General features: G+C 38.9%; 1 protein-coding gene across 1 annotated transcript; it reads right to left on the reverse strand.

Moving 5' to 3' along the window:
* Positions 1–60,659: 60,659 nt before the first annotated feature.
* GRXCR1 (glutaredoxin and cysteine rich domain containing 1) lies at positions 60,660–99,424 on the reverse strand. The gene is made up of 4 exons (XM_058804243.1): positions 98,978–99,424; positions 70,488–70,727; positions 63,141–63,206; positions 60,660–60,893 (listed from the first exon to the last, which is right to left on the reverse strand). Exons 1-4 carry the CDS (start codon positions 99,422–99,424, stop codon positions 60,714–60,716), a joined length of 933 nt encoding a protein of 310 aa, XP_058660226.1. The 3' UTR covers positions 60,660–60,713.
* Between the last annotated feature and the right edge of the window lie 44,755 nt (positions 99,425–144,179).

Below are 144,179 nucleotides of genomic sequence, written 5' to 3' on the forward strand. Positions count from 1 at the left end.
CTCCAGGAGAAAAACTTAGAGATACCCAGCATCACCACCCTGCAGCTGGCTGAGTCCCTCCTGCCACATTTTGAGAATGTAAGGCTCTGTGCCCCCAGCCAAGGGCACTGGACGCTGCCTGCCTGGAAACCTTGTGCCCTGTGCCCTTTTGGGCCTTTGCCCCAATCGGCCTGGAGTAGTTGGTGCTTAGGACTTTTCCTTTCCTCCAGGACAACAGCCATGTGCAGCTGCTCTCCATTCAGCTCTTCGGCAAGCTGATGGAGCTGGTACTGGAAGAGAGGGAAAATGCTCTCACGACAATTGTGAGCCAGAGCCTGCTCCCTCTATTCTTACGCTGGCACCATGAGAAGCTGCACGTGGCCGAGGTGAGGTTTGCTGTGATGCTGCCGCATCCCTGGCAGGGGGCTCGCCCGCCTCCTGCCCCGGCGCCTGGCGGGCTCCAGCCTCCCCTGGCCTTGGCACAGGGAGCCGGCTCCCGTGTGACTCACCTGGGCTCTGGTGCCACCTGCGTCTCTCTGCTGCTCTGCAGGCGTCTGGCGAAGCCCTGCTTGGCGCGGCCCGCTTCCTGAGAAGGAGGGATCTCGAGGAGCTGCTGAGGAAGAAGCGGCGGATGAAGTTTGTCGAGAGCCTGGTAAGGACAGCCCGGCAGCCCCAGCCGCAGGCTGGAGTGGGGCAGCCCCTGCCCCCGGTGCTCAGTGTCAGGGGCCGGCAGCTGTGCCCCTGGCCAGCGCCGCAGCCGGGCCCGCCAGCCTGCGCCCCCCACGCTGCTCCCTGCCCTGGGCCGTGCGGGCCGCCTCGGCCGGTGCTGGGCGCAGGGAGCGCCCGGCCGAGAGGCAGAGCCCGCGCTGAGCCTTCCCTGCCGCCGCTCCCCGCAGCTGCTGCTGGACGAGAGCCGAGCGGCCGAGCACCTGCGCTGGGCCCTGCCGCACCTGCAGAGCCCACAGAGGCCCCTACGAGAGGCGGCCGTCAGGTTCATCGGTGAGCCAACAGCCCGGCGCCCCTCCCCGCCTCCCGGCCCGGCTGCTGCCCCGGCTACAGCGGGAGCCGCGCCCGGGCCGCTGCAGCCCCGCCCGCCCTGGGCGCTGCCGCCGCCCTCCCGCAGCCGTGCCCTCGGGCGGCAGCGTGCGGCAGCGGCCCGGCAGGAGCCCTGCCCGCCAGGAGGGCGTGCGGCCACAGGGCTGGCAGCGCCCGTGTCGGGCAGCTGTGCCGCCTGGCGCCGCCACATGCTCTGTCTTGCAGGGGTGGCCGGAGTGCTGATGATGGGGCAGAAGGAGGAGCTCCAGGTCCTCACTGAGGGTGAGTCAGGGCAGCCGCGTGGCAGCCAGCACTGCCGGGGCTGAGGGAGCAGCTGCAAATCCCGGCCCCGCAGCTACAATCTGTGCCCGGGCTGCGGAGGGCTCTGCTGCCTGTGCAGACCAGGGGCGCTGGGGGCACAGCCCGGAGAGCTTTCGGGGACACGGGGGGCATGCGTGGCCAGCACCTTCCGGCTGTAGCCCTTGTCTCCCGCTCCCTCCTGGCCACGGCAAGAGCCGGCTGGCATGGCCCTGGCAGGAGGCTTTCCTTGGATTCCCTCAGTCTGGCCTCTGACCGTGGCTCTGTTCCTCTCTCTTCCAGCTCTTCAAGCCCTCAGGGAAGACGAGAGCCCATCCTGCATGAACACATGGATACAGATGAAATTCGAAGGACGATCTGCAGAACTTCGTTTGTCTCCTGGACCAGATGTACCTGTACCGGCCTCCTTCGATGATTTCCTGTTCCCATCGAAGATGGATTCCTTCCTGCAGAGCTGAAGGGACCAGCTGCAGCTCCAGGCACGGCTCTGGCCGCTCACAGCTCTGAGACTGTGTGAAGCTCCAGCAGCTCCTGCCATCTCTCTCCCTGTTGGCAGCTCCTTCCCTGCAGCCCTCAGGCCCTGCCCATGCCCTTTTTTACCTCCCAGCTCACCCCTTTGCTTCGCTTTCCCTTAATAAAGTGTTTGTGTTTTTCACTTTACCCGCATCTCTGTGGAGCTGAAGCGGCGCAAAACCTGAGCCCGGGGACACGCAGGGCCCCTCTGCCCTTCTCCTCCCCACTGTGTTCCAGACACAGACAGAGAGGAACAAGGGCAGCTCAGGCTGCAAAGGTCCCTGTCCCGCTGCTCCAGCTGCACAGCGGCATGGACTTAAAGGGCGTGCCGAGCACGCTGAAGGGGAAAAGGGTGATAGAAGAGCCAACTTGAGTGTGCTCTGAACCCAGCCACGAGGGATTCCAGTGCAGGCATCCACCGAGGGCAAAGGAGCTTGCAATGGTGGAAGTTTCCACAAAGATCTTCCAGAAAGCACAGCAATGCTCCATCCCTACACATGAACAGGAAGGGGGAAGGACGAGAGACCATCGTGGCGTAGCAATGAGCTTTGGGTCTGCCTAAAAGCAAAAGAAGCAGCAGTGGCAGCGGAGTGGCTGGGACTCGGGAGCGCCACTGTCCCAGCGGCCACAGCGCTGTCAGGCACTGCCTGCACCCTGGGCGAGCTTCTGGCGGCTTTGGTCTCCCCACAGGTGGGAATCAGATAAAGTAAAGCAAAGGCCCTGTAGCTGCCCCAGCGCAGCGGCCTGCAGAGCTGGAGCAGTTGCAGACGCTGCAGGACGGTGGTGCCGGAGATGGGCCGCAGGGCCGGTGCCTGCAGCTGGCCCTTCCCTATCCCATCCCATCCTGCAACTAGATGATCTCTAATATCCTTTCCAACCCCAACCATTCTATCGCACTGGTTTTAAAATTCTGATAACTGGCACCATTTCACATTCATCTCTGCCATTTAACAGAAGTCACGAATTTGGTATTAGCATTTTTTTATTACATTCATTTAAAGTGTCTATAACAAAATACATCTTTTTCAGGTCAGAACTGTGGCTTTTTAATTTTTTTTTTTTCAAAGGGAATCCTCAAAAATCTCCTGGAATTTTTTGTAGCTTTTTTTCTTTTAGTAAGCATAATTGCAGGACAAACAGAAAGGCTGAAATTGAGGATGAAAGGCACAGGAGCAGGACTGTCTGCCTGCAGTCCCTGAAGAACATCCTGCTTTGTGTATTTGAAAGCTTTTCTTCATTCACAGGAGGCTTTGAAATGGAGGCTCTTGCCAAAACTTTCAGTCCAAAGAATACAAACTTCAACCATTTCACAAAAGATGCCGAAGTCCCTCCTGCTTTGTTCTTTGTGGATCCCTGGACAGGTTGTGTATGACCTGCACACAACACAGAAGTGGGAAAGATTTTTGCTGATAATCTATAATAAATGGATGCATATTTTCCAGGCAGGTGACAATATGCAGAGACCACTCTGTTTTCCTTCCAGAACATTCATTCTCTCTAATAGGTTAATAATGTATTTGGAACTGACTGCCACATCTTGATGGAAAATATTCTGGATTATTAGATAAAAATCAATCTTCTCATTAACTCTCAATTTAGTTCAGTTTAGTAGACAATATTATTTCCATCAAATAATATGGAATATGATGATATTTGGGTTGGAGTTTGTTGGTTAATCTATAATAGGGTTTGTTTGGTTTTTTCCCGTCTTGTCTTTACACACAGATTGTGTGAGATTTATTTCTTTTTTTTCCCTTTCTCCTCAGAATTTTAGTAGGTGGAGATGATTGGTGAAAATAATGATTGACCGATTTTTTTTAGTATGTTACATTATTAAGATAATTGTAACAGATACCCAACTGTAAAAGAATCAATAGCACATTCAAGTTGTAAGGAATAGAAAAGCTGGGCTCTAAGAGTTTAATTTTGGCATTTCAAAGGGTTTGAGTATATGAAACCAGACTGAAAATATTGTGAGAGCACAAACCATCTGCAACAGTAAGCCAGTAGGAATCACTAGAAAATTGCTTTATTGACAGACCTCTTTAACAACAGCTCAGACTTAGATGAAAGTAATGTTTTTAAAATCTCTCTACAGCTGAACAGAAAAAAACACTTCTTTTGTAAAAGATGTCTTCTACCTCATAATCAGGAAAAAGTGACATAAGAGTTCAACAACATGATGATATCAAGATCATCAAATGACACATGTAAGTAGCCAGGGCACATTTTTGGCAAAAATTAATTGGAAAATAACAGTAGTAAATGGATGCTTCCCCTTTCTTCCAAGAAAATGAAACACAATTCTCCTCAAAATTATATTTATGAAAAATTTGTCTCATTCAACACACTCAGCACTTTCTGAACTGCCTGCAGCCACACTGTGTCATGGTAATTTCTCCCATATGCTTGTTTTGGAAAATTTAGTGAGTCTCCTCTCTGTAATATTTTTATTTTTCTAATATGCGTACAAGTTTAGAATTTCTTTAAATTGTGTTTTAACCTTGATGTCCTTGTATCATAAGCATTGAACCTCTTTTTGCTCACAGAGCAAGGGTTGGACATCTGTAAAAAAGTCTAATTTTATAGTTTTGGCATATGGCTCACAGTGCTGAGCTAGCAAAGGCTGTCTGCTATCCTTTAGAGCCAGGTACAAATCCTATCAACATCCTTAAAATAACTGTCTCACTGGCTGTATGGGCTTGGGAATAGATCTTTCAGACATAAAGAGAAGGATCAGCATTATGTGACGTCAATTGTTAAGATCAAAATACCAGGCAACAGAGTTTCATAAGCAGGCAGAGGACTCTTTCTGTTACCAAATGGACCTGGATATGTGGAAACTCAGTAATTTCCTGACCTTACTGATGACAGGGACTGACTTCACTGTGACAGGCAATCACATTTGTGATCACTTCTCACATCCTTCTGTACGTAAAGGCCAACTAAAAACAGATTTACATTACAAAATCATTAATAATAATAAATCATTAACAGCCCAACAAACAAATAAAAACAAACCCCCAACCAAAAACCCCAAAAAAGAGTGTGTCTCTTGCCTCTGGTTTTATGTGACAGGGTAAATGCAGACACAATAGTAAAGAAAAGGAGTCTTTAGGTTCTTATGTGAAGGAGAGGCTGTCAGAATTTCCATGGCATGTTTTCCTATCAGTTGGCATCTGTGCTCTTTGTGAGGTAGATCTGATTAAATGGCCTTCTGCAGTCCAAAGTTGCAGTAGTTTTTGCCTGAAAAGTTAGGTGATATTTTCATTTGGCCAAGAAAATAAACTAAACTACCTGATTCAGAAGGACTGTCTTTGTTAAGGAAAAAAGAGATGCTGGAGAGTTAAAATACACAATCTTACCCCAGGATATCACACAGTGGGTTGCACAGTAAAATTGCACTTGAAAATAAAACAAAATAAAGTGAAAATAAAACAAAATATAATTAAAAACAAAACAAAACCAAAACATTATTTGGGGCATTAATGTATAAATATATTACAGGTTTTTCTGTAACCTGGCATGCACAGTCTCCTGAGGGACCACCTAGTTCATTTCTACAATGTTAACAGTGGACAAAAGTGGATATGATAAACTAGAATAAAACACTGAACTCCTATGAGCTGAGCAAAGCTGTGTGGGTGATGGTCGCAGGAGGAGTCCACAGGATGACAGGAAAGCGGTAAATTCAGAAGCTTGGAAGGCAACTGTCATTTCCCCATGGTGTTTAAAACTACTGATTAATGGAGAGTGATGTTAGTGTTCTTCAGCTAACCTTTTTCAAGGGAAAATAAAGTCACTTTCAAATACTATTCTCTGTTCAGCTCATTGTTTGTGAATTCTTCAGCCTTCATTAGCAATTCTGTTTATACAGTTTGGTTTATTAAATATATACACCAAGGGAAATCATTTCCTTTTATTTGCAAACTAGACTCAAGGCACTGTAGAATGATGTCTTGTTCTAAACTCTATGTAAAAATGAGGGTTTTTTTATTTTAAGAGCAAGAAAGTCCCATAATTTTCAGATGATGTGTTCATAACCTCCGCTTCTGAGGTGTCTTTTTTCAAAATACAATAAACTCAGCATCCCTTTGGAACCCATTATGGGAGATGTTTCCATGCAGCAAAAAGTTACCTTAAACATCCTAAATTTAATGAGGTCTTTATACAAGCATCTGTATCACTGAAGTCACCATAGCCAATGTGTGCTAAATTACACTGAATAAGCATGGGGACACTGTTGTCAGTAGTCCTAGCAGATTTTAATACAGAATTTAATTGTGTATGGCTGATGCATCCATTTTGTTTTCCTGCAATCTGTTCCCCATATTTGATTAACCTTTTTAGTTGGAAGTCTCTGCCCAAGTGAAACATTTAGTTCTGTGGAATGAAAGTAATACAGATATGCAAAGTGTCAGGCAACAAGCAAGGTGTTCTGCCAAACTGTTCTGCAGTTTGAGCTGGCAAAATTTTTTTGTTTGTAACTAGAATTTGACAGGAAAATGTGTAATTACTGAAGAAAATATATTTCCCAGTGGCTAGAAAAATTATCCATACCATCAACATTTGGAAAATGTTGATGTAATATTTCATCACAAATGCTGCTTAGACACTCACATTTCCTCTTCCTTTGTGTTCATCAGACCTCTCAATCAGAGTACTTTTCTCATGAAACATTGTAAGTGGAGCTCTGATGAAGTATTTTGATGGCTCACCAAGGATGGAGCCCACTTTATAACTGAGGAAAAGCAGTGAGAAAGAGCCATGAAGTGCTATATCCTAAAGTATAGTTCTAGTTTTAAACAGTAATTTTTTGAAAAAATATGTCTATTTCCTCTGGGAAATGGATCCTCTCTATGTGGATGCCTGTGCCACACATATCAGGTCTAGGGACATTAAAAACCATCTTGTAGTGAGGATGCATGAGATTATGTGTGCAGTCCCTCTTGAGAGATTTGCTGATAGGTGCCAGTACCATTTGCTTCACAAACCTAACAAATAAAAATAAAATCAAGCTACTAGTGTTCCTCAACATCTCTATTATTAGCTGCTAAAAGATATAGACATCCTTTTATTAAAAGGCACGACTGGGTGGGGTTATAAGAGTTATTTGAAGAGCACTTGGAATATCAGTGTTGCACTGAGCATCTACACCTGTACTGTATCTTTTAGTTTCTGGGGTTCTTTGTTATCACGTTGCAGATGTGTTTTCCTTCCACAGGAACCATCATTGTTTCACAGTGTGGTGAACAAATCCCATGTTCTTTAAAGTGCATCCTTAAACCTTATCTGCTCCTCTTGCCACTTCTGTCTCTCTAATTGCCCTGTGTGCAAACCACCAGGGTGTGCTGCTAAAAGGCAAATCTTGTCCTCACTTCAGCACATGCAGAAGACTCCAAGTTTAGCAGAACAGCAGTGGTGTTTCAGTGCAGCAGAGATGAGGATTTCTTTCTCATTTCCTAAAGGGAATCACTCAGCATGAGGGAATTTAGTGTCACTGCCCAGGAGCACCAGTATTTTTTGGAAGGAGACCATCACCCACTCAGTGCTTCTATAGGATGCTGCTACCCCATGTATCTGTGTAATGAGTCCTTGCTACTTACCAATATAGTAGGTACTTAAAGTGGTGTCTCAGCAAATATCCCCACCAAAAACTTAGACAAATGTTTCCAATTCCAAAATTTTGTATTGGACTAAGAATGGATTTAAGCTATAAAAACATTTAAATTACATTAATTCTACTGGGTTTTGAGTTCTGTACTCCAAGGACAGCAACTATGCCCATTTGTGAATTTTCTGACCATGTGGAATTTCATCAGGGAATGTGATCTCTTAAAAAATATTTTTTAGTGGCATCAGTTTTCACAACCCTTCTCTTAGGACAGCTTGTTCTCCTCCACTATACATTGACAGGGGTGGGGGGCACCCCAAAACAGAATAATAGAATCATCTTAATTAGCAAAGCCCCTTAAAATCAGAGTCCAGCCAAAAAAACCCTTAAATCAGAGTCCAGCCATTAACCTGATACTACCAGGACCACCCCTAAAGCATGCACTTAAGCACCACCTTGAAACCTAGAGGCCAGGCACCTCCAAAGTGTGGGGGGCTCGCAGTCACTGCCTGTTTGCCTGATTTAGAAACTACACTTGAGCCTCCCTCTCTCATGGCCCACTATCCAGCAGCGCTTTGGCTGCACAGAAGGGATCTTTCAAATCCCCCACATCTGAGCTGGTGGGCCACAGAGAGGGAGGTGCTGTGGACATTTCTGAGGACAAGAGAGGCAAATATCCTTATCTCTGGTCTGCAACAATTATATAGTCTTATAGACATTATACATTGTATAAACAATTAAAATAACCTCTGGATCCAGACCTTTCTTTCAGCTCTCCTTGACTGTCTTCACCTTCAGGCTCTTCAGGAGCATTGTGAAATATTTCTGGTTACTACTTCTTTTAGAGAAATAACCTCATCCCAATTCAGGACTGTTGGGGGGGAGGGTGCATGTTTGTTGTTTGTTTTGTTGGGGAATTTTTTTATTTCGGTTTCTCATGTTTTATGGAACAGTAATTTCCTGCTTGGGTCTTGTCAAATCTTGCTGAGATGACTTCCAGAAGGATTAATCAAAGCCTGGCCTGAGAATTTAGCCTTTTGTCAGAAATAAATCACTATTTTGATATTTGAAAAAGAGAAAAAATATTGCTGAGGAGAACTGCTCCCTTTTTTAATATCTATTTATGTCTGGGCAAATATATTTTTTTATTACATAAATCATATGTAATGTTCTTCCTTGCATGCAAGCAATGAGAAAATATCCCCAGGCAAGTTGTTTTCTAAAATAATCAGCTCAGGCATTCCCCATCCAGAAAAATATTGTTATGGTACTGTGGCTTAAAACCAAGTGAGTGATGGAATATGACTAATGTGAGCCAGTGTACCAGAAAATGTTTTTGTTTCAAACATTATACCTGGTCTTGAATTCAGTCCCAGCTTTAGTATTTCAGTTACTCAAGGGCAGACATCAAACACCTGCTCTGTCCACTCTCCTTCACTGCCAACACCATTAATTTTCCAAATGAGTCAGCACATCTCTATTTATTCTTTAATTGATTGGCGATACTGAGTTCTAATTGAGACTGTAAAATTAAAGTTACAGATTTGATTGTCTGCTCAGAGTTCAGAACACTTCCTTGATCACAGCTGAGTCTTACAAATTGTATAAACAAATGTAAAACAGCAAAGAAAAAATCAAATTCACAGTTCTGCAAAATGAGGCAACTCATGTGCTTACTTCTTATTTGGGCTGTAATGCAGGCAAGTGAAAAATGTATCTGGAAGAATAAAACAAAGTCAAGGTGAAAATAAAACCTTTCCAATTTTATTTTTGAGGTGGCAAATCAGCCCAAAGAGTGCAGCAGATTAAATACAGCCACAGGACAACCCATTACTAATTTGCTTAAATCAAATTACAATTGATTTCCAGACTCCATTTACAGAAATATGAGGATATAATTTGGTGGAAATGTTATGGAAATATGTATTCTGCAAGAAGCAAAGAGCATGGAGCATTAGCATTCATTGGCCCTTGTTCTGATATAAAGAGTTGTTTCAAAGTCCCTCTCCCCCTTGAGGACAAAAGTAACTAAATGTACAGTTTTTTCTCCATTCAAGCCAATTGTATAATTGTAGAAGCAATTCAAATATTAAGCAAATAAGGTAAAAATAAAGTTTAACATCCATTTTTTAAGGCAATATATAACACTACCTGCTCTGGCACACCATTTTTGTCATGTGTAGTCAGGGCCTGTATCAAGACTTGAAGGAATAAAGGCTCAGTTTTCTAAAATAATGTCATCTGAAAAACAAAAATTTCTTTTCATACTCTGTTCCAGGTTTGAATCTACTCAGATAAGGACAAAGAATTTCTCCTTGTTAATGAAATTGTTTCATTCTTCTTTTCCATGACTCATTCTAGTTCTAATTTTTTTCTGTGCTCCATGACTCAGACCATCCAGGCCTCCCAGTATTCAATGCTATTTTTTCCTCTGTCCCTAGGTATCCTTTCTTCTCTGTGAGACTTTTTGCACATATTTTTCCTGTTAACTACTTTCCACAGCATTAACAAGACTCAGCCGTGGGCCGCTAACGAGGACCTGTTGATGGTGAAAGATTTTCCTTCTGGCTTCATATAATTTGTGAAGCACATTCAAAACTACAGAGACAAGAATCACCCTGTAGAATTTTAGACAGAGCTGCAGCATTGTATTCAAAGGTAGCATGCATGAAGGGTCTCAGAATCATAGGATCATAGAATGGTTTGTTTTGAAAGAAACCTTAATGATCAGATCTTTAAGGGCTCTATGTGGGTGAGGACATCTTCCACTAGACCTCATTGTTCAAAGCCCCATCCTGCCTGGCCTTGAGCACACCCACAGGTGGGGTATCCACAGCTTCTCTGGGCAACCAATGTCTCACCACCCTCACAGGTAAGAATTTCTTCCTAATTTCTAATCTAATCCTACCCTCCTTAAGCTTAAGGCCATATCTCCTTGTCCTGCCACTACATATCCTTGTAAAAAGTCCCTTTCCAGGCTTCTTGAAGGTCCCTTTCAGGTACTGGAAGGCTGCTCCAAGGTCTCCCTGAAGCCTTCTCTTCTCCAGGCTGAACAGCCCCAACCCCCTCTGCCTGTCCATATTGGAGAGGTGTTTCAATCCTTTGAACACCTTTGTGGTCACTGTCTGGACTCATTCCAACAAGTCCACATCTTCCCTATATTGTAGGCTCCAGCGCTGGATGCTGTGCTCCAGGTGGGGTCTCACAAGAGCAGAGAAGATGGGCAGAATTGCCTCCTTTGCCCACACTTCTTTTGATGCCTCCCAGCTGGCTTTCTATGCTGTGAGTGTGCATTGCTGAAATGTGTTGAGCTTCTTGTCAGTTCAACACCCCCGAATCCTTCTAGGCAGAGCTACATCTATTCTCCACACATTTGTGCTTGGGATTGCCCTGACCCAGGTGCAGAACCTTGCACCTGGCCCTGTTGAACATCCTGAGGTTCTCACAGACCCTCCTTTCAAGGTCCCTGTGGCTGCTGACCTTCCCTCCAGCGTGACAACCACATCACACAGCTTGCTGTTGTTGTAGTCAGTCTTGCTGAAGGGGCACTCAGCCCCACTGTCCATGACACCAGCAAAGACACTCAACAGTGCCAGTCTCAGTACCCCCTGAGGATCGTAAAGGACATTTTCTTGTAACAAATATATTACATGTACTTATATATCTACAGATACTGCTAAGTTTCAATTCAAAAGGCAGTCCAGTGGTTCATTTTTTAAAAATGGATACTCTTTCTTAAAATTGTACTACATTTCGTCAATTGAGTCAACACAATTTTCTGATGCAGAGTGCATGAGAGACAATACTGTAAAGGCTACAAAAGAACTCACTTCTAGCTACACCCAAGTGTGAATTACCCTTAACAGTATGTGAAGTGGGAGCATGGGGTCGTGCCTCTCATGGTGGAGCAGGCGCTCTGCAGCCCTTGGAGAGCCCACTCTGGAGCAGAAGGAAAGTTCCAGGAGGGAGGAGCATCAGAGTGGAACAGCCATGTGGTGATAGACCACCAGCCAGTGCTGCTCCTCACCTCACTGAAAGGGCTGAATGGGAAAGGGGAGGGGTCTGGAGCGAAGGAGTGGAATTGACCTTGGGGAGGGTGAAACGATATTGATTTCATGTCTGTCTTTTTTATTCTCTCACTGCTCAAATTAGTAATCAAATACTTATATTAACTGGCAATTAACTTTCCCCAAATCAGGTCTTTAACCTGTTATGCTAATTGGTCTTTGTCTTGCTTCTTGGTTTTTTTACTGTTTTCTCCCCTCCTTACCATCCCCTCCCCAGTAAGTGGGGCAGAGTAAATGAATGACTGTGTAGGGGTTTGGTTTCTACCCAGGGCCAACCCAGCACAGCAGTGTATTCATTCAGGTCATACAAAATTAAAGCATGTTGTTGAATGGCTGAGTGATAAAAATGAAAGATGAAATTTAGTGTTAGCAGTATTAATTAATGATCAGAGAAAAGAGACCAAAAAAAGGCCCTAATGTTGGACTTGTTCACTTCTGCTGCTCAGTATTAACTCTGAAGGAATAACTAGCAAACACAAAATTTTCATTATATATTCTGATTAGTTACAACTGACTCTATTGCGAAGAAAGTTGAGCTGTATCAACAACTTGACTCTCCCAAACCTTGACCACGTTTTAGAATACAAATACATTTAAAGGGTGGAAGTTCCAAAATTAAATTCAATTCAGGATTTCTACAGGCAAGTTTGTCCTAAACAAGGACAGCATTAGCCATATTTCTGATATGACTATGCCCTTTTACGAGTGTCCTACAAGGCCTATTTTCTATCTGAGCCAGACTATGTGGTGAAATTGTCTCTCTTGAAATGCATCAGCAGTGATGTGATTCTTATGATTCACAATGCAAAGCTTGGGCAGAGTAAAAACGCAGCACATAATGCAGAATATAGTGCTTCAGGGAGTGTGGCTGATAAGGGAGAAAAGGACACAAACTATAACTAAATCAGCAATGAACTAAAGAAAATTGCCTATGAATATTTTCTTAACCTAATTTGAATTTAAATTTTTTATTTTGTTTCTGTGAAAAACTTCATTTTGCTTCAGATTTGACTACACCCAGCATACACTTTCTTATTAAAATACTGAATTAATTTAAATAAATATTGAACTTATTACATTTTCAACTCATTATAAAATATTAGAAAGATTTTCCAGATAGAGAATTCATTTTTCCATTAATTGTTTGCTGTCAATAAAGTATCACTAGAAAACTTCTGACTGTGTCTCATAATTTGGTGAGCTAATGAAGGCAGTTTATTATTCTGAGAATTTACAGACTAAACTACGCTGTCTGTTTCTGATTCAAGGTAAACCATTATCTCCAGCTGTGTACCTCTACATCTATACTGAGAATTGTGCCTCCTTTCCCACCCTACATCCCAGTCTACTTGTGTTACTCCCACCTTACCAGTTCCACACAAAATTATTCAGGTAAAGGATAGATGGAGAAAGCAGTCATCCAAACTGGGAGAGGGAAATATCCACTTGGAAGGAGAAAATAGAAAAGACCAGCATGTATGGAGTAGTTCATCAGATTAGATGTGTTACTTAATCTGACTGTGCTCCAAACCTCAAGAATTGCTGTATGTTTTTTCAAAGATCAGACATAAGGTATTGAATCAGGTAGGTATATTTATATGTTATGGTCCAGATTTCAGACTGCTAATTAGAGGCACTCAAAAATAAACCCCCAGAACTGTATATTCACTCAGTTTCAAGATTGCTATTCCAAAACAAATTATAATTTGTTCCTTGCTGTATTTGCTATTGTAAGTGTCTCACTTTAGTGAGAAAGTTTTCAGTAGGAAAAAAAATCCTCCAAATCCCACAAGAAAGGAATTTCAAGCAAAGAAATATTGCTCTGTGAGAGAAAAATGTATTGAGGTTAGGCTCAGTGAATTAATGTAGTATCAGAGTGACAGGTGTTTAGGAAATACTTAAAGACTGCAGAAGTAAATGACAGCTGTGAATGTAGCAGAGAGCAGACTCTGAGCCTGTTCACATTTTCCAGGATTAAAGGTGCAATCTATCTCCAAAGCACACCAGAAAGTGCCAAGGGGGAGGATCACCATAGCCTAGTATTGTCACAATACGTCTGATTGCACAGCTCCTCTCCTGGGAATGAGACCCGTGACTTTGAGCCCACCCAAGATTTGGTAACACCAGTAACTTCAGTGCTGGAAGGAGAACTGAGCCAGCCCTGTGCCAGCCTTCTGCCATCATGCTCCTACAAAAGGAAATTTATTACCTGCACAGTTTGTGTGCCAGGGCAAGGGATGGCACAGGACATGGCTGTGGACCATGGAGACCTTTCCTTGGACTCCAGGGAAGCTCCCACACTGAACACAAGAAGGCACATGTCCCGCAGCAGGGACATAAAAGTGGGATCTAAGAAAGGTAGCAGAGATGAAAGCTCCCTTTGGGAAATCTATATTTATTGGCACATTTATGCCCCTTTCTCAACATGTATTTGACCATAACCATGCAGATTTTGTGGTGAACAGAAATGCAGGGCATTATTAATTTATTACAAATAAGTACTCTCCAACTATTATAAAAACTCTTTCTTTGGCTTCCTAGTTGAATCCTTGGAAGCCCTGTCTTGCACAGGGACTGAGGAACAAGCAAAAAAGCTTCTTTAATTTTTCATCCAATTCAAATATGTTTTTAGAATGTATCTTTTTCATGAAGGGGGATGAAGGCTGTCAGGTGGTTATAAATGTGGTTACTAGAAACACAAATGTAAATGAAATTTTAAGAAAATCTACCTTCCACCAATAATGAAGCCATCAAAAAGTGTAACACTGCACACAGAAATAGGTCTCATTATGCAAATATATTGCAGAGGATCTTAATAGATGGGAGCCCCTCTGTCTCAGTCTCTGTAATTATAATGTACTGTATATAATTAAAATTAATGTAATTAAAACAGTCTCAGAACCAAGTTCAATTATGTCACTCAAATGTTGCCTCTAGACACATCGGAACTGGCACATCAGTATTATGGAGAAGATAATCTTCTATTCTTTTCAATTAACAAACAGCTGGGACCAAAAGAGGGTTAAAGGGTAAAAAAAGCAATGTTAAAACTCTTTCCTTAAAATAAATTAAAAAAAAAAAGGTGCTTTATCTCTTAAGACAAACTTGCAACATCTCAAAAAAGTCTGTTTTAATGAATATATACAGTAACTGGCAGATTAAACTTCTGATAAGGCAAAACCCAACAGTTTAATCCTCTAATGTAATTCTGTATCTCTAATAAAGGATAATAGCCCTGTGAATAGGAAAGCCAGCAAAACCTACACCTCTGGGATCCACTGGTGGATGAACCTCAGTGCCATCAGCTTTACACCACTGCTATTCTCAGATCTCCCCACATCCCATGTCTGTTTCACTCCCAGGCTGGGCAAAAAGCCCACGGAGCCCAGGAGTGAGGAGCCCTGCCAGCCACCTGCCCCTCCTGCAACATCACCCAGCACAAACACAGGGAATTAGGGCACACAGATACACTGACCATTGCAATGGCAATGCTAAATGGGTGATCCTGCTTTCAATAAAAATCTTGGTGACATCTTCACATAATTCTTGAAGTACTTATTCTATATCAGCATTGATAATGTTGTCTTTGATGCTGTCTAAAAAGTTTCTGGGATGGGAATGTGATGCTGTAAGAATACCCAAGGTTTTCCAGAAATTATGCTGATCTTGAAGGTCCCAGTACAAGTCCTCAGCCTGAAACTGTCTTTCAAACAAGATGAAAGTTAAATATTAAACTATCAGGAATCATGAAAGATTGTATCCTGTTAGCCCCTTGATCTCTGTCAGTTTACACAGATCCTATACTTATGTTACAGTATAACCTTTAACATTTCTACTGTCCCTTACACATTCAAACCATTTTGCAGCTCTTTCCGTGGCAAGTGTGGGGCAATAATTTTGCTTTTTATCCACCTTTGAGGCTTCTGTGTAATACCTTCTATCTACAAGATAACTGGGAATGGATTAATAGGATAAGGCTGAACCTTATCAACAATAAAACAATATTTCAGTTCAGCAGTGCTTCCCCTCTTGTCATGAAAAGATGAATTCATTCTGGAGTGTGAAATGGAGCAAGTTCACAGGAGAACTCATTGTTTCACAGCTATTTTGCCTCAGGCTCTATATCTTAAATTACCTTAATTTAGTACCTTAAAGTACCTTAAATTACTAATATAGCCTAGCAATAATAAAGGCTCTGGCTTTCCAAGAGCAGTACAAATTTAACATATGGAGTGTCTAGTCTTCTCTTTCTTAAAAATACATATACATTTCCATGTTTTGGGGTTTTGCTGTTGTTGTGAGTTGCTTCCCTTTCCTTAAGGAAACAGGAAGCAGGGAGAAAAATAAAAGTAGGCCCCTGTAGGCTACAGCATATTTATACAGCTTAGTTGGTTTTGAATGACTAAACCTAAAGAATTTCACCACATAAATTTAAGAAATGGAGTCAGGCAATGTCAGATACATTAACAGTTATTTTTCAGAAAAGGATAAGTGAGGTACCAGATGGCACACACTTACCTCTACAGAGTTGTGGGGTGGGAGCTGAGGAGCCATCAACCAGCATAACCTCAGTCCAGGAATGGGCAGCCAAACCAGCTGAAAGATTCATGAAGAGGACAATGACAAAGAGGAATGCAGATGGGTTTGTCAGAGATAAAACATCTCAAATCAGTTTTCCAGGTAACCTGGTAAGATTTCCCAGGAACGTATTTAAGTCGCCAATCTCCTCTCTTTCCCAAGACTAGTAATATTTTTGGCACTTTCTCCCTTGATATTCTTACAAACAGGCCAGGGAAGCCTGGGCTGGACACAAACATTACAGAAAAGCTATTATAGATTGCAAAACTCTGGAAAATGGTTAGCCAGAGATTGAATGTCATCAGTTTGTGATCAAAATGGAAAAACATTTTTTAGTTTTGCAGGGCTCCTTCTTTGCACTTAATTAATATATTTGTGTTAACTCTTACGTAATTGAGGACCTGAAGGGTAGAAAGAGATTATTCTCACTAATTCAGTACATGATATCACTCCAGAACACACCACTGCTGTGATGGAGAGCAGCATTAAAATTCAATATCATCCTGATATATAGGGAAACAGGTTGAAAAAAGTAATACAGTCGAGCAGGAAGGGTATGCACATAGAGACAAGAATAATAAATTGCATGACCCAGGATCAGGAATGATTGCCTAGACAGCAGTTCTACAGAAAAGATATGCACTTTATAATGGATTGCAAGGAAAGCATGAGTCAACATTGTCACTCATTGCAAAAAGGAAAGCATCTATACTAGAACAAGCCCACAAAGGTACAGTCTGGCAAACACTGAATTTGCTTGCTGTAAAGCACCTGTTAGTGCATTTGTGAGCTGTACCTTTAGCCTCTATGAATTCCTATAAAAAATATATTTTTGCCTTCTGAATCACAGCACATAAAGTAGTACAATACATGCAAAACATGTTTTCTGGCTCATGCAGCATTATTGTATTTATTCACAAAATATCATTTTAAAATACTAAACATGATGTGTTGAAAATTGTAAAATATTCCCCTGTTGACTTCCATTGATGATTAAATTTACATAGGTGGATATTTTAAGAATTAATTTTCTTTATATGGTTTATACAGAATTCATTGAGAGATCAGGAAATAAAATGAAAACAATAATTTTAATTGTCCCCTCCCAGCCTTGTTAGGAGTAATTTCTCAAAGTATTATTGCACTTTAAGTAGAAATTTTTAAAACATAGATTATTTCATAAGACTAATAGAAATTCCTGCTATTTTTTCCTGATAAGAAACATGTGAAAAAATGCATATCATGCATTTTGTGCATCGTTCTGCACAGAGATTCTTTGACAAGCATGTGAAATTCTTATTTCATTTTTTTGTATTCTTTGTTTTAGAAAAAAAAGAGGAGAAATAAATACCTCCTGCTTGGGAATAACACAGTGTCTTTACTGTTATTTACTGGAAAATATGTCCATTAAAGGCAGAATACTTTAAATTCTTGACAGTAGTTACTCAGCTCACTATTTCAAATGCTAAATCCAATCCCCACTACAGTACACGTGGTTTATGGACATTCTGATTGTCAGTGCAGCAAAACACTGTCAGTAATAGAGGCTGAAATTTTTTGATAGTAAGTAAAATAGATTTCTTCTACAACCCTAATCATTCACCATTATAATCTACGCTTATGAATTCTGTAAACTGCATAGAACAGAAGGCCAGGGTGTGAAGCTTGAGAAACGTCAGACCATTATCATTATGCTTAATGTATTTATTCATATTTTCTACTGAGTGGAGAATGATGTGGGTTGAGAACTGGCGGGATGGCAGATCCCACAGGATTCTGACCAGGGGCACAGGGTCTTGTTGGAAGCCTGTCACTATTGGGGCCCCCGAGGTTCCATACTGGGCATTGTTTAACTTCTCCATCAATGACTTGGATGAAGGGGCAGAGGCCCCCTCAGTGGGTTCACTGAGGGCACAAAGCTGGGAGGAGCAGCCAATACCCCAGAGTGCTGTGCAGCCCTTCAGAGGGGCCTCGGCAGGCTGGAGAGATGGGCACAGAAAAACTGGCTGAACTTCAACAAGGGCAAGTGCAGGGTCCTTATTCCTGCACCTGGGCAGGAATAACCCCAGGCTCCAGCACAGGCTGGGGGCCAACGTGCTGGGGAGCAGCTCTGTGGAGAAGGTCCTGGTGGACAACAGGCTGTCCATTAACTTTGTAGCCAAGAAGGCCAATGGTGCTCTAGAGCTCCTTAGGAGGAGCACTGCCAGCAGGTGGAGGGAGGTGATCCTGCCCTCCTACTCAGCCATGGTGAGGACACATCTGGAGCAGGTCCAGAAGAAGGGCAACAGTGATTAAGGTACTAGCGAATCTCTATTACAAGAGAAGACTGAGGGAGCTGGGGCTGTTCAGACTCAAAAAAAAAAAAAACCCAAAAAAAACCCAAAAAAAAAAAAAAAACCAAACAAAAAACAAGTGAGAGGGCATCTCAGCAATATCTGTAAGTATTTGAAGGTTCAGGTTCAAGAAGTTGGAGCTAGGCTCTTGTCAGTGGTGCCAAGCAATAGGACAAGAGGAGGCATTGAGCAGAAACTGATGCACAAGAAATTCCACCTGAATGGAATTTACTGTGTGGGTGATCACACACTGGAACAGATTGCCCAGAGGCTGTGGAGTCTCCCTCACTGGAGATATTCAAAACCATCTGGACACAATCCTAAGCCTTGTGGTCTGGGATGATCCTGCTTGAGCAGGGAAGTTGGAGCAGATGACTTACTGTGGTCCCTTCCATTCTGTGATTTCATTTATGTAGTAGACAAAATACTTAGGAGCAATAAATCACACTGTAAGTTGTTATTTTTGAAACTTTATGAACATAAGGAACTGAGGTAGAAAAACATCTCCCAGAATAAGAACAAATCTTCTGGCAGAATGCAGTTACTAAAGCAATACTCAGAAATTCTGCTTATCTATGAAGTGCACCTATTACAATAGAGCAACAATGGCTCAAAAATATGCATTAGTTCACTATGTGACTTTTCTTTAGATCAAATTATGCCTGTACTTGTTGAGGATGAAAGATGCAGAAATAAAGCACAAAGAAAATCCCCTCTTTGCCCAGAGGCTTACATTCCCAGAGTTACCATAAAAGAAAAATCAACAACATTAGCCAACTTTTTTTATTGAATAGAACGAAAGATGATGTCTGCTTCTGTAGTATACTGACCTTATGATCCCAGACCAATGCAGAACAAGTCACAAGCTCTCATGGAGTGCTTTTACTACTGGAGTAAAACTCATGCATCAAAGTGGTCATGGACATAAAAAGACATGTAAAAACATAACATAAAGAGTTAAGCAAAGATACTCCAGGTGTGTTAACACCTTCACATGAGTGGGTCCAGAACAGAAAAGCAGTTCTGAGCCCTCATGGCAAAACCTTTTATCTCACCACCTATGCTGGAACCTCCTGAAGCCACAACAGTGTGAGTCAAACCTCCTGCCCAAGGCATGATTAAAACACCTGCTGTAAGAAGCCATGTGGGAAAGAGACCTCAAATGGAACTTGGCAAACAGCCTGACCCTGACATCTCAAATTACCCAGCTTGAGATGAGCCACAAGAGCACACTGGTAACAGCACACATGGCAGACATATGTGTTGATACCAAGGGAGAGCAAAGTGCAGAACAGCTTCCTCCAACCAGGGGAAAGGGAGACATCTTACTTAGGAATTAGGTCCTCCTTTTCTTCTAGCAGTAAAGAGTAAGCTGCTCATTTCTGACAGTAGGCACAGACCAGAGAGGCTTCATTAGCTCAGGGCCTTCTCAGCCTCTGGGCATGTTTGTCAGGAAGAGGAAGAAACAGAGAAGCATTCTCCTCTTCTTTTTATGTAGGCAATGGTGATACAAGGCTACAGAGGTACCTTTATTCAGGTTCAGCTCCTGAAGCTGCATGCTTGTATGATGTGCATGTTTTGATACTCTAAGGAGAATCACAACTACTTCATACACCATATAGGCAAAGTGTGAGTCATTCATTCCACATCTCTCCAACATGCCAGATGCATTTCTCAGCAGATAAAAGAGCAGAGCAACTTCACTGCAGGCATCAAGCAGAAAGCTATATCATATTCCCCTCTGTTCCCTCAAAGTATCTGTTGCAGTTTTAAAAGGTCCTTGATTCAGTTTCCCCAAGCAGAAAAAAATGATCATGAAATAGTCATGAGCAATTTGCTAGAAAAACCTGACAGGCTTGGTGATCACACCCAAGAAATTGTAGAGAGTCCAAGCAAAACAAAACAGATCCAGTCCAATCACTAGTTATCAAATACGTAACTCTTTCATAAACTAAATATGATCCACCTTAAAACAAATTTGACTTTCAGCCAAATTTGTTTTAAGCAGTACTGGAAGGTTGCTCTGAAATATCACTTTGTATGGTTTCATGAGTCCACATCTGTAAGTCGATATGCAGCTGCATACACAAAAGCACTATGGAGATACCTAAAGGGCTTCCCTTTTTGCAGCTGCCTTTCCAAGGACATAATTTCACAAAGCCAGAAAATGTGCATGTTAGTTAGCAAAGGCTACCTTTCAATACTGCTTTCCAATTCACTAACTTCCCTTCCCTAGTGTCTAGATAATTACCTTCTAGCTGTATCCCTGGAGTGGTGCCTAAGGCATAAATGAGGACAGAGACAACTGAAAAAATCACTGAGGTTAATTCCCCTTGGTGTCCTGAGAACAGAGACCACATACCAGCTTAATTCAGATGGCTAGAGGAGAAAAAAGAGAATATAAAGACTGAATTGTTATTCTTTCTGGTGATTGAATGGTAGAGGAGTAATTTATCAATATATGTTTTATGCAAAAAAATTTTAAGAAAGAAAACCACAAAATAACTCCAGAAGTAAATTTCATATTTTTTTTATTTCTAAGCTGCTGAATATTTTTAACTATTTTTAGCAATATAACCTCAGAACAAAATATGATGCCCTCACCAAAGTATAATATGTTAACAATTTTCCCACAAAGTAAGTTTTTTCAGAGACAAAGGGGATAAAAAATTTCATGTCAGGTTATTATTTTGTTGCTGTTACAAGAATGATTTGCTATGATGCATTCTGCCTTGAGTTACCAGCACATCAGTGGAGTCAATTAATTCCCCAGCCTTACACTTGCCAAGAAATGCATGCTCAGGTCCATTTAATCCCAGTAAAAGGACTTCACTGACAAAACTATGGCTGCTTCCTGTCCAAATGAAGCCCTAGCACAAGGATTATATTGTATTGCACTAGGGATGAACTAGAAAGATCTTGTGTGAAATTTCTGTCCTGCAGAAATAATTGATACTTTGGCTACTGACTTCACTGCAACATAATTTTACTAAAAGCATCTTCATGCTATTTCTACTCTTTGCCTAATTAAGATATTCAGAAAAATAATAGTGATCTTGTGACAAACCAGGTAATTTACTAAGGACTTTGACATCAGGGGACCTGAAGATCATTTAACTTTTCTGAAGAGTTAGTTTAGTGCCACACTAGATTCTTTATCAGAGGTAATTATTAATAATTGAGATGTAACTTCAACAATTTCCACTAAACTCATTCAGTCACATGAGTTAGGTTTCTTCCCACTAATCTGCCACTACATAAGATGCCTCTTAATGGCTGTTATATAACCTCTCTGGAACAACTCCCTCAATATTTGTGTTTATATATTGTCCTCCAGATGACAGCAAAGGTCAACTCCCTATCATCTCATTAAAGGTGAGTTTAATTTAGCCTCTTTGCCCTACACAGCTAACAAAGCCCTGATAAATCAGCTCTATAGCAAGAATAAACACACTGCTTCACTTAATTAAAAATTAAATTCCTCTTCAGGGATCATTACAGTAGTGAGCTGCTACATGCCTTTGTTAAATAGGTGTTTCTTTAAGGACACAACCAGAGTTATTCTATTGGGAACTCTGTATCACTATAAGCAGGAATTTGTTCAGACATTCAGTTAGAGCACTACGTGTGTTCATCTTTTAAAAAGAGGTGGGTATAGAAAAGCCAAGGGTTCTTTGAAGAATCAGGAGAATTGCACAACTAAGTTTCATTCATCTTTGCACCTATTATATTAATGAATCATGTAATTTTTGTATTTGGAAGAAAAAGAAAAAATATTGCTTTGTATCCTGGCCAATAAAATCTTGTAATAAAATATAACTCAGAGGAGATGGGCAATAGGGCTGTGCCTGTGAAGGTCAGGGAGTAACCCTGAGACTGCCCACAGTTGCTGCAAAGGAGCTGACTTTATCACAACACAAAGGGAACTGGAAGGCAGCCTTTGTTTTAGGGAAACAGAGCTGAGTTGGTCAACTGGTGTAAGGGCTTCTCCCTGAGTTATTAAAAGAGTGCAAATTTCTCCCTTTCTCAGCCAGACCAGCATGCAGGCTGGGGAGTGAATAGGGGAATAACACTTATTCAAGACAGAGTATAAATCCAGACAAATAGCAAAAGTATTCTGAAGAGAGAAGTGGGCTCGAGCTGGCTTCCATCCATATATTCCTTCCTGGTAACTGGGGATGCCCAGTACAGTTGTTATATTTTGCTAGGTGTGACTTAGATTTGTATTGTGTTTTCAGTCTATTTTGTATCACTTTGCTAATTCAGAAATCTCATGTAATTCACCTATTTTCAAATAAGTAAATTTGATATTATACATTACACTGTCTACACATGGAATACCTAAAAAAAATGGTTGGAGAGTACTGGACTGTGACAACAGTAAACATTTTCTTAAGGAAATGCTTTCAGTCCTCTAAAGCCTCAAACAGAAATAATCAAACTAATCAGAAATGCAGAAGCAATAACATTGTCTAAGAAAACATTTGTGAAAAAGTAATGAAAATACTTTCTTCTCAGTTTTCCCATACAATCAAGAGCAAGCAGAGTAACTTAGACAAAACAAATTAGCTGTAGCTAACATGCTGAATGTTGATATGCAATTTGGTAGGAACATGCTCCTGGTCTGTTTGCAAACCCCATCTACTTTTGGCACACAGGCCATGTGAAGTCAGGACTCTGATCTGCCCACATTCCCAGAAAACCAATGCCCAGCTGAAGACCACTGTAACTTCCACATAAAAGTAATAGTGTGCTGCTGAATGCAGGTGTGTATGTTCTGCCTTCCTACTCACTGGCATTAAAACTTCACACAACACAAGAAAAGAGAGTGTCAAGAAGTCATCCTTGATCTTTCACTGACCTTCACATCTGTACTTTTCAGGACAAAAGAAAACAACTCGTCACTCATATCCTCTTCCATTTCAGTGAGTTGACAGCCACAGCAGTCAACCAAATTGCACTGATAGTATGTAGTACAGTTGGTCTACACTAAATGCAGTTTTCTGCTAAAAAAGAGGGTCAACATTTTCTCTAGAGAGAGTTCCAGGAGCATTACAGTTTGTTTTTTTAGCCTTTTAGAACCACCGATGAGAATAGCTCTGTCTGAGGTCTTGCGCTCTGGGTCTAAAAGCAGACATTCAAGTGGGAGCAGACACTTTATATGGGGCATTTAGGATTCACCTTTGCTTAGTAATATATTCCCATGATCCATAAATGCAAAAGTGATCTTCTCTGTGACATAATTGTTAACATGGGGACTTTTATTTATTTTCTCAGCTACAATGCATGTAAAGCAAATAGACCATAGCAATACCATTACACACACTCCTGCACTCACTTTAGAGACAATCAATATCCATTATCAAATTCTCAGCAGGAGAGAAAAGCTGTGAAATTGCCCATAAAATAAATTTACAAAGTCATCCCAATATCTTCTATGTTCTGTTTGAAAAATGATACATAAATAATTGTTTCAAAGGTATTTTCACTTCATTATCATACCAGAGCCTATTCATGGCAGCAGTGATGATGACTACACCATCCTCTGTTTCACAGAAATGAGGAAAATAAGTTGGATTCTTGTTTCAGTGAAGGGGCTTGTTTTGTAATTGGTTCTGTCCTTTGGATCAGGGCCATTCTTTTTTACTTGCTTCTCAAGTTCTGACATAGATCATAACAGTATATTTTTTTAAAAATAAAGGCCATGTTTGCTATGTCACCCAAATACTGAAACTCTTGATCTACTTTAAAAGGCCAGGAAAAGAGTTTCAACCCTGGAGGAACTCTTTTTTGGTAGCTTTACATTTTCTTTTAGGAAAGTAGCCCATTGGGGGTTTTTAGCATTCATGAAGGTCTTGTCTTTGTCTCTTGTGGAAGACCCACAAAGTAGAATGATGGTTTTCTCACAACCTTCTAAACATCCCAGGCTCTCGTGTGAGTTTTTCCTCTCTTTCTCCTTGAGAAAAAGAGACACAAAAATGTCCCTTTCTATTTTGTGATTCAAGTGATGATAACTAGGCTTCCCAGGGACTGATGGATCAACATGCAGATGATGCTACATATGTGCTGAATCAACTTTGGAGACACAGGAGAGAAGGAAAGGGAAATTTGTATTTTTGATATATATTTTTTAAATGCCATGAGTGCCCAAGGTACTTGGCATGGTTTCATGACCCATTTGGCATTTTCTGTTACTCCCATCCAGGTGACAGGACATAGCTCAGCATTAGTTCTTGGTCAGACTTTATCCTATGGTCAAAAAAATCAGTAGATCTGATTCCTGGCAGCTGAAGTGCATTCCAGTCTAAGAGCCAGCACAATATATTTCAGACAACAAAGGAACACTGCTGTAAGCAGGTTCATATACTATTTTCTGCTTCTCAAAGTGGAGGATTGGGCTCTCCATATATTTTGCCAGTAGTCACCACTTATTTTAGTGGAAACATGTTTCAAGACTTCAATGCATTGCAGCCTTTCCTGTTACTTGCTAAGGTGATTATGTGTATCACACCTAGGCATCATTTAATATTGTGTACTCTGTGCTTGTCCACAGCAAACACAAAGGCACCTGTTATCTTACAATGAGCTACCAACTTAAAAGTGTCGTGTTTGTACTTTTGAACATTTTATATATTTATTCTGCTTGGTTCTTTAAATGTCTCATCCTTAATCCTTTATCTTTAATTTAGACGACTAATTGCTTTAGACAAATTATTTTATTCCCTTTCATATTTCCCTATATGCTAAATACTGATAAGTACCCAACATTTATCAATGATATCCAGCTTTACATTAATTATATTTCAAGGCACAAAAAATCATTATGCAGTAGCACTTTTAGCAATGCACACATGAACTACATACTGAATATCAACCAAATACAAAGAATTTAACTGAAAGCAAGTGAAATATTGAATCCTGAACAGAGATGAAAATAATACATTCAAATTAATTCAGGAAATTTTGAATACCATCATTTTTCGCTGCATCTTCTACTCTGAACAATCACTCTCTTTGAACTGCAGCAACTGGGATTAAACATTAGAATGTATGGAGCCTACCTGTATCTTTCTGAATAGCCACAATTATCTTATGATTTGTAATGCTCTGCTTATGCTCTTGAATGTTAACACCAGGCACTGGTTTCATTACAAAAATCACAAATTTACTAATGCCTTTTAGACATTATTTCAGCTGTTTTTATGTGCTGAATTAAAGTGACTACACATGCAGCATAAAATTAGGGATAAAATATGCTGTAATATAACTATAATTAGAATAGAAATTAAAGGAAATTAGCTAGTATAGCACCAAAAAACTAGAAAAAAATAATTCCCCAGATACATTTTGAACCTAAGTTCAAACAAGTGATTTGAAAGCAAGTCAAACAGTCTGAGCTAGATGCTAATAGATAACCACCTGTGTCCTCTCAGTGCTCTGGAAAACCTCATTAGCAATGCAAGGCCATGGATCTTGGCTCCTTTTCCACTTAAGTAAATTTAGCACCATGAAGAACCACGATGGAGTGGGTATTTCATGCTAATGAACTCTCTGCACCACATGGCACTCTCTTCCTATTTGAAAAAATTACCATTTGCTAGGAAAGCCAATCTTTTACATAAAATATTAGTCAATCAGTAGTTAGAGCAATTCCCTGTGCTGATCCAAGAATAAGGAATCAGCTAGGATTATTTTCTAAGTCAGATATGTCTCTTAAATAGAACTCTCTGTGGATGTAGTCCTTTGTTTAAGAACGACAGAAATTGGATCAAAAGTTTTTTATTTTAACTCTATCAGACTCAGCAAGGTTGCTGCAAAACAAGATGAAAAGCATATTTGGGAAATGATTTCACAGACCTCTAGTGGACTGAAACTGAGCTACTCAGACGTGTTGCTTAACACAGCAACAAATTCCCTTTGTTTATCTCTAGTGCTTTCTCACAAAAACTGAATATTTCTGACAAGTTTTATTTTTCAGCAGCTCCAGTGGTGTTTTCTGCTTTTCATGTATAAAGATTTCTGGTATAAATACTAGCCAGTACATATCTCAGAATTACAGAATCTTACTGTAAAGCAACTTTTGAAAGACAGCATTTTCATGTATTTGCAGAGCAGAAAATCAGATTTCAGAAGAGTTCACAAAGGTAACTACTGGAGCTGCATAGATTCTATTCAAACAGGGCTGTTTCCACTGTTTCATCTTCCAGTTCCAGCTTCTGAGTTAAATAAATCTCCGAAGTTATCAGAGCTCTGGACCAAGCTGAAGATCTCAGATTTCAGGTCTGATGGAATTAGACTGGAACATGCGCCACTCCGAGCACCAAATGACATCCAGAGTTGTCAATCCCAGACCAGGAGCAGAATAAGTTCAAGGTATTACAGGCATGCTCTTGTAGATCTGTAAGTATTTAGGCTCCTTAAAACAAAACCTAGAGAGATGAAGCTGATGATGTCACTGGTCTAGAAATTACACCTGTCTTTTCTCTGAAGTGGTCCTGAGCTGTATTAAAGTCTTCCCAGGCAAGACAAGTCCATATACCATCCCCTCAACAATTGTTTTTAAAAATCTTCCAACTAATGCTGTTCATTAAATGAGTCTCACATTATACATCTTGAAGAGGAGACAGAATTATCAGTAAATGTAAAGGGAAAGAGTCAAAGTAATGGTTGAACAGCTCACAGTAGCCTCTCAGCCTTTGACTTCAGCATTTCTTTAAGATTCAATAAGAATACAAAAACCCCCAAACCTCCCAACATTTTTGTAAAACACAGAAAATGGAAAGAAAGACAGTGTAAGAGAAACTTTAGCAGATAATAACTTTTATTGTGTATTTTTTGCATGAATGCTTTCTCCAAAATTAAGCATCTCTGCTGTCACGAGATGAGCACTGATGGCATTAAAGGCCTTATGAATATATACATACACATATATGTATACATGCATCACTTTCTCAGAGTTGCTCCTAATTTGAAACAAGTGGTCTCAGACATAGGGCCATATCTCAGCAAACCAAAAGCAATCTTCAAAAAGCTAAAACCCAGTTCAATTTCATTATGGCTGAGAGGAATATAAATTACAGCTTGAATGGTTTAAACTAATGGTCTCAGTATGTCAAAGGCTGAGAACTGTTCACCTAAGAAGAACATTCACATCAAAGGCAGAAGGGAAGGAGTGAAATCAAAGACATCTACAATTTATACATCTGCTCATTATCTTTTAAATGGAAAAATTTAATAATATACATAGCAATTGGTGGGTTTTCATACACTACTGGAGAAGTGAGTATTAATGAGTGTATTAGAGAGACACAGTGTATTAGAGGTAGAACCAAGTAAGATTTATCATGGTAAGAAGTATATAAAACTACTGAAGAAGGAAGTGAACAGATACATCACTTCTCTGCAAATACAATTGCTATTTAGGAACAGTGCTAACCACAGGAGATGCCATTTCTGGATACTTACGTTGCCAGAGTGCCATATTGGAACGAGCACAAAAAGGCACTACTGAGAAAGCACAGCTTTTTAATAAGGGAATGCACAGAAATAATTAGGGTTTAGGAGAGGCAGGTGAATGCCTCATGAGATTTTCAGTATTGCACTTCAGTGGCAATTAGGCACTGAGCCTTCTATTGCAACCTTTCTAGGTACTAAAATAGTGCAGTTCTGATGTGAAGTCCTTGCACTCCACACACAGAGTTTAAAGCAAAGAAATTACTTTGTTGGGATAGATCTGGAAGCATTAACCTTGTGTTGCAGGAGTTGGGTCTCCACAGAGATTTGAGAGGTTTCTGCTGACCAGTGAGTGCTGCCTCCTGATCAGTGCTGTGACTGAAAACACATGATGCCTGTCTCATTTCTCTCAGTACACAAGTATTTTTGTTACTCTAAGCTAGGTTCTACTCTAAGAAGTCACCTGGAACTGAATGCATCCCTGACCATGCCTGGCTATGCTGCACTAGGCAGGTGCACAAAAGGTGAAGGACACAAAGACCAAAAACAGGAAATATTCAGAGTTATGGAGGGTTAGCAGTGCAATCAGATTTCAGACACATCTGACCACCATCAAGATGCATGCAAAATTATATTCTCTGAGAAAGCTTTTCTGCTATTAACAGCATGAGTAAGACCTAGCAAGGAAGAAAAATGGAGAGTGGTACACCTGAGCCTTGTGTCTCTACTGAGAAAAGCAGAGATGATTCTACCTAACTGCATTAAGACCTGCACAGAGCACATCTAAATTACTTAGAGAACACTTAGGCATTATAGTAATAACCACTACAGGAAACTCTAATGCAGATGTATAAAACATTAAATAGCTTAATTTTTTTATAATACATGCTTTTACCCTGCTACCTTGTTCCAACCTTTACATCATTTTTAGGGCAAACAGCAAAAGCAGCAAACTCTTTCAAGAAAAATGTTATCCAGGAAGCTGCATAACCATTTCTTCTGCTTTCCTCTTATCTCATTAACTCAATTACATCCATTTCTTCAGTGAGTGTTACTATAGCTACTCCTCAAAGACATCAGTACCATGGTACTACTGGAAATTTCCATTTACATAAATGTGTTAAAAACCCCAACTCCTTTGTTCCGGGGGTCAGAAAAATTTATCCCTAATATTTCAGCACTAAAATAAAATAAAGAGTAGTCCCAAACTTAGTTTTCTAAACCATTTTTAATTACTCTGCTATATTATTTGTCTGATTTATGACTTTTGAATGCTTAGAATCCAAAATTGTGGAAGAAACTGGGGTGGGAGTTAGTAAGTTAAACCAATCCTTGTAGAGAGGTTACTGACGCCAATATAGAGTTCTAAACTAAGATAACAGGCAGTGAAAGTCTAGATTTTGTACAATAAAATGATAGGATTTAAGGAACCCTTGAGCTCAGCACCTCACAGATGATGAGGTGTTAGAGGGGAGAGCACCTCAACCCCATTCTGTGTCTGTAGCCCTGTCCTGGTGCCAGAAAGAGAGAAAGCTGTCTGTTTACACTACCTCTTGGAAGTTTCTGTGTGAGTCTCTATATAGAGCTTATGTATATGCCAAAACACCTAATGTGAGATTAGCAAACAGATGACAGAAAATATTTAGTCTATTATTAATTACTGAGAAAAGAAGTATTTGTGAGTTGGTTGGTAGAGCTGGCAATCACCTTAAACACAGAAAAGAGTGAGATAATGAATCTTTCAAGGATCTCACAACATTTAATAGAGTTTAAAGAGAAATGTTGAGAGCTAAAAAGTGCAGTTATCAAGAAAGGATTTGTCATCTGGCTCAATAAGAAAAAAAGCAAAAAAAGAGTAGTTTTTAAGTATTCTAGAGCCTATGATTGAAAGTGGTTTCTTTGGAGCAAAGCTGAGATAGATAAGGTTGCTGCAAATTTCCCACCAAGGACTGTGTGAAGCAAGAGAAATCTGGAGCTGAGCTCCCTTAATCTGCTAACACAACAGGTGCTCAGACAAAATCCTGCAGGGACATTATTCCCTGTAATTCTCCACCAGTATACAAACTCATGATACCCAAGGACCAAACAGGTGCTAATTTATTCCACTTACCCTCTAGCTTGTTCTTCAGTGTGTCACAAACTCCATTAAAGCATAACAGGTTGTATTTAGCAAGTACACTGTTTACTCTGAAAGGTACATAACTCTAGGGCAGGGGAGCTGAAACTTGCTGTGTACTTTAATTAGTTGTCTCTTCTGTCCAAAGTTGCTTTTGGCTCTGCATCCACATGTGCACATAACAACAGGTATTGCATACTGCTGGTTTAAGTACTATCTGCTTGCTCTTCCCAGTTTTAAGAAAAATCAGGCTAGAAAACCATCATAGTTTCAGGAAGACAAGACAAGAAAGAAAAGGTGCCATTGCTGGGAAAAAAAAAAAAAAGAAAAAAAAAAAGAAGAAGAAAAGCCAACCCAGCAAAACCACAGAATTAAACTGTCTCTTAAATAAAAACATTATAGCAACTCACTCTTCATATATTTATATATTTGTTATAAACAAGTGTACGGCTATTTCCCAGAGCCAGAACTAACATCACAACTTTTACTTGCTCCATTGTAGCTTTATAGCTCCTTAAGAAACACTGAATACATATGATTTAGAGGTTTTGCTGCTTTTATATTTTCCAGAATGGAACCACAACCAAGGCACACTATGCACTTTACAGAACAAATATGAGTGGTGAGGTTCTCAAATTCTTAGTCCAAAAACTGTTGCTTGTCTATGTTTCAAACTGGAGAAGGGATCTAGTCTTTATTCAGTGGGTAAAATACCTGAGTAAACTAGAATTACAGATATGTGTATATACATAATACAAAAATACAAAATTTATTTACACATATTTCTCTCTATGTAAAGTAAGAAAATCTTATGTTTGGTCATAACTATTGAGTGACTGTCAAAACAATATCTTAGACATAAAATAGTACCTGCTTTCCCTGACCTTCACAGTTTAGCTTACTGTACACTTCTTTCCACAAACTGAGCTCTCAGACTGAGTTCATAGGCTGTTTACTTTCTTCACAATTAAGGAACCCAAATTTTGTAGAATATGCAAAATTCAGAATTATTCTGTTTATCTTATATCTTAACTTTAAAGCAAAATAAAATGGAAAGACATTTTCAGAAACACACATAGACACCTTGAAACCCCCACTAGAAACCCCCTGGCCTGCTCTGTGCAACTGAAAGCAAGCACAACAAAAAACAAGCAGAAGCCCTGGACACCAGGGCCACCATAACCATAACAGCTCTGCTGGCTAAGAGAAATAACCCATGAAGCCAGCAATTCCAAAAAGGTAAAAGAAAGATGGATATATCCTAACTTAGCCCACTGAAACTGTCAGGCAAATTAAAAACTCTTTGAACTCCAGATAAGAAGCTAGCCAGAAAACTGTCAAGTCCCCATTGAGAGAGGAAGAAGGAAAAGACATGTAAACAAAGAGCAGTATTGAATAATGGAAATTATAAGTCCCTTCCTTAATGTGTTCTCTCAGAAAAATAAAGAGATCATTATTTTCAGGACCTAACTCCACGCTCAAATGGAGAAGACACACCAGCAGGATCTGGGGAAAAATTGATCTGCAGACAATTCTCTGGATTTGAAGCAAGAGTTTTCAGCAAGTCCTGCACAGTGTTGGCAGTACTGAATAACATGTACTACAGCTTTTGTAGGACCAGCTGCATTCATTTATGTCTAAAAGTGGCATTTTTTTGTAGCAGATATTAATTTTTACCCTTAATAAAAACTAGAGTCTTTCCAGAGAGGCAGTAACTCTGTGTGCTAGAAATCACAGGGCTGGCATCCAGGATGTTGTTAGGGACATTCTGAAAGCTTTTTTCCTATTTTAATACTCATTACTTTGTCCTTATACTGGCTAATTGGCTGTGGAATCACTGCTGTCAGAAATAGGTTCCAGGGAAGATGGGGTGAATTCCTGATGATCACTCACTCTCTGTTAATCAGATCCATTTATTTTTTTCTTTTCTGAAGCACTTACAAAAGAGGAAGAATACAGAATCATGAAGTCTGACTGCTATCCTGAAAGCATCTATTTCAGGTGTTCCCCCCTCAAATTGACTCAGGACAGACATGTTGATAGGGTATCAGGATCTGAGTCACAGAAAAATGTCCCATCTTCAATACAAGACTTCAGAGAAATTCACAGATGTAGGGTGGTAAATACTCAAAGATTGTGTAAAGAGACTTCAGTGTTGTTGTTCCATTTATCATTGACTTGTTCTTCCACATCAGATTTTTATTGCTGATTATTAGCAATAGCATGAGTTTAAAACTTGATGTGATAAAGAGGACTGATACAAAGTGACCATCCATGTCATGACTCCAAAGTATGTTTTTTAATATTTGCATTTAAGGATATTTGCTCACATCTAGATATACGTTGAAAAGTAAAGATAATCTCATAGGAGTGCCAGCAATCACTGAGAAGGCTCATAATTTAAGTTTTTGTAGAGAACAGATGTTGGTTTCTCAGCTGTTTAAATGACCTGGAAAGGCCTGGGGTGGCCTTGGACAGCCTGCACTTCAAAGGATGAGAAGAGGCTTCAGTTTTTTTCTCGGTCTCGGTGTTTATTAGTTGTTTATCTAAAAGATTTTCTCTCGGCCCGACAGAGGTCTGCACAGCAAGCCAGCCATGAGCACACTGCGAGCCCCCGGGGCGGTCACCTATCTTTATACTCAAAATTACGTATACAATATTTATCAATTTTCCCCAATACCTTTTACCCTTATTAACCAGTGCACTTTTAGTAATAACCAATCCCAAAGTGCCAACATCACCACAGAAGATGGAGGCCAAGAAGAAGAAGAAGAAGAACAGGACACGCCCCAATTCCTCCATCTTACTTCTTTAGACCCCCCTGTACAGAAATCTTAAACCCTGTGTTTCACTCTCTAATTAACTTATCCCTTCACCATTTACCCAGTGAAATCCTCCCATTCTCATACAGGTGTCGTCTCCCATGTAGGATCAAAGTCCAGCCACCAGACACTTCTGGCAACATTCCAGGACTCCCGAGCCCCCCAAGGGTGGTCTCGGTCACTCTGCACATCAGTCCTGAGGTGCTGAGATCCCACAAACAGACATCATTCATGTTATATTATCTTTATATTCACAGTCCATTTCAAGTCAATAATATGTACCTGCACATATTCTGCAACATTTCTTGAGTCAATACTGATACTCACATTCTGAAGGAAAAAGCTTTTTCTCCTCTAATTCTTCTTTGCTGCAACCTGGAATTGTCACTCTGCTTCTGATGTTTCTGAAGTGCTTTGAGGTTTCCTTTCCCTTCAAAGTTTTCGTACAGTCAATTAGGGCAGATGGGAACTTCTGCCACTGCAAATCTTCTGATTCACTTCACGGAGACATGAAAAAAGCTGAAGTGGCTTGTGCAGTCCCAGCCTTGCAGGCACTGTTATCCTTACTTCTCTTTTGCAGGAATACATCTATTTCCTCCAACAAAACAAAGGCACACAAATGTGCTGAATGGATGCGAATATGCATCATCTCTAGATTCAGCCTCATGGTCTTCCTCAGAGGACCAGACTTTTGGGTATGGAGACATCAATGTGTATGACATCCTCTATTTTAAGGAGGTTTGCAATAAGAGTTTGCTAATGAATAAAACAGTGTCTTCATCTCCATACTCTACAACAATTTCTGTTCAGAAGTGCCACAACACCCTTATATCTCACCATCATAAGGGAGGCACCATCTGTTATGACACCAGTGAGAGATGAACTTCCCATGTGTTGTTTTCATCAATAGTGTGGCATTTCAGAATAGCTATTTTTTGAATCAATGTGATCTTTGAGGATTTTAAGAGCAGCAAGGCCCTCTGAGATTTTTCTGTCACTCCACAGATGAAAACAGCATTCCTGTTATGGTACTCCCTCTCCTCTGCTATGTCAAATTTAACATGCTTTCTTTTCTGCTGCTGAATGTGCTATTCAACATTATTGCTGATGCCTCCTAATCAGCATGATGTTTTTGTAAGGTCGACTGCCCAAAATGTAAGGCAGCAAGGATGGACTTAAATTTCTACATAAAAAGCATTGTATTTTCTACCTAGTCAGTCCTAAACATCTTCATTTCTGTCCTGTAAAACTGCCCAGAGGAGAAAGGATGTTGAATTTCTGTACATTATGTAGGCCTGTGCAGCTAAAGAAGCATTTTCACAATATGAGTCTGAAGGAATGTGCAATAGCCCTAAAGCAGAGCAGGAGGATATCTGAGGGTACAAAACCTTCTGACACAGACCTGGGGGACTACAGAGAGGGGAGGGACACAAACCTGGTGTAGTCCCACCTATCTCACATTGTGGGAGCTGTCCCTGGTACAAGTAGTCTGAAACCTTGGTCAGACATTGTCTAGGCAATGCAGTAAGCCAAAAGAAAGTCATGAAGCATGTTAACAGCTAAACAGCATGCATGGTTACAGTGTAGTGGCCAAAACCATTTTCTTGGCTTTGGCTTATTTAATGGCATGCATGCTGCCTCACTTTCCGACATAGACTGAGAGAATTGACTCTTCAGCTTAGCAAAGAGAGGGTGTAAGAGGGATCTTACCAATATATGTAAATAACTCCAGAGAGGGTGCAAAGCAGCACGTTCAAATGCAGCCAGCATCATTTCAGCAGTGCCCACTCACAGGACTTAAGGCAAGGGGCACAAATCAAAGTATAGGAGTTTGCCTCTGAACACTGGGAAATATTTGTTCACTCTTAGGGGGTAACTAAGCACTGGCAGAGGTTGCCCAGGATGGTTTGCAGGGTTTCCTTTCTTAGAGATATTCAGAAATCATCTGGATATAGTCCTGGACACCCTGCTCCAGGTGACCCTGCTTGAGCAAGGAGGTTGGATAAGACAGCATCCAGATGTCCCCAAGCTCCCAACCCCAAGCTTTCTGTGATTCTATGCCTTTGTTCTGCTGAGGGTGGACAAAAAGACATATGTAATTTGTCAACCCCATACAAGGGCTTAATGGATCATAAATGTCTCATCAGCTGCATTTTGGTGAACCTTGACTGAAGAAAAAAATGTGTCTGAGCATGTGTGTTAATCTTCAGAGAAAATCATATGTAACTGAATATTAAATTATAAAAAAAATTCTATAGAAGATACACACCCCATGAATAGTCATTCAGATGAAATATACTGCAAAAGACACTTTCCATCTGTTCCACATGTAGTTGATGAGTTATGTACAAAACTAAAAAGTTGAAAAACATTTATCTTGCCTGCTTTCACCTCAGTGAAAATAAACAGAGTGATAAGAAATCAAGTATGTAAAGGGCAAAAAGAGAGAAAAATATCCATACTGGGGGAGAAAAAGTTTTAAAATTACTGCAGACCGGTTTTCAGCTAACTTAGAAAAAGAAACAATCTATAAAATCAGAGTACATTTGGCTGAGGGGATTTATTAGTTCTGTTATTAATAATTGTTTACATTAACATAAATATAATATCAGTAATATAATATAATATAACTATGTCAGTGTTGGGGCTGAAATGTTATATTATGCAGGTGAGGGACAGCTGAGGGGGGGGACAGGGTCCATCAAAGGCTCCCCAAATGGTTCCCAAGATCCTGCACCAGAGCACTACACATGATGCAAGATGTGATGCAACAGATCCACAGTCTTGCAAGGGACAGTGTGAAACAGCCTCCACTGCAGGAGAGGTACCTGGGCTTTCCCACCTGGCCCAAATGTATATTAATCCATGGGATTCTATGCTTTTCAGCAGGAAACTCTCACTGCCAGAAGGCCAGAAGGAGAGAAGCAACAAGACGTCATTTGGACCCATGGAGAAGTGATATGTTCCCTTCCCCCCCCCCCACTTCTTTTTCTATTTCATTCTTTTTCTTTCTCTTCATTTCTTTTACAGTTAAATAAAATATATCTTTTTTTATACCAACATTTAACATCATTTGGTTTTAATAATTTTTGGGGAATCTTTTGAACGTCAGGATTTGTAATCTACTGAGAGCTCACTTTGCTCCTCTGGGATTAGGGTGGGTTGTAACAGCTAGATCCTAGAATACATAGGATAGAGAAACATTTACATTGTAACAATCCATTTCTGTAATTTACAACTGTTGGAGTATTACATTATTAGAAGACCTAAATAAGAGTAGATTCCTCATTAAAGAAGAACCTAAACTATTTCAGCAGCTACATCTCTTGCTTCCTCTGTCCCATCCCACACCTCCAAGATACAGCTTTTAGAAGGGCCTCTCCAGTTACTGTGAATCTGTTCCTGGTGTTTTACAGAACTATTTAAGATCTCATTCATCACTGTGATTGTTCATGAAATTGTGTGCAGGAATAATTCAAAGGCATGATGTTCTAAGTTTTGCTCAATAATCAATTGATGTTCTTTAGCCATAGCCAATGCAATATAGAAGCTCTTTCCTTTCATGTACCCACTCCAGCCTCCAATCCTTGATGAGTGCTTTACCAATACTGTCAAGAAGATAAGATTTCTTTGCCAGTACAGAATTCAGATTTCTTTTCTAGGTAGTCGGACTTTATCAGTTGTTCCAAAAAAACATTTCTACCTCCCTTTGCAGTAGATTTACAGCTTTTTTTTCTGATTGCTGCCAAGATCCTGACAGAAATCATTTATCAGCAAATTCTGCAATTCCTACATTAGTCCTTGGACAGCTCTGCCTCCCAAATGCTGTTGTTAGCCACATATACATACATGACCCCTTTTCTTTTAAAGTTGTTTTTCTGTGTACATCAGTTTTGGTGGGTCACATAGGTTGAAAACTGTGGCATTAGTAAGAAAATTCTATTTCATTGCAACAGCCTTTTCAGTACTTAGTTTCACAGTAGTAAAGAACCAAAAATACTTTTCATTTTAGTAAGTATTACCAGTGGAAAAATAATACTGTGAGTTGCTTAATTAAGTGTTCCACTGATAATACCTGAGACACTAGCAGCTCCCAGGAGTAAATGTGGAGTCTTTGTCCCCAGGACTCTGATTCACTTTCTGGGAGTTTCGACAAAATCAGCTTTTGTTGTTAAGCTCTACATCACTTTGGCATGACAACACAGAGAAGTCAGCGAGTGCTGTGAACTAGGGAGGGTGTGAATTCTGAGTCTCTTCAATCCACCTCCTTGTCTGCTCATCACAAAGGTTAACTTTTTGCTCAGAAGGACAGTAAGAGAGGGAGAAGCAGACATCTCTGTTATACATATGGCAGTCTCCTACTTGTTTGCTCTCCTAAATAAATTTATCTTTTTTTATCCTGAAAGTGGTAGAGGGAGTCTGGGCCCCATGAGTATTCTCCCTGGAACATGTACAATTAATTTCAAAATAAATTATGGAAGAATTTTTCTTATAGATGATAAGAGGCAGAGCAGGTGAGTGGAAAGGTGTCACATCCCTTGAAGGGTAAGCTGATCTCCCCATATTCTGTAGTTAGGACAGGAGAGAGCAGATCCTCCAGAGTGGAAATCGCAACATGTCTAACATGCTCTGATGCTCTCTATTCAGGAGGCTCTCCAGGCAGTGCAGAGCCCTGGGAACAGCTGAAGCTGGGTGGGATGGATAGTTACAGTGAGAATGTCCTCACCTGGAACCAGTGCAGAGTAAATCACATGCTGCAAATTCAGTCTCTAATTTATTGGGAACCAGCTTTTCAAAGGACAAGTCATCCATGGCTGAGAAGGAAACTGTGCACATGTTCTTTTTTAGACAATACTGCCATGTTAAACCAAACTTTTATGGTACACTTTGCATGCCCCGATTTCAAGGAATTCACAAAAACAGATGAACACAAGTACTGTTTTAGAAACCAAGATGGCACATGATACAAACACTAGTCGTTCAGAAATTGTGTTGGAAACCTCATACAACTCTCAAATCTCTGAGTTTCCAGCCAATATTTATTGTCATTATTCAGCTGACTTATTGTAACAAGGAAAATTAAGCAACACTTTACAGCATTGACTCCTTTAGAGGAAATTACATTACAAATATAATTAAGGATGGATGTATGCTCTACATAACAAATACACATGAAAACTCAGAGGAGATTCTGATATATGATTAATTTCTCTGCCCATATTTTTATACTACATTCCTGGTATCTGAGAGCAATAATCACTAGTAAGGGTTCAGGAGTGGCTGATTTATGGAAAAATTTTCAAAATACTAAAAATCAATTCAAAATTGCACAGGATAATCTCTTAACGATAACCAAATTCCAGTTAGAATTTCAGATTCTAACCAATGAAAATTGAAAACCCAAACAAAAAGTTTATACATTTGTATGCAAAAACCATGGCTCATTTGGTTGCTGCAGTAGGCAATTTACAGTAAAATAAAAATGTCCTTTCTGTATCAGACATGCATCTAACAAAATAATGCCTTACTTTACACCCACTGAAACTTTGTTCAAGAATTCAGTAGCCTATGGAGTCACTAAAGTGCTGAAGCTGAAGACCTAAATAGGCAAGAAGGAGAGAACAGTGCAGCAATAAAACCTTTCTTTCCATCAGTTGCTTGTCAGTGCTGTGCAGCTGTAACAATGACCAATGATGGCTTTGAAACTTTCACACACTGCTCTTATAATGTGCCACAATAAATCACAATGTAGGAACTGGAGAGCTGCAGAGAAGGTACAACGTGATAGCACTGACACCATATATTAACTTCTGAAATAACATATAACTCCTCTTATCAGGATGCCACCAGCATTTGCATATTCTCCTGTTGGAAAGGTAATGTCACAAAGAGAAAATCCTGGAAAGTTTCCTGAACTGTTTTGCTTTCTTGCCTTCCTTCCCTTTCCTGGATGAAAGTGTGGATATGCATGTTGAATCCCAAGTCACTCAGGTGCTCTTCTCATGGCAGGACCACTCCAAAAATTGGCAAAGAACTCTGAGCATTTTCTTTTCCCTGCTGTTACCCTCCAGCGCTGCATTGAAGCGGGGTTTGTGAGAAACTCCCACCCTCTGTGCTTGCTAGTACATCAAACGAAAACCACTGACCTTGAAAACTGAACCCAGCACAATTGTCACAGTACAGAAAGTTCTGCTGATCTCTTTGTGCCCCCCACATGCACTCCTCAGTGTCTGTTTTGGCCTTCTGCACGTGCCAGATACAGCTCTACAGCTCTACATGGACTATAGGCACTGCAGACCTGCACATTATATCCAGGAGCCTGTCCTTTCCTTCCTTGTGGCCTTCATCCAAGGGCCTTCATGCAATAAAAACTCCTCTTGCAAGAAGAGCCCTGCAGGACAGGACCTGTTAACTAAGCTTGGGGGCTAAAAGGAGAAAACTTTGGTCTGAAGGGTAACTCTGGATAATGTCCCACTGCTCTCAGTACCTGACTGCTGGGAAGGCTGGAGGTACCTCTGGAGCCAAGAGGCATAAACTGGAAATTAATGATATAAAAAATGGAGAAAAAGCTAAATCTTTACCAATTGTCAGGCATCTCATGACCACTCTGCTGGGAAGATGGGTGTTTCCAGCATCTCCCTGCTTTAAAATCTCAGTGTCAGTGATTGCACTGGGCTCTTGTCAGAGAAAACAGCTGAAGTACATTCTTCAGGTCAGTACAAGCTTGAATGAAGTGATAGCAGATTCACAGACACATTTTCTTTTTACTGTGGTTCCGTAGGACCAACACATCCCATAAGACCTAAACAATTTGCCACAGGTTTTCTGAATACTTCATTTTATGGCAATTTTTGAGCACTATCTATTATTGTGTGAGAGTAATAATGAAAAAATAGCAAGATGTCATAAAATAATTTGGACACAAATGCAATAATTATTATTCTTCTCAAGTTATTTTCCATATTATGGCGCAGCACTGGTTTCTGAATCACTAAGCTGCCCTCCTCTTATCTACCAGCATTTGATAAATTATAGGTAATTCCCTCTTATGCTTGCTACTTTTCTGCTAAGCCAAAAGAAAATCTTCACCCCTGACCCTGACATATCCCCAGCCACAGTTCTGTAAACGATTCTGCTCATCTTTTTCCACATTGAGCACAGGTGTCAAAGATTGGAAGCACACTAGCTCCATCTGCTGAAACTCCTTTTGCAGAGCTTTAAATAGACAGCCAGGTTAAACAGATTTATTCCCATCTTCCAGCTGATATAGAGAGATGAATACTGAAAGGAGATTGCAGTGAAAGTTCCTTTGTCAAAGTCGACTCAATAAAAACATAATATATTAATTGTCTCAAAGTCTACTTTGTAGGAATGCAGTCTTTCACAGTGAGAATAAACAGCTTCATTACAGAAATGAATCACTAGTCTTTCAGTTTCTTGATTTTGCTCTCCTTCATTTATGTCAACACTCCTATAATCACTATGCAATTTTTAACCAGATTTAAAAGATTTTAATCACAAAAGTAACCTTTATGTTGTGATCATGTCGGGACAGGCTAAATTAAAATTTGATTCAGAGGATTGTGTCTTTTCTATCTAAAATAGGTTTCATGTCAAAATGAATACTTTTCTTGTTATTCGTGAAAAATTTGCAAATTGACTGTAAAGGAAAAGTGACAATTTTTCACCTCCTACCCCTACTAGAGAAAATTATCTGAAGTACTCTTAGGATGAGAATTCTGCATAGAAATCACTAAAACCTCTATTTTTGCAGCTTATATTAAAAAAATTTTCAAACGGGGGGGTAGAACCACAAGAAAATAAAGAAAAATATAAAAAAAGTAAACACAACAAAATAAAGAATTCCTTTTTAGGAGATCTCAGGTTGGTATGTAGCCACTAATTCACATGACACTGAATCCAGTTCAAGAGCTAGAGCACCAAAGATGAAGCAACTATTTCTTTCTTACTGAGAAATTCTCACAGTTTGCAGAAATGCTAAACAATAATTGTTCCCCACTTTAAAGTAATCTTTGAAAGACCAGATGAAAACCCAGAATACTTTAAATCCTAATGAAAGGCTTTCATGAATCAAATGGAAGATACCTCAGTGAGGTAAAACAACCCTACTGGCTTATTGTTTTCACATGCAGTTGTTAATGAAACAAGCTCTGTGATAACCTTTCTTGAAGAAGGCCCCAAGATCCAGGTCAAGTGTGGGAAAACTCAGAGTTATCCAGAACAGGAGATTACTGGGCAGTGCAAATCAGTCCTGGCTGGCTTCTGCCCACAGGGGCAGAGAGAAGGATGAAAAGGGCTACAGACCTACAGTGGGAGAAGGAAAAAAAAAGTGACAACCACAAAGGCAAAGGAAGTAACATGTGCACAAAAACTGAACAGCAAAGTTTTGATTATTTTTGAGCAGCACACCCTTAACCACAGACTCTTTTGATGCAGATTTCCAAAGCTTTAGCCTTGCTAAGGTACATGAAGGGCTTTGTTCTGGCATCATTTCACTAGTGTATCTGTGGACTCACAGAGGTTATTAATATTAAACACACCCCACATGTAGGATTGGCTTATTAGCTCCTGCTGTACTTACTCAGGCTTCTAATTATCAAGATCTGTGCTTAGTGTCTTTTCTGTTAGCTGGGAGTGTTGTGTCCCACAGGAGGTGATGAGAAACTTCTTTCTGTGCTTGATCTTCTCCACCAAGTTTTAAGTAGCTATTTGTAATTTTTTTTAAAGTGTGTTCTAGTGAAGTGTCTGATATTCTGTGAAGAAAAGTCCAGAATAAACTTTTTACAGATATTGACTTTACTATCTTTGGGACTACATGCCTGCTTGTCACAGCCCAGGTGTTAATCTGGTGGAAAATCTAGGGCATTCAATTACACAGTAATTAGCATATTTTACTCAGCCATTGTGCTAATTCTAATGCCAAGCAAGCTGTATGTAGGCATTAGGGGTGGTGGTGAAGCTTCTCAGTAACCTCTGGGTATTTCCTTTCAGGAATATCTCCCATTTAAGATAGAACAAGATTCCACACAGTGGGACAGACAGCCACTCCTGAAAACCCAGGGTGGGTCCCTTAGGATGCAGTTGAGGAAAAGGGACATAAAGAAAGGAAATGAAAATGCTATCTACCAGACATGGAAAAAAACACAGTAAGTGCTTGAAATATTCCTTCTACAACTGGACCTTTCTAAGGTTCACATGTGACATCCAAAGTGTCTCCCATCTTCCATGATTTCAAAGGTGACAACAGCCTCACATCATTACCAAAGGGACTGATTTCACCCAGAAATGGGCTCTGAGCTGAAAGGTGTCCCAAATGCAATTACTCTGCCCTATTCCAGTGCCTGCAGAGGTTACATCCATCCCACACACCAGCAGGGCAGCAAGTGAGGGTGAGAAGCAGTTTTGTTCCATTGTCACTCATGGGAAGATAGACATGGTTTCAGCAGCTCTCAGCAGCACTGCCCTTTTTAGGGGGGAATGGCTTTTCTTTGTCAGACTGTGAATAGATACCAATGAGGGAAACCAGCATTTAGCCTTGGCAGCACCTTAGCTGGGGAGTGATTGAGGTTAAATATATTTAAGATCAAAACTTTTGTTAAATAAAAACTTGTGATACACAATGAAAAGAGAAAAGTTAGGAAAAAAAAGAAGAGGGAAAGGAGAGAAATTAGAGCATTATATAGTCTCTGTTAAGAGAAATGATTTATTTTGTTTCTGCCTGTGCTTGTTTTTGACAGTGCTCAAGCTATATGTAGGTTACCAGGGTGTAATGGGTTTGTTTGGTCTGCTCATTCAAGTAGAACAAGCTTTTTGTCAGATAAAAATAAACCTATCCAAGCAGTGTGGTCTAGTTGTTCATTTTACATTTTATCTTGAGCATTCTTTTATGTTTCTCTCTTGTGCACATTTATATCCTAGGCCTTACCAGGCATTTGTGTGGCCTTTATGTACTTGAAGATTTCTGTACTATTGGTAGAATTTCTTCAGTAATGATATTTAAAGGCATAGCTTTTTAGGGAAGGGCAGGCAAGCTCTAGCCAGTCTGCTCTGTCTCTCCAACCTCATTAAAATTATGACTAATACATAAAAGTAAGAATTCTGCTGTGTTTATGTTTAAAAAAACACTCCTAAAAATGGGTCTGTTTTAAGGCTTATATGTGCACATATAAGACACAACTTATATATTTGCCTTAATGGAGGCAAATCATGTTTAGAAGACTACTTGGATCAACACTGAAGTCAAGGCAGCAGTTTGGACAGTGTGGGAAATCAGTACCTGGTAAATGCATGGAGAAGGGGAGAAAAGCCATGGAATCAATAAAGCTTATGAGCAATCAATTTGCTGCTAATGAGTAATAAAAGCTAAAGATCTTGATGAAAAAAAGATAATTAATATCTATATAAGGAGAACTGAGGTTTCTGAAAAGGAGTTTAAAATAATGATATGGAAAAGAAAACTATAAACTTTAAAAAAAGACAGCATAGTCAGTCAGGACGTGGAAGGGAAAATGTATTTGCAAGGAATCTGTTTGGTTTTTTTCTTTAATGTTTCTATTTTCCCTTGTGGTAGTATTTTCTGCTTCTACAAAAACATCACAGAATGTTTTTGTCCATTAACAGCCAAAATGTTTACATAATAAATAGATAAGTAAACCATGGGAAAAAAAAAGAAAAAAGAAAAATAGCTGAATAGATTAGCAGGATGAGCAAACTAAATTAGTAATTTAATAAATATGAAAACAAATATCTGAGCAAGGTTTTAGTATTAGAAACCAAGACCAGGCTTCAAAGAAATTAAGGACCCGGTATATACCCCTAATAAAAAAACAGCTCCACATAAGCACTCATGTGATGCAGCACTAAAAAGAGCTGGCAGTCACTTGATACTTAAATTCATTTCTCATACACCTATTGATAATTTATTTTTAGCTATGCAAAGACTGACATTAATATTATGAAACTGTGTATAGTTTAAATGTCTGCATAGTAAAAAGGTAGCTAGGAAATCTCTAGATGAAAGAAACATAAATGATTTAAAGGCTAGAGAAATTGCCTTGCAGTGAGAGTTGGAGAGCCCAATCTGTTCAGCCCAAGAAGAGGGGCTTGAGAAGTGGCTTGATTACAGCTTGCAAGTGCCTTCACAGTAATAAATTATGTATTAAGAAGATATTTAATATGGGGGTCATAATAAGAACATATGGACAGAAAGTAATGCCAGACACTTTTGGCATGATACTTTTCCAGCAATGAAGATGATTAATCATTATGGGAGATCTTAAGGGAAATGGTGAATTTTTAATTGTTTCATGTCTTCGTATGAAGATTAAATGTCTCTCCTAGAGGTATAAATTTGTTAAATGCAACCTGTTTGGTGTCAGGTAGGTGAAAGAAAATTATTCAAGATTTTGTAATGTCTATAAATCCTGAGATCCATACACCGGGACAAGACCTGTGCAATGTCTCTAAGGCACAGAGTTCTTTCTGTATTGCAAACATAACTGTTTTCTGTCCTGAAACTATTAACCTACATGGAAGGATGTATTTGGCTATACTTATTCCTCTTTGGGGAAGTCCAAGAACACCCAGTGATGATAACAGTTCATATGTAGTACCAACATAACATTTTGTGTTAAAGTAAAATCCCCTTTTTCATTTGTGCTCCTCTAACTCTCCCCGCTTATCTTAACAGAACAAGTTTTGTAAGTTATTAAATCACAAACTTTCAGTTTGGAGTTTTAGTAAGCCTTGAACCTCAGCAGATGGAGATAGACCATAAAAATTTAAATACCTTCATAGCTAGTTACATGAATTTTATGAAAAGTTGGAAATGCTCCCTTGTAACAGTCATTCTTACATGTGCACTTTTTGTGTGTGTGTGTGTTTCTTTTGTTTCACAGTGGAGCCCTGCTCTAGGATTGCTGCAAAGAACAAGAACTATTCTCCCTCAAGACCTCAGGATACTGAAGATGAAGAAGTTAGTGCTATTCATTGGTGTTTTCAAGTCACCCTAAGTGACAGTAGATAGCCTTGATTGATTGTGTCTTTATGATCAGTCTTCAAATGCTGATCTTCACATCTTGTTACCATGGAATAAGGGAATAAAATTCATTTCCAGCATGGATTCTGCGTTAATGGACAATGTTCTTTGAAACACTCCTGTGAGTTTCATGAGAAGTGTCTGCACAGTATCTTGGGCAATGCACAAGCTTACACAGACAAGAAATGCTGGTGGTTGAACTCAATATAAGGTAACTGATACCAATGAAAACAATCAACTTACTTCAGTAAATCACTAGCAAAAATTTAAGTAGATGACTGGGAGAAAGGAAGGAGAAAACCAGAAGACTGTTTCTGACAATAAGAGGAAGAATATAAACCTTCTTCTGTCTCATTTGTTCTTTAATTGATGCATTGTTCAACTCATTTCCATATGAAAGAGGTAGAATATCTAGACCAGCTTGCAAAGGGCAGAGTGCCTCTGGTGTCTTCCCTGAACTCTGTGAAGAATTTAAAAATGTTTTACATATGGACTGGGCTGCAGTATAACTGATTTTGGTTGAGATAAGGGGAACAGCAGAGTCTGGGGAAGAAAAGTAAGCAGACTGATCTGGATGAGAGGCTTAAGGCCCTGAAAATAGTGGTCATAAAGCTGTACAACCAAAGAAAAAGTGTGTTTTGGAAATGGCTTGGAGAATGGGAGATGGAGTTAGGTATAAAGCTATGTGCTTCCCAGAAAAAGGGACAAGAAGTCCTGAGTGTGTAATTTTGAAAGAAAAACATTAGAGTGCTCTGGAGATATGAAACATTGTGAATATACAGAAGAGCCTCTTTTTAAAGGTTTGCTGGTATGAAATGCTGGTGCTATGGCTCAGTTAACTGAAAAAGATGACTTTTTATTTTTCCTTGCATGCATAAAACAAGAAAGTAGCTGCTTGGGGGAAAAGCAGCACATTCCTAGTCCTGCCTGCTGCAAGCAAAGATTCAATGGCTAATTGGGCTTCCGAGGATGTGAAACACACCAGTGGGAAATTACACTATGACAATCATGCTGCAGGAACACAGCCAGCTCTGAAACATCTGTCTTTTCCCAAATTTCGCCAAAGCCAATTAAATTCCCCCATAACCAGCTGGTCCCAATGTGACCATACGCTGACTCTGTCAATGCATGCTGACCTTTTTGTGCTGGGGCAAGGCAGTTTTCATTTCCACTCCTCTCACAGAAGTTGCCCAGCAGTATCAGCCCTGCTCATGTGGAATTCCTTCACTGAAACGCCCTTGCCTCCAGTGTAACACCAAAGCTGTGCTCAAATTGTCTTCAGTCTTCCATTGTGCTTTACTGTGTGATCCAGATAACTCACTGTGCACAGCCAAAGCCACCTGGTTCTTCCTGATTTGAGTTACAGTTGTTCTATTGCTGTCAGTGTCCTCAGGAAAGTGCTTGACAGGAAGCACTTCCCCAGGGCTCAGTGCCGGCAAGGCTTGATTTTAAAATCAGTCACTGGCACATGTGCCCTCCTACTCCCAAAAACAAGGGCTGGACTGACTGACCAATCCCCACCTAAACACCATTTTTCACTTCAGGTAACTTTATGCAGCTTTTTTTGTGGATTTCTGCTGGTTAAGGTCATTTGCCCTTTGACTGGCTGTCTTTTCAAAGGAACATAAAAACCATTTGCAAAGGTGCTGCTGGTCATTTTATTTTCTAGCAGACAGCAAAATACTCAGTATAATGGCTCTGTTGTCTTTCTGCTCCCATGCATCAATCAATTAAGATCACACGGTGCAGAAAGTCTCATAGCATGGTAATATTCAATAAGGTCATGGTCTTACATTGATGAAGTTGTTAACAAAAATGCAAGTGAATTTAGTCTGGCAAGGGATGAAGCTGTTAAAGGCAAAATGTCCTCCAGTTCATCCCTCAGGATCAGCAAGTTTTACACCCAACAGGTTTGCCTTGCTCAGTGGTGTTTCAGTGGGAATTACAGGAGCCCAGTATGCCATACAGTACTTTTTGTCTTTGAAGGGCTGTTCCTGGTCAGAGCAGAGCTTGGTGATGGAGGAAGGGAAAAAAGGAACATAAGTAACAATGCTGGTTTGAAATTAGGAACAGAAACAAGTTTTTTCCTCCATATAGGAGAGCCTAAAGTCATTGTATGCCCCAATCTGAGTAATTATTATTAAAACATTTATCTGATATGAATTTATCTTCATTGCCAAATGAACACTGCAGTAGCAGGATTTGTTTTTACAGGGGGAAAATAAAAATTATCATAAATATGTTATTACATACAAGCAAATTTTATTTTACCTTTTCATCTGTGGTTCATAATAAGTGATCAATATTTCATGTTTTCTCTGTCTACAATAATTATTTTTTATAGAGAGACAGTTCTACCTTCATAACTTCCTACACAAACTCATCAACTTCATTATAAGCAACCACATCTTCCCAGAATACAGAAATACCCCATAAGGATAATGTTCTACTTTGGTTCTGTTTTCAGAACCAAGTCTGAAGGCAGAATAATCTTTGTCTTACCATATCATGATCAGTCTTTTTTACTGGACTCTTAGAGACCACAGAAAAATTATAAACTCATATAAATATAACATTATTTATAAATATTCTAGTTATTTATTGCATTTTCTCCAGTAAATATATTTAACATCAAATTTAAGGGATGATTCAGTGCCCCAAAGAGCATGCACTCTAAATATGAGAATGATGATGCATAGCAAAGCATTAAAGGGAAGGCTTAAAGAGGCCCATATGCCTCATGGTTGCTCATGGTGTAATTTTTTTTTTGTTTATATCTGTATTCATACTTATAAATCCTATACCAATAGTATATCTATTTTATATATATTTATGTATTTATCTGTAATTAACATACTTATATATGCATATATTTACAGTTGTCCAAATACTGTAGATTCACTCTTACATTTTCAAACCTGTTTACATCATCCAAATAATCATGAGAATTTAAAAATTTATTTTAGTGCATTTTTGCTAGCCTAAATGCAGTAATATTTTCATGGGTCAGAAGCGAAACACCACAACAACAATTTAGTTGTTTGTTTCTCTGGTTTGGAAAAGCTTGACTCGCTGAAGAAAACTATTTCTTTGAAGCAATCTCGTTTAAGCTATGGCTCAAAAACACGAGAGCAAAAGAAGTAGCTCCCTTTTGAGTTTGTTTGTTATTTATCCCTTTAATCTCAGCCAAGGGTGCCTCTCTTTCTGTGTAACTGCTTGTGAATGAAGGTCCTCAGCTACTGCTGATGCTCACCAGATTTCTCCTTGTCCAGTGGCAATGCTGTTTGGGTTGTCTCAGTGTAATATATTTCTTGTGAAAAAGAGCAGCCCTTTTCCACAGGCAGCTAATTATTCTTGGGACAACATAAAACCACTGTTCCAGAGCTGGAGGCTTTGTCCTCCACTTTTAACCTTATGATATCCTGAAGACTTTTGGGGGACAACATATTCTCTTTCTTATTCAAACAGGAATTGTTTGTCCTATATTATTACTGTGCCTTTTTTCTTATGATTCCTTTTTGAGCAAAGTGACACAAGCTTTCTGAGTAAGAGAATAGGGAGGCAGGGAACTGTGCTGCCAGCAGAGAAAGCAGCAGGCAAGTAAACAGATCTTTCTCTCTTACAACATGGTACACAGATTTAGCCCTCAAGAAGCAAGAGCAGCTTTGGGAAAAGCAATGACAATTTTGCCATCACAATAAAAGAGAGTTTGAAGATAAGCCTACAGAGCTGAATTGCCTGGGACAGGAACAACTGGGACTGCAGAAAACACTCTTAAGCAACCAGCAAGTTCAGTCAGTTTCCTGCAGATCTTTTGCGTTTTTTTTATTGTCAGAAAAGACAAAAATATGACAAAAGTGTACTGTAACACTGTGTAAGAACATGTCCACGGTATCACTAGATGTCTCAGTGTGACCACAAATTTTGCCCAGCGTGTGAACAATGTAGTCATTAAGAAGCTTTCTAACCATTTTAGATTGCTTCTGGTATCTGTAAAACTCCTGACAATAAAATGCTTTCAGGAAAGAAGTTCACTGATAATATACAACATTTCCCACATGGACATCTACCTACTCTGCTGGGTTCTCATTCACAGCAATATTAGGAAGAACATTTTCCTCTGCTGTCCTCCAGGTGCTGTTTTAATCAAACTTGTGGTATCACTGCTTTCTTGTATATTGTTGGCAACATTTCTTCTAATCCCTGTGGTTCACTGCCAGCACTACAAGCTATGTATTTCTTACTTCCAGAAGTGGCTGTCCTGAAGTGAAAGTGCCTAGCACAAACCCTACAAAGGAGTTTTGACTCTATTTCCACATACACGCAGCTTTGTCCTTTCCAAGTGAGGAAAATCAAACATGAGGCACTCATGAGAAATGGTGCAGATTCAAAAGAGGCATTAATCTCCATCTTGCCAAAGACAGGTTCTTTCCTACCTTTTCTCCACCTTAATAATTGAGGACAATGTTGAGAAAGCAAAGGGGAGCACTTCAGTTCTCTTACGTCCTCACTTTGGACCTTTCTGAAAGGTGCTCCAAGAAATTCTTCAAGAGGTGCTCAGGCTAAAGACACACAAAAACTCTGCCAATAAGCCTGGATTTGCCAAAAGACTAAAGAAGTGAGAAAGGAAGGGTAACTTAGAGCTTTTAGAATTTATTAGATGGAGGAGGTATTATTTTTCACTTTCTTCCAGCCTCTAAATTTATGTGATATATTCCAAATAATTGTTATAATTCTGAAATGAAATCTTTTGTAATTAGGATATGCTCTCCTTTTTACAGTGAACAATCAATCAAATGTATTGCCCTACTAGTAAATCCTATTTTTTTGTTTGGTTTTTCTTTTTTAGTTCAAGATAAGAAAAAGTAGACTTTGCTTGTAATACCTACTTACTTCACTATGTTTCAAGGATTTAGCAATTGACAAATTATTTCTTTTCATTCCCTGATTCTTTCTATGTTATCCCTGAGGAGGGAAAACTAGCCAAATCCCCCATGTATTATGAAGCATTATTTTTGATTTCTAGGTCTGTAATAAATGTGTGCCAAAGCTGACAAGGTACCTTAAAAATTGAGACCAGTGTTAGTTTTGTTTTGTTTTTTTTTTTGACAGTCAATATTTTATTTGCCTTACACAGACATCATGACTTGCTGACATAATGGCTCCAATGTGTGTCGTATTGCAGAGGCTACATAGTTCCCCTGTGTCATATTTCAGATTGATATACTGGGTATGCAACAGGCCAGGGCTGCTGTAAATTCAGCTGCTATGGCCATGTGAGACAAGAGGTGTGAAAGATTTAAGCAGAAAGTATTTTCTTCCAAGAAAATACACACAAATATTTAGGAACAAGTGATGCTATGATTATTTGCATAGCTTTGGCATCTGAGATATGGTACTGGATCAGCTGGAACCATCTCAAAGGGGATTTATTCTACTGCATCATTAAAATTCAGCCAGCTCATCCAACTTGTGATCTCTTGTGATATATGATATGCACTTAAATCATGAGCTTAGAGCAGCTGAAATTAGAGAGAGCAACCCCTTAGATTAAGAGAGGTGGAACCAGCACCTACTTTTCATCAGGAGCTTAAAATCCAAAGGAAATCATCATCACTACAAAACAGGAATGGTTTCACTGCCTGTTCAGTCCTGCTCATCATCCTTCTCATTTGCAGCAATCTCCATCTTGCTTATGTATATAGTTACATCATGTGGCATGATTGGAGACATGCAGTGACAACTTTTGGCTAATCATTCTTCCTCAAAGATATCTCTACTTTCCCTAGAATTAAATAACACTGCTGTCCCTTTGGTTGTAATGCCAATTACTTTAGGATTGTTTTATAAGTCTTTCAACATATTGTAAATTGTTGTGCTGTGCCAGAATTTCTGTTGCATTTAATCCAGGAGACATGTGATCTTTGCATGATTACTGTGTGCAGGCTGTCTGTTTCCAGCAATATTTTTCAGGATTCCATGACCTTTACCCATGAAGTAAAAATAGACCAACAAATTACTACCTCGAGATCAAATAACTTTGAAGGCATCTAGGCAACATTTCTGCCCAGTCTGTCTTCTCTACAGCTATTACTGTGTACAATCTTAAATCCTTTCTCTCCCTAAAGAACTCAGTGCTGCTGAAAATCTATTCTAAAACTGCATTTCCAAGTTTAGTTGCTGTAGCTCTCCTACAGTAATACAAAGTTTGCAGCAGAAGGTATGGTGCTAAAAAGTCTAAACTTGCTAGAAACTCAATAAAAGGCTGCATGGCATAACTTAAAGAAACTACAGTATCATGTATTATATTTTTTTCCCATTAAAAGTTTCATAGTCTCACTGTCTCTTCTGGTTTGCCTAACAGACTACTACTATTTTAGGGTACTCTACTCAGTCTTTTCCTCCCCAGAAACAAAAAATTATGCATAAATTAAGTTACATTAAGGAGAAGGGACATGGCTTCTGGTGTAGCTATTGTGAATTTCTTTGTAGTGGATAGTGATTTGTTCCAATATCATAGGACAGAATGACAAAACTAACCAAACAGCAACACCATAATTTCACAGCAGGAACATTCACAGTTAATATTAGAATGCAACTCGACTCAATTGTTTTTTTTATTACAGGTGATGAGACCGCTGTGTCACCAAAGATGTGACTTTTTAGTGCAGTTGCACATTAAAGCTACTTAAATGCCATTTTGGAGAATGGTCTTAGTTTCACTGACAGGTAGTTGAGTTTATTTTCTGAAACACAGAAACCTCACCAACACATCTGTCATGTGTTCCTAGTTATGGCACAGATTTTGGCCAATTCACAGAGGGACATAAGGAGAGGTGCCAATATGTGCTACAGCATCCAAAATCCACTCGCAGTGGGCTGCACAAGGCATGGCTGTGCATTGTCATGTAGGGCATGACACAATGCCCAAAATCTCTGCTCAAGTGCTGCGCTTATCCCCAAGTCTCACACAGGACTAAAAGTGCTAATGGAGAATGTGAACTGGTCTGCTCCAGTAGAGTCTAGAGAACACATAAGTATTGTGCCAGGATCAGGTTCTTCCACTTCTGAGAATTTGGCAATAAAGATGAGAAGGGCATGTGGCATTGTGAGAGTAGCAAAACAAATTCCTGAGTACAACGACAAAAATGTTCAAGTTGTTTTCTTCAGAAACAAAGGAATAAAAAATAGGGCTTTACTTTTATAAGTTTTGGTTTTAACTATGTGAGGGCTTAGTCCATAGCTGATGTCACTTGTGGTAAATATAATGGTTTCAGTTATTCATAATCTTCCTTCAAATGCAAGCAAACATTATGAGCAGATTACACATGTAACAGGTTCTAGGACAAAAGTGCAGCAGAGTAGGAAGCTAAAATGTAGTTAGTTAATAATTCTTTATTTGGTTGATTTAATTTAATAGGAAAATGCATAAACTATTTCATCCCTGAAGGGTGGTAAATGTTTCTCTTTCAACTAGATAAAGCATCCAGCTAATGTATATGCCATCATTAAGTTCTTTCTCTTAATCAAGGTGAGAGTTCTCCTTCACGGATAAGATGCATTTTCTAGTATTTGGTCAATAGAAAAAGCACAGAAGAATTCTCATATTTCTGTGTGAAATGGCAAAATATTGGCAGTCAGTTTCAATTGCAACTCACAGGAAAAAAAATTTATCAGAAGTGCAATGCTCAAAATTGAAAAATTTTCCAAAAAACTGTGACAGCCTTTCATTATTATGAAATGTAAATTTTTGATCCTGTAGACATAGTCTGATCCTTTTGCATTATCACACAAAACCCACTCAGAATGTAATGGCTGAAGATATTAATAGTTATTTCATGCCATAGAATCAAATACTGATAAAGATAAAAAATATTGCCAAACATCCTACTAGCATATCACTGTGGAGATTTATTGCTAATAAGCAATGATGACATGGAGAACCTGCTACTTCATGTTAAGAACAAATTTGTGACAAAAAGGTAATCTTTTAATGTACTTTGTAACACATTTCATTTTATACATACCTAGATTTTTTAAAGTTAAAACAGATTTATATCTCTGTTTAAGATTTAATTATTTCTAGGTATCTAATAACATCAATAGAGGAAGGAAAGAAGGAAAGTTAGAGACTTAGGTTCTCAGTTATAAAGCTTTTGGAAAAACTTTATACTTAAGAAAGATAAATACTTCAAAGAAAATTTTTTTAAGTGTAGAAGACTTAGTGTGTTCCAGTTTCTGCCTGATAGCATCTACATGAATCTGGGCATCAATAAAAATTGTTTTTATCTGGAGATTTAGATTCTGTGCCTCTGAGGCAAGCTAGGATGTTAAAATAGGTATGTTAAATCTGATTTATTACTCAGAATTGTTGTGCTGGTCTTTGTTTATTGAATACTTTCAGATTCACAGCCAAGCAGTCTGTTATCAGTTTAGAATTATTGCTTTGATTGTCAATATGAAATGGCATGTTAGGAAAAAAATGCTTCGGAGATCTAGTATAACTTGAAAAATACAAATCTCAGGTTAAGCTGATGCTGTCTGCTGTGGCTTTATGCTGTTCCTCTGTAGGTGTATTGGATGAAGACAGCTGGTTACAGTAAGTTAACAGTCCCCCTGAGATGGCACTCGGGAGATCTGAAGGACAAAGGTGACACCAGCCAAGGATTTAGGAGAGAAGGGTGGGAAAAACAACCTCTATTAAGCAGGACAGATAAACAGTTTGAGGGAGAGGGGATGCAGTGAGCGACCTGGGATCAAATTCTAAAACCAAATTATGGCATAGCAAGGTGTTGTGGGCCATAATTCACAGTACAGCAAAGACAGAAGATAGAAAACGTCCAAGAGAGGACAAGAGGATTTGTGAGTAGGCCCTGAGGCTATAAATCATACTGTAAGCAGATATACCAAATTGTCTGAAGGCAAGCATAAAGTGTGGCATGACAAATTTGTCATTATTGAACATTAGGTGCACTGCAAGAAGTATAAGCTGCAATAGGAAAGACTTATTGCCATCACAGACCTGATACAGGAGTGGAGAAAAAATGTGGAAAAATATTCCAGGGTTTTCAAACCATATTGCTCATGAAGTATGTCTTACAAGATGAGATTTGGTGGCTATTAAGAAAGGAGATTGTTTAATTGTTAACTTTTCTTTGATACAGGATGTGCACATTTAGTAAGGACGTGAGAAAAGACTGGAAAATTTAGGATCATTATGTTCCAAACTGGTAAAAGAACATGGGATGAGGGAAAAGGAAAAGGCAGCATAGCACCACCTGTCTCAGAGCACTGTGAGCACTGTTGGGGATATCACAAGAGTACATCAAGTAGCAAGGAGCCTCACTGTTGGGGATATCACAAGAGTACATCAAGTAGCAAGGAGCCTCACTGGGAAACTCTGCATGCCACAGAAAACACATTAATGCATCCCTCTAAAGCACTGAGGAAGAGTGCTACAGACTAAACTTGCTGATAGGTTTGTCTGCTAATCTTGCTTTGGTTATTTGGGTGTTTTCTGAATGAGAGCCTAAGTGATGGAGAGAATAATAACAATAGTACTATTTTACTTTTGTTTGAACGTATGATCCTGATACTTGATAATATTCTAGTAAATTTTACTCAGTGATTATGTTGAAAAGGAAAACTTACCAGCATCAGCTATCACCATCAAGCTGTAATGAGAGGCAGCATGATTTTCTTATAATGTTAAAAGCAATGATTGCAATATTGCAAATATAAGAGTAACGATGATGACTGTTTATTATCTTTGTGCTTATGCTTTAAAAGATAAGTTTTTACCAAGTCCTTTAATTATGCAGGCTGAAGTATTGATCTGAAGTTCACTCTGTCTGGCTGGATCCCTGAGGCAGTATAAAGCATTCATTGCCTGTGGAGCTCTATTGGTGCACAAGGATTAAATATCTCATCCCACAGGTCTGGAGGATTTCTGCTGGATTACAACACTCCTGTCCTACTGCGTCCTACCCATACGGAATATGACGAGGAAAGTTATTTTGCAAATGAAGCTGGAGGGCAAGACAGTGTCTGGATGTCTTCAAAGTCTCAGATATTGGCTCAAATCAGGGGCAGAGTTCCAAAATAATAGTATAATATTGGTACTGGGACTTAGCTCAGAGAGGACTCACATTTAGATGATGTTTTGTGTATTTGTCATCCTCACTCATTTATAATTTACCTGACATGAAATCAGAGAGAATTTTGGCCGTATCTGACAGACAAAAAAGCATCCACTAGATTAAATATTTATAAAGTAAAATAGCCACTTTTAAGTGGTAAGTTGATGAGTACTCACATTTATATGGTAATGCTTGATGAATTTTTATTGACCAGTATTTTCCTACTTGGAACGGATCACAGTCATGAAAACAGCAACTTGTAGTCAACCCTTCTCACTGGTCATACAACTGTTGCTTGTTTTGTGTTGTCACAACAGGCTTTTTCTCCAGCTCAAAATATAAACGTCAGTTGCCAAAGGGCATTACCCTGCAGCATATTTCTTTCAGGCCACTAAAAGAAAAATTATTTTTGTTGGAATCAACTTCTGTTTATTGGTACAGAGAGGAGTCTTTTAAATAAACCTTTGTTTGCAACTTTTTTTTTTCCATCAGTAGCAAAAATGTGAGACCTCAGAGAGAAAAGAGCAGTATGTGTCTTATTACTGTGTGTTTTTTCTTGAATGGAAAACTTGTTCATTTTCATAAACCTTTTAACTCATTTAAAACCAATTTTTCAAAGTAGAGCTGATAAACTAGAAGAAGCTTAAACTGCAAGTGCTTTTTCATAGTCATTTCCTTCTAAAGCAATTATTTCCTGATTCACTGTCCCTAAGCAAATTAATGCTAGAAGAAAGAAATTGGATTAAACAAAGATTTAGTTCTAATAATTTTTACTTTTCAAGTTATTGTTGGATTACAATGTGCTTTACTATCATGTCTAAATTATTTAAAGTAAGCTATGCAATCTTAATTCTCCTTACTAAATTATTTAGGGCATAAATATTTCCCATTGAATACTTTGGTGGTCAAATAATATATGTCTAGCTAAGAGAATAAAATTCATTTTAATGCAATTATACAATAGCAATAGCTTGGAACAATACCTGAAGTGTCTTCCATTAGGTACTCACTCATGAAAATTGTGGAACTCATGTCAGTAAGAGTCATTCCTTATTTCCATTAATAGAACTCCAAAATTCTTAAGGAATTCTTGTTGCTTTTTTCACAGGACACTAAGGTTAAAAGCAGAAAGCTTTCTTACGAAGCATGTTTACTGACAGGTGAATTAATTTGTCTTATTTCAAGACCTATCAGATCCTTTTCATCGATTATTATGAGTTCACAGGTATAGGAGAAATAAACCACAGAGTGAGTGAACACCTTGGAGGGCTTCAAGACTTCATATTCTTATTTTTAAAGAGGAATTTATACTATATAGAATAAATTAATACAGTGCAGCAATAATTACATGAGTCTATATTTCACAGCACTTCACTTATAAAGGGAAGATAGGCTAGACCCAGCTGACCAGGAATTTAAATCAGTAGGACTTGGTTCTCATTGATTTGACAGGACCACGTCTGAGGTCAGAAAACTTCAGAATTAAGTGTGGAGGTCAGTAAGATCCATGCCTGATGTAGTTTTTAGCTTTAAATAAAAGGCTAAGCTTGTTTTTGCAGCTCTGCCTTCAGAAACTCCCACCATTACAAATTTATATAAAATATTTTATTACAGTAGGCTGTTTACACATAAGACAATCTGTCTGTTTTATGGAGTTTTAGAAAGAATACACCATGGAAACAAAGTTTGAATGGAAAGCAACTCCCAGATGCACTATCCCATATTGAAAATGCCCAGATTTTTCCCCCACAAAATTAATGTCCATTGGTATGTTAAAAGAGCAAAATACTCCCGAACAGAAAAAAACCCCAAAGTATGTTTATTTTATAGTACAATATTAAATAAAATTTATAGTCCCTACTCATTTAATGCAAGTGAGAAGAAAATGGCCCTGAAATACCCCTTTACAAAGAAAGAACAAACAGGAGGAGGATGAACACCCTGCTTTATGTGGTCCTCACTATTTAGAGTAGGAAACTAATTTACACTCTGCTCTGTCACAGCATACGTCACAGCTGAGACAGCCACAACACACAGAGTCTCACCATACAATGTCAGAAAGCTCCAACCCAGTCAGAGCAACACCACACCACAGCAGAAGGCTTCAAGTGTCTGTCCTTCTTCAGCCCAACCTTTTATCCCCCTCATGCTCACACATTGCACTGTGTGCCCTCTGCTCCCTTTGGTGATGGGTCAGTGCCCCTGGGCACTCCATGGCTCACTGCTGTCAGTGCTGCTCACCTGCTGCTCACAGCTGCACCCACTGGGGATGAGGCTCAGCCACAGCCCCACTCCCAGTTACCACAAACTGTGTGCCTACAGTGCTCCTGTGACAGCAAATTTCTCTAGGGAGTTAAAAAACAGTCTTATGCTCAGTTATGTTGTCCACTGGAAAGAGTGCTGCAAGTTGAAGACTCCAAACCATTCTCTTTCTTAAGCTCATAAAGACTTTTGCAAAGAAGCAGCCCAAGGATTAGCTTGCTCTCTGATAGCAGCTCTCATATCGGCCAATATGCCGAGCTGTCAGGCAGAGAACATATACTTGGATCCTTACTTCAGCCTTGTCATGAGGGCCAGAAACAAGAGAAGCACAGCTTGATGCATTTGGAAATAGAAAATTTGCTATACAAAGTTGCAGTTGGATGAGTCTTATTTGTTAGAGCGGAGGAGATGGCTGCTAACTCCTTGGAAGTAAAGATGTACTACTGGTGTAAATCAGAACAGACCTGCATACCTTGTTTTTTTATTTCAGACTGACTTAAAAGCTATATTGCTAGCTGCCTGATGCATCTCTCATGTTAGAAACCATCATATCTCTCAACTGGCTCCTGGGCTTGCCTTTGTAATACTGTCATTCTTCCACACTTAGTATTTCTAGGATGGCTGGGGAGAGCTGAGAAGCCAGACCCAAAACCCTAGCAGAAATTGTAAACAATACAGTAAAAAATATCTCCTTAAAAAAAAAAAAAAAAAAGTTTTGTTTTTCACACGGGCTCTTAGAAGGAAAATCTAGCTGGAGAAAAAAAAATAGCAATTCAGTTGATGAGAGAGGAGAGAAAAAATCCTTTTCTAATACACTGACAAATACTCAGTGCCTGAAGAATACTATGTTAGCATTAGGTATCCTGTGTCTCCCATAAAGATCCTTGGGGGGGAAAAAAAGGTTCTCCAAAACTTGACCTTTTACTTTCATAATTTTTTCTTCTAAAAAGAAAACTAAGGAGGTTTTGCCTAATCTTTGCTCACTGGCATTAGGTGCCTCTGAAGGGTTAGATCCTTGGCTAGGACAGACCTGTAGATTTCTGTCACAGCCCCTGGAGATGAATCAGGAAAGAAGCGGGATTTGGCGTGTTTCATTCTGAGGGGAAATAATTTCTGATTGCCTAAATGGCAAGAAAACCAGCTTCAAACCCTTCTTCCAGGTCAATGAGGAAATTTCAGTTTCAATGAAACTGAAAATGCTTACCATACTTTGTCAAGTCATAGTAATTTGGTCATATGGTGGGTGAATGGTGATATGAACCATCTCATCAGGCAGTATGTCCTCTCAAGGGTGAAGGCTGTGGGATTACAGTATCACAAATGCACTGGCATTTTCTTTACTAGTAATTTCACTCAAGGATGATTTTGAGTATGCCATCTTGAGTTTGGTATTCACTGAGTGTTCTCACTCTCTAGATCCATAGCAAGTTCAAAACTAAAAAAGTTTGTTTTCATGCATCAGAAATTATGAATTTCTAATCATCAGTATTCTGCTTTTTGCTGCCTTTCATTCTGTATCATACCTGTCTGGACTGCAATATTAGCCAGAAATAGAAGGTGCATGACTATTAAATAAAAGAAGGGTAATGTATTTTCTTCCTTCTCTTTCTACCCATGCTGTAAAAAAGTAAGCACATCTGCAATTCAGAGTTTTATATGGGGTGCTGCTAAGAATTATGGATGGCCTTTGTATAAAATTTAATCTCCCTCATGTTATGCTGAAGATCCAGATGCTCCCTCTGAGCCTTAAGGTAGAATCTGTAGGAGCAGTAGGATCGTACAAGCACTTTCAAGCCTGCACATTCAACATGCAACAGAATATGTATAAGTCCCTTAGATTCAAATGTTGAAAGAGGTATATAAGCTCAACTTTTCCAGCTCTTCAGCACCAGCTACCACCTCTAGACACAGCAAGTGGGAGGGAGGTGGAGGAATGATGTTTGTGTAATGATTCAGTGAAGAAAATAAGGCATCAGAAAAACAAAGGTTTTCAGAGGGTTTTGTTTTTGCAAGCCATGTTTTGTGCAGCTGTGGCTATCCTGGTTTATACCACAGCTGTGCTGTGCCCAAACCACTAAAATACCTGAGTTTTTCATCACAGAGAAATTAAGGAAGGTTATATTAGAAAGAGGGAAGGGAAATGGGGCACCCAACCAGAGTAAACAACATCTAGAAAAGCAAACTGCACCTACCTAAGCCCCAGTCAGCACAACTTTACAAAGAATGAGGAAAGACACATAAATCACATGGCTCAACACTTGGTAATGCACCTTGGGCAGGGTGAAATGACTACCCGGGAAGCGTTTTCTAGCCAACACTAATCTCAGCAAGGTGCTTTTTACTACCTTTCTACTCCTTGTGCCAGTGCATACCGGCAGCAGGAACATGAGACAGATGTGCAATGTCAGAATGAGCAGCTGGTGATGGCTGCTAATGTTACCCTGTTAAAAAGTATTCTGTGGAAGTGCATGAATGGTAATGCACTTCCAAACTGGAATGTATTCAGTGTGGAGAGCCCACAGTCCATTGAGACTAATCGCTGACTAATCCTCTTGTGTTTGTGTTGGGGAAACCCATTAAAATTGGCAAAGGTGTTTACAGTTCTGGAGTTGTCTGGCCATAGAGCTGGGCCTTCCTGGGGAACAAATGCCCTGAAACAATCATGCCAGGCTACTCATCAAACCTCAACAATTGCTAAGATGAAAAAACTGAAATCTCATCCTCAATTACTTTACATGCAATTTATAAAGCTGTCAGGTGTTCTGACTGAATCATTGTAAGATCTACTGTGACATACAGGATCATAAAGCTCTGAGATATTACTACAGTTATGAACATCTACCATATTAAATGTTTTTGTAACTTTGTCTAACAACAATAATTTTGTAACAAAGAGAAAGCAGTATTAAAAGAGAAAGTTGGTTCATGGGGCTTTTAAGAAATGTTTCTATTCTTCTGTTGCCACATAGAATTCAGGATCAAATTCAGCCCTAGTTACTTTTCAGGAAAGTGCTGTGTAGAACAGTCTTGGGCAAGTCCACACTACAAAATCTTTATTCTCACTGAATTTGAAAACAGCACTGCTCAATGATCTGAAGTTTAAGCTTCATTTTGCTGTAACTTTGAGGGCATTACTCAAAAACACATATGACTGCTGATGATCCCATATAGAAGAAGATAGAATTTGTACATGTGATCAGTTTTCCAGACTACAAATCTCTCTATAAGGAAACTAGAAAGATGTGTTTTAGCGTTCGTTATATGGTTGGCGATCAAAGATTAAAAAGCTCAAATGCTCAAACCAGAAGTATACAACAAATGGATTTTTATTGACTGTTTTGGATAAATGGATTAATTTAAAAAAACCACATATTACAAACTGGTGCAGTACCATAAAATTAGTTTTTGCATGTGGAGGTGCCATTTTCAGCCTGCACAGCTCCTGCAGCGCTGGAGCCCGTTCTCATTGCAGGCCGTGCACTTGAGGGCCTTGAAGGAGTCCGTAAAGCAGTTCCGGAGCACGGACATCTTGCTCCCATGGCACGCTGAGCACGGCAGGAAACCAAAGCCCCCGCAAGAGAAGCACTCCTGAGGAAGCTGCACTCTCTGCTCAAAGAAGGAAAGAAAGACAAACATGTTACCTCATCAACCACTGTTGGCATTTTAGCTGACTAGAGATTAGAAAAGTACAAGGCCGTGGCTAATTCAGAGTCCTGCACCTGCAAGATAGCGTGTCCTTAGGCCTAGCTAGAGTACGATAACAAATAGTGAAAGAGACATGAGAAAAGAAAAATGTAACCCCTGAAGAATAGAGAAGAGCTAGTGTTGTGGTGCAGCCAATGGATGGTGTAAATTACAGAATATTCATGAGCTTATTACTTGCTGTATAAGTCTCTGATGCTCTCTTCAGTAAACGGAACTTGCTGATGACTTAAATTGAGCCCCAAGTTTTCCTTGCACCAGTCAAATGGCTCATCCCCAACAAACAGACCATTCTGCAACAAACCACCATAGGTCTAGGACAATGAAGACTCCAGGCCAGCTGAAAATTCACATCCTGGTTTTCATTTTGGGCAAGGCCCACCCCCCCATCCCATGGCAAACCACCATGGAAGAGCAGTAAGTCTGCCTTTTCCTTTGGCCAGATCCACATGCAATGTCAGAGAGGCTCGTTGCAGGTTCATTTGTTACTTAATACCTCCCTAGCCATTTACACTTGCCAAATCAGCAAGCTAAAGGATAGCTTGCATGTATTACTTGGATGCTGTTTAGGTCTAGATTAAATCTAGGAAGTATTGAGATGATTGAATCCAAACTCCAGGCAGTTTATGCTGATGTTATGTTTTCTGTGCTCTACATTAAGATATATATTATGACTTTCAGCATTTGCATGCTCGTGCTGAACATATTATACCTATTACAGTTAAAGGTGATGATATCAAAAAGCCATTCATAGCTTCTGACAAGTGGTACTCAAGGAAATAAGTGGGGTACTCAAATTTATGGGTGTAGAATGCTGAAGCTTTAAGAGTAAAGAAATGTCCAACAGTTACACCCAGAGAAAATTGCTTCAAGGAAGACTTGAGGCCTCTCAATTGTCCCAATTCCCAAGCAAAACAATAAATTTACTCTATTTTTTTATTGGATTAAACACAGCGGTGCATAGAAGAAAGATTTCAAAGACTCTTTTATGTTCCACTTGCTGAAAATTTGGCTAGTTCATTTAACAATTTTCTTAAAGTTCAAATCAGAGAAAGGAAAGGTATGCCACTTTGGGTACTTACCACCACATCTTTTAGCATTGCACTGCTGAGTAAGGACTTTGCAGGTTTGTTCACAAATAAAGAACAAAAATCCATACAATTCCTGCTACTGTCAGTCTGAGGAATTATGTACCACTACAAATTAGTGACAAATTATTACCACAGTACAGTAAAATACTCACTGAAAATGTAGTACCTGGAGGACCATCAAGAAAAATTAAAATATTTCTGCAAATCCATTGATAATAGCATTCACCTATTGAAAACTCAGATGAACATGAAAACAAGGCACTTTTTTTCTTTTTGTTCTGTAGCTCATAAACTTGCTGTTCTTCTTCACAAGGCAAACAGCTCCTATTACTATCAGCTCTTCCAGGGACAACAATTGGAAATATTTAATGTAAAATTAACATTCTTTTTATCTTAGGTGTGCTCCCATCTTATGTAATTTTTGGTGAATGCTTACTTTATAGAACATTATTGCAAATAATCGCAGCATTTTAAGAGAATAATATTTTTAATCTTTACATTCAATATTGCTTGTTGGGCTTGTAAATATACAGATACCTTTAGATGTAGTTAAGAGAACTAACAAAAGTTAAAAAACAAAGCAAAATTGCTTTAGCTCAGTTTCTGAGCAATGGCCACTTCCTCCTTGAACAGATGGAGGAACTTTGTGGAACCACTTTTGGCATCTCCAGCAATGAAGAAAACAGGCTGCCCCTTGCAATTGAAGTAAACCCATTTTTGAGGAAAAAAATAAATGAGAGGAAAAAAAACCCAAACCAACCAAACACACCCAAAAAACCCACAGAGGTTGTATTCAGTGAAAAGTTATCAGTTTCCCATAGTCTGACATTGTTTGTCCTATATATGTACTTTTTTGACCCAAGATTAGGACACACATTTAGCTTGAGAATAACATTTTAGGGCCTCCACCCCAAAACAGGGTGTAAAAAGAGTAAAACAAAAAAAGCATTTGGGTTCATCAGTTTATTGTAGAAGAAAAGGAAACAGTAAAAAAGAAAAGCTACTTGATTACAAATAGTAAATGTATATTGCCTATATTTTTTTGCAGAAATACAATTACCTCAATTTTGGTTAAGAGATCCTGCAGTTCCCCAGATTCATTCATTAGTAAAATTTTCTCAGCACCCTGTTAGGAAAAGAAGATGAAAAATATCAGGCACTTTACCATGCAAAAACCAGAGATGATTAGAAGATTTGGACTTGCAACTTTAAACAGGCTGAGGACAAATTTGACTCACATTAATTATATTGCAATTAGGTCAACCTTAGTAAAGCTAGAAGGAGAGGAGAATCTAATCACAGGTCTGATAGTAATAATGCCTAAAGTTCATTAGCAATGTGACATATCACATTGCCTTTTCTGTAAAAGGTGACACAGCTTGCAAATTCTGACTGTCTTCCCCTTATTTTACAGGCTATGTTTCCTGACAGAATAAAAAATATTTCTAGTTATTATGTCAAAAATTTACAATTTTGTAAATATACAACACATCAGAGAATGCAGCAAAATGAGAAGAGGAGATTGTATTTCAAATATTTTAGCAGCTGAGCATTGAATGAAGACATAATGTGCCTAATGTATAACAAAAGGAGAAAAGGACTAATGAAAAAACTCTAACAACATTAAAGTCAGACACAACAGTATGTAATAATAATTTAGTCTGACTGCATTAGGCCTCTTAGGGTTTCTGTGTCCTGAGCCAAAGCTCTATTGTAGTGTTGGGGATTTTTTCCTCTTGAAAGTAAATGCCAAGAAATCTGCAGACAAAATGGATGAATAAAATGCAGAATATGGAAATCTTGTTCCCTTCTCTTCTAATTAGATCACCACATTTGAATGTCTATACTTCACTTAGGGAACGAATCTCATTGAATATGAAATATTGTGAAATACTTGCAGACACTTTTAACCAGAAACCAACAAAAGTTGAGGAAACTGAGGAACAGTTTCAGGCCTTACTTGCTGCCAGGGCAATTGGCCACATCTTCACCCATGGCAAGTTCGTGCCATTGTGCTGCCCCAGTTTGCTGGTCCCTGCATTTCAAAATTGTTAAATTTTGTCTTTGAGTTTGCTTCCAGCCTTAACTAGAAGGTGTGTTGGGACTCTGACACAGGGCTGAGGTGCAGTGGGATGCTGGCACACATCTCAGATGTGCCATTAGTTTGAGCTGCCTGTGGTCAGCCCCAGCTCCTCACCAGCACCTCTCCAACTTCTGGGAGGTACAGGAAAAGCTGCTCATGAGCACAGGGAATATTTGTGTGACTCTATGCACCTCCAAGTGTCCAGCCATTCACAGAACCTCGCTGGGGACTACTGAGCCTACAAGTGTGTGGCCCAAAAGCCAACTAAAGGCAATCAAACTTTTCAAAGCTCCTTTTATGACACCCTACTAAGGTTATTTTCCCTATAGAAAGTCTTTTTGCTTAGGTTTGTGAAAAAAACAGCAGCCCTTTTGACTCTGTGTTTGATGATTTTAGTTAAAAAGAAAAATGTTAATATTTTAGTGGATGTGGAAAGCCACATTTTCAGTGGACACTACTTTTAAAGTGTAGTAAGAGTATACTTTCAAAGAGAGATATTTTTTAAAAAGTATCAGACAAGGTAATTAGTTGTAGTTAATTAGTCACAGAAGATGACAGGGGACTGATGAGCCAGCCTTATTGTGTTGACTCTTCTACTGAAATCCATTACAGATCATGGGCAGTGAGTGCACCAGCTCCAACACGCGCCTATGGGGCTGTCTGTGTCCCCAGCAGGGCAGGTTTAGCAGTCTGCTGGCCCCTTTCATGCTTGTCCACTCATCTCTGCTTTCACACAGAGGAGCAGGCAATGGGAGCATTTGGCACAACGTGGCCAAGGCAGCCCATGCAGTATTAGCTTGAGGCTTGAATGCACTGCAGCAGCTTAAGACAAAGCTTGTGCTGCTCTTCTGAAGTAGAGTCATTAAGGATTTGTAACTTTATTGATGATGGGATTGCAGCACCCCAAATTCCTTAAGCTGGACAAGCCTCAATTTGCCCTCTTTAGGCAAGGCTCTCTTCTCTGTTGCCACAGGGAAAAGCATTTCTGTGACTTCTGCCCTAGGTTTCTGTGATGTTGTATAATGCTAATTGGCTTTTACAACACAGTAATTAAAATTTTGACAGGTTTCCCATTATAGATTTATATTTTAAAGTATTTATATTTCTGATGACATTCAGTCAGTCAGTTGTGTTCCTTACAAAGTAGAAAGCTATGGTTTTTAAACTAAAACCCAAACATCAGAATGGCGTCAATGTTTTTAAGTGCCACTCTATCTTCTCTGATTAATGGCTGCCCCAAGTGAAATATAAGTAAAAGTCTGTAGAGATTAACCTTCCCTCTGGATCTTTGAGTCTTAACACACAGAATCCATAATTAATATAGATCCATAATTAATAGAGTACTTAACACAGCTCTTAAGACAAATAGGTGCTTTTTGACCAGATAATGATGCTTTTCTTTTTCTTCCTAGGTTGTGTTCAGTCCACAATTACTCAGAAAGGCATGTGAAGTCTTAAATAGTCTGTCTCACCAGAGAGTAACATAAGTAGTATGAGGGACAATGGGCATAATCTTCAGTGAAAAGTGAATTTCAGGTTTTTTTACCCATTTTTTTTAATTTCAAAGCAGAAGCCCATGAATCCTTTATCTACTAATACTGCTGAATCTCTCTTTGCTGAACTTTGCTGGAGTCCAGGGGTCATAGCCAGATATTCCATTGGCAAGGAAATGCCACAATCTTGGCTAAATCACTCAGCATATTTTCCAGATCCTTTTAATTATTAAAATTATTTTCCCAATTTTTCCTTGAGAACATCCAGAAATTAACATCATATTTCAAACATTAAATTTCCATTAACTGTAGAACTAGGACAAGGTCCACTAAGTTTTCTACTGCCCCAACTCTGTCTGGTCAATAAACCTGTCTGTTGCCACCTATCTTGGATATAAACCATTACCATCTCCACGATGTAATTCCTCATCAAGGAACAAACACAGATTTATGGCTCTGCATTTGGCTTTACTAGAATACCTGCAGCTTTTGGGAAGCAGCCTCTCTTCCACATCATTCCTTACATACTGAGAAAAATTAGTGAGGCCCCACACTATCCCTCTTGTGGACACATTTGCAGTGCAGATAAATTGCATGCCCAGTTTCCTATTTTGCTAAGCACTTAAGCCTCTTGTTAAGGCAGCAAAAATGCCCTCACACACTTCACCATCTCTGGCCCACATTGTTCACTGGGATGTTCCAGTGAAGGAGGAGCTGGGCTCTGAGTGTCGATCTTTGCCACAGCTCATGCTCCCTTCTGCTCACACCTCTCACAGCCAGGGCCCCTGGCAGCAGGGACTCAGGGCTACAAATAACTGCCTGGAAATCTGCCCATAAACTTAGAAAATTGACACTGCAATACAGTACCAGCACCAGAAAGCCCAGATTTGGTATGCAAAGAATGGGAAAGGTTGAGGTGTAAAAAAGCAATGGAACCCTGCATTTCCTGACATGTCAAACTGCAAAATGGAGGGAACAAGTCAGAAAATGCTAGGTGACTGAATGCAATAATTAAATTAGAGTTTTACTGTCACAGAGCCACTTATACCCTCTCATGAAGTGAATACCACAACAATGTATTCAAAAAACCCAAAGAACAACTAAATATATATGGCCACTGGAAACCAGCTAAAAGGAAATTGTAAATTCCTGTTTCACAAAAAAACATTTTACACACATATTTTCTAAAAGTCAGTTACAAAAACAGTCTCATTGTTCTTTGGAAAGGATTATAACCAGTGTGTCAAATAAAATAATTTTTCTATAAAACTAATGCTGTTTTGGATTCATTCTAGCTGGGAAAACTAAACAGGAGATATTTTCTTCAGAAAAAACAGTCATAAATTCACATATCTGAAAAAAAATCAAGGTTCCCTTGTATAGCTGGAATTAAATCATATATTTCAAGTGAAAAAAAAGACATGTATTTTTAAAATATTATATGCTGAGTTAAGATATTTACAAAAATTACTTATTTGTCTGTTTTACTTGCATCCCTTTACCAAGAGTATATGAGTTTATAAGAGCAAATAAATGCTCCATTTTTTTTTCTGTGTGGCTTTCTCTTTTTTAGAAGCAATTTTTTATTCTGCATTGGTATCCCAGCAGATGGCATAATTCCATTTCAGATGGAGACAACTTCAGGTGAAAAGAAGGGATTAGATCAGCCAGTAAAGAGCATGCAGCAGAAAGAAACAGCAATTTCCTGACAGACTGATATTTAGACTGTGTGTGTCAAGAAATACAATGGTTCAATCCTGAAAAAAAAGAGAAGATTAAAAGCCCTGCTGTACTGCAGCATGCAGTACTCTCCTTGACAGGGGCTAAATATGATTTTTTTTTTATTGCTTCTGCCCAAGTCATGGATTTGTTTCATTGTCCCTGTGCAGGCAATGATGAATTCCACAGCACTGTGAATATTTATCCCCACAACCTGCAATGCTCAAACAACTTTGTCCGTGCTTCTGAATAGCTTGGGTACAATATTCTCTATCAGATGTACATATGCTGGGTTTTGATGCTTTTGTTACTTTTATCTCATTAAGAATAATCTTTCACCTTTCAAAACTGTTCATATTTTATTTCAGGGTTGGGGTTTTTTCTCGTTATGACTCATTGAAAGCTGCATAGCTCAATATAGATTCTCCTTTGTACTGCTCCATGCAAACCCCTTCAGGGAGGGATTTCTCAGAAAACAAATATTCAAAATGAAAAAAAAAAAGAAAGAAGAGAGAGAGAAAAAAAGGAAAATAGTGCATGATTTATTTACTGACACACCAGGTTTTGGGATTTTTGTGTTTAATTTGCATATCAGAAGTTAATTGTTATAAAAAGCATTATAGAAATATCGCTGTTACCAATGAGACCAAATTCTGTAATTAGTTCTCGATTGCATTTGAATGAAACACAAGCCTGGCACAGGTTCCAGCCAACACACAGCCCCTGGGGTCAGGGTGCACTGTCTGCTGAAGGTGAATTGACAGAGCTGGGGGTGAATAGTTCATTGCCAGACCTTCTCAACACACATTCCTCCTTATTTCTCTAAATGGAGGAATTTCAGATTCTCTTGTGAAGACATATAAGACTGCCATAAAATAGCGGGGCTTGCCACATTTACCAAACAGAATGAGGGCACCCAGGTCCCTCCAGGCTGTCCAAGTGACAGGCTCGTCCTGGGGCTCTCCTTCCCCAGCACAGCAGCCGCAGAGCACTGCCCGAGTCACTGCCCTGCTCACACTGAACTTGGCCTCCTCATGGTGCCAAAGCGCATCTCCCCTCAGCTAAAGCACCCAGAGTGGGGCTGCAGCAAGCAGCAGTGCCTCCCACGATGGTAATCAGTGGGGAGCATGGGGGGCACGGACCTTGTGCAGGAGGAGGGGGAAGGCACACACTGCCATGAGCTCCCTGTGAGCAGAGGGGCTGTCCATGCATTGCTCCCTGCCTGCAAAGCTGCTTGCTCACAAATAATGTCACTCTTACATGGAATAACTCTAATTAACCCATTAAAGATTTTTTCCAGCTAACTTCAGTGCACATCAGGTTAAGGAAAAAAAAAAAAAGGAAAATAAGCAGGAAAACACACCCCATATCTGGGTGTTTTCCTGGTTTTTAGCAGCCCAATGCTTTTAGCTTTCTTGTGCTAAACAATGTAAATGTAGTTTCCTTGCTGCAATAAATGTGTCTAGATCAGAGCACTAAATTATTTCATTTTTCTTTACCTATAGAAGGTAGATTTGTCTGGTCCATAGTAAGCTATCTTCTTAATTCACTTGCCTTCTTTTCTACACCTCCCTAAATAATCTCATACAGTACTTAGAGAGTTTTAATGAGATTTTATTGGGTTTTACACTGACGCTCCTCTTTTAGAAAACAAGTTTTTCACAATCTTTGAAAATAAACAAACAGAACATCCCCCAACTGGTAGTGAGTTATTGGGCCATCCATCACACCAAAATGACTGTATCCAGGCATTTCCTCCAGTTAAGCAAATAATTTATTTAATCAGTTTCAGTATCTTATCTGAATTCTTTTGACAAATTGGTCATATGTGGACTGAGATTTTCTTGGAGTCAATCAGAACTCAGTACTTACACTTTAACATAATAATTAGATGAACAAATCTTCATGTGAATCCTGTTGAATTTTAAACTGCTCTTGAATGTAGCACATTCACTCATGACTGGCTGGAGAACTCTCCAAATCTCCAAATCAGAGTTTTGATAAAAGGATATTCTACAATGAAGTAAATATCACTGTCTGCTAATATTCTGCACACAGGTGGTTTTACAGCTGCTCTAGTGGTCTGGCAAGGCCTTTGACTGCAAATGCACTTCTTATAATGCTCAGGGAAGCCTAATCCATGCAGAACACATGGAAATCTTGGAAGGGATGGGGGAAAAGAGGAGAAAGTGTTCATACAGCCCCAATATTTATTATCCCTGATTGTTGGTTACACCGCATTTTGTTACTTAAATGTTTTGTGAAAATGACAGCTCTAAGTGATGCAAACACAGTAACCTCACTGTGCTTAAATATAGTTTGCCTTCACAAATCACAGCCTCACAGTTGGTGCTAATTGCTAGCTTTTCACCACTCAGAGAAATACCTTCTCTGAGTTTAAAAACTGTTTTCTTTGTGCCACTTTCCGGAATCTTTCTATTTTGATTTTTTTTTCTGTTTATGAGAAATACATTTCAAATATACAGGTTCAATGAAAAGGTGATTTCAAATGTCAGCAGGCTTCTAGACCTAGAACACTAGTGTACAAATTGGGATTTTCCATTTGGAGTTTATGTCTTACAGTAGGACAGTGTTGGACTTCTCTCTCTTTTACAGCTAGACTTTTAAAAAATTATTAATCAATTTTGTATCTAAAATATGTTCAGTTGATTACAGATCCTGATACAGACTACGTAATCTAAAATTCAATGTATATTTAAAGTCTGACACTCCAAAGTGTTAGTTTCTTATTCAACACAGATATTAATAAATGACAGGTTTATGCTATGTGTATCCATCTTCCTGAGTCAATCATACATACAGTTTCTCGTAAGGAAAAAAAAATCAACTACAAAATAATATATTTTTTTAAGAAGCAGATAATATCTTAGATGTGTTATTGCCTTTTACTCCCTGGTTATCTTTTGCATCTTCAGATCCAACTTATCAGTGAGGATCTGTGCAATGTTATTACAAAAGGATTTCTGTCTTAACTTGTTACCATCACTGCAGCATCGTAGGCAATTTTCTAAAAATCCTCCTTCTCATTCATCAAGATTTTCATCTGCTCCTCCCAACTGTAGAATAAAATACAGGTTCATGCTTTACTTACCCCAAGATAATGGCCATCAATAAACACAACAGGGAGTGAGGGAACCTCACAGACACTTCTGCATCTTTCATCTAGCTCTTTTCCATAATCACTGTTCAGAGCAATGTTTTTTTCTTCAAACTTAACTCTGTGATTTTGAAATATCTTTCTAACCAGTTCGCATCTTTCAAAAGTTGTTCTCACCACACGAAGACTGGTAGTATAAATTACTATACGGCCAAACTCTGGGACTGCTGAGACCTGGAAAAAAAAATAGTTCCCATTACATTAAGCAAAGGGTTAATATCTTCCAAGTATTGAGTAATTTTATTTAAAATATTATTTTAAAAAGGCCAGCATATTAAAAACACAATCCAACTTTCAACTTTTATTCAAACATGAGGATGGAAAAGGAAGAAGGAACTTCTTGAAAATAGCAATATAAGGCAATTTAAGTTCTTAAATAAAGTGCAACTTGACTTTTTTGGGAAGTCTTAGGGATGTTAAGTCAACATATATTTTCAAGAAACGGATATATTTCAGATCCTGATGGACTTCCAAATGGGAATAAATTGACCCTATTCTGCTGACGTCTGATTCTGTTAATACAGTCACTTGTGTTTGCACAGAGTTTGATAGTACCCAGACTAAGACTAAACTTGCTAGTTTAGATGTTTTTGGCAATCTGCTTCAAGACAAGAGCCTAACCTAAGCTTTAGAAAGTCCATGACCAAAGATTAACGTGGAGTACTTTAGGTCTCCATGCTGAACTAGATTATGACTGCAGAAGGTACAGATGAATCTCTAATTTTTAATGTAGTTCCTCAACAAATTACTCTAACATCCAAACAACAGTAAAAAAATATATTTTTGTGTATTAAATGTCCAATCAAAAACCCACTGCAGCTAGCTGGGAAAAAGTTTCACACCACAATTCATATTTTACTTTTTACCCTACTTTTCAATATGTAACAGTTTATGCTGTTTCTTTCCTTTCTAGGATGAAAACAATTAGATAGTGTAAATACTACAGGGATTAATTTCCCCAAGAGAGTGTGATAGATTTTCAAGGAGCCTGAAAATCCTTCTTCTAAATAAAGATATTATGTTCAAATATGTAACAAATATTCCAGTTTTTTAAAAGGGTGCTAATGCATTCCCAAGCTTTCCAAATTATCCATTGTATTCAGCAAATTATATTTAATTATTTAATCAGTATTCTAGGAGCCAAAACACAAGTTAGAAAACAGAAAGCAAGGATACCTCTACTACACTGTAGCACTGTATGGAAAATGAACCTTGATGTGTGACTAGATAATTTCTAACCGAACCTTGATGTGTGACTAGATAATTTCTAACCTATCTCATTAATTAACTATAAAACATAGCTGTTACATTGGGCAGATGTTATTGCAGATTTTGCCATATAACCAGTTATGATTTAACTTGCTACTTAAATACCAAAAAAAAAATCCTTGAAAAAGTATATTCTGCTTAGAGAGGTGTTTACAAGGTTCTTCATATAGTAAAGAGTTCTCAGGAAAAATATTTGCATTTCACAGATCTCTTACAGAACACTGGAGGTGTTATTGCCCACATATGTGGCCATGGCTTTCATCTCCCATTCAGGAAAGAAACAATGTTGTGATACGTCAATATTTTTTCTCTTAGAATGGATATCAGAAATTCAGTTTTAAGAATAAGTTTTATAAAAATGGGCTACTTTTCTGCAGCCCATTTTTAGGTTGAAAATCTGTTGCACTGCTAATGCAGTATGACTCTCCTCCAGCATCGTTCACAGATTCCAAGCGAGAGAATTAGCTCGTTGTCTCCATAAAAGACAAGTACTCTACATAAATACTGCAAAATATTTTAGTAACCACACATGGGTTGCTTGAAGGAAGAGGAGTTTCTTGTTTTCATAAGCAACCAAAAGAAGTTCTTAAATAGAAACTTTCACATATTCCTCCTTTCTTCCTCTTTGGAGTGACAATACATTTTGAAGTGCGAAACCATTCAACAGGAGGGAAGCTCTTGTTTCTCCATAGCTCTAATCTCTAATGCTGCTTGTTCCCAGACACCAGAGGCTGGCAGCATGGCTACAGACAGTCATTATCTGGTGAAGCATCAGGACTGTGGTGTCCCTACAGCATATAAATAAGCAGCTGAAGAGATGGAAAAATGGAAAGTTGTAAAGTGATCCGGAAAGATATCAAGTGGAAGGGGTGTACAAAGAGTCACTTTTATGTTTATTCCTTTCCTTTTTCCTAATGTGACAGCGAAGAAATACCATTGTTTGCCCTGCAAAGAAGTATCAAGAACATTGATCAAACAGTTGTTCAGGGAAATTTTCATAGAACCCTTGTTTTCTGTGCTACAAATGCACACAACTTGTCCTTGCAAGGACTTTTGCCATGGAAAGATATCCTTCTTGCCAGCTGTCTGAAAACCACATTGGTAATGAACAACAGGGGGGTTATAATCTATATTAATTCTTGTTTTTCTAATCAATATAGAGGCTGAAAACTGTCATATTTAATTACCAGAATACACTCTTGAAGTAAACCAGTAAACCCTGTGCTTTTCCTTCCTAGGTTGGAGCTGTGGCAAAACCATAAATAACAAGCAATGTAAACAAACGAAAAGAAAGACACTTTTGAAAATGAAGTTTTACAATATTGCTTTGCAAATTTGAAATTCAAATCACCTCATGTAACTCACAAATGCACATAAAACTCTAGGTGAAATTAAACAGAAGGCTATTCTCTGGTTAATGGGTATGACAAAACTTTAATAAAGCTGTGGAAGTTGAACAGATTAATATATCAAAAGATTTGGAGGAACTTATATTAACCTCTTATTTGCACTTCTTGTAGATGGAATTCTCATTGAAGCAAGAAGCTTATGATCCTTAAGATTTCTATATATTTTTCATATATTTGTAGCTTTTCAAACAGCTAATGCATGGCTGTAGCTCCAGTACTTTTCCTACCCTTTTCCCCCTAGATATTAGAACAATAAGCTAACCTTGTCATATATTTCTGAAATACTGTTTAGTCTTATTGTCAGGAAGATGGCCTACAAGAAGAACATTTTGCTTTCCAAGCAGAATCTGAGACATCATAACAAGAAGTGGGGCAAAGAAGTCCTTGGACCAACTCCAAGGGGTTGACCCAGGGCTGGGTTACTGGGGCAACTGAATAATCGGCATATTCATTAGGTATCCTAATTAATCAACCTTGTAAAAATTGTAGAAATCCAGGCAGGTGTGCCCATCACCACTGGGACACCTGGAAGCTTCCAAATAAAGGTCTGCTTTTTACTTTACTATGCTAATATTGTTGCAAGGCTTTTTTCTCTTTTGATTATAAGCAACACTTATGGATACCATTTGACCTAAGGCAAACACTGTGTCATATTCAGGGAAACCCTGTGCACATGGGCCAGGGTTGTGCTTCAGAGAAGGTGACTGTATGGAAAGATTGCCAAGGAAGAAATTTAAGTTTTCAGGAGGAAATAAAGTTGCTTTAGTAGTAGTCCTCTACATCATTTACAACTCTTAGTTTAGCAGCCCAATGTTACCATCTCCCCAAGAGTCTAAGGGCACATTCTGCTTTACTGCCTCAGCCTGAAGAACTTGCAGTTTCCTTGGGAGAATCAAGCAGCCAGAGACAGCAGCAGCATTTCCTGCATCACTTCACAGCAGAGCTGCCACTTCCAGCCTAAGAAACAGCTGCCCTTTTCTTCTGTCTAGAGAGAAGAAGTAATTGCTTCAACAGTTCAATCCTGTTCATGATTGAACATGAAAAAACCACAATGTCACTTACTTTGTTCCTGACTCAGTCTTTTCCCAGACTTCTTTACCAGGTCAGTCATGGCTTTTGCAAATCATAGAACCATAGCATCATTGAATGGTTTGGGTTGTAAGGGACTTTAAGGACCCCCTGCTTCCAACAGCTCTGCCAGGAGCAGGCACACCTCCCACTAGAGCAGTTTGTTCAAAGCCCTGTCCAGATGTATAACTGGGGGAAACCTATCCCTCTGCCATCCCTCTGGCACCCATCTGACATGGTTGACTCAATATAATCCCAACTGGGAAAATCTTGAGGTATGTCATCCATGAGGCTAAATCTGTGAGCTCATTATCAAGTGGCACCACAAAAGAAAGGAAGAAATTCATTATGAAAAAGAGAAGGCTTAATAGAGCAAGAAGATGAGGAACAAAATGAAGGGATTTTGAGGACTGGAAAAGGGCTGAAAATACAGAACTGAAACCGCATGATAAACCAAAACCTAAAATGTCAGGACACTGAGAGAGCAAGAGTAGTAGACACTAAATGTAGAAGTAAAAATATGAAAAATATGACCCAAAAAAAGGCAATAAAACAAACAAAGTAAATGATAACAAAGTTGCAAAACAAAGTAAATGATAAAACTGAGATCCTGAACCTTTTTTAAAGGTGATTGAAATCCTGAACCTTTTTTAAAAGAAATCCCAGTAGTCAATGTAACTGGACAACAAATACATTACAGAATATGTGAATCTTCAAGTTGTTTGAAAATTTTGGAGTGCTCCTTAAAAAAATGGTTTGTATTAATAGGGCTTCAGAAATATGAAATATTTCAGAATCATACTCCTAAAACTTGTCTTTGAGAATTTACCTTTTTCCTGTAAAGTTGCCTCAGCAATAATAACAGACTTATCAGTAGCTTTGAAAAAACAGTACAATAGTCAGGTGTTTCCATGGTGCTTCTGAAAGCCAAATAAATACCATTAATCTCATTAATATTTTGGGGTTCAGACTTTCCCCATTATATCTGATCCCTGATTTTGGGGTTCAGCTGCAATTGAAGCAGCAGGAGATGTGTCCATGTTTTGCTGTTGGTCTCACAGTTACCTTGCCCCTGACCAGTCCTGCCAGTCTGAGCAGATATTTCTCTTCTCTTTATGAGTGGAATTTATTAAACTAACAATTGAGTAACAATACCAAATTAATTCTTCAGCATATTTGCAATGACTCACTCTCTAAACACTACAGATTTTATTTAATATATTTTACAGCATTTTTGTCTGTTTGGTGACTTTGAGTGTTTTTTTATCTTTGGACCAAAACCCTTAACATGGATATTTTTGCAGCATGACTAATAGCTATTAGTGGTCCAAGCCAAGGCTTTTCTGCTTGCAGTGTAAGAACCACTGTATCCCTTGGGGCATAAAGTGATTGCTCCTAGAACAGTGGTGAAATTTGTTTTTTGAAAACCTTTGTATATGACCATGTCTGTAAACAACTAAAGAGGCAAGTCCATCAGTGAGAAGAATACTGTACTCGTGATGTTAGCCTCATTTTTATTTGGTTGCAAATGAAAGCCATGAGAGCAACACTACCAAAGTAATCATTCCATTTTTTTAATCCTCTCTCTACAAAGAAAATATAAATTTGTTTTAACCCCATCTGTTGAAAAGAATAGCTACATACATAGATCATTAATTTCAATAGAAGCATCACCCACAAATTTACATTTGATTCTTTTAAAAAACAAAATAATAAATGAAAAAAAATTATAGTACTTTGTACTCAATACAAGCTGAAATGCTTTATCATATATGACATTTTTAAAGGTTTTTACTATGTTCAGGTATAACACTCAACATGTTATTTATGCAGTACTGAATTGCTTGTGTGACCTAAATCAAGGGCTGATATACCCTTCTCTGTCTCACAATATCATCTTTCAACATCTCAGAGAGTTCTGCTGAATTATGCACCCCTTGGCTCTGTAATTAGATACTATCAGACTGGCAGAAGGATCTGCTTCACTAAGTAGGCTGAGGCAGGAATCTAGAGCACATTACAAACCCTATGCCAGAGATGCTTCAGTGAGTAAATGCAACACTCATGAGCCAACAAAAATGTTGAGCAGAAGAAAACTAGTTATACATAAATATACACACATGCATATTTTGTATGTATGGTTGCACATCTAAAAACTTTGAATTAAGCTGCTTACTTCATAATTAGCATTACATCATTTATAGCTTGAATTTGTATCAATAACAGAGTGGCAAGAAGAATTGTGATTCAACAATAAACTGATCACAATCTGGTTTGAACTTTCTGGTTTTATTTTACACTCAGAAAAAGAAGGGAAGAAAATGAGCTATGAGTTTCTTGTTGAAGAAGTTCTGCAGGAAAAAAGCACCAAAATTTAAGCATTTAATTTCTGAAATATTTAAAAGCTTTTACTAGCTTTTGCAGTTTAAAAGACTTCTAAAATATATACTAAAAGTAGTTAGTAGTTACTAGTTATTCTGAAAGATAATTTGAAAGTCAAAAGCTATGACCAAAATGTTTCAAGTTTTTTCTACACGATAATCTGTGAGAACATACATGTTTTCAAAAATGTACAGCATTTTATGAAAAACATACCTTTCATCAAGTCATTGCTTATATGAAAACATGCAATATTTGAATGAGATAGCTGAAGATTGAAAGTCTATGTTCAAGCAAAAACCACAATATTTGCCATCATAACCACACAGAACAATGCTAATGGTGTTGTGAATCTGTCCATTCTGTTTGTTGGTTTCCTAGTTCAAATTAAAGTTTTAATGCCATTTTTTTCTGGAAAAATTGATTTGCTGGTCAGACGACCTCTTGCAACACACAGACTTCATCTGCCAAAGTAAAATGTTTTTCTTTGGCAAGATCTGTTTGCACATCCTGAAGCTGTTGCAAGCAGTCCCCAGCCAAGGTGTGAATTCTTCATATGAAACCACACTCCCTTCCACTTCACTGTTCGCAGTCCAACCCTTTATGGGCTCTCACACAGCAAAGCAGAGTGCACATGTAAATTTGAATCTACACTGTCTCTTAAGTACTTCAATGCTTTAAGACTGCAGTCCTGTTTACATTGCCTTCAAGGACCCAGCACTGCATCAATATTTGGTAAAATTCAGAACTTTATTAAATTCATCATATTACAAAAGTGTGATAGAATGAAGTCTGATTTCTGCAACCCAGCGCTCAAGCACTCAAGTGAAAGCATGTACTGGCCTTTTCTTGAAGTAACACTGTACTTTTCCTTATGCAGTTTTGGCAGTTAAGGGGACTATAAACTGTAGGACTTGCCACCTTTCACCCCTCAGGGCAGTGGAATGATATCACCAGTATCCCTCCTCATGACTCATGGGAAGGTCCATGGAGACCAATTTACAGGTGAGGCCATCAAGATCTGCACTCCTAAACAAGGTAGCTAAAGTGTCTGGGACATTCCCAAACAGATCCTAGCTTTGCTTTCTCAAAAAAAAGGGCCAAGGTCACTGCTTTTCTCAGCTTTTAAAATAACACAAATACTTGTGTGGCTTTTGCTGGGCTGTGTGCTGTAACTCGCCTCACACACAAACACCAGCCCCAGAAATATATCTCCAAAAGCTGTACAGGAGCCCAGGCTCCTCTGCCTGTTGTAACACAGGACAAGAAACATCTCTTTTGTTCCTGCTTGCATTTCATAGCTCTGAGGAGCTGGGCATAGTTACAGGGAAGAGCTGTGATACAGCAACAACATAAATTCTTTAATCTTCTGACGCCTGGGCTATTCTTGTCTCTCTTATCTACAAACCCAACATATTCTGCTGATTGTAAAATAGCACAGTTTTACCTCCTGAAGGTTGACATCCTCAAAATTGTTCAACTGTAGTGTAAAATAGATTCAGAATGCAATTATACCTCAGATATTGGTATAGCATATATATGTTTGTAATTCATTTGTACTTTTCAGACTGTACATCAATGTTAGGGATGTCAGAGGAAGGTATTTCTACTGTTCCTTTTATCCTAAAATCACTTGGCAGTATACTAAAATATGAAAAACCAAGTCTTTCCATTCTCTGACATTATGTGGATGTGTGCTGTTACCTTTCCTATTCCTCAAATAGTACAATATAACATAATTTCCCTTTTCCTGCTACTGCAGGCTTTCCCACACATCTTCAGTACAGGCTTCTTTTCAAGGGATATCAAAGTGTTTTCATTTCAAAGCAGAAAAAATACTTAAAATACCACAGCAAAGGAGTACAGGGCATGACCTGGCCCCTCCCTGCTCTTTGTAGTGCTCCAGCTGTGGGCAGGCTCAGAAGGTGCAGAGACCACAGCTGAGCTCACCCTCAGTGTCCTTCCTGCTGCTCAGCCAGCACACCTTCACAGCCAGGTTACAGCCTGCTCCCAGGTGATCTGAGCTCTGATAAGGGAGCAGGTTATCTCCCCGGGGCTCATGGGCTCTGCTAGACCCTACTGCCTCTGCCCTGCAGCCTCCAGAGTCACTCTGTGTGATGCACATCTAGCTCTGACTCTGGGGTAAGAGCAGCTCCTGCTCAGCAGGGCGCAGCAATGCTGTGAAATCAGCCAGGGCAAAAATTATTTCAAATAAATGAAAAATATGTTCAAGTTAGTTGAAAGAAGATCACTATCTGTCCATGTCTAATCGTATTTTATTTATCAAGTGCTGAAAGTTCTATCAGTATTTTCTTGTTAATGTACTTATGCCATTCAGCATATGATAGGGCAAAATGAAATATTTGAAAAGCAGAAGCAAATCTGTGATTAACTCTAAACTAGTCTGCACTTCTCCTGGGAAGAAATGCTGTAATAGAATGCATGTTTCCCTTTTGCTTGCTCAGTCCTTATTTCTCTCTCACCTCATATTTGCCAATTTGACATCTCCAAGAAATTCTTCGCAAATAATAAAAAGAGAGAGCCTCTGGGAAGACCCTTGGAATGTTCCTCTGGCTGGTACGAGAGAAGAAGCATTTCTTTGCTCTGCAAGGACACTCCTTATGAAGATTGAAGGGGAAGAGGCAGGAGCTGAAAATAGTTTAGTTCTCAGCAGTTTACATGAGACATTAGAAACCAAAACAAGGAGGGTCCAACAATCTCCTTTCCCATTGTGCAGTTCTTTGAAGCATTCCTGTATTCAGCAGAAGCCAGACAAGGTGCACCCAGACTGTCCTGTGACATTTGTATGAAGCCCCTTCAGGTAGAGCCTCCTGCGTAGGGAACAGGCTAAGAGAAGTAATAGCTGAGCTGGTACCATTATTTGAATATCCCTTAATTGTTGCAGAGAGCTGCTTGATTCAATTTACTAGTGTCCTCTTCCCCTCACATTAGCCTTATAAAGGCACCAAGCAAAACACAACACTATGGAGCGCCAAACAAGTATCAATACAATATCAGTGCGAGCCACATGGTCCAACACGTAGTCTTTTTGCCTGTAAAAAGATGGACTGCCAATAACCTTGAAATTTCCACTACCAAAGAAAATCACAGAATCATAAAATGGTTTGGGTTGGAAGTAGACCTCAAAGTCTACCCCCATATTATGGGCAGGGACACCTTCCACTGAACCAGGTCCCTCAAGGCCGCACCCAGCCTGGCCTTGAACATTTCCAGGGATGGGGCAGCCACAACTTTTGTGGGCAATCTTTTCACCACTGCCAAAAGTAAGAATTTCTTCCTAATATCTAATCCAGACCTGCTCTCCTTTTGTTGGAAGTTATTCCCCATAATCCTACCACTACATCTTTATGACTTTCACATCATGAAAATTCAACACAAAATCCAGCATAGTACAATTTTCTTAACAGCTTTAACACAAGAAAATTATTTCAGAAAATTTCCATCAACCATCACAATCGCCATGCTAAAATAATGTACAATCATTTTCTGAGACAGACAGGTTGAATTCCTTGCCATTTACAGCAGGAACCTCCCAGTGCAACATTAAGGCAGCAGTCAGAAAATATCTAAGCCAAGTTTCAGCAAGGCATATGATAATGTTTCATTTCATTTTCAAAGTGTGCTGTGGGATCTCACACCGAAATAGACAACTGAAACCTCATACACAACCTTTCAGCCTCATTATGATTTCTCCTACAAAATACGTCTCTGTAGCCAAATATTTCCTTGAATAAGTTGCACTTCAAATCAAGAATTGGGTGTTGTCCCATTTCTTTGGTTCCTTTGAGTTTATCAATCATTGCAAGCTATGGAAAAAATTACTCTGGGATGATTATTTTATATCTATTTGTTTGGCTAACAATACACAACAATACATTTCAAGGCCTTTAACCAGTTGTAATTGGTAAACAAGATTCAGCCTTGTAAATGTGACAGAGAGAATGCTCTGTCTTTCACAAGACATTCACTAAATAAAGTGAGTGAAACAGCAGTATTTCCTAGAATGCACTAGGCAAAAAAAATGTATTTGTCATTAAGAGGGTTGACTGGAGGCATACTTCATAAAATTAGTTTCTATCTCTTGAAGCACAATTCTTTGAGTACAAATTAGTGACTATTCACCTGGATAAAGTTCCATGGGGGTTAGTGGATGCATTTTACCAAATACAGTGGTTTCTTGTCAGGTGAATAAAATGGGCTCAGGCCACATGAGAAGTACACTTGCTTTTTCTGACATTGATCTTCATTTTCACTGAGAGCTTGAGTGTTTCTCAGCCTTCAGTGAGAGGGCCAAGGCACATTCTGGCCTTGTTTTTTCACCCATTAGTTTAGTAACCGAAATTTTGTCATCTCTGAAACAAACTCATCAGGAAAGGAGAGAGTAAAGTTAGTTGTTGCTCTGATGCTGTTGATCAAACAACCTGTTCTTATATTGCCTTCTGCTTTCCTCATCAGTTTATTTAGGAGTAACATGATTTGCTATACAAGAGACAAAGTGCTGGGATTACTTTACTTATAAATACAATATTTTCAAAATGGCTCCTTTGAGACAGGAAACAACACTAGACCATAAAACTTTTTATTTCCAGCAAAACAAGCTCAGTTTTTCAGTGGGAAAATGCTGCTGTTTCTGATAAGTACTTTTTGCTTGTCATGGCTGTATATATAATGTGCTTAATATCTACCTTGACCTATATAAAACATGACATTGCCCAGAGGAGTGGTCAATATGGGACTCGGGGCAACCTCGTCCAGCAAGTGGCATCCCTGCCCATGGCAAGGGAGTTGGAACTAGATAATCTTTAAGGTCACTTCCAATGCAAACCATTCTATGATTCTGTGATTCCACATTTTGTAAACTCCATTAAACACCTGTCCTAAAAATGAACTTTCTTTGGCATTGGCTTATGCCACATTTCACTTCTGTGCCTACTCTATACTACAATGCTGATTGTAGTGTTCTGTAACCTGGCATCCAACCATGGGAACATTTGTTTTCCCGAGGTGCAGTGCTAGTAGGAGATTTATATGCTAGTGTTCCTGATGTTTGATTATCTGCTATGTTTGATAAATGGCTTTCAGCTGAGCAATCTGTGTGGCAATATAAACATTTTTTCTTTGTTTGATGTAATCATTGGATCAGGAAATTGAAACCCATACTTCTGCACAATTGTGTAACAGTGTATTGGATATATCACCCTTCTGATTAGCTTCTTGGGTCTTTGACTGCATAAAATAAATGCTGATTGGAAGTCGTATTAAATGTTATTACCACCTCTTAAGAACTAGACTGTGCCAGTCAGGTACAGATAAAAAGTGAAATTCAGTAATATTAAATGGTAAAAACAGCACAAATTTGGCAAAAAATCAAATTACCTTGAGATCAGAACTGAATTTCTGGTGAAATTACACTAAGGTTTGTTCATTTAGCTAAAAAACGTTACAAAGATAATTCACCATAAGATGCAGTTAAAATATAGGTATTTTGAAGCTGTAATCAAAAGAATGAACAAAAGACTTAAACTCAGTGTTGGTCACCAGCAAGCGTGGTTGAAGTACAGCGTTAAAATAACCTCTTATGTACTCCCATTCATCTGTCTTTGCCAAAACTTCTGAATTCAAGTTGTAATTGAAAACTCATGTTTCCCTCATCCCTTTTAGAAAGAAAAAAGATCTTGAAAGATCTTACTTGAAAGATCTGACCAGATTGCAGATTGCAGATTCTTCCTTTCCCCCAGAAAGCCTGATTGCTCTTCATCTCTCTTCCATGTCAAAGTGATTAATTTTAAAATAAGTTTTTAAATGAACACCCAATTTTGCCAGGACTCCAGGAGTGATTTTATTTCCTCTTACACTGCCAGCATGCGAAACTCTTTTTTCTGCTGCCTCTCACTTTTGTCTTCATTCTCTCAACACAGAATACTTCACTGCCACAATTGAGGTTTCAGACAGCTATTAAAGAACTGATTTAAGCAAGGCCTTTACCTTTTAATGAGATTTACATGAGGTCAAAATTACAAACCTGTGCTCAGGTGGGCTGCAGGGGTGGCTGGGAGCTGCTTTCCAAGGTGCCAGCTCAGAAGCCGATGGCACCTCCTTGCAATGTTTCAGTAGGGCTGAGCATGTAATGAATCAACCAAAATGGGACAGAAGCCCAGCAGAGGTCTCACACCACTGAGCAGAAAGATGTCCCCAGATGGAACCTGGTGCATTTATGGTGAGCACACTTTCCTGGTTTCTGGACAGCTATACTCACGGAAAGTGTCACAAATACCTCGCCCTTTTGTATGAAGATCATCACTGTGCATTGCCATGGAGCATGTACAATGCCAACATTTCAGATGAACTCTGCCCTTCTGGCACATTGAGTTAGTTGCAGTTTATCTCTGAAATGTGTTGAATTCAAAGTATGGCTTCCCTCTCTGGTAGGTTTGTTGAGGAATTCTCTGAATCCAATTGAACACATGAACCTAATCATCTTAAAAATGAGAATACAAAGCACTTAAAATTATTTTAGTCTCTCCACAGCCAATACATCAGATTTTCAGGCTCCAAAACAATATTTCTAAACCTGGAATCATAGCTCTTCCATTTCCCTCCAAGATATGTCTATGAATGCGGACACCAGAGAGCTTTCTCCTGCATCTCACAGGCAATGCAGTTTTCTCCACAAGCATTTATCTCCTGAATTCCCTCTACAATATCAGTGTTCCCATTTTATTTCCCTCCAGCCAATTCCCTGTATTCACAGTCACAGACCTTGTGTAATTACCACTTGAGATTTTCTGAAAATTAATTACTTTAACTCAGTAGCTACAACCCAGCCAGCATCATTTGCCCTGACCTTGGTTTCTACTAGTTCTGGCTCTTGGTTAGCTTTATCTTTTCAGTATATCTACAGAATAACAAGGGGAGGGGCGGGGAGGATCTTTGCTTCCACCAGCAATAACCTATGGTGTTTTACCCATTAAATCCCAATATCCACTCATCATCATTTTCTATCTCTTCTCCTGTACTGCTTGATGTAAGTTAATTCCTTTAAAAATCATCAAAATTCACAAAAGTTGTGAAGTACATGATTATGTGTAAATAATTTGCAATAAGATTCACGCCCAGTCCAAAGAAACCTGCTGTGAAACATTGCATATCAGTGGTCAAACTGAAAATTCCCTCTGCTGCAAGAAGAACATTATTTCTGGCAGATAAGGCTAATGTTGTGAGAGGATTGCACACAGTTTTGATGTCTACACAAACATTATGTTGTTGCATGAATCCTGAGAGCATTTGGAGATATGCTTATTTAGGACTAAATTTTGGCTTGAATTTTCATTACATATTGGACTCATTTTGGCTATAGTAACCTGTCTGATCCACGAAAAACTAAGGGAATCCAGCTTTTAAATTATCCCAGGGAGGGTTTATGAGTTTTTACATCAATGAGAAAGGACAAGGAAAGAGCTGAATTTCCACTTTGACTATTTTCAGCTGTTTATCTGGAGACAGTTTACTGAAGACTTTGCTCACAGAACAGCAGCATAACAGTTTATGCAATGTGCCTCAGACATGAGTAAGATACAGGCATTTTAAAATGGCTGGAAATTGGGATGTCAAACTAAATGTGAAAGTGAAAATCATTCACAATTTATCATTCCTATATGTTTTCTGTGTCTACTAACAGACAACACATAGTTAGAGAACAGGCAAACTGGAGGGTCATTGTTATTTCACTGTACCTTGCAAACAGAAACTAATTAATGTAAAAGAGGGGGAAAAAAGTCTACAGAATGTCACCTAAGGAAATGCTGCTATCAGTAAATTAAAAATGTATGCCTTGAGCTGCATCACATCTGCCTACCTGAAGCTGTGCCTGTAAATAGTGGGGAGGACCAGACAACTGAAACAATGCATCCCAGATGGGTCATGAGAAGAATGTTAGTATTAATTACACAATCCTAAAAAAACCACAGTCCCAGAAATCTGAGAATAAGTCCCTGCTCTTGGAAGATTTGTCCTAGATTACATAGTTTAATTTCCTACTACTTAACAGTTATGAGTTACCACCTGGTGATAACAGTTATGTGTAGGAGTATGAAAATAATTATTATTCAGCAGCTTATCAGTGTTTATTTCACTTCTATCTTTTATCACTAGCAACAGGAATAAATACAGAGTGAAATGAAAATTGAACTTTGATAAAATGGAACTTTTTCTCTAGTTTAAAAAACATTGTTCAATTTTTGCCTTTTTTTTTCTTCTGGGCCTTTCTGTTTTCTGGTTCTACTCAAAACAAGGGGCGTTGGAAACAGAAGGAGGGAACATGTAGGTCCACTTGAAATTGCTCTGTTTGGTACTTAGAATTTGGTCGCTTAACCAAAAAGGACCTTTTAATGCCTATAGACTTTCTTATATTTGGATGTATGTATGAAATATTTGAATAAATGGCTAGTTATTTTTGTGGCATAGTTATTTTCCGTTCTGTCAGTTGACATTTTAAGTTACTCTGGGGCTTTCTCTCTAACAATATGAGTAAGGTTTTTCAAATATGTTTACTTCTCTTGGGAGGGAATGTTTAATCCTACTACAGAGTCAGACTTTGGTGGTAATTCTGCTGTTTACTTATGTACCTTTTCCCAAGATGACACCTTGAATTGTTAAAAAAAGAAACACAATACATTTGCCTGAAACAGCGGTTGTAGAGCTCAAATCCTATTTTCTCCTGTCATGAGCAGCTTTTCCTTTTCCTGTTATTTATCACATTGTTCTAGGTGTTTGAACCAATGTTGTGTATTTGGGGACAATCACTGGCCACATCATGTCCTCTTTGAGAACATTCTGTAAGTAAGGATAGCTTTAGTCAGAAGTGAACTAGAACAGGACTTGCTGAGGATAGACAGATAAAAATGAAAGTGTTTGGTATCTCAGATCACATGGAAAAGTCAGCAAACAGCATGGGTCTGAGTGAGTCCTGGTTTGTGAGCCCTGACCCATCTGGCTGTAAGCACTGCTGCTTCGCTCAGTAGAACATTTCATACTGCAGAGAAACAGACTTGTGTCATCAGCAGCAAATGGCTGTCAGGAAAAATGCAATGTCTGCTCTGGCCCATTTATTTTTAACTTGGAAGTAGCTTTGGAATACCCTGTACAGTGTTTTCTGGCAGGCAGATGAAGTTTAAAAACAAGATGATTTCTATCCCTTCCCTCTTTCTCTTTGCTCCTCTCTTTCACTAATTCCCTACTCATTCTTTCTAAAACAGACTTAGACTGCTGTAGAAACTGATAAATGCTAATAATAACATAATAGTAGCACATGCACACAGGGATCTCTGACTCATTCTACATTCAAACATTGCCAGGTGCAGTTAATGCATGTGGTGATCTCCTTTATAATTCCCAAATTTCAGTTCATTTGGTTAATTAACAGGCATTGGAGATCTATGAAAACTGTATTCTAGTCTGTTGAGCTTCTTACCAATGCCATTCATCATATTTCTGAGTAGAGAATGAAACAGTTAGCTGGTAAGATCCTGCTCATGATATTACATGGCTCTGCCTTTTTGGGTCAGCTATGCTTTGTGTGGTAAGTGGGTCTGTTTTCCCAATATTTATTTTCAGTATATCAGACTATCTTAGGAAACAAGACAATAGTCCATTACTTCTTTACATTTGCAGCACTGTTGCAATTGGTGATTTTCCTAGTGCTAGAGAGAATCAGCAAGTAAAAACTGGTATTCAGGAAAGCCCTAATCAGTCACACTTAGTTCAGTCAAAAATATACTGCATTTTAATTGAAAAATGTTTCAGATTCTCATGGATTAATTACAGCTTGGATTCAATCTGTCATATATAACAGAACTGTTCACTCAAAAACAACTGAAGAAGGTAATAGCATAAATGAAATAAAGTGATTGCAATTCTCAATTGCAATCATCAGCAGAGAAAATTCAGAAATTGCTATCATTCATCACAATTCACTTTCCTAAGGAATAAAATAAGTGGAAAGGGTTAAACAAATCCTGGTTTTGATTTGGGATACACCCTGGAGTTTTCATGTTCAGCAGACAACAAAGTTTCTGTCAAAATTTATTATACCTTTTGCTGTATTCCTATAAACAGAAGGTGAAATGCGATGCACTAAAATCCTGAAACTCCCAGGGAATGGTGAGCAAATCAGGGAAACCACTCTCCCTCTCAGTTTTCAGTTCCAAACACCTGACATATTATGTACTTTTTCTTTCCTGACACTTTATACAACTTGAAATCTAGCTGAAAATATTACCCAAGTGGGTGGAGATAAAAAAAGGCTGTTGTGTAAAGGTTGGAGCTGTCATTTGCACTGCACTAAAGTTAAGGAAAAGAACACCCATTTCTCAGGTGGACATGGAGCATTGTTTCACCTGGGGTCACAAAGCCCTCTGCAACTGGTAATGAATTCTGCATCGGTCTTTGAAGGAGGCAGAGATCAAAGTTATGGTGTGATTAGCGCACCAAAGTGCTGATTCACTCCTTAGCTCTCAGAGAGCCCAATCACTGAGATTGGGGTGTATTGCAGTTATAGCACTCCTTTGTCCTGCACCAGCACTGAGTGATGAACGACCTTGTTTCCCCACTATATTACTTAACCTAATTGGAACTATGCTCTCAGCTATCTCATTACTTAATAATACCTAGAAATGTGGTACCTTCATCTTCAAACCCTGAGTAGTTAATTATTACTTATATACTCAATATCCATTTTTAAAATTAAAGATCTGTCTACATTGCACACTTTAAGTGCTTCATTTCCTTTTTTAAGCAATAGATTTTCAGAAAAGGTAGAATGCTCAAGATTTTTATGCAGATACAACTCCTCGACAGCGTACGTAAACCAGCTCTGCCCTAGAATAGCCTGTACTGTGGCTGCTGGCCTGATGTATGAAAGGGGACAGATGACTCATCCACCAGTTCTTAATAAGCAAAATACAAGACAGCTTCATGAAGCAGAATTATAGACTTCATTGCTGGAAAGACTCTAAGGTGTAATCTTTTGTTTTCTTTTGGTTTTTAACCATATAGGTATAATGTCTGAAAATCAGAATGCACTAGGTTGCATGCTTTATACCAGCTCCTAAACCTGTTGGGCAAAAGAACTACCAAGTTAGTTATTCTGTATATATCACATCTGCAGCTGGACTAATCTTTTACCAAGGCCAATGTAAGCAGCTTTATGTTCTAGTCTGATTCAGGATTTTGCTCAGAGGTGTTTATTTTTTAAATAAAATATTCATAGAATAATACTTTTCATATAATAATGTTCTTACAGTGGGGCTAGAATCTGTATCATGTCATAGAGTTAAATGTGCTCTGTTCCAGGAATAAGACTACAAATGAAGAAGCTGAGATTATTGAATCATCTGTCTGCTTTTCTTTTGGAATAACATTACAATAGCTTCTTTGCACAGATAATCATTTAATACCGTGCAGCAAGAAAAATCAATAACATTTATTCTAATTTCATATCATGTCTTCAAACATGAAACTCCATACTTGATTGCATTTCTGCCAGCTGAATAACCTTCTTCCAAAATGACAGTTGAGACTGCACAAAAAAACAGATCAGAAATTTCACTAGACTGCTCTCCTGTTTTGAAACCTCTAGCCCTCACTTTTTGTCTGTTCCCAAGAGCTGCTGGAGTAGCTGATGATGAAACCACCTGACTCAGTCAGGAGCAGCCAAAAAAAAAAAAAAACCCCAACCAAACTGTAGCATAAATTATCTGCATTCAGCTGTAAATATTGGCCAGTGGAAGTGTCCTTCCACCCCACAATCTTCCACAAGAGGATGCAAAATTATATCATCCACCAAGCAGACAGGTTTGCAAAAGGCTTGACCACCCAGCAGATAGAACAACAGCTGTCATGGCAATATCTTCCAGTTAGATTAAAATAATCTATTTCCTGAAGAAGCCTTTTATAAATGGAGCTTTTGAAATCTTTATGACAGTTTGAACTTGAAGGGTCTGAGTAAGTGCTTATATTTTTGAATCATTGTGGGATTTGAAAGAACAACCAGATTTACCAACTGCATGAGTGAATCTGATTGAAAGCATCATAGAATCATGGAGTCCATTAGCAGGATACTTTCAATTAGACCAGGTAACTCAGAGACTCATCCAAACTGGCCTTGAACACTTCCAGGGGACAGGCATCCACAACTTCCCTGGGCAAGCTGCTCTAATGTCTCACTACTCCTATAGTAAATAATCTTTTCCTAACATATCTAAACCTACTGTCTTTGAATTTGAAGAATTCCATTCCCCCTTGTCTGTCACTACGTGCTCCTGTAACGAGTCTTCCCCATCTTTTCTCTAAGCTCCCTTCAGGTACAGGAAGTCCACAATTAGATTACTCCAAAGCCATCTCTTTTCTGGGCTGAACAAAGTCAATTCTCTCGACCTTTCCTCATAAGAGAGTCTGATCAACTTGGTTGCCCTCCTCTGGACTTGCTCTAACAGGTCAATTTCCCTCCTGAGCTGAGGATCCCCAAGCTGCATGCAGCACTGCAGGTGGGCTCTCGCCAGAGACCTCATCAGCCAACACCTGGAAAGAAAAGCTCTCAAGGTATAATGTGACAGGTGGAAGGAAGCAATAATGCTTAAAGAATTTAAGGAATAATGCTTAACAAAAATTATGCTCTCATTTTTCACTGTGTCTACCAGTCTGCCTCTTAGGACATTCTCCACTTGAACAACAATGTTTCAGAGTTGCCTGCAGGGCTCAGAGGGAAAGTGCTTTGCATTTGGAGCTAGTAAACAAACAGCAAGACATGAGCGGCTGGGCAGGAAAATATTGCATTTTCTTTAAAAAGCAGTAAGTCCTTTAGAGACTAAGTTCCTTCTGTGTTACAGAATTTTCAAGGAGAAATTATCTTAAATAACAATGTATGTCCCCTTAAAATTTCTAATCGTTTTAAAGCTTTTTAGGCAATTAGCAATCAGTAGTATTCAGAACAAGGGTGAATTCCAAAGCAATTGTTCTTTGCCTTTGTATCAGCATTGGCTGATTTGTCAGTGCTGTTCATAACACTGCATGGTGTTATAAATGTGTGCAAATATTGGCCAGAAGGACTTTTTATATTTCTTTTTGAGAAATGGAAGTAGAATGAGTCCTTGTGGTTTTACTGCAGTACAGAAGACATGCTCGTCTGACATTGATAGATGATGTCCCTAGACAAAGTTCCAAAGCAAAATGGAACTAAGGTTGTTAAAATGCTTTCCACAATCTGTACTAGCAATGAATGATGGTTTTTCTGTCTTCTTTCTTGCCATGCATGAAATGAGTCTCTACCTCAGTGACTCCGGTGCTCATCTGTGACCATTTCTGTTGCTTTCTCTGATGGAGGCTATAAAGAGTCATGCTGTGGCAGCTTTTCCACAATACAACCACTGCATCAAGCAAAACCACAAGATTGCCTGTTTGGATGGGGAGATGCAACTTTACACCTTCTTTTCAAAATCAACAGGCTGGGGATGCTGTCCTATCTATTATTCCTCTTACAAGCTTTGGAAAAATTTATTGAGGTTTCATTTAAATGTTTTGTACTACCTTGCAATGGATGTTGCAGCAATTAGAAAGATTTTCATGCATGAAAGCCATACCCTTTTCCCTCTGGTTGCAAATTCCATTCTAAAGAATGTTTTATTATATTTCAGCTACAAAATTATGATGCCACAAAACATTAGTTACAGGCTAAAGTTCAAGCCAAGAAAAAAAAATTGTCTTTTTGACCATTTCTTTCTGTCAAACTGTTAACCATGTACCTTGTTTTGGTGCAGTATGTAATAAACTGTAGATAAATATCCAACCTGAGTAGATGAATATCACAGCAAGCTGTAGACAGACTGGAATAGTCTAGCAACAAATTACCTGTGGCACATATACATTTATATTTTCTAGCTTAGTGTATTTGCAAATCCTAGTTCACAACTGAAATAGTTTTGAGATCTGTAAACTAAATAATGGGTTTTTAATGCACTTAACTTGCTAGAATTTTTTTAAAGTTTTAATAAAGGGATTTTATCTTCATTATTGGTTTTTATTTTCATTATTGCCATATTTTTGCAATTGCACAGCAGCGCACTTTGATGACAAATTGGCCCAATGTAGCCAAATATTTGCTTCCATGTTTGTAAAGTTATAAGTAAAAGATTACCTTAACCTAAGACACTTAAGTGTGAGAACTCCGAAATATTTGGTTGCAGATTAATTTATTTGTACACAAAATTAAGGGTTAATGACCAAGTATGAGGCTAGGAAATAAGCACATAGGTAATTTATTTCATCTTTATGTGTTCTACAAAATGTATTTGCTGTGTTGAAGGCATGCAAAGTTCAGGGTCAATGAACTAGCAGGCAGCCTGTTGTACCATGTCAAAGAAAAGCGAATAACCCCAAATTTTCTTAACAGTCTTAGTTATAGGAATGCTTCAAAACACATTTTCTCCTTATTTTCCTGCTGAGCTATAAAGCTGAGCTTCACAGATAGCAAAAGAAAAGAGTTATTGCTACTAATTAATGATTAAGACTAATCAGTTAATCTTTTTCATCTCTGTTGTAAGAGGCCAATTCAGGAAAAAAAAAAACCTACTCTAAGAATAAGTAGAAAAAATTTCTGTGCTAGAACCTAAGATATTTTTGATAGGCTGTTTGTGTAACATGACCCTTTTTCAAGTTAGTTTGAAATAAGATGAAGTATTTTCCCTGTTAATTCAAAGGCTGAGCACCTTATTGAGCAGTCCCACAAAGGGACATTATGCAAGAGTCCCAGAGCAGTACATAAGATCAGACCCAGTGCTCGTCTGGTACTCCAGGTCATCTACCAGACTGATAATTAAAAGTAGGAGTCTGGAAATCATATATGGCATTTCCTACTAATACTGTTTCCTTTTATGACTATTTTCAGCTCAGAAAATTTCCTGAGGCCAATATGACTTAGGAATCCCATTTAGTACAACCAGGAAGCCTTTTCTTCCATTTGGCAGTTGCATTCATTCTTTCAAAAAGAAAGCAAATCTATTTTTAGATTTAAAGAGACAGCATGAAACAAGCCAGCAGAACATGATTATTTGCAATCTGTCATGGCCTGAATACCGATTCTGTCCTCTGTCTCCTCTCTATCTCTTTTTCCTAACAAGCAAGTCACAAGCTACAAGTTTTTTTAGGATATCTCTTTTCTGGAACACTGTGAGCACCATTGTGCTTAAAAGAGGGAGGGAGGGGAGGAGGAAGGAAGGAAGGAAGGGAGGGAGGGAAGGAAGGAAGGAAGGAAGGAAGGAAGGAAGGAAGGAAGGAAGGAAGGAAGGAAGGAAGGAAGGAAGGAAGGAAGGAAGGAAGGAAGGAAGGAAGGAAGGAAGGAAGGAAGGAAGGAAGGAAGGAAGGAAGGAAGGAAGGAAGGAAGGAAGGAAGGAAGGAAGGAAGGAAGGAAGGAAGGAAGGAAGGAAGGAAGGAAGGAAGGAAGGAAGGAAGGAAGGAAGGAAGGAAGGAAGGAAGGAAGGAAGGAAGGAAGGAAGGAAGGAAGGAAGGAAGGAAGGAAGGAAGGAAGGAAGGAAGGAAGGAAGGAAGGAAGGAAGGAAGGAAGGAAGGAAGGAAGGAAGGAAGGAAGGAAGGAAGGAAGGAAGGAAGGAAGGAAGGAAGGAAGGCTGGCTCTTGGTGCCTCTGAGGCTTGGTGGCACCAAATGAGATTTGGAGAATCTTAATTTTTGAGCTTGATGTCTAAGTCCTTCCTCAGAGGCCTGTGAGTTTTTTGAATCTATACCTAAAGTTGTGATTAATTCTAGTACTACATGTATTCTGCATATACATATTTACTGCAGTAACACCACTCCTTCTTTGCTATGCTCTTTCCCATGCGAGGGACAAGGCCAGCATTTATGGATCCTTTACAAGGATCAAGACTAATCAGGGCAAGAATAATTTTGAGGCCATGCAGTGCACTGGAGCGTTAGACATATGTCCAGTACATGCTGGTCAGACTGCCAGCAGTAAAGCCTATAAATTTTTTATTCAATTATTGATTCAGTCTTTAAAAAGTGATATCTATAACCACAGTTTTGTTAGTAAGCCACCCAATGTTCAGTGTATTGAGAAGCTAAGACATCCCATATCTACACTTTCTGAAAATGAGACTGCCGAGTCTTTTTTAATTCAAAACTTATATATCACTTTCAGAGGTTTAGATAGTTAAAAATCTATTTACAGATCCTATCAAGTATATGTCAAATATGTATTTCAAGTCCAACAGGAGCAAATCCTAAAATGTCCTGAATAGTCTAGTAATAGACCTGTCTGACCTCAGTGCTTTACAACTGATTTCTCCAACATGTGAATAATAAAACCAATATCTTAAGTACTGACCAAATCCAGGTTCCAGTTAAAAGCTCACAGACCTGACCATCTCCATTTTTGATTCAGTGTGTCTGTTCAGACATCCACTCTGGAAACCACTAGAACATGATTAACAGCATCAGCAGAGTCACTGTCCAATGCAGTGTGGGCACAGATCAAAGCTCTTCTGAGGCTACAAAGCAAGTGGTGAAGCAACTCTATGCCCATTCCAGTAGTGATCTAGTTTTCCTTCTAACTCTGAATTTTCTGTAAAACACAAAAACCTGCTTTTCATAGTCACTTGATCCTCCATGTTATTACAATTTTTCCTGTTCTCCAGTGAATTTCAGTGCAAGACTGATCAATAATTAGTTTTCCAGACTTAATAACACTAGGAAAATACACTGGAAGTTTGTAGCTCAGATACTGCATCTCACTGGTATTTATCTCTATCCATATAAGGGATATTACTACATCAAATGCTCTTTACAAGCAATCCATTGCTTTCTTTTGTAAGCTATGTCCTTTTGGGAGTCAGAGCAGTGTGTATGGAGGAGAATATGAAGGCAAAGATCAGGAGAGTTTTTACAATCTTTGCCCAGTCCTAGAAGAGGATTTTGAATTCAAGTAATTCAGTGATTTCTGGAGTCTCAGCACTGATCATCAGCTGATCAGCAAGAAAGTGAATACTCTTTATCAAGAGAAGCCTCTTCAAGTCTTATCAAGACTTCTCCAATGAAAGTGCAGATCTCTCTTTCTTGTCTCCCCAGACTTTTGGGGATTGAAGTGATATATGCTCCAGAGATATACAACAGTGGTATACAACATGCCACCGACCCAAAAAACCTTTGCTTGTACTACTACACAAAAACCTTTCCTTAACATCACTTTGCAGCCTCTGACTTCTTTGGAAGATGGTTGGTTTTTTTGCTGTACTTCACTTTATTTTGTCTGTGGCATTAGCTAGCCCTATCAGTTTGTAAGCTCTGCATGTCCTGCTGTATATTCACTTTTCCAGGTCACCTGCAAGTAAAGAAAGATGAAAGTGCTCTTAACCACCCCAAAAGCTCTCCTCTTAACAAAATTCCACGTGATTCTTTATTCTTTCCCACCTTTCTCTCTAAACATTAATAAGCTCATTCTTCATCAGGCTGAATAGTGACTTGTATGTGACAACCTTACATGTGAGCTCTACCTGAGGAGCTGTGCTTGGGAATTTTGCAAAGACTGTGTGTGTTATGTGTGACTCCTCACCCATGTCCTCTCTGATGCAATGCTCACCAAGGCATTCATCAGGTTTGTTAACCAGACCTGCCCTTTTGCAAGAGACATCAGGAAGCTCTGCCTGAGAATGAGTTCTGTGGCTAATTTAGCAGAACCTGACCTTTCAGAGGAGGCTGGAAGGCCACTGGAGTGTGTAAGTATGGGATTGGAGGAAAAATACCCATGCTGAAACACGGAAAATGAGGAGGGACCTGTGTAAAACCTTTGGCTGAGCTCCATTGCACATTGGGATGCCAGTTTGGCATAAAATGATCATTGCACTACCTAATAATATATGATTATATAACATATAGTAATATATGAGATAACCCAAGGATTTTTGCTCTATGAGACTTGGCCATAGCCATAGGAATGGCTTAGTCATAAATATTAGTTGTGAAGAGAATTATATTTATTTCAAGGAAAAAATAACTTTCTCTACTGCTTTTTACAGAAAGTTACAGGAACTATTCATAACCATTTGCATTTAAACAATATTAAAATATTAGAATACGGAATTTTTGGTAGTATACTGACATAAAACCACAATTACTTCAGATATGCAGAGAAGGGGCTTATGCTTCTGACACAATTGGCAAGTCATGTCCCCAGCTTCACAGCTGCCAATGCTGTCAGCTTTAGAGTCTCAGCAGGAGAAAATTTATACCAAGGAGGTGCATGAACAGAGAGAGTGGGAGCTCCAGCTCCCTCCTGCTTTTCAGGATTCTCAGCAGTGTGTGTTACTCACAAATAAACCGCTCCCAGATGTCTGCCGCCTGCATTTCCAGCCCTGTGGGAGGCTATCCCCAGGCCCAGGTTAGGTGCTGGTGGAGGCTGGGTGACACATGTGACTGTCCCTGCCTGCCACAGATGACCACAGTGACCTCCCTTCCCCCTTCCCGACCCGGAGTGGTTGTTATGTTAGCAGCCATCACCACCCCAGCCACCACTCCCTCACCCTGCCAGGATGTGGTTGCCATGTCAACAGCCTGTTTGTGGCATCCACCCCAGGGGAGAAAAGGCTGGAGGTGTTGCCATGGAAACCATGCTGTCCTGAAGCATCAATAGAGCTGGTCTGCTCCCCACCTTTCCTCCCCGGAATGTTCTGCCTTGAAGCTGAGGAAACCCCTGGATGTGTCCTGCTCCATCCCACATTCCTTCCCCATGGCTGTGCTGGCCCCCACTCACCTGGCAGCAGCTTCACCTGGGGATGCGGTGGTGTGCAAGGGTGACCTAGAGGGAGACCTTTCACTGTCACAGCACTGGAGCAGCTCTCATCTGGGGTCACAGTCCTCAGACAGAGTAATGTGAAGGACTCAGCTTCTCAGAGAACAGTGGAAATGAGAGGTCACAGATTGAACGGGTGAGGGAAGTGCTGGGTGACTGACTGTGGGAAGATGTAGCAGGGGACACACATCTAGATATACATTCTCAGACCAGGCTTGAATCATACAGCAACAACGACCAAAAAGACCTTTTCATCTAAAAATATTTCCTGCCTTACATCACTCTCTTAAAATCTAAAAAAGCTCCAGAAGGTGTGATTTCTTTCCGATAAGTTTGTTGTGGGAAGAAAGTGTCTGAACCAATTCTGTAGAAAGGCTGTAGTAAGAAAGTGTGAAAAAAATATTCACAAATCCAAATATTTCCATAGAACATTAAAATACACAAGCGCTTTTAGCACAGGTATTTGAACAGAGAAAATGAAAGGTCTTGACTGCACAACATAATGAAGCCCAGTTAATGAATCCCTGCTTATCCCTAGAACATCTGAACAAAGTGATTTGCTTTAAAGGATCTCTCCTCTATCAGAGGGAGCCTCTAGGAGATTTGGGGAAATTGTATATTAAAGGAGTTTGCAGATAATCTGAAGAATCAGAATGCTGATATTGCAGAAAAAAGCCACCCCCTAGTTTCAGGATCTCAGGACACTCACACACACTCAATATTTGGCTTCTTACATGCACATTTTAGTAAGACAGTGATATAATAAATACTAAATAAGAAGCATTTGCATACAAGAATACATCAGTACTTAGAATACAGGATGGTCAAGAGTTCATGTGCATACTCTGAGATTAAAAATCCTGACTTGACACTAACACTGAGAAATGTACAATGTATTCAAGTCATAGAGTTCCTCCTGTTGAATCATCCAAGGGGCAGAGATGGACTCTCCTCAGGGAGGAGCACTCTCTTAACTGTTGTTATACATTTGCTGCTGCTTATCTAAGAGAAACATGTAACTGGAGATGACCTTACATAATCAAGAGGGTAACTCGGAAAAATGCCCAGATCGAGAGATTTTGTGCTGTACCTGCTAACAAAGACATCTTTCTATCTTACTTAGCCTTCGAAAGAAGAACTCTTGTTGTTCTCTAACTGGTATTACAGCTCAATTAATTGTCTGGAACATGCTTACAGAAAACTAGAAATCATCCTCTAATCTCATTCTAAAGGCCATTATTTCATTTGTAATTGGATGGATTTCAATCATACTTCACATTATGATCAAGCAGTTTCAAATCCATCTCAAAGCTAACCTTTGTGTTTTGCTCTCCTCTGTGCTCAGCATGTGGCATACAAAATTGGCTCAGAGTATGACATAAAAGATTTGCAAACCATCATTATTTTTCACTTAACTTAGGGCTTTACCTCTGGGGAAATCTGAATTTGTGTAGAAACCTCAAATCATTCTATTCTCTGTATTGCTGAATATATGTCTTAATGTAAGTATATACAATTTTTTCTGAACATCACTCATCTAGATTTGCCTAGGAAGAAGTTTCTCAGTTCCACATATATTTTCCTCATCCACTTTGAAAACCTTTTCTTTTGGACTTTGCAATGCCTGTAGCAGAGTTCTTCATTGGAGTTACATGCCGTATGAAAAACTGTTTTCATCTGATTATTTAATTTTTCCCCTTTCTTCCACAGTATGATATTGTCAATTAAAAAATCTTTACCACCTTTTAAACCAGTCATTATTTTACATGTTTTAATTAAGGAATTCTGTGGCAGACGTGGAAACATCTACTTTTCTGAAGTTATATATAAGATGCATATGCCTCCTTTCTTCTGGCAAAACACTTCATGGAAATAGCAGTGGTCCTACCATTAACTCTGCTAGGAATACAAGAAGCCTTACAATCAAAGTACATTGATCTCAGTCCATGGGCCTTTCCTGAAGAACTTCCAACCTAAAACTGGGGATAGAAAAAGCAATAAGGCAGGGACACTAATTAAGGTACATATGTCTTCAAATGGGTCTCTTTATTTTGCTTATTTAAATTTCTTAGTGCTACTGATGTAGTAGAAGAGAGCTTTTAGAAGGAAATTAGGCTAGTGGGGTGAAATTGGGTACTCTGTGTAGTGAAATAGCATGGAACAATGGAATTGAAGTTGGAGAAGAACCCAAACATGCCTCAGTTAATACTTACTAATTCAAATCTACTTTAAAAAATCAGTTTGTTACAAATTTTATCAGAATAAGGAATTAAAGACAAAGTCTTCCAAGAGTAGCTTGAAAGAAAGCAAACTACTTGAGTGCTATGTGATGTGATGTAAAGAATGAAAATGAACAGGAAATTCTTCTCTGAAACATCAACTTCTTCAGGAACATTCATATTGACAGAAAGACTGTTCTTTTAGCTACGACATAGAGGATAAATTCCTATCCAGAAGCAAGAGAATGTTAATCTATTGTCATTTATTAATGTAATATGAAATTACCTCATTTCAAAGTAATTTCAAAATGCAAAAAGAATCATTATTAAAATCAAATTCACCATGATTTAAAACTGCATAAAAAGTTTCAAAGTAATGCCCTGAAACCATCACAGGATAATTTAATTGAAAAGCATCATTCTGGGTTTTAAGAACTTCAGAAAGAGTCTGGTTGCACATTTGTTGCTGTCTGTGTGAATATTAATGATTGAAAGGCTTGAATAGCATATACAGATAAATTATATATATGAGATAAATATTTTAGAACTTTTACTTGATTTTTCTGAAGGCCTGTGTTTCTCTGACTAAGGCATTAGTGTGGCATATACTGTTTCAAATACAGATATTCCGCTCCTTCTACAAAATAGATAGAAAACAGACATTAATAAAAGAGACCTCTTACTAAGATTTCATTCCCCTGAAATTTTCATGTGGGAAAACTGTCATTGCTGCCACCCTGCACCTACTTTGATCTACTCTGCAGATTAAACAGAATGGAATTTACAAGTATACATATTTACATGTAGGGGACAGTAGATAACATCGTAACCTCATTAGAATTAATATAATAGGAGAGGAAACATGACACGTCCCTGTACGGGAGACCTGTACAGATCTCCAGCAGAGCCCCAGTTGAATCCTTTGGCACATTTCTTTCCTCATCCAGACATGGGAATTACAACATACATATTTATACTCAGCAAATATAAGATCAATTTTGAAAAGCAAAGTTCACAGCCAATATGGAGTGTGGAGCTGTTTGATACTAGAAGGACCAATGAGCCCCTCTTGTGCAAGTAGATAGCAATGGGAACGAGACAGAATATTGAGAAATCTTAAATGACAGCAGGCTGAACAAAGGGAATAATAATGTGTGGAGTTAAAAGGGACAGAGAGACAGCTTACAGCCAGCAGATCTGCACCACCTACCTGAAATACTTTTGCCAAATTGTCAAAAAGGGCTTGACCAGCGCTGACTTTATGCTTGACTCCCCTGACTGTGCCATTTTTGCTGAGGATGTTGACTCGCTTTGTACCAAACCCCTTCTCTTTAGTGGCTCTGACCAGAATGAGCAAGTCGTCCTGCTCATTGTCATTCTCATCGCACTCCGACCCCGCGTGCCCGTTGTGCTGCCCGTCCACCTCGCTCAGCCGGCTGGTCTGGTCGGTCTCGGAGCTGCTGGCGTACTCGGAGTCCAGCGAGTCGGCGGCCTCGCCGTCGGCGTACACCTCCTTCAGCACCCGCCCGCTGTGCGAGGACGCCACGCGGAACCGAACCTTCCTCAGCAGCCGCTCGCCGTCCGCCTTGGCCTCGCCCTTGAACATCGCCTCCTCCATGGAAATCAGCAGCTTGCATTGTTCCAGCGTGGTGCCCATTGCACTCGCCAGTCTGTCACACTTAACAACAATATCAGCGCTGTTTTCTGCTGACAGGGGTTCTCATATTAAACTAAAGAGGGTTCCCAAGAAGCCGCTGCCTTCTGCAGTTAATAATGGATGCATTTGTGCTATGGTTACCTTTAAACTAAAACCTGTAAAGTGATCTCATTAATTAAATATTAAAAGGACATTGTGTACTTTTTAGCACTAAGGAAGAAAGCAAGAAAGGGAGAAATTATATTCATTGATTAAAATAAGGGGAAGGGAAGGGAAGGGAAGGGAAGGGAAGGGAAGGGAAGGGAAGGGAAGGGAAGGGAAGGGAAGGGAAGGGAAGGGAAGGGAAGGGAAGGGAAGGGAAGGGAAGGGAAGGGAAGGGAAGGGTTCAAAAAGCATTTGGACAATACTCTCAGGCCCACAATGTGACCTTTGGGGTGTTCTGCATAGGGGCAGGAGCTGTACTTTGGTGACCCTTATAGGTCCCTTTGAACTCATTATATTCTCTGATTCTGTGATTCTGTAATAAACAAAATAATAGCAATTACACAAGTGTATATGAAAGCAGTTTGATTTGCTAAAAATGGCAAAGAGGAAGAGTTTTTCATGAGACCTACAAAGTCAAAAGTGTTTATATTCATTGCATCTGGGGGACTCATGAAAAACTTCAGCACCTGAGTCAATGATAAGTGCATTTCTTTCATCAAAACATTTAACTCCCCTACCAGTCAAACTTCATTCACCAAAGTCTGCTTTTTACACAAACTTTTGGAGATTCAGCAAGGAGCTGCTACTTGATGGTTTTCAGTGCTGACCTTTTCACAGACTGGCAGAGCAGTGGAGAAACGAGTCAGAATTTGTTGCGCATTTATTTAATAACACAATGTTATTAAATAAAACTGAGTTGTAGCTAGCACCACACAGCTACCACAGTGTATGTTCTGCTTTGTCAGGGACTGGGCAGGGGAATCTGAACAAGGAGTAGGAGAAAGCTAATTAATTGAGGCAACAAGGATCAACAATAAGAAGTGGGGTAACATGGATTCATCCACAGGAAATCACATTGTCCTATCCTAGCAAACCACAAGTAGGGGGTGCCACAGTGTTCAGTACCCAGCTCTAGATGTAAAAATAACCAACCCACACTTGAGGTTTCTAGCTATGTCTACTCAATATCATGTAGTAGCACCTTAAACCTCCAAGCTGCTTCTGAGTTTGCATGATGATTCCTACTTACAGTGCTATTTCTGTGTTTTCTTCATTTAAAGAAAAATGCAGCATAAAGACCTTAATCCCCTTCTCACTTCCCTGACAAACATTCCCTAGACACTCTCCACAGCTTAATTTTCCCTCTAGACTCATGAATACTGAATTGCTTCCTGAAGGCTGTGACCCCACAACAGGTGTAGGCATGAAATGAGTCCCTAGATGCTCAGCCAGCCCAAATGGTAACACCTGCACGCACAAGCAGCTGCAGAGCTCCAAGCATCTGAGACTTTCTGGTTAAGATTTTAAAAATGCAGGCTCAAATCTTTCAGTAATTATGTGGGGGTTACTTTGACTTTATTTAGAACAAGAGGCATGAAAATATTGTTCTTCAGCCCAAATAAAATCATGATTTTTCAAGGCTGAAATCTAAAATTACTTTTCTCCCATCCACAAAATGGAAACACAATGATTAGTGGCATTTCATAGCACTCATGTTTGCCACACTTCTTTCTACATAAGATGATTCACTGTATTATGCACAACTATAACTAATGAAGAAAAAATAGGTAAAAATAATAAGTTACAAGAGTTAAAATACATTGTTACTTATCTTTCAAAGAGAAACATCTAGTATCCAAGCCTGTACTAATATTGAATACAGTTATAAGAATATTTGTGAAATTCATTTGAGGAGGAGGATGCTGAATCACACTGATTGTCATAGCCACTTGCCCACAGGAGTTTTGACAAGAAATATATTTCATTAGTACTAAAATGTGACTCAGAACAAAGAACATTCTGTAGAAGAATGAATAGTTCAAAGTATCTTTTATGGAGTCATCCAAACAGGGCTGCAAGACACCTGGAGAAATTACTCAGCCTGCTACCTATGCTGAAGTTAATTGTATCATAGTATTTCCATGACTATCTGAGTGGCTTGGAAACCTGAAGTAATTTACTTTGTTCATATTGATTTTTATTTAAACAACACAAACCGTCTTTCAATTAATTGCCACACATTTAAAACATCAGATCTTCTAAAACATACATATTTTGCACAAAAATTTTGACTCCAATTGGCACTATATGTCCTTTAACAGAAACCATTTTACTGCTGTTGCAGGCAATGAGTAAGCTTGTATTGTCTGGAGCACAAATAACTTGATGATACCTGAGTGACTTAGAAAGTTAATTTAGCATTGAATAAATGCAGAATTAATCAGTACCACATTTTAAAAACACTCCAAATACTGTTCACATCTTGTACTCTGTTAGTTGGAAATTAGCTCATTGTTTAGTTTCATGGCAATTCCATTATTCACTGGGAAATATTTTTATGTTCTGGTTATGACAGATAAGAAACTGTATGCATAGTTTTCTCTGCAAAAGAAAATAATTAAGCAAAGTGGAGAGTGCATCTTGACAGAAGCATTTACATGCATAAGATTCCATCCTGGTGTTCCAGCTGTGGACCTTCTGTGAGCAAATTAGTGATTTTGGGTCTAAGTGCACATATCCAGTAGTAAACAGATTAAGACTCTAAACAGGTTGTATATGTGACATAAGACATTTGAGAGTTTAAAAACCTGAGATGCACATATTTGTACCATCTGCCTGTTGCATCCCAGAACAACAGAAAAGATAAAACTTGACTGAGCATCTCTGTTCCTCCTGTAGACTAAAACTGTATTAAATGTCTAAACTCACTCCATTTGTACAGTTTGATGCTGTACCCTGCCAACTCTTTTATTTCTGTTTATCATTTTCAGCTTTCCTACACACACTTCTGCTCATTCAAAGGCTTATCTCATTTAATGAGCAGTATCTGTTAAAAGCTCAGGAGTTTTACAGTAGTGAGATATTTCTTGTCCATAATTTTCACTCTTCCTGATTCATTTGGCTATTGTAAGTTCTTGTTTCTGCTTAGTTTGGTTCTAATGCTCTGCCACTGATTATTTCAAGGACAGGGGTTCCAGCAACCATAAAGTCAAAACACACAGGAAATAAAGTGTCTCTAGAGAGATCTCGCTTGGATAGAGAAACATTCTGTAAAAAAAAGAGCAAACACTTGTAAATAAGCTATTTCATCCATTCCTTTTTATGTGGCTGTTTCATTTCACTAGGAACTGGAGCAACACATTATCCTGATGCTGTGATAAATAATATGGCTGCCAATAAAATCCACAGATATATCATGTTTAATATATCACTAAGTTGAAAGAAACAAAGAAGATGATGCTTCTGCTAATTGTTGACTTCTGCTGCTTCTGCTTGACATAGAACTAAGATACCAGTACCAGATGAAGACCAGGGGACAGATGCTGCACGTGGAAAACTGAAAGACAAACATCTACTCTGAGACTGACATCTGAGAATTCAGGCTGCGTGAAAGAAGGTACCTGCAGAGGCAATTCATTACATCTTTCATCCATGACAAAGTAGGGAAGTCTAGATAATAAACTTAGTCTCAATATTTACCTTTTAAATCACTCATATTAGGTCAAGTGAGGCAAAGCCTTTAATACTTTTATAATGAAAAACTAAGCTAAAGTAGCAATAACATTATGCCAAGTGAGACCCTTATAGCTGTAACAGGAAGGAAAAAAAAAAAAACCAGAAGAGAATAGAAGGAAACTCTGATCTCATTTATAATTCTGATGTATTTTCTTTAATATATAGGTAAATCTTGCTGTCAGAGTTCATCATACATATACATACTTCAATTTCTACACCTTACACAGGTAGCAAATCTCCCCTAGGTGTTCCATTTCACTAAGTCTGGAGCACTACCTGCTTCGACTCTGGAAAGAACCACAAATCAATAACATTAAATTGTAGCAAAATGTTTGAAAGGGTACAGTAATCTAGACATGTATTAAGAAGCAAAGATTGTTTGCACTTTGCTGAAGAAGTGTAGAGTATGCTGTTTGAAATTATTGTTAAAAATGTACCTCATGACATTCTCATGGATCAGAGAATAAAAGGGATAAAAAAATAATAAAATTTCTGGCATTCAAATAGCAGCAAAATGGAACCTGAATCATGAAATGAGACTTCAGGGGAGAATATGTAAAAAACAAAGAACAAAAGGGCCTGAAATCAGCAACTACCTTCTTCATTTCTGAACATGTGTCCATTTTAATAGACCAGTTTACCCTGTGACAAAGCATTATATGCTCTGCTTTGATGCACAGCGTGTGCAGGGCCATTTTGTGTGATGCATTTGCAGGTTACTAAGAATATATAACCAGCCTGTAGCTGACTTGATACCAACCACACTGGTGTCATGCATCATTAGACAGATGGTATGAATTCACAGTGACACATCTTATGATACTAACTTTTTTTTTCACTCTACAAAGGACTGTTTGCAACTGTCTCCAACTCTATTACACTGGCAGTAATCAAAAGCACATTCTGTAATCTCTAATTCTTAATACAAAATTAGCAGAGTAGTCATCAGGACACAGATATTCAAAAGACCTGGATTTCCCTCCTGTTGTTGGGGAGCAGGTTTGTAAAAGCATGTGTGGTAAGCTGAATTTGTTCATTTTGCTACAAATAAGTTTGTGAACAATATGCTCTACACTATAGAGATTACAAAAGCAAATAAACTGAATAGTGAATGCTTACCAAACTGTTTCTATCTGAGACAGATTTAGTGCATTTCCCACATGTTCAGAGAAGGAATATTCCCATTTGCTAAGTCAGCAAAACATCTGTCTACTTTTCTGCAGGTCAAGAATCACTTTTTGACTGTAGTAAAGTTCACGAGGACACTCAGAGCACGTTCATGTCCCCATCAGAGAACTCTTGCGTCTGGCAATTGTTTGTCAGGTTTAGCAGCTGCTAAATGGAAATAATACAGACAAGAACAAACCAAGCATACTGTTGCTATTGTAATGCCTAACTATTCATATGGTAAGTGCTTTACACTGTCATTTCATTTTATTTGTAGATTTCATTTAAGTTCTGTTAAACAATTGTTAGACAGAATGTCAAGGGTTTTTTGCCTTTATTTCTGTTTACAGTAGTGAATTGGGTGCAATTTTTGTTCCATTTATATAATGAAGGAATTAAATGAATGTGGAAATCAAGACCTGTGTCTAGGCCAAGCACACAAGTGCACAAGGACCTACAGAGACATAGGGAAACTTTCTGCTATCCTTTTTGCTAGTGTGAGCAGAAAGCATCTATTTCCAAAATTTTTAGAGAGGATTGCTCTACATTGCATTTGGAAATGCAACCAATTAATATCCTGAACTTGAAATTCACAGCCATTTGAAGAGTTCATTCATTTCTATTTTTCCCACAGTAGGTTTTCATAAAAGTCAAGCTGCTGAACTAAACACAGAAGCAGCAGTACATGAAAAGCTTCTGTCATTACATGGCACTTCCAGACTTAATTTGTTTATTTACTCTGGACAAAGTAAAAGGTCAGCTATTAAATATGTTACATTTTATCTGAGTTTGAGCAAAGCAAAGACCAGTTTTCCTGCAGGAAGGCCTGGAAAACACTTATAGCCTACTGACTGCAGTAGTAAGAACAGTGGCTAGAAATTTTGATCCATGCCAGATAGCTGATAACCAGCACTATTTTTTGTTACTTCTCTTACCAAACTGGTATAAAAATTCATTGTTTGTAGCTCTTTCTTTTTCTAGTCATGTAAGTGGTCACCATACCAGATGTGTAAATGTTAGCTGTTTCTCCAGAAGCTCTAGCCTGTAGCTACATCTCAAAGTTTTTGGTGGACACAAATTTTACAGTCTAGATTAGAACTGAATTCCTATGCTCCATTACGCTCCATTAAGACCTCTACTATATCTTCTCCTGTGTTCAATTTGAACAGGAAAAAATAGTGACAGAAAAATATTTCCATTAGAGCAGCAATTTGTAGAGGAAAGAAAAACTTTGTTGTGAAAAAAATGTTGTGTAAATAAGAAGCATCAGGGGGAAAAAAATCTTCAATTCAGCAGAGAATAAAAAAAATCATGTAATAAGATTGACTCAGCTAGAATGTTCCTTCATGTGATGCATGGGCCAGATATTAAAACAGACATTTAGTTCCACCCACCCAAGTAACACCACGAGTTTCTGGGGCCACATACGCAGTCAAGACTTCCTACTTGGGGTAGGATTAAGTACAGAGAGTGTACCTCTCCACCAACCCACCTCCTTACTGACAGGCAAGTCCCAGGGAAGGAGATCTGGGTGCCAGAATCCAGCACAGAACACATCTGAGGGTCAGCTAAAGGTTTGCTAGGCTTTGGAGCAATCACTAAAAAAAAAGAAAAAAAAACCAGAAAAATGTTGTTTTCTGTCTGATGATTCCAATGGCTCTGCCCAAGCTCTACTGAGCTTGGATTAGCTGTCATTTACGCTGGAAACTATAGGTAGGCCTGTGTTGAGAAAGAAAAAAATTGAGATTATAAGATAATAGCAGAGCAAAATATTTGTAAACAGTCCTTTTAAGTTCTCCTTAAATTTCCTAAATGTGACAATGTCTTCCCATATTTTTTTGTTTGAAATCTGACCTAAAATCTGATACCACTTCTCCATCACATGTCCCAATCCAAATACCAAAGCTTCCAATAGGAAGAAGAACCTACTACAGAAAGCTCTGATTCACTAGGAAGAATATCTCCTCCTGTATCCATAACGCTTTTATCATTGTTTTAGTGACTAAGGAACAGCCAGGAACTTTAAAAAGAGATACACTCTTTCCTTGTAAAGAAAAATTACTAATGACAGTTTTCAAGGTTTGTTTTCAAGTATTGTAATCAGTCCTTCATTGCAAACAAAGATGAAAAAGTCAGCATGAAAACTTCAGAGAGACATTTCCATTCTCAGAGCTCCACACGAAACAGTTTCAGCAGCAGCAGAGATTCCTGAACCCTGTCCTGAAATTCCTCATACATCTATTTCTCCTAGCTCCCACTAGAGATAGAGGCCATCTTTCTGTGTTTGGCTGGTTGAAAAATATAAATAAGATAAGTATCAGGAATAAAAGGACCTGGCATTCTGTTACATTGAAAAGAACTAACACTAGTGAAATTCAGTTTAGTGCTGCTCTTTCTCATGTGATTCATACCCATTTAAAGTACCGCAAGTACTCTTTCCAGGTTATCCCTGTTTATGGATAGCTTGTCCAAGTAGTATCATCTAAATAAAATTACAAATTCTGTCAAACTTCTGTCATCTTTTGACTCATAAATATGTGCACATTTCAGGCACAAAATCCTTGTAGCTCTTTTTATAAAGTAGGTATGTTAGGCCTACATGTTGCTTTTAGCATTTTGGACAAACTCCAAGTAGATCATTGAATTCAGCTTGCCCCACTCCCTCAAGACAGAGACCAGCGTTTTGGCAATACTGGGACACTCCCACTAAGACCAGAAGAAGGGGATAAACAGGATTCACAGGATTCACAGTGTCTTTCTTTTCCTATTTCTTTCTCCTTCTCCCTCTCTACCTCACATTTACTGTTAAATTAAAATCCATGCTATTGACTTTGGTACATGGTCTCATTTGCACCTTAATTTGAGTGGAGACATCTCTAATAATTTTAATAACTGGCTCTTAACAAGGTGGAAAATTCTGCTGCTGAGCATGCAAATATCTACCATAACCCTTGATCTGACTTGAAGCACATATCTTGCATGCCTCCCTCAAGCATTCCACTATGTACCACTTCTGACATTTATTTTTGAGCCAAAAACATGACTACTAGTCATTTATGGCTTTCATGGGAGAAAAAAATATATTCAGTGCTTTCTTCTTATCATTTTCTTCTCCCCAGAAGACCAAATCATTATTGTGATAATAGACAGTAGATACTCTAGCAATAATAATATATAACAATGTAGTTTAGGTCTCATTTCACACCCAGAAATAAAAGTGATGAAAATAAGATAAAGGACTTTCATTTAGTTTTATTTTTACTAGCTGATGTCATCTCTAGTACTCTTGCTGCAGGTTTGTTTCATTCAAAACTTGATGAATCTCTGTATGTTTGTTCTCCATGTCTTCAGATTTTTCAGCTAAGACAAGAAAAATTTTGTGAAGTTGGTTCAAATGCTGTTGAACATGACATCACAATGCCTCCTATATAAAGAAGATGATTTGCATACAGCGTGATTCCCCATAGAGCCATCAGCTGATAAATGTCATCCAATCCCTGAATTGCTATGCTGTTTTTAATTTAAGGTGGATATCAATTTTTGTGACAGAAATATTTCTCTATATACAAATATATTCAATCCTAGATGGTGTTTCATACAGCCTTCAGGATATCAGAAACATATCAGCCTTCTCTTATGTGCCTCTGGGGAGAGTTTAATAGCCATGAATTCCCAAAGGTAAATCATTATGTCATCTGGAGGCAGGAGAACCATTCATGGACAGGAAAGGTGAGACTGGTTTGACTTTTCCCCCTGAAAGTGAACCATAACAGAGTCTAGAGGCAAACAGAGGAAGACCAGATAGAGGGTATTGGTCTGTTTAATGGCTGAGGTAATTGCAAGAGGGATGAATCATTAAGTCACTTAGCTGTGTTTTCTCAGCAAACAAATGGGAAATCACCTCACTCATGTGAATCAGAGAAAGGCTTACTGTGAGCAGGAAAACAATGTCAGCAAATGCTTGTCTGGACTGACTGATGAAACCACTCTGAAGCTGGGTGAAATCTCTGCCTTATACCAAGGGAAATTGAGAGCACAGTCAGTGCAGATGAGCAGCCTGGGCAGTGATTCACCCACTGGCGCAGGATGTCAGGCTCTGTCAGAGCCAGGCTCTGGGTGACGCTGACACGCTGCAGCCCAGGCAGGTGCAGGAGGCTGCAGAGGCACCAGCAGCACAGGAGGGAGGCTTCCTTCTCTGTCTGCCAGTGGAGAAACAGGTACTTTTTGATCCAGAGGAAGGAAAACTTTGAAGGACAGATTATGGGGTTTTTTTTCTTCTGGCACTGATTGTTTCAAAACCATTGGGAACAAATGATGCAATGAGAGGCAGCTTTTCCACCACACTTGAGTGCACTGTTGCTATCACAAATCTAGTTATTTATGACTCCAATTTGCAGTCATTTCCCTGGGCCATTCATCTGCTATTTAAAAAAGGAGATGACAAACATTTTCCAAAAGTATATACACATACCATAGCACCAGGGAAAAAATTACAATATGATGCCTTCCCCTTAGCTACTCCTAATCTCTTTAGAGACTGTTCTTTGGAAGTGGGAAACACTGATGCACTGACTGAGTACCCAGCACTCTGATGTTTGAACATTGTTTAATGGGTTGCTTTGTACAATAGAATTAATCATATCTCTTCAGTCATATATTCTTTTGTTGCTGTTATTATTATTGTTACTAAGAGTATTATCATTTCAGTCTTACTTACCAAGAATAGCCACCATACTCCACTCTTATCCTCTTTTCTTTTCATTGCAACTAGGATTTTGGATACTCCAGCTGAGTTAATTCAATCTACAGGCTCATTAACCAGACTGCAAATGGAAGGGGAAGTCAGTGTATCTCCACATGAATTCTCAATATCAGAATGGTCTCTGGGTCTTAAAATCTCAGGAGCTTCAGGTGCAGCATCAGTCTGATTTCTTATACTTGCAACCCAAAACAGGATCTAACAGGGAAAAAAAGTGGCAAAGAAATGGAAAGAAAATTGTAATTCTTTTTCCTCCACTAAATACAAAGTTGCATGTCATCTTCTCTATATGCTTCCTGGTCAAATCTTTACAAATAATGACTGACTTGCCAAAAGGTTTGTATGCTGAATCTCTTTTTATTTTTTTTTTCTGATTTATCTTAAAGCAGTTTCAAAACTAAAGAATTATTTTTTTCTCTCTGAATCTTCTCTGTATTTCTAGCTCTTTCTTGATTTGTCACTGCTGAGAGACAGTGACATCATTCAACACTGTTTCCTGAAGGCCTGTCTGAGGGCTGTATCCTGAGCCTGTACAGCTTTTTCAATGTAGCCAGCCCCACAGCATTATTCTGATCACAATGCTATTCCACCATTTAGTTATGAGGTTCTTTCAGTGAGTGTGAGATTCCTTCATTTATCAGTGGCATTCTGATTAGAATACCTTTTTGGAGGGGCTTTTTGTTTTGTATTGAATTGTTTTGGTTTTATTAGTTTAACTGTTAACTTGCTATTTCCAATTTCTTTGCTCCATGGAGCTGAATTATATCAGTTCCCAAAGCATGCAGCCTTCAGCAGAACACACATATAAAAATGACTATTTCTTTTGTCATGTGTATTCATCAGAGACAAATTCAAATGCACACTATAATTTTCTTGGGTTTTTACATTTGAAGTATTCTCAAAGGTACACAATTTCAAACCAAATTTTGGTGAGGATTTGTGGCAGTCCTAATTCTAAGTAAGCTTAGTAGAAGTTCTAACTGCCTCCTCACCCCTCCATCAATGGTGTTGAGCTCAAGATATTGACTGAGCTGCAGCACATTTAATTTTAAAGTTTACCCTTAGTCCCCAGTTAACCACACATGCCTCAAACAAACCCTGTTCACAGGCAGTGGCCTTTATGCCTGGCAGTTAAATGCCTGGTGACTAAATGTCACCTCTCTGAATGCAAAAGCTATTTCATTGTCCAGAACTGTCCCTGGAACACTGAGCAGCATAATGATTCCTGATAAAATAGGCACCTGAGATGTCTGATACTGTAGTGAATTTTCATGGACATGCTCTGTCACTAAAATGCCTTTACTGTGATCTCCAAAGGCATTTATTGGATCCAAAAATCTCCTTTCACTGGGACTTCAATTCCAGGCCAAGTAATTTGTGAGATTTACCCTCACAAATCTTTCTGTATCTTACTCTTTGAGGGAGAGTTTCTCATTTTCCTGCAGCAGGAAAATGCTTTGTTTATTTTCAACAAAAACAACCCAGATGAAAACTAAATCATCTGGGCAGGCGAACACTCCTTTTCAAATAGTGAAACATTTTGGTGGTTGATCTCTAGTGCAGAGATCAGATAACCCAGTTATCTGGGTTAAGGATAACCCAGTGACTGACACAAATTAATCTTAGTTATCAATGGCACTTCCTAAATGTTCAAAACTACGGAGTCATGTCCCCTAAAACCTGAAGACTGGGTAAATATGCAATTTTAAAATGCGCGTATTTCTTTTCTCTTTGATCTTGAACTCTTTTGTTATTTTCAGACCTTTCCTTGCAAACATACAGAGAACCATCACATTTTTTCAGACAAGCTAAGATCTCCATGCAGTCCTTTTACTTCAGCAGTTATACAGTTGCCCATGACCATCTCCAGTCAGGTTTTGAGTAATCACATTTTTCAATCTTGCGCTGAAGGTCACCAGTCATTGTGATATAACAAAACTGCAAGAATTGCTGAAGTTGGTATCTTACGGTGAGTTGCAAAAGGGTGCATACAGCACCTTGCATCTCTCTTGAAACTCTTTTGTATAGTGAATTGTGTAAGGATAGGCCAGCAGAAGATATAGCCAGTAACTCACACAGCAAAAGTTATTCCCTCCTGTGAGATCTCAACACCTGACATCCAATCCATCAGCCACTTGCTGACATGGATTTCTACAGTTAGTTCTTGCCAGGTTCACATTATCACAGTGGATAAGCACGTAACCTTATTTTAGAATATCTTCACAACATGCAAAAGCATTCATCAGCTATCCACATTGTTAAATCAGGGAACAGCTGGATAGCAAGTTGCCAGCCATTGCTGTGGGAAGACTCCATGTGTGGAGGGACCTCAGGGGTGAAGTTCTTTACAGAAGCTGGATACAGAACTATCTATAGTTCACATGTCCTTTATTGTCCTATTTTAGTGATAGTATTTTAATATTTAATTACAGCTCAGGTTAACATAGACCTTTCTCAGAGGGATGCTCTGACTGCCTCCTACAGGAGTAAGGGAGACTTGTGAAGGTTGTGTGAACACAGCAGGCATGCCAGCAGCTAATGGAAGAAGCACTCTGATCTTTGAAGTAAATATAGACTCTGTGCCATTTCCCAGCCCTCAGTGATACTCAGGCACTTCAGTCCTCCTGGACAGACCTAAATCTTATAATAGGAGATGGAGTTTCTGAGCAGCTCAAAGAATACACAGTATCTGTGGTACTGTATGGCATTTACCTGCACCAGCCCACTATTAGTGTTCAGATGGCTGGACCAGTCTTTCTTGATGAAAAAGTTGAACTCTAGACCACCTGTCTAGAGTTTTATTTTATTTTATTGTTGTTGTTTCAGTCTCTCTTCCCTTTAAAAATGTCACAGGCACTCAGTAAGGCACAGGGTCAAAGCCTCGCTGAGTCAAGAGAGGGTCAAGAGGCTGAAGAGGGGGCTTTTTGTGCCACTCCCTTCAGCAGCTTGGCACTGGAGGGCAGCACAGAGTACAGCAGGGAAGCAAGTTATAATTTGCATGAGCAAATGGGATAAAGTTCCTGTCAGAAACACTGATGGGAACTAAGGGCATGGTTCTTCATTTTTAGAATCTCAGCTACAGTTTAAACAATGCATTTGCCTAAAGGTTTTTTTAAATACTGCTTGTCAAAAAATACTGTTTGTCAAATCTGGAGGAGAAAAAAAAAAATTCTCACAGAATGCCTTTCCATGCTTTTACAAGCTCTGTATCACCATTATTTGCTCATGTAATATGGATTTCTTTCCTGATAGACAAGGATGTCAATTTTTATACACATTATGCCCCCAATTATCCAAGGAACGTTTTAATCAAACACTGTATCTGAACACCTTAGAAATTTGTACACTTTTGGCTACATAGATTTATGTTTCTTAGGGTTTATTACTCTATCATTTGATATCATTCATAGGCCTGAAAAAATGTTCATTCTGGGATAAAAGTCAGCATATAGTGTGATGATATTACTTACAATAATACCGTTATTGTATTACTGAAAAGACATATGTGCTGTAAAATGCTCCTTTATACTGATAAATAATTGATTTGAATAAAAATGAAGTTTAAATCCCAGTTTTGGTTTTATGTGACTGGCTGGAGTAGATGTATACACATGCACACTTACTGGAATGAAATGGATTAATGTGCCTTGTTATTTTCCTAAGATTGTTTTTTTCTATTTCTATTTTCCTTCTAAGATTGTTTCCTCTCTGTTGATGCCCTTAATTCATAAGACTACACTAGCCAGCACATATGACGGGTTTCAAGATCTAATAGGTTTCCTTGGTGCACAGTAATTGAATTTGGTGCCATCAGCTACAGCCAAGAGTCTCACTTCACCTTACAGTAAATTAATAATGCTGATATTCTTTCATTTTTAACAAACACATATTGATGGATTTCACATGTGTATCACAACCTCTTTTCCATGTATTGTTCAATACAACAAACTATTTGCATGTGTGTTTCAGTGTCAAATTTGAATTTGATACTTCTATCTTCCTTCCTCTGTCCAAACTTCCCTCATCTTGAAACATTTTTCTCTGACTTGCAGACACTGTTAACAAAAAAAAATAAAGCAGAGTGAGAAAGATATTAATTGGTATAATCATTTCCATTTGTTTCATAAACAATTATTTCATTAGAAGCAAATATTTTATTATGGCAAATTCTCTGGAAGCCTTTTAATCAAATGCAAAAATCCTGGCTAATTGAGCGGTCAAAGCAGAAACATTTGCATATTAAGCAAAGTTTTCACAGTCCTTCTTTTTCTCCACTGCTCTGATCCCCTGCTCATCTGCCTCCCCACCACTCAAGCCCTGCTTCTTTGCCTGCTTCTTTCTGATCTCTTTTGTTGATCCTTCCTTGGAATCGCTACTCTTTGCAGTAAAATAAAATTATTATTTAGAATGTCTAGCTTGTAAACTTCCAGCAATATACGTATTAATTTTCAGAAAGTCCTGATTTATAAGCTATAAAAAAGAAATGCATAGTTCCTCTAACTGGAACAAGATAGATCACAGCCAAGTCATTTCCCACCAAATTTTCAAACTATGCAATTTGCTATTTCATGATCAATAGATGGTGTAATGCAAAAAGTGATTTCATACCTCTCTGGGTCCTGTAATAAAATAGTTTTATTACACCAGAATTATATGTATTATCCTCAAACTAACTGTAGAGCTTCATGTGCTATCTTGGGAAACATACAAATTCCTATTGAATTGGCTGATACTTTAACTGTGCTTTTTTTTTAGAGTTTGACCTGAGAAAGTTATCTGTCTTCAGTGTTCCTAGAAACCTAGTATTTTAAGGGGAAAAGTGTAATATTTCATTTGATCTGAGCATTTCAATTATTGTTTCCTTTGCTGAAATCAAGAACAAAACAAAATTTATGCAGGAATAAGAAATTAAATTACATTAACAAAAGTAGCTTGAGCTGAGGCAATGATTGCAATGCCCATTGATTAAACTAATTTCTTGTTTAAATATTCAAACAATCTGACAAGGCAGAGAGTAATTTTGTACTTGAAGTCCAACACTACAAAGTAAGAGTTGACAATTACATCTTTGCTTGTTTACATATGTTTTCCTTTGGACACTGTTGCTTTATGAGTCTAACTCACACTCTCTAAATTGCAGGATTGAAATATATAATATGGAAATAGTGATTAAGAATCTTCTACTTAGCAACACATTGCTAAGTAAATAATTGTCTAATAATATAATTAAATATTAGGCATATCACTATTACTGATTTAGCTGCATAATTTTGAATAATTATTGCAGACTATTGTAAAGCTATCATCACTCAAGTATGGCTGCAAGTCCATCTATCTTTCATACCAAGGCTTTCAGACATAGACATGATGGAAACTCTGTGGGTTTTCTAGGAGAGCTCCCTCCAGCACCCCAAAAGATGGACCAAGATCTCAGTCTACAAGTCAGCCCCACTGCTTGTAGATATCTTTGCTCCTGGCATCAGAAGGTTGACCCCTTCCTGTGTTCCTTACCTGATATCACTCCTTATTCCAATTTATTCCATTTCCAGAACCACCTTTTTGCCATTCTTGCATCTCCTTTCCTTTGACCAAACTCTTCCTTAAGAGCCAGATGTGGACCAGAGTTTTGCTTGAAGGCGTAACTGGCTCCTCTTCACCTTTGAGTGTTGTGGACCTATCTGGTACTTGTAATCTCCCAGACAGTGTAGAATCCTTCCTCTTGGTGCTAGAAGTCACCACCTTCCATCCTTTTACTTCTCCAGTGGTTGCATTTACCTTAGGACTAGGTGTGGACACTGTGCACCCTTTTATCTCCTTTTACCTCATCCTCACCTGAGAGCAGCAGGCACCCTTAAGTTTCACAGGTGAGCGGTTTCACAGTCATTATCACTGATCTTGGATCTTGTTCCCAGAAGCTCCCTGAGCAGAACTGCCACGTCTGCAGCTGCCCCTGTCAGCTGTGCTCATGAGAGTCCCCACAGCAGGAATCACTGAAATCCAGCAGAGTAGCTAAAAGAACACAGAGACCCAACAGCTTGGACCAGCTCAGAGAAAACCAAGCCCCATGAAGCTTTGTAGAAGTGAAATATCAGTTAGATAACTGCAAGTATCTGGAAAAGCCAAAGCAATATCTGTGTAGGTAAGCTCTGAATTTGGAGGGCAAACATGATGTTATGTTTTTCTTTAGCTGTTTTCCTAGAGAAACCACACTGCAAATCTGAATTTAAACTCTGAATATATACTAAATATACTAAACTAAAAGGCTGTTTCTTTTGGCCATGTGTTGGCAATCCTATGATACTGGTAGCAGAAGTAGGGCACAAAAGCCTTTGCCCAGAGCCTGAGCTGTTCATTGTATTGACCTGATGCTTCAGGTTATACACACTGACACTATGGACAGCCAGAAATTCTGGACTATGGCATGTGTCTCTCTGACACACTATCCCAAAGACTTTTCTTTGTGGCCTTATATTTTGTTGCATCCCCTCATGGCAAAGTTATAGTTTGATACTTACTACATGCGCAGGCCTGGAGCTCAACTAGTTATCTGCCTCTCAGGTTGTATAATGGGAGGTTTTGCAGATACCAAATTAAACTGTGAAGCCATCATGAGATCAGGCACAGGCCTACAAAAAATCTTGTCTGTAAGACAGAGTGGCCCTAAACACCAATACCCTTAAGCTTTGTAATGTTTTTGATTCCCAATGACTGCATGTACACTGCTATGTGGAGCACCCTACAGGCTTGCAGTCCAAATGATGCTCATCTGCATTGCTGCAGTGCAGGATGTCCTCATGGTCTGCAAAGTTTTTAGGCTAAATGGAAACCCTGGGTATAGACTGTGCTTAAAGTGTCTCTTAGAGCTTACTTGCCCTGTGGACAGGACAAAGTATCTTTCTACCTGACCTATTCTTGGGATAGATGTGACCTATAATACTGAAAGTGCAGGTATAGTACAGATGGAACACTTTGAGTCAAGATGTCCAGCAGCAGAGTTTTCTTACATGTTTTTTTTTGCAGTTCATTCATTAGGATATATGCACAGATGGGAGAAATTTAACCAATAAAGTCTGAAGAATGTAAATATGCTCAGGGCAAACACAAACCTGTGGAGACCTATAAAGGGAAATCACTACATTCTCAGCCTCCATTTTATTCATGTTTTGTTTACTATACAAACATGGAGAGGCAGAGGTGATGAGGCATTTGCTCAGGAATTATTCAGCACCATCTGGCATCTTGAGGTAATTAGTCTGCACTGTATCTCCTCTGGAAACCATAGCAACTCTACAATAACTTAATTGTGTTCTCTGATGATAGCATAATAAATAATAAGTGTTACTGCTATAATATACTAATTAATGCATTTTCAACTGCCCAGCTGCTGTATACAAATGTCCTGAACATCATGGCTTTCTTGGTAAAAAGTGTTTGCAAAACAGAAAAAGGATTCAAAAAGAGCATAATTTTGCACGACCTCACTCCTAGATAAATTCAAGGAGGAAATGGTACATGACTTAATTGATTAAGAATTGCAGGAATCAGTCAGTCAGTCAACATAGTATATGGGAAATACATCAGCTTTGTCAAACAAATCTAATTGCATTTCTTAAGAGCCTAAGATATGATAATTAAAAATAAATAAGCAGATATAATCCACACTGCTCTATAAGGCATTTGACGTACTGCAACATGAGAAAATATGACTAGAAATTAGTATTACAGAGTATCAATAAGGTGCATATTAAAAAGATCAAGAAAGGGCTAACAAATGGGCAAGGGGGCATGACAGGGTTTGTGTGGAAGCCAAACTTCAAAATCACAGTTCAGCTTTGCAAAAGTAGTATTTTACATTTAGAAATAACAAATACAACCTATTCAGCCAAAACATATGGATCAGAAAAGTAGTGACTCTGAAAAATATCTCTGAGTAACACTAGATTCAGAAATTCATCTAGATTTTTGGGAAGAGAATACAGGCTAGTGGATCTAGTAGCAATAAACCTGGCATTAGAATATAGTTAACAATGTTCTGGCGCATGCTTGTATGCATTGTGTGCTTGTTTCCAATACAGACAAGTGAAAGAAATTATTCATGATTGGAGGAAATACTCAAGCAGAAAAATGTGGCCATGGTGCAACCCTGGCCATGGCCTTAGCCAGTGTTTGCTTGTCAGGCTAGCAGTGGGAAGTCATACAACTACAGCAGCGCAGTGCAAATGTGCCCAGATGAAAGACAAGGGTTATTTCCATGTGTCATCTCTTCCTCAATTGCTTCCAGAACCTGTGCTTGTACTCCAGCATAAGGCCACCCTACAGAGTGAGCATGGGCCAGCTTTCTCAAATCTAGCCCACGGATCTCTAACCAGGTCCATTGTCATGTTACTTAGACACAACAATTTTGTGCTCAGCTCCATTCAGACACCATGAAATATGGGAAACCAAAGCCAAACACATATTAATGTCCTAAAATCAGGTTGGATACTTTTCAGGAACACCCAAATTACTGGGCTTAATCCAGAAAATAGTAGTAATGAAATGGCCTAGGATAAAGAGGAAGTGACAAGAAATGATTGCATGGCCCCAATCAATGAGCACTGATCTATGATTTTAAAAAAAATATACAGTCACCTCATTCCCAGACTGGGTTTACCACCATTACATTGTCACACTGTGAAAAAACAGCAGCATGATCCTCCAGTCCTGGAACAGCACAAAGTTTGGAAATACTGCATTTTCACTAAGACTCAATTTAACTAGTCAGACACATTTTAAAATCAGATATTTGTCAGTAAAAACCAAATTCCTTAATAAAGGAAATTTCTAGAGCAAAAAAGTGGAATTTATCCAACAGAATGTTGCTTACTGAGAGTTAACTGAGTGCCATTGTCATGCATTCAGAATGTTAACACAGGTGTCTCCTTAGTGACAATAGTATTCATTTCATTTCATAGTGATAGGACAAGGAGTATTAGGTGCAATTTGAAAGAAGGAAAATTTAGGTTAGATATAAAGAGGAAACTCTTTACAGTGAAGATGATGAAACACTAGAACAAGTTTCCCAGGGAGGCTGCCAATATTCCAAACCTGGCTGTGTTCAAGGACACATTGGATCAACCCTTGAGGTAGCTGGTCTAGTGGGAGGTGTCCCTGTCCATGATGGCAAATGAGGCTGGGACTGGATGTTTTTTAAGGTCCTGTCCCACCCCTTAACATTCTATGAATTCTATGATTACATAAAACACTGGTACAAAACAGCATGTTTGTTCTCTTATCCCCCCAGGCCTGCTGGTTATGTTGGCTTTGAGCCTCCTTCCTTTCCTAACACAGGTATGACTGTGTTGATTTTCCAGCTCCTTAAGAAGGAATGTACACAGTGAAATCCAATGCAAGTAAATATACTTGTGTTCAAAGTGGTAACTGAAATATTTTATAATCTTATTATTACAATACTCAGCCCCATCCTAGCTTAGGCCAAAACTGTACCTTGATCCCTCACAAAAGACCTAGCTTGTTTTATGGCAGTATAAATCGAGAGTTATGAGTAGTTATAGAACAAAGGTACAGAAGATAATTTCACATACAGTAAAAACAAACCAAAAAAGAAAAAAAAAAAAGTGCTTCAAAAGTATAATTACAGGTTAAAATATTTTGATACACTAGGGGGAAAAGTTGCCAAGCATATACACAGGACTTTCAGAAAGAGCAAATAATCATAAGACAATTGTGAATTATGCTTCTATTCATCGTGACTCATATTTGACTCATGGTAAGTGAACTCAATTTCAGTCACAGGCATAAGCACAAGTATTTTTTCTGTGTGAAGGTAAAAGTTGTTTTGACTGGTTATTAGCTCTGCCTCAGACAACCATTCCCAAATACCTAGGGAGAGCAAAATCCCACAAGATCAAATTCTGCTGAACTCAGCCCCATTCCAGCTCACAGAAAGAAACGCGGGAGTGATTGCGCAGTTTCTACCCTTTCTCTGGCAGCCAGCCCTTCCCTTAGAGACAGATTGTACCATGCACTCGGGCTGAACCTGGTCTCGGCGGAGGAAGGATGCTGAGCTCCGCAGGCTGCCCTCCCGGTGCGTGCAGTGCCCGCCGCCCGCCACACGAGGGTTCGCACCGCGGGGAGCGCGCACGGCGGGGCTCGGCACCTGCCCAGGTCTATGGGCACACAGGGCACCACCGCGGGCACAACCCGCTTCTTGTCACTCACAGCGTGGCAGGCACACACCCGGGAACGCTCCAGCTTCACACCTGCCCAGGTGTGTGCCAGCAGGGCACACAGCAGAACCACCACGGGCAAAATCCACTTCTTCTCACTCACAGCGTGCCAGGCTTGGACAAACTTCTATAGCTTTGCATGTACTCCTGTGAAAAGCAGATGATTGTGCAATATTGCATGCAATCAAGTCAATAGAAATTTGTCCATTTATTTCTGTATTCTCAAACACTGAAAAAGCTAAAGGACTGCTATTAGCTTCAGTTGAGCCAGTTTCAACCCAGAGCTAAAAGGGACATGCTATAGACCTGTGTAACTGAAGCAGAATTCAATACTGTATGTAATTTTCTTTTACTGATTCTATTATATGAGCATACTTCATTGTTCATTTTCAGATATACTGGGAGTTAAGAATAAAAATAAGAGTAACTGTGTCAATGCAATGTGTGGAGTGGGAGGAAAAGGGGAACTTTGAAACAATTTCAGAATTAATAACGGTGTGCTATTCTAGTCACTGCTATTTTATACTAACTTTACAGAAAACTTTGAAATTGTTTAAATGTTTTCTGTTAGATGAATAATGCTAACTGCACAAAGTATTGTGTGTTCTTTATAGAACAAGGGAATGGGATTGATCCATTTCCCCTCCTTTCCCCTTCTTTCCCAAGTCTCTCCTTTTCTTCCTCCATCCCCCCATTTCTGTGACATGTATTTTCCTGTGACAGTAACTCTTACCTTCACATCCCCAGGAGCACTAAGCTTAGAAGCAGCAATCTAGCAATCACCACCACAGCCAGCTGGGCCTTTGTCCTTACAAGACATTTATGGATATGTGCCAGAGACTTAACATTAGTTCCAGATGAAACCCAGCCTGAACAGTCAGCGGATCTCACCCCTAATAATAAGTCTAAGTGAGATACTTCAGCAGCTTGACTTGATAGCCATCATCAATCTCAATGCAGAAAGCTGTTCAGATCATTTACTGCTTAGACAGGTTGAGATCTTTCTCCATGATTCTAGTTAATCCACAGAATCACTTATGTAAACTTAGCTTCATTTCTAAGAATAGATGGATAGATGCTGGTTTTCCTACCTCAGATGTTGTAACATCAAAAAGGAAAAATGTTCTGGGCTGATTAAGGAAGTGGTGCTCAAACAAAGTCAACGTCTCATCTGGATGTGCAAGGAAAGTGTGCAGCACCGGGAACTTTCATGGCTTTCACTGTGAGGACTCTCACACTCCATGAGATAGCTTTGGCTCTCCAGCTCCCTCAAAGAGCCTGCTACCCTTGCTGTCATCCTCCTGCCTCCCACAAATTAACATCTGCTAGCAGGAATTAATGCCATTTGACAACCCCTGACATTCTCTACCTTCCTGCAAAGTCTCAGCCTGACACCCCAGGCAGTGTGCAGAGGTCTGCCTGAGGACAGAGCTGTCACTTTACCTGCTCCCATTCTCCCAGGTCTCAGTCCTGATTCTGCTTCCTGGGGTCCTGCCACAGCCTCCCTAGGAACAGAGCATCTCCTTGGGGTCCTGCCACAGCCTCCCTAGGAACAGAGCATGTGTCACAGCTCCTTGGGCAGCAGCATGTCCCCACCCCACGCTCCTGTGGAGGGCTTGTTCTGGGCTGTGCACCGGGCTGTGCAATCTGCTGCACTGCCTTGATGCAGAGCAATGGGGAAATTCTTCCAGACCACATTTCAGGGCTTCTTTCTAATTTTTGTTTTTCCTAGACTAAAATCACAAGCAATTTCCACAGCCCCATTAGGCAAGGTATTTCAGAAAACACTGACAACGTACATGATATGATTATTGTAATAATGAGGTCTTTCATCGGGGAAGTCTATGAATAATTACTTCTAATTAAGTAGCTCACAGATGCAGTAAACCATTCATCAGTGCTTCAGTCCTGCATTACAGACTGCAATAATTTTTCTGTTAGTGTAAATGCTGAGCAAGAAAGTGTAATCAATGAAAACATTATTAAAGATTTGTGTCCCTGCTAGGAAACAACTTGAATTTTTTTTTTTCTTGGTTTTGTTTTCCGTATTTGCTCTTGCAGTATTAGGCAGTAGTTGTCCTTGGCCAATGACTCATTCTGACTGCAGCACTATTTGAAAAACAGAAGTGAAGCAGTAAGTACAAGAGGAAGAATAAGGAAAAGAAGAAGAAAGATGGACTACATACAGAAAGTCATTGACTTTCTCTATTAAGAAAACTTAACAGGAAATATTTTCTAGAAAGTTCTGAGCCAAAGATAATAGGCACAGAAAGCTTATTTTAGAGAGTTTTACAATCTGTGGACTTTGGTAGGTCATTACACCTACCATATATAACTGAACCTTTCAGTTTTATAAAATTGGCATCTTATACCTTACTCTGGGACCAGATACCCCTGAACTGTTTAGGGGGTATCTGATGGCAAAATCATTGTAACAAATAGAGTTGTGATTACATGTAGAACAATAATACAAGAAACAATAAATATTAGCATAGAATACATAGTAACTCAAAGATTGAATATTCATATATAAATAGACAAAGTTCTTCTTGGACCCAAGTGTTCACACACTTCATAAGAAAGAGAACCAGAGCACACAAAGGATTCTGGCACCACTACAGGCAAGAAAAGGCATGGAGAAGCAGTGGCTGTGTTTTCAAAATTTACTTTTATTTTTTCCCAGAAAGAGAATTTTGATCTTATTAATAATACCAGAAATTTGTATATGGAATAACCCCAAGAAAGAAATCTTTGTTGAGATTCTCCAAATCTATATTGAGATGCCATATAAAACCATGAGAGACAGAAACTTCTGTGGTAGCTTAGATATTTAGAATTCAATTAAGAATCCGGGCCTAAATATGCTTGGGATATGAGATAATAAGAGCAGGTTTTCACTGCTACATCCACAGTGAGTAAAATGGAAAAAATGTAAGCATACTTACATACTATATTCCTTAGAGAAAAATCATAATTAGAAAAGGCAATAGCAGCAAATGTAAGAAGTAATTTTTAAAATGCATCAACAATATTAAGGATCACTCAAAAGAATTTAAGTTCACAACTTTGTGAAGAAGAAACATATAAAAATCAACTCTTTGCCCAGAAACAAAAACAAACAAACAAACAAAAAAGTGGCAATGCAACCATAGCAGAATTTCCTGAAAAAAGTTCCTATTTTTATGAGGTTTTAAAATTTTATGAGAACACCAATTATAAATACAGGATTTTTGCCTACCAAGACACCAGAACTTTAAAAAGGGAAGAGAGGCAAAACAAAAACAAAAATAAAAACAAAAACCCAAACAAAACCAAAAAGATAGAGCAAACCAGTAAACAGAATTCTCAGATTTTATGACAATATTCCTCCAATAGTAAATCTGCCTATTTTGTACTTTCACAGCATTCCAGTAGCCACTGCCATAGGAGATACTGAACACCCCACGTTATTTTTTCCCTCCTATGAATTTACAGAACCACAGCTAATCTGAAGCAGAAACTAAAAACCTCAACAGCATGCAAGCACCCTACTTGCTCAGACATGTAGTACAAGCACAATATTGGTCATTGTGGGGAATCCCTCCAACTCTAAAAAAGCAAATCAGAATTGTATCTGACTTTGTAGAATAAAGGGTACAAGTTGCCATTGATATATAAGAAAAAAATACTTATATGGCAGGTGGAAGAAATGATAAATTTTACCACACAGCTCTCAGGCGTGAGATTGTAATAAATATTGCACATTTTTTTTCCTTCCTTTTCCTTGAGTATCTTTGACATCTGTAGTTATACACAAGCACCAACTTGGAGACAGGTTTTTTTGTTTCAAATATATTCACACATCTCTGAAGCTATCAGTCATCTGCAATGCCTGGGCATAGCTCAAGGTGGAACACAGGATATGAGATTGAGATCTTTCTCATAGGATATGAGGCTGAGACCCACTTGAGACTACAGCTCTCACTGCTGAAAGAGACACAGAGGAAGGTCTAGCAGATAAATGAATAAAAACTTCTCTGTATCTGCAGTTACAAAAATAAGGTGCTTAACAGATGAACTAATGAAGACACAATGCTGAGCAGCAGTCACCCATGGCACAGTCTCCTCCTTTTTAACAGTAAGATGGACCCTCTCTTCTGGCAAGCAAACCCTATTACCACAGGGTTTGTGAATCATTTCTAATGCAAAGCTCTCTGGCAATGTTAATGGAATATTCAATGTTCCATTGACAGAGCTGGCATAATGGAAACTGGTGTACAGAGGCCACCTCTGGTTTTATAAGCAAGACCTTTGAAGGCTACAAAGGTTGTAATGCTTGTAAAAACTTTTTACTATGCATCCTTCAGTATTTTATTCAGCTCCATGAGTCCACAAGTGACTGAATATCTTTTCTGGGTTTATTTCATATTCTATATATTGAAACAGCCAATCTAAAGTTAAAAATCTGTCTGTAAGTGGCAAGTTCTAAATCCCATCCTCAGGCAAACAACGATTTGTAATGCCTGTTTACCAATTTCACGTTTTAAGCCAGTCACATTTAATTAGAACTGCAGAAGCAGGCTATTTCTTGTAAATGCCAGTATGGCAAATACATCAACACCACTGAAAAAAATAAATAACTCAATGTTACTTTTACTTAACCAAGTTTTCAAGCACATCATGCATGATTTCTTTACCTTAATCTTTGAAGTCCTCAAAAGATTAAAATAATATTTTAGGATTCTTGCAATCAGGAAAAAGAAATACAGTGCTGACACACATGAGGAAATGTTTCATTCCTTCTGCAGTCAAATTTACAGCATAATAGTACAGTAAATTTTGAACATGCAAGTTCGAAAATGAATGCATTTCAGGTGCTCAGAGAATAGAGGCTCCATTATCTTTATTGTATAATATCAGCTAGATTATCTTTATTGTATAAGAGCAAACGACATTCTATAAAATGAGTCCAGGTATTTACAACATAAATTTATAACTCACTCGTCTTTATACTAGAGCATTATTATACCTCCCAAGTGTTTCTATACTGAAAGAGTGGCTACTTCCTTGCAAAGTGAAATTGATTTAGTATTTCATAAAAGAGGAAAAAAATCAATTTTTTTTTAAACTGCTTTTCAAAACCTTATAAAGGTATGTATCAAGTCAAGGGACCAAAAACCCTTCTCACCTGATATTCAGGCTCAAGCAGTGACCAATAATGGAAGCTTAGGGATGTCCCTATTTACCTTTCAAATTCCTACAAATCTTTAAAAAAATAATTATTTAGGGTTTAAGAATTTATTTCATTGCATTCCTAACTGCTATGACTAAATGCATCTAGCTTTAGACTACACTTATGAATTTTTTTTTTCTGCAAATCATCCATTTATAGTAAATATCCCCCATTAATTATGTTATCCAAAACCACAAAATGTTTTGAATACAATGAATGTAAAGCTAGCTGTGTTAGTCTCTTACTACATTACCTTTTTTAATACTTATGAAAAAAACCTATTAGACCAGATTATATGGGGTGTATATATGGAAAAATTCTGCAGGTCTATCCCAAGTGCTCGGTGTCATTTACCTTTAAAAGAATCCCCAGAAATTGCAGATTTCTATTTATGAGAATTTTAACACAATGCAGACACCTGCTTCTCATATTTACCATGGGATTTCTGTATATGTCCAACATAAATCTATTTCTACCATATCTCCAACTAAAACTTCAGTACAAAATTGACACTTGACAATAAGGGAATACCATAAGTTTGCCCAACAGGACAGCAAACAATCCTAGACTGTTTCTAGAAAAGTGACAAAGGAACATCTTTCAGGATGGGGGTTCTTTTTAATTTTGGGTTTTTTTGGGGGGGGGACTTTTTTGGTTTTTTTTTAATTCAAAGTAGAGTTCTAAGGAAAGTCGTTTGAATTCTTAAAAATGAACATATTTGGCTTCTACTGAAAATAAGATGAGAATATAAGAAACAGCAGCTGCCTGTAGATGAGAGCATTAAGACATGCTGTACATCTCCCAGCTGAGTGCTTTTCCTAAAGTTGTTGATTTAGCCACAATAAAAATGAAAACACAACAACAATGATTTGAAGGAAAGTTTTGTACAAGGGTCACTTGGTCATATCCACATAGATTCAGTGACTGCTATACCATTTCTTGGTATATAATTTAAGTCTGAAAAGTAGTTAAACAGAAATGTTGTTACAAAAGAGTACTTACAAAAATACTTGCACCGTGACCTCAAACAGAATGTGATTTTGATTTGATTTTAAATATGTGATATCTGTAGTGTCTGATCTGCTTTTGTTCTTGTAGTGAGACCCTACTGACTGAAATCACTGCATATATTCCCTCTACTGAAGTGAAAATAAACAAGGTGAAGAGGGAAATCATGCATGCCTGTTGAACTACAAGAAATTTGCAAGGAACTGTTGAAGAAAAAGAGGATCTTCCACATGGAAGCTCAAAGTGAAAAGCAGCTCTCCATCTGGAAAGCTTATTTGATCTTTTTCTCAAGTTACTGTTTGGAGGGTGTTCTGGAGATGAATATTGAGTTTGAAATTAATTGGGACAATGATCATTTTTTCAAGCCCTTGATGTAAAGCTTCTGCTTGCCACCAAATTAATGACAAATTTTTATGGTAATAATCAAAATAAGCAAGGACAACTCAAAGTCCCAAATTTAGACAAAAGATTACTTCTCACAGTAATAACTCATAAGGTCCTTAACCATTGCTTCCCCCAGTGAGCACTATAGAGAGGGATCTACAGAGTTTTCTCCAAGTATGGGAGGAAGTCTTCCTAGTCAGGACTTTCCAGTCATTCAACTTATTGTCCCTACAGCTGCTCTTCCTCTAGTCACTGAACTACAAAAACTTGTTTTCAAAGAGTTAATCTAAGTCCTTAAGTTTAGAGTGGGGGACATTGCAACACTGCAACAACAGCCTCTTGCAGTTTATATATATATTTAATCTCTTTTTTATATCAGGTAGTCCATGAAAGATTAATAGTGCTTTGTTTTCTTTACCAACAGATTTATTGCTCGTTTTTCACTTAAACACTGTATTCAACCTCCCATTGGAAGTTCAAGGGAAGGGAAATGCCTTATTAAAGATCAGCTTGTTCAGACATGATGATCTATCTAGACACCAGAACTGGCCATAGGTTGTGTATATACTGCATTTTGGTAGGATCACACAGCTTTCTGCCAGTTCCCCAGGCTCAGTGATGCTCCTCCACCCCAGCTGCATCTTCATCGAAGATGCCTCAGTTGTTTCCACACCATACTTTTGCAAGGAGACGTGCAAGGTTTGCGTACTCTTGTTTACCCTTCCTTCACACATCTTTGGCATGACAGACACCTACTAAACCACAGCTGAGTGGTCCTACCTGAACAAAATGAAAGCCTATCCTTGGGTTTTCAGTTGCCTCATGGCTTCAGGACCCTGCCTTTCAGGCTACCAAAGTAAAAGACCTGAACAAGCAGAGGTCTCATGCAAGACATGACACTACATGAACACATTGGCTACCCTAGAAAGCATTTCAGCTAACTTTTACTCACTAAGGTAAGTGTTCTACAGCAGTGAATAATGCCAGCAGTGCTGTTTATAACTTTTCTTTTAAAGCATGGTTGTTCTGCTCGTAGGTGTGCCAGGAAATATTGTCCATGAAAGGCTCCCTATTTGTTCTAAAAATGCACATACACAAGGAAAAAAGAAAGTGTAGCAAGTAGCAGGAACAACATAGCAATGGACAGAGACATGTTTAGGATAAGGCAGGCTTTTTAAGATCACATAATGCAGGACTTGCACCTTATGAAGGTACATTAATATGTCTCTTATGAAACCTGAAAATGGCAAGGATTTGTTGGATTCTTCTAAAGATTATGCAAAGACTAAAAGTCTATCAGCCCTAATTGAGTAATCTCTATCCTCCTTCAGATTTAAAAGCCACAGTAAATAAATTCGTGTACCAGGATAGGTGGTATGAAAATACTGCTTCTTATTTTTTATGGGCAGTCATTTGGACTTTAATGTTACATGAAGAATAAGACAATAACTTAATAAACATAGCAGAGGACAGATGCCTGTTAGGACCTTAAACTTAGATCTGCTGTTGCCATCAATAATCATTCACTAGTTCACCAGATCTGTTCTCTGTTAAAAAAGTATTAAGCTGATGTTTTAACTAAATTACCAACTTCACTAGATCCCTTTCCAGTTCCAGTTTTTCACTTTACATTCATTTCACAGGGCATGTCTCAGCATTACAAGTCAGGTAGATGTCCTTGACCTGTGTCACTGAAAGCTGCTGCTCCAAAGCCTGAAGGGATTGTTGCCATCCAGCTCTCGCTTCCTCTCAGTAGCCCTTCAGTTCCGTGGGGCTCCCCGCTAGGATGCTAGTTTGTCATTCCTCACACAGGGCACCATTTCCAGGGATTGAGAGACACAAACCACACTATGCAAGCAAGGCCAGTTTATTACACTAGTCACCAGTATTTATAGTTCTCTAATTTCCATACGAAATTTTCCACTTGGACCCCTTTGCCCCTGTTTCCGTAGCAACACAATCTTTTTGGGTTACATTCCTGTGCCAGCAATGTCCTTGTTACATCTTCTCTCATCAGAGTGGTCAGAGTGACCAGACATGATGTCTTCACTCTTGTTCTTGCCTTGAGTTTATCTCTCCCACGGCTTCCACTGTACCAGGGCCAAGAGGTCAGCAGCGCTACCCAGCTCAGCTTCTGCAGCTGATGTTCCACACTCCCCATCTTTTTATAAAAACAGTAAAAGGTCACCACCATAAAATACCAATTTTGCTTCAGGCTAAATAAGCATCATGCCTGTCTCTAGCCCCACTTTCCCTACTACCACCTTCTTAGAGCACTTTTTAACTACATCACTTCAGTGCCTTCCTGACTGTCTCCTGCAGCTCAGCTGGGGTAATCCAATATCACCTTCTGTTGGACCTCAAGGCTGATTTTGATATCATCACTTGCCCTTCTTCACTGTCTACAAACATTCTGGAAGAAAACTGTACAAGTCTAACTATTGCACATGAGATACAAGCTGTAAAAGAGCACCAGCAAACAGAAACAATACTTTAAAAACAAAACAAAACATTTGGATATTCTGCAAGAATGTGTTTTTTGTCTTGAAGAGAAAAGCACAGCAGGTTTCTCTCATATGTTTTTCAGTTGCTCATCTTTATATCTTTACCTAGCAGGAGATTGCTTAGAGTGGGAAGCAAAGTCATTCTCCATATGATTTCATCCCCTGTTACAACATTGTTTTTGTGGTTTCATGATCAGTAGATCTTCTCAGTCTTGCCATGTATACAGACCCATATCTTGTCTTTCCTTACCCCTGTGGCTTTTTCCAACCAGCATCAGCTCTGCCATTTTATGATAAATATTCTTTCTTAGACTCTCACATTAACAGATCTCATCTCAGGCCAACAAAAGAGAAACTGCCTAATAGAAAAGACTAGTCAAAGGTGAAATGGGTGGGGAAAAGAGAAGAGGATCAACTAAGTCTGCAAAAATTATTAGTCAAAATAAGGCACATTAAGGAGAAAATGGTTCAGATTAAGGGAAATAAGCAAAAAAAAAAGTAAAGAGAGTAAAAAAACTAAATAACCTAAAAAAAAGAAAACTCAGCACCAAAGTTAAAATAGACTATGAGAATCAACTTACATCCCCAAAAGCTCATATACATATGCTAACATGACTCCTCTGGGAACAGCACGGAGTTGTGTGAGAAAAATATTTTACCATATAAAGATCTCAAGATGACAGCAGGTCAGTGGCAAAACCACAATGATAATTTGCTCAGAGGGTGAGAAGTCCTAGAAAAACAAGTGAGATAATCCCTTCTTATTCAGGGAAATAAAGTCTATGATTCACTTTATGAAATATAAAACCAATGGGTCAGAGCTCAACATTAAATCATCTATCTGTAAGTACTATGCCAACAAATGGAAAAGCAGACCTGAGGAAAGAAGATAATGAATTATACATAAGCATTTCTGCAATGCTTATTATAAGCATTTTAAAAAGTAAGGATAGGAATGAATGTGCAAGCAGCTTCTTTCTGTGTGGCAAGGTCTACTTAACAGCCTGGTGTAACTGAAACCCTGCCTGTTGCTTATCCATGTCCCCAGGGTGTGCGCAGAGAATGGAGACCAGCTCTTAGGAAGAGACATGCTGCACGATGGAAGAGTAAATGCAAGTAGGAGATTGCTTGGAAGGATCCCTGAAACATGCCCATTTTTCTTCCCCATAGCCCATATCCTGGCAGTGCATTACTGAAATCTTCAAAAGGCAGGATTTTGGAACTTACATATATATATTTACATACCAAGAGCATACATATATTTAATTATATTGCAAAATATTGCCATTATCAAACAAAACATGGAGCATGGAGTTACACAAGTAGTGGAGATCTTGACAAATTTGAAATCAGTGGGAGGTCTGTACAAAGAGGTATATGCAGCAACAGAGATGGAAGAGAAAGATTTGTAGGAGCTAGGTGTGTCCAGGTAAGTATGCAATTTCAATTACTTAAGTTTAGGGACATTTTCTCCCTTGAAACAATACCCTTTTGTTTGCTTCTGTGTTCCTACCTAGCATGTACCTAATATGTCTTACTTTAATGCATCTTTCAGAAATGGCCAGGCTATGTATACTGGGCAAAGAATGCAAAGTGACTCCCTCCTACAAATGACACAAAAAACATGGGAACTGGAACCACAGATAATATAAAAAGAATACATGTTCTGCAGGTGCATGGGCTTTCACCATAAAACACAGTATTTTTATGGGAATTTCTTCTCTTTCATGTGAGCACACCCTGCTGAGAGTTATGGCCATGTTGTATTACACACAGCTTCAGTAGAAAGGACATACAAGATCAATATCTCCTGTGTAATGTCTTATGTGTAGCTGAGATCTAAGGATCTACATTTGAGTTAAAGACTGTGAAATTACAATATTTTGACAAATCAAAACGCTTAGTGTTCAAAGTTTTCTACTTCAATAGCACCATAGATTTTTAATATGTTTAAATTAGTCACCAAGTTTTATTAGAAATTATTCAGTGCTTTTAATTTACTGCTCTTTTCCCCATTAAAAAAAGAGAGAAATTTGAACAGAAATTTACATCAAATAGTCAACTCTCTAAAACTTACTGTTAGTTTCATCTTCAATCAACTTCTCCAAAAATGCAGCCTGATTACCTGGATTGAGCTCTCCACAGTAGATCTTCCAGCCACACCTACATTTCCATAGCACTATGTCCCTCTCTTTCTCAGTCTGTCTCAGAACTGGCCAACAGTTGGCAATTCTACCCCAAACATTAACTATCTAAGGTGTTTATTCTAATGATAATATGGATATAGGCAGATCTGCTGTATAATTTTTCTCTCCTGTAATGCTGTCTCCAAGCCAAAATCATAGTCCTAGTACCCATATTATGCTAGATTACCGTCCTGGGATGACACACATAGTTATGGCACTGAGCTATGGCTTATTCCCAGTCTCCAAAAACCCACAGACAGTCCACCCCCACCCCCAAGTAGGATTGCAGATACTGATTTCCAAGACAGTTTATTTCCATGGCAATAAGAAGTGGGGGGTGACAGAGACATGTCAACAAACTATCTATTTGTGAGCAAGCTGAGCCTTCTGGCAGACTAGGCTTTGGTGACCCTGACTCTGCCACATCAGAAAAAGGAGTGCAACCTCCCAGATGCATGTTCCCATATGAATTCCAAGTGGTTTGTGAAAAAAATACTTCAGTGACAGCCGATATGATCAGTAAACACCAGTCCAGCAAGTATTCACCACCTAAGAAAAACCCCAGCCATCAGCTTACACCTGCATCCGGTGACAGGAGATGGCTGGGCTGCATGGCAGTTTCTGCATGGAGTCCAGCAAGCTGTGATGTGCTGATTGTTTTATTTTCTCACCTATACAGCTTTGCAAAAGACTTCCAGATATGCCAGCCAAAGATATAGTCTCTAGTTTTGACCCCACTCTCTATGTGCTTAAAGGTGCTGGAAAACTGATAAACCTACAATGCAGGAGTTGCAAAGTCAGGAAATACAGACACTGGTCCAGCAGAGAAGGGAGCTGACTCAGCAGGCCTGGCACCAGTATAAGAGAGATTAGATTAATCTAGAGCCAGAAGTGGGAAATAGTTCTTTCTCAGCAGCCACCCTGCAACAGTAGTTTCTGGTTTATGAGGCCCCAGGGAGAGCTGAATGGAGAGCAGCTGTGAGAGCTGTTTGTCAGGAGCATTTGGTCTGAGCCTGAGCCTTCCCTTGCTTTTACCATTTACAGTGAAAGCTAAATGACATAAATTCTGGGCAAACCTAGCTGTCTCAGGGCAAAGTGGGGCTGGAATGACCTCTCTGGCAAATCTGTCACCTCTGACGTTCCAAGAGAGAGGCTAAATTACAGCGGAAACTCCTCTAGGGCAGGTGAGTGAGCAGGATTCAGCTGAGCATCCTGCAGTAGTTGGGATTTGGCACACTAAGGTTCTCAAGGTATAGTCCTAAACATTCCTGGGAGGTGCTGGGGTTAATGGCAGATGTGTGTTTCTTCTGATGAGTATAAAAAGGAGGCATCTCTGTTCAGTTTGTATTTTTCTGTCCTGCAGAAAATAAGGCTTTTCTTAGATGTGTTTTCTTAGATATGTTTTCATAAAGGCATCACCAGCTTGGATGGCAGGCTCAGCTCCTCCTCAGAGGCCACTCTGCATCCCACCCACTATGAACACCTTTCCATAAACACCCAATACACTTGGGCTTTACCAGCTCTAAGAATGGCACCAGACAAAGCTGCCTCATATGGCAAGGATTTGTCAAAATTATGTTCTATCTAGGACTTCAGACGAGTCAGTACTTGAAGCATGGAAAAAACAAGGATGAATTAATTTAAAAGATTTTTCCAACATATCTATTCATGCAGTACCTGACAGGACATAACACCTACCTAATACTATAGGGCAAAAGTTTTTTGCTTCCACATACAGTCTATGTATGGATATTGAAAAGAGCAGAGGCAGACAGTCTTAGGAAACAAACTAAGAGAACTCTCACCACTGCATAGAAGTCTGCATAGCAGATCAGAGAAATAAGATTATTAGGGTGTAACAGGATCTCCAGTGGGATGCCTGCATCTAAGGAGATACCTATAACACTGTTCTCCCTGAATATAGTGAGATGTCTTGCAGATCTTTGTCTTGTACCTCCAGTGGCTGCCTGGAGACATCACTTACAGCTGTTTTTCTTGTGCCTTCAAATAACCCACACAGTTTCTCTCAGACAGGCAGAGAAACCCCTGTAATCATGACCACAGAGGCTGGTATGCAAAATATCTCAAGTTAAAATTGCGCTGTAGAACATTACTTCATAGTCTAGACTTATCATTTCTGCAACAATTTAATCAAGTTTACATAAGCTACATAAAACTCTTCACTATAAGAAGATAAGCCTTACCAGGGTTTTGTAATAAAGCATAATAGCATGTACTGATGGGTGGGAAAAAAACCCAAAACCATTTAGTTTCCATAGCAATAGGAAAACTGTGACTAGTTTTCAAGGCCTTTGCTTTCTTTCTTTTATTGTTATTGCTGGTTGTAAAATATCTGAAGGAACAACAGCTAAAGAGCCTCTACTCTAGGAGATATGAGAATCCATCATTCAAATTACATCATCCATCAAAGATTAGCTTCCAGGAGTCTGGCTTAGTGTTGCTTGAAAAATTACTTTAAGCAGTCCACAGGTGGGAATGGACATATAGAGCAAGAAGAGCAAGGCAAATGCAACCAACCAGCAGCACTGAGGCCATAACATTAGATTGCCAGCTAAATATAATCTTAAAATTGAAATGTTCTCAGGACTCATTTTATGGTAGAGATCAATTACACAGAACCTCCTCCAGTCAACGTTATAAAAAATCCACCTTGAAATTTACCTGAGACTCTTATAGCTAAGCCTGTTCTGTGTTTGCTGAAAGTGGCATGCGACCTTTCATCCCCTGTGTACTGGTATGCAAGGAAGATTGATCAGAGGCCAGGCAGCCCAGGGAAGGTGAAGAGACACAGCTGCAGAAGAGCATCTCCCACAGTCCCCACCAAGCAGTGAAGCCTCGCTCTTATTCTCCCTTTAGGACTCTGGCATCAGTCCAGCTGCTGTATGAAATTGGTAAGGTCCTGAAACTTCTGTTGCTACCTGGTCTCTCTGAGAGCTGTTTTTGCGACTGCCAGCCTTATGTCACTGGGAAAGGTTTATTTCTAGATAGGTCATTTCTAGATAGTCCCAATCATCTTTCAGGATGTTCTTATGAACATGCAACCTACGTGAAGAACAGAGATGGACCAGCTGCAGTTCTCATTATTGCTGCTATTATCACATCCTTTAACTGCATGTGGATTTTGTGATAGAACTGGCTTCTATCTCTGTTCACCATTATCAAACAGTGAAGGGGAAAAAGCACTCATTCTTACAGCAATGCACTACTTAGTTTTCCATTCTTATGTAAACTTAGTACACTTAATCTACTTACTCTGACAGGGCAAAGACTCAAATGGCTGGTAGAGGGCAAGATGGCAGTTCTGCTTCAGTCTCAAGTCAACAAGTATCATGTTCCTGAGTATTTTGTAGGAAGGAAACAAGTGTTCTGGGATAAAAGTCCCCTCTACAAAAGGAAAAAGGCTGAGCTGATACAATGGAGTAGATTAAAATTTGTATTTGTTTGACTAAATTGTGGGAGAGATTATTTGCCACTTGGTCTGTAAAGAAGGGCATTTTTACTTAAGGTTTGGCCATGACATTTTATGTGATCAAACTCTGAAATACTCGTGGAAGACATTTGGAAGAATTTGTGTACCCCTCAAACATTAGAATTTTCTTTTTGGTTTAAACTAAAAGAATAGTAATTTTTTTCATACAGGATACTGGTGAATTTTAGGTTATGTTACATCAATATTTTCTAAGACTAAGCTTGTGCAGGTCATTGGTATGAGTTTTTTCTTGTCTTCTTGGGAATTTTCTGTCTTTGTCTACTTTCTCCCATTTCATTTAAGCATTTTACATTGTTTCTTTGGCTGTTTAAAATGGCACATATTTATTTAAGGTCTAAGACCCAGCAGAATACTCAATCACTTCCTAACATACGAGTGTTACAGATTTACTAAAAGAAAATAAAAAATCCAAAAATGTCACCTGGCTAATTGTTTAATAATACTCATGAATTCATTATGCTGCATCCTGCCACAGATGCTGATAAAATGGAACACAGATGAATAGCTGTAGGCAACTTGCAGAGAAAAACTTCAATCCCCTTGTTCAAATCTTCCTGTGAGCACAGTGTGCACTGGAGAGCTGGATGTACAGCAGTGGACAAAGCTGGTCATATCACCTATCGTCAGTCTCCTGACATTTCCATTGAAAGATCCTGTTTTGGGAGTCTCTGCCTAACTATTTGGACTAAAATGTTCTATGCCAGGTTCTCTGCCTGAGGCTGAGTTTTATTGGAAGCATTGCAAGGAAAAAATATTCTGCTGTGTCAGAAAGCAGAGTTGGAGGAGGGGAACACATTGCTTTTTCCACATTACCAAAACAGTTTAATTAACCAAACTGGAATCTGCTTTACCACTATTCTTCTCAGCCCTTGCAAAGGTGCTGCAGCTGATCAAGTGGCTGGGTCTGTGTGACTGGGAAAAAACACCTGGATGATGAAAATTGCTGTGGGACAGATGTGTTTGAGTAAAACAGGTTTCAGATCTCCATTTTTGTTTCAGTGGAGCTATTCCCAGCTAGAAAAAGAGGCTAGCTCAAACCATTTAGAGAGAAATTGGTATCTCACAGTGGAGAAGGAGGACACAGTATTGGGATGAGACAGAAAGAATGTACACTTAAGGGAGGAAAGGAGAAAGGGAAGGAAAAGGGAAAAGGGAAGTGAGCAACACAGCCTTGGGCTTGCACCAGACAGCAGTCTCTATTTCAGACCCTCATGGAGACAGAGATCACCAGGTTCCCCACCCTTTCACTGCTAGACAAAGCTTATATTGTCCTCATCATATGGCAGCTCTGAGAACAGAATGAGTTGTTATCTCACCCAGTGATGGAGATTTGTGTATTGGAACTGAAATACTCAATACTGTTGATTGTGACCCTGCCATGTTAATATAGCCAATATGATTCCTCTATAGCAGCATTGGTTTCCTCAGTTCTTGGAGTGGTTAGATCTAAAAAATATGCAGGAAAAAAACCATAAAGATAAATTGCAAAGTCAGGTATATAAAACTAGATTAAAGACAGACTCTGTATTTCTCATCACATGCCACATGGGACTGATCCATTTAATTTCTCACAGCAGTTAGCTCCAAATTCTGCTTACATGCTTGGAGCAGAGACAATCAGGACCAATGGTCTACAATGGGCTGAGGGGAAGAGCCTGGGCATTTCTCAGTTTACCTGGCTCTTGCTCCCTTCCATCTTGCTCAGTATTGTTTTTGCATCTATGATTTAAAACCAAACAGTTGGTAAAATTACTGTTAAATGTGTGTGTATATATAATTTACCATTTGTCTTAATTTCAAACCTCCATTTTAAGCTCTTTCAATAAAGAACAAATTTCTTTCAACAGACTTCTTTTATTTCTACTTCCCTAGTTATCAGAGCAGCAGGCAGTGAATGCTAGAATTCTCTCTCCTCCTTCCCTTTTTTCCACCTTCCCTCACATGGACGATGTATTTGCAAATCATGTTTTACAGGAGACTTTCAGACTTTAAACAACCATAAGCAATGCAATGAATCACAAGCACAGACATAATACATACACAGGAAGCTACTGAAATCACTCAAAAAAGTAACCGAAAAAATAAACACGCTCTGTAGTGGTGTTGGAAGTGATGGAGAGGCAGAAAATGCTCATTTCTGAACCTATTCTCTCTGAGTTACTTGAGGAATTGCAAGGAAAACAGCTAGCAAATGTACACCTTCCATGTGATGTTTTTCATCAAATGAAGGATGCTAGCCAGAGACTAACCACTTCATCAGGTGTCAGGCTCAATGTGTTCTTCCCCAGCTCTCAAGGAAATGTGCTCTGCAGTCACATTGGTTAGGCGGAGGAAAAAAAGGGTTTGTTTTTAGTGATAGACATTTGAATCACTCAGATTCCTGCAATTCTGGCCAGCCGCCAGCCCTGAGGCCGAGCATAGCAGGTGGGGATTGGTGTGTCTGGGAGGTGCTACAGCGCTGGGCAGCAGGAAGGAGCCAGATGGCCGCCTCGGAGCCCGGCCCTGGGGGAGCCGCCTCGGAGCCCGGCCCTGGGGGAGCCGCTTCAAAGCCTGGCCTAGCGGAGCCGCCTCGGAGCCCGGCTCTAGGGGACGCCTCGGAGCCCGGCCCTGGGGGAGCCGCCCCAAAGCCCAGCTCTAGCGGAGCCGCCTCAGAGCTCGGCCCTCGGGGAGTCGCCTCAGCGGCGACTGCTGCAGTACCAAGGGCGAGGACTGCGGGAGGGGAAGAGCACTCTCGGAGCATGGACCAGCCAGCCTGCTCCTATTCAAGCGCCTGCTGTTCCCTTTCATTAGAAAGATAATCAGATTCGAAGTAAAAAGCAGTTGTGTTGGATATTTTTATTTTGTAACCCGCCCCAAATTGTAGATTTCATGACAGCCTGAAGAGATGAAATTTAACAAATTAAACAGGAATGTCCATTTAGGCATTAGTATTAGTTTCAGCTGGGTATGCACCTTTGCAACAGAGCATCTTTGGGAGCCGCTCCACCCCTTCGTGCAGCTCCTCATGGCAGCCAGATCTGCTTTGCTGAAGTGCAGTGTCATTGGCTCAGTGCAGCCTGTGAGGTGACTCAGGTCCAGTGTGCTCATCAAAAACAATATGAATACATCGATAGGACACAGATTTCAGGTATTTCAACAATTACCCAGAGCACAGTACAAGTCTTGACAGAAAGTATTTTCCTACACATTAAAAAGATTGAGAGCTGAAAATCAGTTAATGGTAAAATGGAAATATATAAAAGAATACCACAAATAAAAGCCATCTCTGCTGTGGGCATATTTTTCTTTAGTGCAGAGATCATTTCCAGAAGCTGCAGGAGGAAATAATTGTGAATCTGCCAGACAATCTGTGACACAAAACCCTGGAGTGGAATGATAACCAGAGAAAAGCACTTTATTCCCTTTACGTGATATATTTGTTTTCCCATCAGAAACCACAGAGCCATGATAAGCTGATGTTAGAATTCTGCAGCTCTTTCCTTATGATGGATAGTTAAGGAATAGAACACAGCTGTATTAAAAACTTGTAGTGGTGAAGATTAGCCATCCCTGTCCAGGAAGAGCTCTTTTTAACCACGCAGGGAGCATCTCTTGGGTGTGAGACAGCAAATGGCATACACCGGTTTTGCAGTAGACTAGTGTAGGAAGGTGAGCAATTCTGGTAACTAAGAAAGGGCTTCATGGAGCTCATTGCTATTCCGGGGCTGCAGTTGTTTTCTAGTTTTATAGGAACATTTCTTCCTCTAATGCAATTTCCAGCAGATTCCCTGCAAACAGCTCATTTCCTTGAGCCATGGGTGAGAGAGGCATTTCTGACCTGAAAACAATATCTGACCTGAAAACATCTCAGAAAAGAATGGGGAAGTGAATTGGGAAAGGTATTTTTTGTAGAAAATGGTCTAATCAATCTTTCTTTCTTTTCATGATGTGTATGAGTGTCTTCCAGGCTCTGAAAACCCACAAAAAGAGACAGTCCTCTCTGAAGCAACACACAGCAGAAGGTGCTGCTTTGCAGTGTTACTGCATGCTTAGCAGAAGCAGAGAAGTGGTTTATCATGTAATGCAGCACATAAAGCTCTCATTTGAATTAGCCATGTAAGTGACAAATAGGGTTAGCAGCCCAAATGAACCCAGGGAAATTTGAGCAGAATTTAATTAATGACTTAAATCAATAATGAAACTACCTATGTTAATCTTTCAAAAACAGTCATTAATTTTTTCCTAATCTCAATCAGTACATGGATAAACAGGAAAAGTCAAAACATTATTTTATTCTTGAAGTTCCTTACCACAGAGATTTTCAAGCTGCAGTGAACTATATAGTGAGATATTGATTCCCTTTTCTTTTAGCTAAGCATAAGAGGATACAGCAGAGGAAAAGAGAGATGGAAATTATTAAGTGTGTATCAGTGTAAGTAAACTGAGCAATTTCAATTTCCCCTTCCCCAAAAAAAATTAAAGTAAACACATGCATTTTTTTTTCTAATGCTATTGCACCTAATTCTATGTTGTTGTTATCAGAGGAATGCACTCAATTGCAAATAAAAGTCATTCACTTGAATCTGGAAATAGAAGAGATTTGAAGTTTCTTTGAATGTAGTCCACTCTTTGAAATTGCAAGACTTCTTTCTATGTGAATAATCTTTGTCAGTACTGAATTAATTTTATCCATATTAATATGGGTTGACACCATAAATTCATTTTGAAAGTCAGTGACCAGATTTTTTCTGTGCAGCTACTGAATATGAATATCACAAAGCATTTTCTTTCTTCTCCCACTCATATTTTTAGCATATGTATATATTACAGATAATTTTAGAGGAGAAATAAAAGCTCCTTCAACATTTTCCCCATCTCCAAAGTAGTGCACACCACATAACAGGTCTGTTTGCCACTTTTGCAAGCACTTAAGTAGCATTACAATGTGGTATTCTCCTCCTTGCCACTGTTTGGTATACAGCTTTTACCAGCTACATCATAGTACTCTTTAATTTTGTCCTTCAAGGAGTTCACAACCCTCAGTGCTCCAGGATGCTGGGTTTGCACAATTCCCAGTGTGCCTTTTGCTCTGAGCTGTGCCGGGAGGTTTGTGCCCAATGCTGAAGCTCAATTCTTAAGGCTGCATTCTAGAAGTTCTGCTCTTCAAAGGATTTTGGGAAAAAAAACCACCAAAATTTACGACTAGCTTCTCAAAAGACAGTCATAACTGAAACTGAAGAGTTAAATCTTTCTCTAAGCTACCTCATGTGCATGTTTCTCAACGCCAGCAGAGCAGAAGGACCCTGCCTTGGACAGCCTCCACTTTAAACAAGCATGGCTAGAAATTGCAGAAGGTGATTTGTCAAGAAGCAAACTCAGCTTACAGCAATGCAGTTTTTCAATCTGCTGCAGACTAACAGAATATTTGACTGAAGTCAGGTTTCCAGAGTACACAGCAAATGCAGACCTGTAGACCTGTCTCTTCAGAAAGTCTTGGAATTGCTTACATCTTGTAGTATTTTCTGATTCCTTCTGTTGATCTAGTAAACATAGGAAAAAGAAAAAGCATGATGATTTAAAGTAGTCAGCTTTCTGTCATTGATTCATCTATTTAGACATCTAAAGGAGTTTACATTCTGAAGATGCAAAAATTCCCAGACATGGTTTTTTTTGTAGACCCCTGAAAACACAAGTTGTCTCAGTGTGATTAGAGGTATGGAAATAAACTGAGGCAAAAGTGGAAATGTAAGCTATAAGTTAAATAGTACACTGTAAACATACAGCTGTGGTTAAAGGTCTAAAATCAATTGTTTGACCATCTGGAATAACCTTTAGTCTAAAATCAGACAATTAACCTGCAAATAAAATTCTTATCAGTTTAGAGTGGTTCATATTATTGCACATGACCTTATCAAAGTTCCTTCACAGTGACACTCATTGCCTGATATACTTTGCACTTGGCATGCAGGGTGCTCAGTTTTCCTCTGGGAAAAACTAGTGGTAGCTCTGTGCTTCCAAACACAAATGAAGAATTGCTATCCTAAACAGCTAAAATAGACAAACAGTCTAATTGAAGCAAAGCATGCCACCTCTTCTGCTCAGGTGTTCCTGCCAAGTTGCATGAAGGGCCACACTTTACATCTGGGTCAGGTCACTGGTGGCTCTTTGTGCCCTGTCCTTTGTCTGGATCAAACCCTCTCCCCATACTCAAAGCCGTAACAGTGCTTTGTTAATAATAAATCATAAATTCTCCTTCCAGACAAATAACAGGAGGAGAAACATAAGAGTACCCATAATCTTTACTTCACTGTTACTTTTTTGATACACAAAGGTAAAACGAAGTGAGATTTTAACAGCAGCCACTATGAAAAAGTACACACATATTTACATGAAATGGTGCAGCAGATCTCCAGGAAGGAAAAGTTATATGTGAATAATCAAATAAAGGTTATTATGGTGATGACATTGCTATAATACAATAACATATAGCACAACCTTTGCACTAACACAAGGTTTGCTAGATTCTATCCCTCCTTTCTCCTGTTATGGGCAGCTTTCTTTCATTTTTGATCTTTTCCCCACAAATCAGGTCTACAGGTATGAAGTTCACAGTGTCTGAGTAAAAACCTACATAAAACCAAACAATATTAGGCCTAAGATTGCATTCTGACTGTGACTGGGGAGAAAAGACATGGCTGGAATACCACAGACAGTGACAGAAGGCTGACCACAGACTCATTTTGGTTTGTCTTTCTGCAGTGTGGAGTACAGTCCCTGTCTCATATTGGCTGGGGAGCTGACAGATGAGAAAAGCACTGAGGGGCATAATTGTCTCTCCCATCATCCTGTCTTTAATGATCACACATTCAAACCAGTAATCTGTGGTGGTGCATGATGTGAGGTGGCACAGATTTGCTTCAAGTAATGTGGGTAGTGTTTGACATAGAGGGAATAGCTTAGATCAGTGTTTAAAATTTAATTTCCTAGACATTTCAAATTATTCTTCACTTAACACTAATTTAATATTTAGATATAAGTCTCCTCAGGGAAGGGGAGAGGGAAGAAGTGTGACTGTGATGCCAATGACTGGGTGGTTAGAATGAAACAGCTAATCTAGAAAGTCAAAGCAATATAAAAGACAGATTTAAAGCAACTGTTCTTAGTGGCTCAAGTGGAAAAATTACACAGATGATTCTACTGGTTTGAAATACAATTTTTGAATTGAATGACATAAACCTTATTGCTGGCTCAGAAGATAGGGAGGTATCATTCTGCACCCAACCTGTATAATCCTTAATTTCTTAGCTATTGAGATCCTGCGCCTAGAACATCATGTCTCTGTTCTTACTAGAGCCTGTAGCAAAACCAGGAGGCAAACAGCAGAGAAAAGGCTCTTCTAAAGAAAAGAAAAAAGAGGGGCACAAACCCAAAAATTCTTCCAGTCTTTCTAATTATTTTTGTAACAGATTTATTGTCTCCTTGAGAACCAATTGAAGCAGATTGGCATCTTCCAGATGTAAAGAACTACTAAAATGAACCAGCAGCATTAAATTATTCTGAAGGTAAAAAAAAAAAAATCTGTAACCATATTGCTGCAGGTGGGATACTGAAGAGAAAAGTCTGAAAGGAAGTACAAGAGCTTGTACCAGTTTTTACCCTGTTCCCTATGCAGGACCCATCTGAGAAACAGACTGCAGTGAGAGGAGTGATGGGCTGGGCACAAGAGATTGTACATCTGTCTACTCCCTTCATCTAGAATATGGATACAAAGGGTTAAATATCATTTTCTCTGTGGATAGTTTCACCCATCTGGTGCTGGTTCTTTTAAGAAAACTGAATGATTCCAATTATCTCCACAGCAGAGATGTCCAGCATTGCATGTGATACACAGACCCTGGAGGAAGTTTGGACACCAAAGCCAAATTCTACCACTCTCTCTGAAAACAAAATAAGCCCAAAAGAATAAAGAAGGCTCAAAACTTCTATAATTAAGCCATAGGAATCTGCTGCTGTGACATTCAGTGAAATGTTTCTCTTCTATTCCCAGGGGAGCCTGTGCAATGTACATTGTCTGCTTCTGCTTTCTTGCTGTTCTTCTGGGCATCAACAATCCCACCAGACCACCTTCTGTATCTTACATGCTTACCATGTGTCTGTTAAAGCAGTACCTTGTAGCAAGACCTTTCCTAATGCAAGAAAGTTTAAAAAAAATTTTAAAGTCACCACAAAATCAACTCACATATTTTCAAGGGTGGTATTTAAATGTAACAGCAATTCTTTGTCATATTGTCAAGGGAGTGTTCTGTATTTTTAGAAACTAGGCAGCCAAAAATAGAAGAGTAAATCTAATATTACTCTGCTCTCTTGACATGCATGCCATTACAAAACTAGTTTAATCAGAATTTTTAAACTTATCTAATTTATTTTCTCATTTTATACTGCCATTCACCAAATTTAACTATAAATTGGAATTTTTCTTGATAGAACAATATACAATAGAACTCAGATTATATCCTATTCCCTTTTGAAATTCAAGAAAGTGAAATAATCATTTGCTAGACACTTAAAACTGCAGGAGTGCAAAAAATTATTTTTAAAAAAGAAAGGGGTGGAGAAAATCTCAGATATAATTCCTGCAATCTCTGTGCATAATCGTTTATGTCAGATGCTCTATGGTTTTGAATTGCTAAAATAAGTTCAAGAGAGGGTAAATCAGGGGCAGGAGGGTGAAGGAGGTAGGAAGAAGAATCAAATGTTTCAGAGTGGAACTCTTGAGTGCAGTTAATTTGGTCAGTTAATTTGGCACAGCCAGATTCCCAGTGCTCCCTGGATATTGCTTTTCCAAGGTCATTTAGTAGCCAGTTTAAAAGAAAATGTTTAAATTACAATGGAATTCCATTGCTATGGCTATTCCATTATGTTTGAGAGACAAACATGTGCTGTTCTACTATCTTAGCTTCTTGGGTCATAAAAGAGCAAAACAGGAAAAGCCAGGAGATAAGACAAAATCACTACTTGAATTCAGATTCTCTTTCTAGACTGAGGCTTAGATTTTTCACTTACTACTGTCTTTTTTTTTTTTTTTTTTGCTTTCCCTTTTGATATAGTGTGTAATATGTTTCAAGAAAGTAGAAATTTCAAAACAATAAAATACTTTTTCAGACCAAAGAAAAGTTCCCACATAAAATACAGGAAATGAGGAAAAAAATTTATCCAATATTATATAAATTTTAAATGTGTCCTCTAAAGGAAGCAGAGTCAATAGCCCAAGCAAAACAACTGGCTCATTTGACCAGATTTTCCCTGTGTTCTAGAAGAAGGGATAAAAAAAATTGTAAGAAAGGAAAACACAGACAAATGAAAATTTGGCAAGGTTAGAAAATGCAGGGTCAACATCATATTAAAATATTTAACACATGGGAAGTATCCAATATTGCTAAGGAATGGCAGGAAAAAACAAATAAAGGTAACTGAAGCAATGCATTTTTGCAAAACCCTCATATTCATCAAGATGTTGTTCTGATGGGGAAAAATTAAACAAGTAGGAAAAAGCCTAAAAATATTTCAGTTCTTCTATAAAAAGTATAGTTTAACCTACATGGATGCTGGGCAGTTTTTGCATTCTTGCATTCTTAAAGCAACTTTGTTAATGTGTCCCATAACTTGTAACTCAGATTTTTTTCCAGCCAGGTCCTACACTGTTCACCAGCATGCCTCACAGTGGAGAGTTGATGAATTAATGAAATAAAATATTAGGAAACTATTAGGACTTCTATGGTTACATTTTTTGCTTTCTAGTCCGTGTTTCATTTTGTGAAAACAACACAGACTGCAAAAGTAATTAAGATGAAAGTAATTCCATTGCTAAATAAACTTAATGGTGTCATAAAATCAAACTATGCAAGGAAGATTCAGGTCAAGTAGAATTCTAATGATGCAAACCTCAGAAGTAGAATTCAGGGCCTACTCATGAATACAAAAGGGAAAACTATCACTATATTAAAGCATCCATCATTCTCTTCCTCTTCTCCACAGAAATGAGAATTTCCAGAGCATAGCATATAAATATAGCATCACAGATGTAGCTACAGCAATT

Source organism: Ammospiza caudacuta, chromosome 4, assembly GCF_027887145.1.
Source record: "Ammospiza caudacuta isolate bAmmCau1 chromosome 4, bAmmCau1.pri, whole genome shotgun sequence".
Classification (NCBI taxonomy): domain Eukaryota; kingdom Metazoa; phylum Chordata; class Aves; order Passeriformes; family Passerellidae; genus Ammospiza; species Ammospiza caudacuta.

Excerpts from the sequence above, each read along its gene's own strand:
- GRXCR1 (XM_058804243.1), bottom strand. The coding sequence starts at position 99,424 with ATGGGCACCACGCTGGAACAATGCAAGCTGCTGATTTCCATGGAGGAG. Across the intron at positions 63,207-70,487 it reads TTGATGGCCATTATCTTGGG|GGTGCTGAGAAAATTTTACT; the intron begins GTAAGTAAAGCA and ends TTTTCCTAACAG. Across the intron at positions 60,894-63,140 it reads ATCTCTTAACCAAAATTGAG|AGAGTGCAGCTTCCTCAGGA; the intron begins GTAATTGTATTT and ends TTCTTTGAGCAG.